The sequence below is a fragment of the Schistocerca gregaria genome, chromosome 2 (assembly GCF_023897955.1).
Source record: "Schistocerca gregaria isolate iqSchGreg1 chromosome 2, iqSchGreg1.2, whole genome shotgun sequence".
In the NCBI taxonomy this organism is placed as follows: domain Eukaryota; kingdom Metazoa; phylum Arthropoda; class Insecta; order Orthoptera; family Acrididae; genus Schistocerca; species Schistocerca gregaria.
In genome coordinates, this window is record NC_064921.1 from 820,858,225 (window position 1) to 821,002,403 (window position 144,179).

The 144,179-nt window shown below is 39.2% G+C and overlaps 2 protein-coding genes across 2 annotated transcripts in view; both read right to left on the reverse strand.

Annotated features, from left to right (window-relative positions):
• LOC126335992 (trans-aconitate 2-methyltransferase-like) overlaps window positions 1-3,597 on the reverse strand; it is a 4,799-nt gene extending 1,202 nt beyond the window's left edge. The window contains exon 1 of the mRNA XM_049999469.1: window positions 3,445-3,597. Within this exon, the coding sequence (XP_049855426.1) occupies window positions 3,445-3,597 (153 nt within the window). The remainder of the gene's footprint in view (window positions 1-3,444) is intronic.
• Window positions 3,598-37,614: 34,017 nt separating this feature from the next.
• LOC126335160 (juvenile hormone acid O-methyltransferase-like) lies at window positions 37,615-95,997 on the reverse strand. Its single transcript, XM_049998134.1, has 6 exons — window positions 95,968-95,997; window positions 88,797-89,025; window positions 84,712-84,932; window positions 80,644-80,776; window positions 62,282-62,429; window positions 37,615-40,273 (listed from the first exon to the last, which is right to left on the reverse strand). The coding sequence occupies exons 2-6, from the start codon at window positions 88,947-88,949 to the stop codon at window positions 40,089-40,091; spliced, it is 840 nt and encodes a 279-aa protein (XP_049854091.1). The 5' UTR covers window positions 88,950-89,025; window positions 95,968-95,997; the 3' UTR covers window positions 37,615-40,088.
• Window positions 95,998-144,179: the final 48,182 nt, after the last annotated feature.

The window sequence follows — 144,179 nt, forward strand, 5'->3', positions numbered from 1 at the left end:
ACATCGAATGCGCCGTTTGAGTTTTGTTGGAGCTGTATTCGTTTCCAGATTCGTGTGTCTTTGTGTCAGAACTCTACCCACACACTGGCGAAAACACAATGTACGTACAATTCGTTTCTTTTTAGGGTTACTTTCTTCAGTCGATGAAATGGAACCCCTGTTGGATTACTTTTCTGTCTGTATGTCTGCCTTACTGTGAAAATTTATGTCACATGCTAAGATCTACGGTCCCTTGACGCAATAAAAAGTGAAACTTCCAAGACAGTGAAATCACAAGGTACGGCCATTTACGACACATTTTGACACTCGCAAGCTCACTCATCAAAACTATAGTTACTTCCAGATCACCTAGTATCATGAATTTAGGCAAGAAGCAAAATTGCACAGTTTAAGAAAATTTGTAATTGTATCACTAGAAAAAATATCTTTTGTCATTTGATATCCGACTTCAAACTTGAATTTAAAGCATTCTCGAAAGCCTTGCAATTCCTGGGACCAATATTTTGCCAGTACCAATGTTGATAACAGGCAAAAGTTGTAGAGATTCTCGATTTCCGGTATGGATGAACTGTCTGTATACATAATTAAGTTTGTTTCGAACCCCCCCCCCCAGCGTGAGACCTAAACGCATAGGTCAATCTTTCGTTATACCGGGTGTTAAAAAACTCGTACCGTATATTAAAACTATGTACTAAAACAAGAAAAAAAATCCAGTATACAAGTGCTCTAAAATGAATACCTTAAGTGACATGAGCATTTGTTCATAGAGGCTCTTGAGAAACAAACTTGTTCATTAAGTGGTCACACCTCTTAATATATACACTTTAGAGTCCATGTTTACTGTATATTTTTGTCTTAGTTTGGACCACACTATCGCCTCTCAAAGAAACCTCCGTCCGAACAGGCCTAGGAAGCCCCAACGATACCGACCGGCCACTGTGTCATCGTCCGCCCACAGGCGTCACTGAATGTGGGTATAGAAGGGCACGTGGTCAGGACACCGCTCTCCCGGCCGTTAGGCAGTTTATGAGAACGGAGCCGTTGCTTCTCAACCAAGTAGATCCTCACTTTGCCTCACAAGGACTGAGTGCACCAGGCTTGCCAACAGCGCAAGTGCTGGCCCAGCCCGATAGAGCTTAACTTTGGTGATCTGACGGGAACCTGCGTTACCACTGCGCCAAGGACGTTGGCTTCGCTTCTCAAATTGTGGCATAATTTTGTTACATATTGCATAAATAATCCCTGTTTAATCGTGAGCATCATGTTTTTTCTTGCTTTGGAAAAGGACATATCGATTTGTTACTTATTACACATTGGAAAATTCAAGACAGAAAGTAACAGTACTATGAAAAAGATAGTTGATACTCACTATAATGCGGAGGTACCGAGTCGAAGATAGCTACAACAAAAATACAGTCAGAAAATGAGGATTCGGATAACAGGGCCTTCATCGAAAATAGTCAGAGATTATGATCATGTATGTGTGAGTTGCGATTGGGAGTGGGTGTGTGTGTGCCTGTGTATGTGTGTGTGTGTGTGTGTGTGTGTGTGTGTGTGTGTGTGTGGGTGTCTGTGTGTGTGTGTGTACGTTGTCTATTTTCGACGAAGGCCTTGTTAGCCGAAAGCTCACTTACTGACAGTCTTTTTCTTGTGGCTGTCGGCTACTCTCCATCTCTGCTTTATGGTGAGTAACATCTATCCTTCCTTGTTAATTATTATAGGTGCCTGAAATTTGGTGCACCTTTTGTGTATCAGATCGTACTATAAATGAGGAGATGAAGAAGGAATATGCAAGTAGAATAGAAATCCCACATCATGTCTCAAATCTTTTGTCGTACATAGGAAGTTACGTATAGCTTTCTCCATTAAAATTTATGAATGGGTGTGATAAATGTAAAGCCCTTGTTGCCAGTGGTGATGAGTTCCGTGTGAGCGGGATGGATAGTGACATTATCTCATTTACTCAATCTGCGCACATCAAATTGTTGTTGAAGCAGAAGATAATGAAGTAGCTGCAATAGCGACAGTGCACCACAGCCCACGGATAAGCAATTACACCTCGATTCTAATATGTTCCTAGGTAGTATTGTACAATATTGCATTGTCATAGGGATTATCCACACCACAAGTCCCTGCATCAAGAATCCCATGGCGACGATTTCCATAATCGGGTAGTGGTTTGTAAATGGACACGTCAACAAATGCAATCTAGCTCCACGTTATTTGCCGAGAAATTATTTTCCCGTGAGTCTACATTCACAAACTGTGGTTGCGTTATCGGGATAATATGTATTACTGGAGTGACGACAAACGTCACTGGGTACAGCAAAATTGACCATCAGCGTCCTTGGTCGGTTAACATATGGCAGTGCGTCATAGGAAACAAACTCATTAGTCCGTATCTTATCGACGGCACGTAGAAGGGGCACAAACAGGAACAATGGGTACAACTGTAAGATATTGGCTCTGACGTTCGACAACGTATGTGGTATCAGCATGACGGTTGCCCAGTGCATTACGCAATTGAAGCACCGGAGCTATTAAACCATTTTTACACTGGTCGGTGGATCGGGAGAAGTGGCCCAGTTAATTGTTCTGCTAGATCGGCGGATTTGATGTCACCGGATTTCTTCCGTTGGAGTATTTAAAAGATAAAGTACATCAGCAGGTGCCAACAGGCCGTGAAGACATGATCGACAGAATCAAAAACGGCTATGCTGCTAGACCCGCATCTATGCATCTGTCCTGTGTACGGTAAATTGAAAAGTGGATGACTAAGTGTACTGAAGTTGGCGATACTACGTTTGAACACTTACTCGAAATGGAAAAGGAGAGTAGAGCTCGTCGCGAGCCATGGCCACAGTGCCGCGTCAATTACTCCCTTGTTCGATGTGTCGGAGGAATACGACGATGCGAATGGGGTTCCAATTAAAATTTATGAAATACTGGCCTGGCCTAACTTCACAGCAAGGAGGTGCGGTCCCAAATGCCACTCAAGGGCCATTGAGTATCATGTCATAAATGACGATGGGGTACCCATTTCTGTTCCTCTGATTACAGCGTCATCTGTGGCGAAAGGAAGGAAATACTTCAGACAAAAGTATATAGATTTGGCCGTAAAATCTTAATCTGCAATAAAAAAACGGGCGTTCCCATTGAAGATGTCAAAATTGCCCATACCAGGCACGCACGGGGTTGGTTGGCGGGTTGGGTTTTATATCATTGAGTGTCCCCCTCCGAGCAAGCAAATTGGAATTTGAACTTTTTTTGGTAGTAGTTTCAAGATACTTCAGTGTCTTCTGTTAAAATGAACACTCTGTGGACCTCCTTTTCTCGGTAGTCCTAGATATCCAAGAGCGACCGTATTTTTCAGAATACAACGGAGTTGCTTAGCAGTCGATTGGTCTCATGGAGTAGTAACGTGACTGGAAGTGAAGAACCCACCTTCTTGGTGACGTCACCGGGCCCGCAGCCAATGTCGAGCACCGTCAGCGGCTGCCTCGGCCACGTGAAGGCCGACCACAGGTCGCCAACCTGTTTGGCGGCCAGCAGCGTGAGGGGAGCACACCCGAGGTTGTACAAGTCCGGCTTATCCATGCTGGTTAGAAGTCTATCCCCCTCACAGACAGGAACAAAATGCTGATGCCTGGAAGAAAGATGTTTTTAGGGAAATCTCCCTCCACGTCAGATACAGTTTAATGGGAAGGTGGACGTTAACCTTTTTCCGTTAGAGACAGAATACTAGTCAGTTTCTGGAAGAGGTTTTTAAACAAGGCCGAAGGAAACTGACTACTGCATCCCAGCTATTTAGGCGTTAATGAAATTTATCGTAAATAATATACCTAATTTTTCAAACCAACAGTTCGCCTCATGGGAATAGTTTTTAAGTATTTTTACAAAAGTTTCAGGTCACCTACTCCGGTCCAGAAAGGTGTCCATTATTCAAAAGCACGCATTAATAATATATTTCCAGCAGACATAAAGACTTTAGCTAGTAGTAAAGTTCAGTTTAAAAAGATCCTAAGGGATTTATTGGTGACCCATTCCCTCGATTTAATTCATTAATCTCTTTCTAGAAGCGTTTGATGGACGCTTTGTATTTATTAATAACATCAAATAACACGAGCTCTCGTAAAATAAGACTTCTGTACATCTTCAGACTCGTAATGTAATCAGTAGAAGTATGTGTTGTGAACCCATTTTGTCTTTGGCGGTGCACGGTTAGAACAGCCTGAGAATTTTAATATACACCTCAGTGTATTGTACGAGTACGTTTACATGTTTCATGGAAAATTGGTTACTAATTGCATACAGATTATAATATGAGTTGCTGTTTTCCTTTTTCTGTGTATCTCAAAGGCGCTGCGTTCATAATCACTTGAGAAACGTCCATGGTGGATGAAACCGGTTCTAGCGTTCAAAAACAAAATTACAACTGATGCCGTGTTATGTTTCCAATTGGTTACAACATGCGGATACCATAAACAATCATGTTAAAATGTAACCCTTAACTGCACATAATTTAACTTCCAATAGTCTTTCCCTGCGTTTTTGTATGATTTTTTAATACGATAACTTTAATCATGAGACCGTGCACGCCGTTCTGCTCTCTAGCAGCTGCGCATTTGTGTCTATGTTAAATAGCAGCTTCATAGACCACACAGTAATTTTTATGACACTGTACATGTTTGTACTACATTTGACGAGTTACTCACTGTAACGAAATTCTGATGTTATGCTCAGTGATTTTCTTTTCTTTTTAAAAGGCATATATTGTAAGTAGGTTGAAGTATTTTCGAACAATATTTTTCTGTATATTTTAAATATGATAATCATGAGTTAGCAATCGAGGCAGAACATCTTTTTATAAATGTGCGATGAAGACAAATTTTATATTAAAAATCAAGATAAAGTACTCAACAAAATTTGATCGTGTCAGGTCTCATAGAATTTTAGTTAACGTTCCTTCGAGGGTTTTACTCTAAATGGCACCAAGCGTCCGGCCCTTCGTTATCTGGTGGTGATGGTGGGAGGAGACCCTGCATCCGTTAAGTGTCAGATTTAAGTGGCATATAAGTTGCTCCTAAATAGATCGTATAATTTGTGATCGCTCCTGTGACCGCCGGAAGAATTCTTTTGGTTGTTTCTTAAATAAAAATTTAAAATAACTCGACTGGTTACATGAATAACGCAATTCACGCCAATATGTACTGAAACCCACCATTTACTTTGGCAAATTTGTTACAAAAACACAATCGCGCATTTGCATTGCGTCCAATAAGCTCCACGTTTACCAGAAGAAGTGTGAAATCTGCCTCTCACTTTTTTTCATGTGGCTGGAGAAAGTGAGACGGCGTCAAAAATAAAATCGCTCACATGAGCTTCCAATCGATAGTGAAGGATACTTGTAAAGAAAATATAAAGATAAAAACGCTACATAAAAGCACGAAACCTAATGGAAGGTTATTTTGTCGCAAATTCGGGAGTTCAGACAGTACAATAGCTGTAAGAGAACACTATATCATAAGGATAGTGATAGAAATGCAATCTACAAATCTATGTAGGCAAGACGAACCGATTTATGTTAAGAGTATTGAACTTTGTCTATCAAACTGTTCTAGGTTGTTGGCCGCATTGTCAATACATTTGTCAGTTAGAAATTCAAGTGCACCAGTGAAATTTTCTGCCTCGCGACCGTTAGCATTCCGGTTACCTGCCCAAGTCGATGACGTAAAGTCAGGCAGTGTCCTTCCCTCACCTGTTGTCACTGTCCAACATGGTGTGTAGTTTTTGGCAGCTTAATGTATTTTTGTTTGTGGGCGGCTATATCTGTAACTTTTTGGCTTTGGAATTCTCGTATTCTGGTCGGTGGTTAGCAGGTTATCATGTCGGTGGGTCCCTGACTGTCTCTTGGTTGTGTTCCCGGCGGATCGAGTATATTTGGGCCGACTTCTTGTCTCACCTAAGCGAGCGTTAAGGTTTCAAGGGCAGACCGAGCCCCCTGGAAACTTCTGAGCACCGTTGCCTTTACTGCTTATCGTGTTGGCGTTTAAGTGTGTATTTTTAATGGCACATAGCCGATGGTTGGAATTTGTATGCTTGTAATTGAGTTTTTAAAATCAAAGGCCTTTAGCCATTTTAAAAGTAAGTTTTTGTAAATCGGGCAAGTCTTACATTGTCTGAAGATAAAGCTTGGGCCTTTTGCCTGTTGAAAATTTATTGTATTGTTTTAAAGCATCGGCCTTCAGCCGCTTTAAGTTTTAAGTATCTTACTTGTCAAGTATCGCCCTTTGGAAGATAAAGCTGTGGGCTTTCTGCCTGTTGAGAATTTATTGTAGTGTGTTGTTTTTAAAGCATCGGCCTTCAGCCGCTTTTAGTTTTAAGGTTCTTACTTATCAAGTATTACATTATTTCAAGATAAAGCTGTGGGCCTTCTGCCTGTTGAAAATTTATCAGAGTTGTATTGTTCTTAAAATAATGGACCTTTAGATGTTTTAAATTTTCGATTCTTACTTATCATGTCTTACATCACTTGGGATTAAATACTATTTAAGTTTAAAGCCTAGATCCCTCCGTCTCAAAAAATATTTATAGCTGTTGTATTTAATTCATGGGCCTTCAGCCATTTTAGAGTTAACGTCGTTTTCTGTAGATAATCAAGCTTAGACGATGCGCTGTAATGTTTGGACAACTACATAAAGTGTTATGTATGGAGTGTAGCTGACAGCCGCTCATTCCGGCCCCCTTCAACAATTCTTACTACTTGTCCTGTCCTGCGGGTTTAGCAGGACGTCTCAGCTGCTTTCAGGCATTTTATTCAGGTTATCACAACTGCAATTGTAAGACCCTTAAGATGCTAGTATATGAGCAGTAGGGTACTGAGGATCCCAGGACGCTTTTGAAATCAAATTTATGTGTAAATTTATTCAGTTTATCAATTATTACTCCCACCCTCACCCCTATAACAGTCCCACCACCCACTACCACCTACACCCCCACCCCAAACCCACCACATCACCAGATGACGTCATGTGTTTTCCTCAGCCTGCACATTGCTCCCCAACCCCTGCCCCTCACCCATTCCCATTGGTGGGAATTGCAAATATGATGGCAGTTTCGAATTATGGCGAAAATATCGAAATTTGATGGCAATTAGTGTGCCCCACCGCTACCCTGACATCCCACCCCACCCCCACCCCACCTAGGAAGTGGCCTGAAATTCAAAATGATGTTGCTATTTCCAGGACTCGAACTCTGGTCCTTTTGGACAGAAAGCCCAAGTGCACCCTCAACACAAGGAAACTATCCAGATGCAGGAGAGGAAGGTTAGGTTAATATACTTTATTTATTTTGGTTGGGAAATTGAACTACAGGTTGGTCTTAATTATATAATTAATCGTAGCCATAGGCCCTAATTACACAACTATATGCATAGCACTACGTAAGTAATGCATAAAATAGCAATGGGACTCGAAAATTTACATACAACTGATGTTATCTCTCAGGGAACAGATTTAACAATACCACTCAACAGAGAGGAGTTTAATAAGTGTATTATCTGTAAGCACGCAGCTGAGGACTGTATCTATTGTTGTTTGACGTCAGACTTCGCTACAGATACCTGATCGACAATCGCCATAGAGCCCAGGTAATCGAAAACGATACATGGTACTACTGCTGAAGGAAAACGTTTCACTGTTCTAATTACACAGTGAATTGGTGGTGACAAAAATCAGCAATCATAATCAATGGGGGAAAATGTAGTTCCGAAAGATGGCAGAGGGGTGGCAGTTGAACATGCATTTTCCTCATAGTTCGGCTGAGAACTAGCAAAACTATAGGCAGTCGCACCTCCCTTAATTCATTCCGCTACCTCCCTCCCCCCTCTTTCCACCTTTACCGGGGGTGGCGGGGGATACAGGCGCTTTCAAATGGTCAACTGCTACAGTGTTTCATGCATTTATCTGTAGCACAATGCCATCCTCCTTGATCACTAGCTGCACCCAGCCTTGAGGTAATGGTCTAGGCATCAGCCCTTCGCCAACATAAAAGAATGCAAAGCCAACTAAAGAATATGAGAAAACTCAGGACCATCCCAAGTACAAACTGTTTGTTCATCGAAAAATGTAGCTGCACTGCACAGCCCCTCACTCTGCCCCTTCGGTTGTGGGGCAGTTGCCCTGGTGACCTCACACACAGAACGCCCAACCCAGAAAGTGGCCAACTTTCTGAATGTAAAAACGCTTCACTGTAACAATAGTATTTAACGTCATTGCACTTCTTGTATGTGTGCGTCTCTTAAAAAGGAAAACACACTCTGTATAGTTTTTCCGTTTGCTGCAATTTATTATTTTTGACACCTAACGAAGAGAAAAAAAACTACAGCACCGCCAACGATCATAGATGACCAGACTGCAGAGGCCTATACATGAGCACCCTGCACAAATCTGAAGAAACAATACTTCCACTACGTTGCTGCGATAACTACTGATCACCGCAGAATGTCGTCATTATATCGAAACCATCATTGAAGTAAAGAAAAAGCGAGAATTTTAACTCCAAAGAAAACCGACATTTTTGCTCCATAATTCTCCTCTACTGACCTGTCTGTAAAGTTTCTGTCATAGAGCAACTATCATTTACAATAGCAGCAGATTTTTGGGTTCTAGTTTTTTAAGCAATTTTATTATGTCAACTTATTTCACACAGTATACTCACATGTCGGTGAAAACACTCATTTCGATGTTCTACAATGAGCTATAATTAAGGTGGTGTCTACTATATAGTTAGAAATTATGAAGTATGAAATAACATAGGACTTGTGGTAACACACTTTTAAACACACAGTCATGATGATAATAATAAAAAACAGTTGTGCTTCCATGAGAATAGATACAGTGGAGTTCTGTTAGTTTTATAAGCAAAACTTATGTAGTTTTGAGAAACCTAATGTATCCAAACTTTAATCAGTTATACCACTCCTTATAATACAACCTCCTATTAGATTTTACCACATCTCTCTGCCTCCTAATGTATCAAAAAGCAAATATCATCTTTGTGTTGACTCCAAGCAATCTGCAGCTGACACATACTACATTCCACGTCTCATGAAGAAACAGGGCGAGCTATGTCTTTAACTGCCATCCTGCAAAGACTGTTCCACATGTCTTACCCATGGCATCCATCCAAATGCACAAGATGTCTCCAGATCAGTGCATATCGAGGAGGGTAGCACCTGTTATCGGTGTATAGTAGACCGGAGAGTGTTTCAATGATATTATTGATGGTTAAGAATAAAAGTGTGGTTTATACACGATTGACAGATGGTGTTTGAAACATTTCATGTATATCAACTGTGCTATCAATTCTGAAGTATTATTCCACTGTCTGGAGCCACTACTAGGAAGGTACCAATACGAGAGGAATGATCATAGGGTATAAACACGAACTTCTGTAGCTGCAACGTTCTGTCCCTAAAATGCTATATTGTTAAAGCCATATGGTTTTTGTAGTATTAATCATGTGGAATGCAAAGCTCTTAACACTACAATACAGGATATATTTGTCTGACATCGGACCTACAATCACCCTGCAAGTTTCCTATCCCAATCACTAAATTCGACAAAGTTCTGCTCTGGTGACCTAGAAAGGCGTCGTCAGTATATAACCAATGCTCGAGAAGAATACAAACCAACTAGAACGAATATATAACACTGCTGTCTGTCTGTTAAGAAGTTAATGTTTTTCATATGTCTTTTTAAGGGGAGTTGGAACACCCTATCCCGACAATGTAAAATTTAGTGACTTGGCTACCCTGTATTTCAGGAACCCTGTTGCCATTGACATGAAACTCTTACAGGACATTAAACTGTATGTTCTGAGTCTACTGAAGTACCATAATTATATTTCAGCCACTGCTTTCGGAAATACAATTTTTTAATAACACGGTTAAAATTTTTTGTAATTTTTTTGTACGTTATCCTAAATAGTTTTAATTATACGTAATATTATGTTCTTTTTTTAGTTCAGTGGACTCAGGATATATATGTTATTACTCCCTGAAATTTGAATACTTTATTAGAAGTGGTTTCTGAGATTTAGGGAAAAATGCAACAGAAAACGTAAATTTTCATGAACGGCTTCTGAAGTTCCAAAAGACTGTAACTCATATTCAAAAAGATATCTTTCATCATGGCTGAGGCCATTTGTGGGCAAATGTCCACATCACATACGAAACTCGGCCGATTTTATCAACAGACTGGGGGCTCTCCGCCTAAGTACTTCTGATTTTTTAGTTAGTTTTGACCTGGTGTCTCTTTTTACAAAGGAACCCCTCGCAGACTCCTTGGCTCTGATTGGCAATAAGTTTAAGTTGGAATCACTGCTTTGTATCGCCACGCTCTCTCGTCAACATATTTTATGTTAAACCAAGAATATTTTGAACAGATTGACGGAGTCGCCGTGGGTAGCTCCTTGTCTCCCTTAGTGGCCAACCTTTTTGGGGAGGATTTTGAGGAGAGAGCATTTGAATCAGCAGCCCTCAAACCAACTATTCTTGGAGGTACGTGGAGACACTTTCGTAGGGTGGCCTCATGGAGATGGCAAATTAATGGAGTTTTTAGATCACCTCAACTCCATTTATGAGAACATTCGGTTTACCATGGAACTAGAGGAAAATGGTTGCCTCCCTTTCTTGGATGTGCTAGTTAGACGGAAGAGTGTTGGCTCTCTGGGGCATTCAGTTTATTGAAAGCCCACACATACTGATTTGTATTTAAATTCGTCCAGCTGCCATTACCCATTGCAAACAATGAGTGTACTTAAAACACTTGTACACAGAGCTCATGTAGTGTTACCTCAAGAGCTTGCCCACCTGAAGAGGGTTTTCAAAGAGAATGTATATTCTACCCGGCACATTAACAAGGCACATTAACAAGGCACCTCACCCCCACCCTTAAGTGCCTTGGCTTCACCCTCGACCGTCGCTTCTCCTGGACCCCCCATCTACAGACAATCCAAGCCAAGGTACGCTCCTGACTCCGTCTCCTCAAGCTCCTTTCCAGCCGTACGTGGGGTCTGCAACCCTCCACCATACTCCACACCTATAAATCTCTCATAGGCCCTATCCTTTGTTACGCCCATCAAGTCTAGATCTCTGCCCACCCTACCTTTTATAAATCCCTTCAGATCCTTGACGCCATGCTCTCTGCCTCGCATATCACATCCGTCTCCACTCTCCCACATGGATCCTGTACGACCTACTTCCGTTTCCCCACCTCCTCCTTTTCCTCGAACAGATACGAATCCTCTACATCTCCCATAAACTCTATCATCCTCACCCGCTTGTCTCCCCCATCCTCTCCCACCCCTGCCTGCTGCCGCACCTATATTCCCACGTCCCACCCGGTCTCCATCTCTCCACCCTCCTTGTCATCTCCGTAGGTGGCTTCCGCCAGCTTCCCCTCCCTGACGATGTCCTCCTCCCCTCCATCTACCCCTCCTGTCAACTTTGATCAGTCCAACTTCCTGTGTCTTTTCCTTTGGGCACCCTCCACCCCTTCTCTCTGGTTTTCCCTCCATCCCCCCTTCCTCGACCCCTCTTCTCACCGGGCTTCTCCTCCCCTTACTCCCTTCCTCCCTCACCCCAATCTCCCCTGCCTGTGGCATATCTGCTCTCCCCTCTCTCTTTCCAACCCCCCCTCCTCCTCTCTTGGCAGGTCCCCAGACTCAAACACGCTCAGTGAACATTCGCGTGCCGGCTATCATCGCCATCAATGTCCAGTGTGTGTGCCTTCGTGTTTGTGTTTAGTGTTCTTTCGCCGTCACCCCACCACTGTTCACCTGTGCCGTCCCAGTCGTCCATGTTATGTGCGCTGTGTAAACAGGATTTAGTGTTTTTTCTTGTCCAGCTTGAATGGCTTCGTGTATATTGTTTTTCAGTGTATACAGTTTCTTACCCGCCATTTGTCTTGTATGATCTGTACCTCCATTATGTTTTGTATTGTATCACTCTCGGCTGAAGAGCAGCGTATTGTGCTGCTGACAGTCCACCTTTGTACAAGGTGTTGAAAATAACAATAAATAAAAAAAAGCGTTTTCGTCAGTCTCTGATGGCTCACCTGAGGATGGCTGGCAGTTGTCCAGTCAAAATATCGTGGATGGAAGCCCGGAATCTTTTTGAATATTTAGTTCCCCGGGATAATTTTAAATTTCACATCAGACTGTAACTCAATATATGAATTTTATTTATTTTTAGTCATCCAGAAGCACCCTGCACCGTACTGTAAATCATCCTCTTGATCTTTCTCCAAGTTTTCTCTTCTTTTCTTCTGTCTGGACCCCTTAGTGGCCTACTCTGCTGCATACTCTCCTTTACCAATGTGAACCTTGTCTATCCATCCAAGTTCTCTGATGCAGTTTGCTCCAGCATTAATTCCCACATGCTATAGCACTTTCACGCTCTCAATATTGCCATCATTAAAAGCAATAAGAGCATCACTGAGCCCCCACGTTAGTGTCTTCATTCCAACAAAAATATTTTTTTGGTAAGGAAGTCCATAGAAGATTGTTGAGTGACTCATTGGGATTTTGAGTCTGACCATGCAGACACATCAATAATCCAGGATTTTCGAGGTCTCTGTAAATAGGTAATATGATATCCATGACTGCTGCTGGAATGGAATGATTATGGCTGTATGAACTGTTTCAGTAGTGGGCATTGCCGTAATTGCACCATGGATCAGGTGCAGGAGGGTACAGGTGGCGTACTTGTTTTTCATTCCCTTTGCTCGAAAATCTATTACCATGAATCCTACAGATTACATTTAAACAAATAAAGTAAATTATTTCCAGCATATATATATATATATATATATATATATATATATAACTTGTTAACTCATACGGGAAATAATTTACTTTATTTTCTTAAATAACATTCGAGAACATAAAAAAAACTCGTCGGTTAAGTATGTACCCTCAATGAGATTTTCCGATTCAGATGTGCTTATTATTAGTATAATGGATACAGCTAAGTCTCACTAGGAAACAGAGTGAGGGAAAACCGACTTGAATATTTTCGATAGCTGATACATTGAGGTACAACCCATTCCCTGCTACGCGAAACAGCACACGAAGAAGTAGCAACATCTTTCAACGAAATAAGCACCACGAACAGTAACCAAAGGAAATGTAACTTTCTTATTGCTGTTTACAGTAGCATCACCACAGCTCTGGTACTATTCCTCTTTCACAAAGAAGATCTGGTCTGATGTTAGGTAATTTCGCTCATGTGGGATAATACAGCAATTTCGTCCTAACACCACATATCTTGAGTACAACCTTCTCACACTACTGATGATGGTATACGCGGCTTCAGTCCACTCTCCTACAGAAACTCTAGGGAATGGGTTACGTCTGGCTGCCTCGTTCTCGTTAATGCGAAAGAGAAATCAAGCGAGATTGATAATGAGATTCCAAAATTTAAAATGATTTATTGTGGACCATTTAAAATTGTCAGTATACCTCACACTAACGCTTACTGTTTAGCTTTCCTTAACCCTGGCAAGCTGTTAGATGTGCGTAAGTTTGTTGACCTGAAGTTGTATCAGACAAGAACTGATTAATCTGAGAAATAATTCCAGTAAAGACCTAATTAAAACTGTAATTTTCAAAATTTGTCCCAATTTTATTTCTTGGATCAGACTGTTATATACGAATTTTTAAAAAAGTATAACGAGAAATCTAGCATAAAGAGTAAATGTTCTGGAAGCGACTGGAATGAAAGGGAAACCGAAGCTGTGACCAATGTGTGTAAATGTTACTCTGGTATCTGCATCATCTGTAAGTTTTTATATAATATGTTGTACAAATTCTTTGAAACCATGTACTATGTAAGCGAATACCGATGCACTCAGAAAATGAAGGAATTTCAGGTATGTGTATGTGTATGAATATTGACAGTGTTGAGTTACCCACATTGACAGAAATATCAGGAATCCTCTAGATTACTCGTTAGTGAGTTCCCGAAGCATGCAAAGCAGATGGACGTTCTGGAATGTCACAACACAAACTGAGAAATCAAGCGTACCACTACGCCATACGCAACAACGCCAGATCGGCACTGAGCCTCTGCGGGCTCTTGGAACGCTGTGGCGTCCTTTGTAAATAGGCGTGTGGAACGCAGTGTTCCCCTTTTCAGCATAACCTCTGTAAACCTTTGTTGTAGACGTTTAAGTTCTCTCGGGACGCTTGCTTGAAATACACAAACTCCAATAATGAGAAACGAAATCTGTTAATAATAATGATATGAAAAACTGTCTGAAGTAAACACTGTAAATAGAGATTTTTACCTCGCTTCTTATCCTTTTAGTCATTTTTTGTATACCTTTAAGTATGTTCCTTACGGTTTCTTGTACAGCACAGACTGACGTTCTCATTTCAAATGTATTGATTTTTTTAAAACGTTAAAGTATACTTTGATGATTTGAGTAATAATGCCACGGTGTTGCATTGCTAATTAAATGCCCACTCTTAATTGTGATAATTAATGAGAAGCTTAAAGAATGATTAATAAATTTCATGTACTCAAAATTGAATGCATTTACCCATCTGCATTTCCTTTTGTATTCATCGGACATTCCCCGATTCTTTTTCCCCTTACGAAAAAACTCATGGAATGTAGGGCACATGTACACCAAAAATGCAGATAAAATACCTTCTGCACCATACAAAATTTGTCGCCGTTTAATATCTGTTGATAACTTGTGCTGTATTTCTGATTCTGAATGTGTAAGCTTTATTACAGAAACTGTATTCAATACATAATCAATTTAACAGTGTATTTATTTCTATATACACACATAAACAAAAGATTTGCATCACCTAGGTTCCGAGAGTTTCGTAACGCGTACATAAAATTGGAATAGACATCAACACAAACATCATTTCCTCCCATTTTATTGCATATGAAAACCAAACATTGCATATTGTACCACCATACGGTGAGACCTAGAGATGTAGTTGTCCATATTGTTGTACACACTGGTACCTCTAATAATCAGTAGCATGTCCTCTTGCATTGATGCATGCCTGTATTCGTCGTGGCATACTATCCACAAGTTCATCAAGGCACTGTTGCTATAGATTGTCCCACTCCTCAATGACGACTCGGCGTAGATCCCTCAGGTTAGTTGGTAGGTCGCGTCGTCCATAAATAGCCCTTTTCAGTCTATCTCAGGCATGTGCGATAGGGTTCAAGTCTGGAGAACATGCTGACTATTCTAGTCGAGAGATGTCGTTATCCTGAAGGAAGTCATTCACAAGATGTGCATGATGGGGGTGCGAATTGTCGTCCATGAAGACGAATGTCTCGCCAATATGTTGCCGATATGATTGCACTATCGTTCGGAGGATGGCATGCACGTAATCGTACAGCCATGACCACCAGCGACATACTTCGGCCCCACATAATGCCACTACAAAACAGCAGGGAACCTCCACCTTGTTGCACTCGCTGGACAGTGTGTGAAAGTCGTTCAGCCTGACCAGGTTTCCTCCAGACACGTCTCCGACGATTGTCTGGTTTAAGGCATATGCGACACTCATCGCTGAAGAGAACGTGATGCCAATCCTGAGTGGTCCATTCGGCATGTTGTTAAGCCCATCTGTATCACGCTGCATGGTGTCTTGGTTTGAAAGATGCACCTCGCCATGGAAGTCGGGAGTGAAGTTGCACATCATGCAGCCTATTACGCACAGTTTGAGTAATAACAAGAAGCCCTGTGGCTGCACGAAAAGCATTATTCAAAATGGTGGCGGTCCTGTCAGGGTTCCTCCGAGCAATAATCCGTAGGTAGCGGTCATCCACTGCAGTAGTAGCGCTTGAGCTGGCTGAGCGAGGCATGTCATCGACAGTGCCTGTCTCTCTGTATCTCCTACATGACCGAACAACATCGCTTTGGTTTACTCCGAGAACTCTGGACAATTCCCATGTTGAGAGCCCTTCCTGGCACAAAGTAACAATGCGGACGCGATCGAATAGGCGTGGTTGAACTACAGACAACACGAGCCGTGTACCTGCTTCCTGGTGGAATGACGAACTGATCGGCTGTCGGACATCCTCCGTCTAATATCCGCTGTTCGTGCATAGTTGTTTACATCTTTGGGCGGGTTTAATGACATGTCAGAACAGTAAAAGGGACTGTGTCTGTCATACAATAGCCACAGTCAACGTCTATCTTCAAGAGTTTTTGGAACTGGGGTGACGCAAAACTTCTTTTATGTGTGTTTGTAATTGATTGTAATTATAATGAAAATACTGTAAATTGCTGGGTAATAGCCAAGGGAAGTTTATTTAACTCTATCGACAGCATAGACGAAATGACAGTAGCTGCCCTATCGTTTATTTTTGCGTATGGAGAGTCTCTGTCGCGTTGCGTGGAGAGAGGAAGCAAAGTAGCTTGAGTCATGAAAGAGTGCGCAAGTGTTTGTTGGGCACTCCCGCAGACCCAGTGTTCCACTATGATCGCGACAGTGTAGGCGCACTAAATCCGTTAATTCGCGAGTGTTGACAGCACTGTAGGAGCGGTCAGGAGGAGGAAGCGGCAATTTCAACTGTTGCCTGTTCCATAATTATCCGTGGCTCTGGAGACGACTCGGGGTCACCAACCAGCAGCGGCAGCAGCAACAGCGGCAGCTCAACCTTGTCGTCGGCTACATTCTTCGTCGTCTACACAGCTACCATTATAAACTGATACAGATATTACCCAGCGACATTTCTTTCACAAAGTGTCGGTAACCTGATTAATAACCAGCAATAGTTAAAACTTCTAGGGTACCTGTGTTGTCAATTTCCTCAGTTTCAGTCTAAATTTTCTGCCTCAGTAACAGTTCATTCTCGTATTGCATAACAGAGGCTTAACTAATTTGCAATTTTGAGTATTCATTCATTTAAATTAACGCAAACTTTCAATGGGAAAACTAGTAACTAAAGATACAGCACAAATTAAGAGCGCGCAGTTTCGTTTATTCAGTATGTAGCTTAGCGAGTGAATTCTGCTGGCTTGGTATGTATTTTATTGTTTTTATTTTCAAAGTAAAATCAATTCCCCATTTGCTTACAATAAATTCAATTCAATCTTTCAATAATCAAAAGTAAATTGCTTGCTTTTTCTAAATTTTGCATTACACTGCACTAAGGTTACTGAAAGACAATTTTTACACAGTAAAGTTGAAGTTAAGCCAGTCATTTGTTTAGCTAGTAGCTTCTTCTACTTTACTTTCAAAATTTAGTATTTCAGAATAAATATCTTTAAACTCAGTGTTATTTGATTCATTTATTTTCTCGTGAAGTGTTCTGCTGTGGAATAGCGTCACAGCCTGTAAGAATAGAACTGAATCGTTGACTATCGATAGTCGCCTCTCTGCTGAGCGCAGAGCAGGGGTGGGGAGTGTGGCGTAGTTTTCGTGGAGCGTGTTCGGAGTGTTGTGTTGATGCAGTGGCCACAGCACGTATCTTACAAGTTATGGAGAGGTAATTGAAAATGTTTGATACACAAATTTTGCGTTTAATTTCAGTGTTTACGACGCAGTGTCAATATTTATCCAAACGGTGATGTTTCTTGGTTTCGTGTGTCGTGTAGGGAGAACAAAAATCAACCGTGACGCGACGGTTGCGAAAAAATAATGTGGACTGGTATAATCCTAACTGCACGCTGTAAGTGAAATAAACTCATATCGTTATGACTGGCTGAGTATCACGAGGGCAGGTGCTTTCTCGTTCGTGTATCCTACCCGAAATTTTATGGAACATCCGCGTCGCGATTCGGTCACGCGCTTGCTAGTGTTATAAACTATTTAATTCTTTAGCACTCTTGAAAAAACTGTGCCAATCGTCGACTGATAAAACATCCGATGAACAGTGATTATTTTTTCTATGCACCGTGTTTTTGCATTGCATGCCATCAATGGGACAGCAACCTTACGCATCACAATAGACACCTACTTGGAGTACAAATACTGATCACGACCATTGTGGAAGAATGTTAATTATGAACAGTGCAGCCCCACACTGTGCGAATGTTTAACAGAATACAGTGAATTCTACCATTTCAACTTGGTACTGTTGGTGTGAATGGCTCCTCAGCCTGCTAGACAATAGTTATTGTCTAAAGCTACCAGAGCTACAATTAGTAGTTATACAAATTTAGGATCGTATCTGAATTGATTTTAGGCAACACTAGGTGCATAGCCATGTAATTACATCCAAACAAGTTCAGAAACGGCTACCGGCATGTGTTTAATTGCACGCACAACATCTACCAGTAACAAGTAAGAATGTGCGGACAACATCAGTCACGTTACCAAACCTTGACTTAACATTAACTTCGTTTAACTTTTCAGCTACAAAAATATAAGGAGAAGATAGAAAGTGAGCATCTGAATATTATTCAGTCTGCATATCATCTACCAATTTGCTACAGATTCTAATTTGCATCAGTAGAGTGTCTTTCACATACTGTTTGTTCTTCCTGGAGCCTGTGCATGAATGAAGCTCATGCTTAGCGACCAACAATTGTGCAATATCACATCATTACAATTGTTGCCATTTATCATACACGAAAAGCAATGGAATGTGTACCAAAGTAATATCTGAAACCAACAAACATAACGAGGTAATAAAAAAGTAGTATTTTCGTAATTTGGGTTCCACCAAAATACAAAAGTCACAAACCTGAAGTTTTCACGCCTTATGATTTTAGAAAGGAAACGTTCTCCTGATAACCTTGTTCTATTATTTCCTTTATTTTCGAAGTTATTGGCCAAATTATGTATTCGTGATGTAAAAACGAAAAACATTTAGCGATTATAAACTCCTTTGCCTCAAATTACAGAATAGGAGTTTTAGCACCTTATTTACAACGTAGTACGGAGTGTCCTAGGAGGAACAGGAATTCTCAATTGAAACCAGAAACTTCATACGGACATATGTCGTAGTTCGAGTGTTACTACGCTGACTGCAAATGAGGTTAATGATTGAACACTTCGTATGCCAGCGGAGCTCTAGATGAAATGTAACCCTATATGAAATGTTCCTCTGGTGATTTGGTCATGCTTAGTGATCATACAATCTTTTACTAGCATTTGATGTAAAAGTAATTCCGAGGCTCCATATCCATTACATGGTAATAATTATACACAATTCTTTTGGAGGAACATTCGAAACTGAGATTTATGCCAGAACTTGAAAATCCCGCTACAGTTGTAAAGTTCTTTTTTTATTACACGACCGGTTTCAGGCTCTTATAGGTCCATCTTCATGTGTCGTAACTTGGTGCTGTGATCCCCGAGCGCCGTGGTTGTACACGTTCACCGCAGCGCTCAAGGGACACACCACCGAGTTACGACACCTGAAAATGTGTTTGGAAGAGCCTGAAACCGGTCGTGTGATAATAAAAGTTATAAATACAAGTAATTTCTGAATAATATTCAGTGAGATTAAATTCCAGACCGTTAACAGCTCTTTATTTTATTCAAATAAGAAAGAAACATTTGCTTGTGTGTCCTTTTTTAGTGATGCAAAGCTAGGTATAATATACCACATTTCCAGTTGTACAAATACTAGGCATCGCACAGAACGCCTAAAATAGTTCGCTTCCTAAACAAATTCCTATTACATAAATATTTAATTGGTTGGTACTTTAAATAATCATTCATAAAATCTTTATGGCTGTCTAATGCAACAATTTCTGAAAAAGGTCAGTATGCATCAGTTTCAAGAGAAAATACTTAGTGAAAGAAGACCAGTAATCGATTAACACGACAGAACCCATATGATTACAATGATTATCGAAACTACAGCCTTCACTGAATATTGATTTCAATGCAAGAAACGTTTATATTCCATTTAACAAAATTATTGTGTAATGTAAGTTATTCTTTTAATGGTGATGGAAGACCCATATATTGGCAGCTCTTGGACTGATGATGATACTATATAGCGACCAGTAGTCAGCACTAATATTGCACTTTCAAATATATATAGGAGAAAATATTTATCTCGAGATACAGGCTCATCATTGCACAGGGAAGAAAAAAGAAAGAGGTTCGTGATAGTAATTGTTCTTATCACCTGATACTCAGATTGTTAAAGCTATTAAATATTGTTATAAAAAGTGACATAACATCAGAGCCACATATCAGGGGAGTGACAATGTAATGGCATCCATAATGTAGGAAAAATTCACTATAATCTGATGGTAAAAAAATGACGTGGTCTAGATAACTATATGAAAATGTGGCTTACCATTGTGAGATCACTGGTTCTTTCAATTGTTTCACTGATGCGCCTTGTAGGCTCCACTGTGATATGGCATATGTTGGCATTATCAGCAGAAGATGACAAATGTTTTGTACTGCAAGATAAAGTTGGTGATTATGAATTGCGTTTACTATCGCTTTGAGTAACTTTTCGATTTGACAAAATAATACAGACAGTTTAGACTTGGACTAACATTGTTTACTTTTGTGCAAAGGTCAAACTATTTTTGTCGACAAGTACACTTTATGCTATTACGTTATATCAGTAGTAACTCCTGTAAGGGATTTGTCGTGTTACAGAACAAACTTTTATGGATTTCGCTAAATAATACACACCGTTTTGGTATTATTGAAGTTTGATACCAAGATCGGTCTTAGCTCATCGACAAATGTCACTTAACCTGTAGGTTAGATTAATAGTGCTATGAGTGGTTCATGTCTATTTTTCTAACGTTACAGAACAATCAGGCTAGGTGGGAATGCCATATGTATTTTGTACTCTAAATATTACGGATGTAGATTAATAATTTTATTTTGGTCCCAGGTTGTATTTTTGTTCACCATTAGAGATCTGAAATTGTACTTACGTACTGTTATAAGTAACGTGTGTGCGTGTTATGTACTTGAATTCAATAGGTATTTGAGAAGTACTTTTAGTTTGGTCAAAGACTGTGTTTTCAAGATACCAAACTCTAACCTCCATGTGAAAGTTTGTTCCACCATTGCCTCTGGTGGTGTGGGCATGTTGTGTGTTTACAACTCATATTTGGAACATTATGAAGGTATATATATGTACTCCATCACTGATATATTGTGATCTGATTCTATATCTGCTCCTGGTTACTTCTTACAATCCAAAATCTGATTTCGAAATCTCTGTCTCACTATGAAGTAATTTGACTGAAACCTTCCCATATCACCCATCCTTTTCCAAGTATACCTCCACCTCTTGTGATTCTTGAACAGTGTATTCGCTATTACTAGCTGAAATTTGTGACAGAACTCATATTAGTCTTTCTCCTCTATCTTGTCTTGTTCCAAGCCCATATTCTCATGTAACCTATTCTTCTACTCCTTCCCCTACAGCTGCATCCCACTTCCCCATGACTATTAGATTTACATCTCCCTTCATGTACTGTATTACCGTTCAATATCGTCATATACTTTCTTTGTCTCTTAGTCTCCAGTTTGCGACTTCGGCATGTATACCTGTTTATCGGTGTTGGTTTAGCTGTTATCACTCTCCTGTTCACTGTAACACACTCTCTGCCCTACCTTGCTAACCATAACGAATCCTACTCCCTTTATATCATTTTCTGCTGCTGTTTACATTACCTTACGCTCATCTGGCCAGAATTCCTTGTCTTCTTTCCACTTCTCTTCACTGAACCCTACTATATCTAGATTGAGCCTTTGCATTTCCCATTTCAGATGTTATAACTCCCCTACCACGTCACGCTTCTGACTTTCCACGCCACAACTCGTGAACGTCATCCTTTCCTTGGTTATTCAATGTTTTTCTCATTGTCGCGTCCTCTTTGTCAGTCCGTCCCTTTAGATACGAAGACTATTCCAGAATCGAGACTATGCCGGAATCTTTTTCCAATAGCGAGATCATCATGACACCTTTTCAATTACAGGTCAGATGTCCTGCAAATACAGGTTATGTGTCTTTAATGCATGGTTTCCATTACCGTCTGTATCCTTGCCGTTATTCATTGATGACACCTCCGCCCTTAGGTGTAGTTTCCCATCCCAAGGACAAGAGAGTGCCATGAATCTACGTCTGTTCCTACGTCCTCTTTGAAATGGCTGCTGGAAGAATGAGGGTGACATCCTATGCTAAAAATCTTCAGCTGTCAACGGTCGTTTTCAATTAATATTGAAGCTGTGACAGTTTTTTAACTCGGGACCGATGACGCTACCGCTACACCAGGAAAAATTAAGTCTTTTGTATATGACCGCAATTTTTAAATTATTCAGTTATATTGTAATGTTCCTGCACGCAACAGGCAACTTACCTCGTCTTGCCGCTGCAACTGCTTGAATATTCTGCATCCAGTAACATGCTAAAATAATTCAAAAGAAATACTGCGATCCATGCAGAGTGCAACGCATGTTCACAACTAATGATGCAACCACTCTCTATTTATCATAGTAATTATATGTAAGGAGTGGTTTAGTCAAGAACCCATAAGCGGTGAAAAAAATTAAAAGAATCAATAAAAACTTTTAATTCGCTATATTCCGAAAACTGACGATTCACACACTGACAAACCTCAATCAGACCTTTCTTTTCCCTGATCATTTTGAAAACATCAATTATTCTACAATTTCGTACATCAATAATTACGTATCTAGTTACAACAAAGATATGAACATTACTTTCAATGTACGCACACACAAAATTGAGAAAATCCCTTCAGCGCTCAACGAGGAGTAACAAATTGCAAATTACCCGAAGTCCTCGATTAATACAGAGCTCTCCCCGGCGCCACCATTACGGTCAGGGCGGGGTGCAGCCTCTCCTGACGCGCGGCTTCTCCCCACGCCAGGCTGCGTCTCACTGCTGCCAACAGCAAACTGTTCGCTCGCTATCACTCGCGATAATAATATCTCAAAGTTGCTGTATGCACGCAGCAGCAGAATAAATAGCAAACTCTCCAGAAGACGCCATGAACGTCCAACTTTCAAACTCTATCGGTGCACAATCCATTTAAATAGTAACTAGAAAATGGCGATATGACCACTCCAAGACAAAGTATCTGTTTCCAACAGAAGCATACATGGATTCCTTCCGTACTACGAAGGAGCGAGTAAACGCGCTATAATAGCTGCCGTTAAATTCAGACTGCTCCATTCCCAGAAGTCACACTACTCCAGGGCAGCAATCACTCACTGTGTGCGGTGGGCCCATAGACAACCACATTGAGAGCTTGTGGAAAAGCTCTTCTTGAGCTAACAAGTGGTAGCGACCAAGGACCAGATGACTGATCTCCTCTGTGTCTTGACTGCTGCCAATAACCACCTCTGCCTCCAGAGAGGAAAGAGCAGAAAACAATAGGTAGTAAAGGCACCCGATGGCCTTGGGCTGCTAATGCAAACCTAGGCAATAGTGCCTCATACGGAACAGTTCATCTCCTTATGGTACACTGAGTGTGCAACTAGTATTGAGCCAAACAAATTTCCATTACATAAAAGTACATCTTTCAGCTATGTTTTGACAAGACTATAAATAACCTCCACTGATTTGGATCATAAGCGTTCAGTGTAACAACGAAGAGCCATATGTGCTACAGATAATTTTACTTATTCTGTTTCTCTGTTCCCGTACAAAGAGAATGAGTCTCCAGGTAATAGGTGTTTGGCTTAAAGTGTAAGCCCGTACAGTTTAGCAGGATCTCTTGTCAGAGTCAAGTCACGAGTTAAATCACTTAGATCGTTTTAACTAAATAATTATGATACATAATCTTTTTCTAGCTTGTAATCATCACCATCACCGCATTCATTTTTGGAGCCGCTCTCCTCTCACAAATTCTTAAGAATCGTATGTTGGTTTGGAATAGGGAGAGATTCACAATGCATAACTGGTCGTAAGGGCGAAGAACTATTAGGATATTTTATATCATTCTTTCTTTTTGTGTCCAACAATAACCATACAACAACAACAACAACAACAACGATGTATATGTTTTTGCAGCTCCCTCTACACTATGCGAATTGGAAAAAGCACTGATTTCCTGTTCATATTATTCCACAATCTCAGTCCCTCAACATATGTACGGCGCATCTTGTGGTGTGCTCAGTTTTTGTCTTGATTGACAAGTCTTATACGAAAAAAGTTTGTTAGGAGACAATTTTCACAAAACTATTAATGACCAGTCATTTCTTACCAATTACATAGTTAACACAAACATAATCCAATACGTTTCTGTAATTCTAACACTTGTTGAAACTCATTTCCAAGAAACTGGAAAAGTACATCTAACAATGAAAATGTAGTCTCACGACACTGTAGCATGTCCACAATCAATTAATGCTTCCACCTAACAGTCAGATGGTTGTCACAAGTGTAGCCAGCCACTCCATGTTATTAAAAAACAATTTTCCTTACTTGCAACAAAATTTCTCCTGGTGAAACATAAATCTAGATGAAAAATGAGATTACTTCGGTTGTGACAAAGCTGTACACGATACAAAGAAATTAATAACAGATCCAAAATCAGTACGAAAAATTCTCCAAGAACAGTGAAAATTTCACAGAATCAAAAATCATATTGGGTTGTATAATTGAGTGCCTTTGAATGCGGCACAAAATCCAAATCGTTCAGATACTTTTGAGCATAGCACCTTCCTGGACTGTAGAGTCAGCAGTCTTTCAAGGTATAACTGGTATACCTCCAACGTTTTTGGATTTTTTAATTTTTCTCATTTAATTGTTTTTAATTGCCCAATAGCACAACTGGGTTAGTTTCACATCTTCTAATTTTTAGTTTTCCACCAACGCTATCTTAAATTTTAGATTCTACCCATCAACATCATTGTGACGTGGGACTCATGCCCAAGGATACTTCAACCCAATAAAGACAAGGCATTAATTATCAATGAAACACACCCTGGCTTGTAATTTCCAACATATTTTATTTAACAATTGAATGGCAACAGCAGACTACTGTTACCCCAGAATTATATACATAATTACGATAGAAATTGAAACATTATTAAACAGACAAACTGTCTACGGGTGTCAAGGCCCATCCCAAACAAATAATTTCAGAACCCTCTTTAGATAAATCTTAAGAACTATACAAACAAAACATGGTTTACTGACAAACACTCCTACAGAAGCAAGACACCTTTCTAAGATATAACAGCAGTAAGATATTAAAAATAGAGCAGAATGAAAGGCATCTTTCAGATAATACAAAATTTCGGTGACAAGTAGTACCATATCAGGGGTTTGCGCAAACTACAACTAAAACCGAGCCTGAATGACAGCTGAAAGGAAAGGTGAAGAAGGAAAGACGGACGCCTCGGCGTCACCAGGAACAAATAATGAAATACTCAACTTAGATTCACCAAAGAACTGGTGTCTACTGGCAAACACGGCGACCGCGCTATCGTTTACAATTCAAACTGGCCGCCGTCAGGGTGTCGTCCCCCAGTTAAACGATCAGCTACAACAGACGACGCGCACCGCTGATTATACCACGGAAACACCAATATAAAACCAAAACAGGCAAACCTCATTCACACAGGTAACCACTGATCAATATACGTTGTGCAGCAGTGGTCAATACGAAACAGACTACAAGGGAGTCCAAACACTATAAGATCCCTTAACTGGAAACAGCACGAAACTCAATAAACATGTATACAGCAGAACTCTAAGAACCTGAATAATTCCCACCATTTGATTCTTTAGCGTATCTGGTTACAGGCTGATGTATACGAAAAGCACTTTCTCATCTTCACATCGTTTAGCAGCACAGACGAGAACTTCGCCCTCTCACAAGACGCAGTACACACTCACCGACCGCACACGAGTCTCCGTCCGCAGCCCCACTGCCACGTGGCAGAAACAGGCAGAGAATGCATGAAGAGCGACCGTCGACAACCAGAGTGCACACCGGAGTGCCAGCCAACCGACCAAAACCAGCCATCTCCCGATTTTTTCTTTATTGTGATTTCATTTTCCTGCGCCATATGGGCAGGGGAGGGCTGTCAGCGGCACAATCCGCCGCTTTTCAGTCGAGTGTCATGACAATAACACGAGAATAAAATGTTACATATAAGGCGATAAAAAAGGTTGACATAAGACAGAGTAAGAGGAGATAATAGAGGTAAAAATACACTGACCTGGAGACGTTCATGTGGGGCAATTAAGAAAGTCGACATAAAGTTAAAAAAACACAGTTGGCAATTCTCAAAACACTAAGAAGACACTGAATGCAAATGCACAGGCTAAAAGTCAGCCACAGTGTTAAAAACACTCCACAAAAATACACTTTAAATCCACTTGGAGCACATACCATGAAGAACAAAACTGACAGGTGGAACCTGCCGAGGGAGAGGCCAGAGAGGATGGAAATGGAGGGGAGAGCAAGGGGAAGCAGGGGAGGGGGCGGGATGAAAAGAGTAGGGGTGTCAGTGGCTACACCAAGAGGCAGGAAACTAGTGGGGGAGGAGATGAAGAGGGATTACTAGGCAGGAGAGAGTGCAGAGACACTGAAGGGGAGCACAAGAGAGAGAGGGCGAGTAGAATGGGAAAGACACAATAAGGGAGGAGGAGAAAAGGGAGCCCTGAGGAGGAAGCAGGACGAAGATAGGGGTTAGAGATGGTAGGAAGGGTACATATCAGGGCAAAGCTCATCATCCGGGAGGGGTAGATGGTTGAAGTTGCATTGAGAAAAGAGGCGGAGGGTGTGGAGATGGACAGGTGGTGGTACACAGCGGTAAAGGCACAGCAATGGGCTGGGGATGTAGGGGAAGGGAGACATGAGGGTGTGAGGGGGATCAATGTAGTGGACAATATTTAGTGGTCAGATATGTTCAAGGAAAAGGAGAATGTGTGGGAAGGGGATGAGGTCCTAGAGGATGTACATGGGGGACGGAAGGCCGATGCAGAAGGCAAGGTGGAGCGCACGGTGTTTGAGGATTTGGATGGATTTATAGAACTTGGGAGGGGCGGAAATCCAAGCCACACTGGCGTAACAGAGGATGGGGTGGATCAAGGATTTGTAGGTGTGAAGGATGGTGGAAGGATGCAGAGCTCATGTCCAGCCAGACAGCAGTTTCAGGAGGCGGAGTCTGTTGTGAACTTTGTGTTGGATGGTAAGGAGATGGGGAGTCCAGGCGAGGTGGCGGTCGGGGGTGAGGCCAAGGTATTTGAGGGTAGGAGTGAGGTGGATAGTACGGCCACAGATGGTGAGCTCATGGAGATGCAAATAGCGGGTGGTTCAACCTACGATGATCGCCTGGGACTTTGAGGGGTTGATACAGAGGAACCACTGGTTGCACCAATCAGTGAATTGGTCAATTTGGAAGGTACATTGGGACCGTTGAAGATTAGGATAAAGGGCTAGGAAGGCAGTGTCATCAGCCAACTGGAGGAGATGACCCTCTCCCTACAGCGTCATGTGCTTAAATAGCCAAAAAGCGACCAAAGAGGAAAACCACGTCTATGCGATACAGAATGGATGGCAGAGATCTTAAATGAATATTGCAGATGACGCTGTCGTTTATCGACTAGCAACGTCTTCAGAGGGTCAAAACAAATTGCAAAACGATTTAGAAAAGATATCTGAATGGTGCATAAAGTATCAATTCACCCTAAATAACGAAAAGTGTGAGGTCATGCACATGAGTGCTAAAAGGAATTCCTTAATTCGGTTGTACGATAAATCAGTCAAACCTAAAGGCACTAAATTCAACTAAGTACTTAGGAATTACAATTACAAACAACTGAAATTGGAAAGAATACATAGAAAACGTTTTGGGGAAGGCTAACCAAAGACTGTGTTTTATTGTCAGGACACTTAGAAAATGTAACAGATCTGCCTACACTACGCTTGCCCATCCTCTTTTAGACTACTGCTCTGAGGTATGGGATCCTTACCAGACAGGACTGACGGAGTACATAAAAAAGTTCAAAGAAGAGCGGCATTTTTGTACTAACGCGAAATAGGGGAGAGAGCGTCACTGAAATGATACAAGATTTAGGATGGATATCATTAAAACAAAGGCATCTTCGTTGCGTAGCAATCTTCTCGGGAAATTGCAATCACCAACTTTCTCTTACGAAAGCTAGAATATTTTGTTGACGCCGACCTAGATAGGGAGAAACAAACACCATGATAAAATAATTGAAATCAGAGCTCGTATGGAGAGATATAGATGTTCGCTCTTTCCACGCGCTGTACGAGATTGGAGTAATATAGAATTATGACAGTGGTTCGATGAACCCTCTGCCAGACACTTAAATGTGATTTGCAGAGTATCCATGTAGATGTAGATGTAGATGTAGATGTAGTGACTCTCCACGTTCAGGAAGACATTCAGTGTTTGATAAAGATCGTTTACACACATTAATCCATTTTATAAAAACTTGTTTCTGCCTATTGAAAATATCACTCTGGAAACATTCCCTAGGCTGTTGCTAAGACATGTCTCCGCAGTATCGTTCCTTCCAGGAGTGCTACGGAGCGAGGTGGCGCAGTGGTTAGCACACTGGACTCGCATTCGGGAGGACGACGGTCTCCGGTCATCCTGATTTAGGTTTCCCAGATTTCCCTAAATCGTTTCAGGCAAATGCCGGGATGGTTTCTTTGAAAGGGCGCCGCCGATTTCCTTCCCAATCCTTCCCCAACCCGACCTTGCGCTCCGTCTCGAATGACCTCGTTGTCGACGGGACGTTAAACACTAACCACCACCAGGAGTGCTGGTTCTGAAAGGTTCACAGAAGAGCTTCTATGAAATTTGGAACGTAAGATACGAGATACTGGTAGAACTGAAGCTATGAGGAACGGTCATCAGTCGTGCTTGGGTTGCTCAATTGGTAGAGCACTTGTCCGCGAAAGGCAAAGGTCCCAAATTCGACTCTCGGTCCGGCACACATATTTAATCTGCCAGTAAGTTTCAGTAAAGTATTTATTTCGCCCTCGTACCTTACATTATTTGCAATAATGTAAATGCACAGGTTTGACGTCATTTACCTTTGTGACACTTCTCCAGCTTATTCTGCTTAGAAATGTAAACATTTTAAGTTTTCTTGTGGCACTTTCTTCACAAACCTAAATAAATTCATGCCACTACTGCCCACTCTGAAAACATTTAGATATGCATAGATATCAAATATTGGACAACAAAGAGCTTCGCTGAAGATTGCTTTTCTGATGGGGTCTTAACTTCAAATACCACACTGTCCGAATACGAGGGCGCCTTAAAGGTAATGCCTCCTAATTTTTTTTTTCAATGTCGGCTGTTACATGACACTGATATTAGCCGGTAGACTTTTCCGCATCGCTGACGCAAGTTGCAACCCTCTGCCGCTAGAGGGCTCCAAACTATAGTATGCAGCATGGCGATGTGTAACGTAACAGTGTCATTGTACTGCGAAACACTCAGGAAGCTGAAAGGGCGAATTCCAAGAGTTTGTCCGCATATCGAATACCCTGTCCTTCAGCACGACAATGCCAGACCACACACGAGCGATGCGACATCTGCAACAATCCGACGTCTTTGGTTCACCGTCATCGACCATCCTCGATACAATGTCGACTTAGCTCCAGCCAATTTTCAGCTGTTTCAAAACCTTAAAGAACACCTTCGGGGACTTTAATTTGCCAGGGATGAAGTGGTGCCACCAGAAGTGAGGGAGTGGCTCCGTCAACTAAGTCAACCATTCTGCAGTGACGATATTAACAAACATGTCCCTCGTTGGAAGAAATGTGTTAATCGCCAAGGTGCCTACGTTCAGAAATAAATATCTAGGCATGAAAAATGAAGATGCATTACCTTTATAATTTTGGATTATTTAAAAAGTTGTAAGAGTTTTCACGTAGAAAATCGGAGACATTACTTTTCAGCACGCCCTCTTAGTTCACACCATTTGCGGGGTAAACGTTCTGCTTATGGCATTGTTGGTATTGCAGGGTTCACAAAATTTGCTATGAGAACAAATTATGCAATAGTAACCCCTTTGGTAATAAACTGAGCTACATCTCTCAGTGAATACCAGTGAAGGTATAAATTACAACTCTTCTTAACAATATATTTCCTTTCGACACCCTTGTCGACATGAACAACGACTAAAGGTGCAAACCTTTAGTAGTATCTCTGTTCAGTTACTTCACTCCTTTCGATTGGTAAGCTTTCTGCTTAGACTTCTGTTGGCGTTTATACTAAAGCAGCAAACTTTTACTAGTTCTTCATTTCGGCTGATGTGCGAAACGAATCATTTACGCCCCTGATGTTAAAGTGAGAGAGAAGCCAACAAATTAAGGGAGCGAAGGCGCGTCATGTTCACATCCTGGTAATTAAAAACGTAGCACTAGCACAGTTGAGATATCTTTGATAGAAGTATCGTCAAAACTGAACAGATCAGGATATTCTTGTAGTGCCATTTAAACCTGAGACACTTTTCCAAACAGATAGTTTACGGGAAGATAATTATATATAAATGTCTATAGTTTAATTCTCTGTTAACAACAGACTAGCCGGGGAATTCTGTTTGTGCTCTGTGTGTAAGTAGGCTGTTTAGGTTTTCTTATTTGTAACAGCAGCTCTGTATGAAAATCACTGGCTGTGCTGTGGGCAATCTGTGGCTGGATGGCATTGTTGTAATACTCGCCATTGTAGTGTTGGGCTGTTGGCTGTTAACAGCGCGTAGCGTTGCGCAGTTGGAGGTGAGACGCCAAAAGTGGTGGATGTGGGGAGACAGATGGCGTAGTTTTGAAATTTGTGAGAATGGATGTAATGAACTGCTATATATACACTCCTGGAAATTGAAATAAGAACACCATGAATTCATTGTCCCAGGAAGGGGAAACTTTATTGACACATTCCTAGGGTCAGATACATCACATGATCATACTGACAGAATCACAGGCACATAGACACAGCCAACAGAGCATGCACAATGTCGGCACTAGTACAGTGTATATCCACCTTTCGCAGCAATGCAGGCTGCTATTCTCCCATGGAGACGATCGTAGAGATGCTGGATGTAGTCCTGTGGAACGGCTTGCCATGCCATTTCCACCTGGCGCGTCAGTTGGACCAGCGTTCGTGCTGGACGTGCAGACCGCGTGAGACGACGCTTCACCCAGTCCCAAACATGCTCAATGGGGGACAGATCCGGAGATCTTGCTGGCCAGGGTAGTTGACTTACACCTTCTAGAGCACGTTGGGTGGAACAGGATACATGCCGACGTCCATTGCCCTGTTGGAACAGCAAGTTCCCTTGCCGGTCTAGGAATGGTAGAACGATGGGTTCGATGACGGTTTGGATGTACCGTGCACTATTCATTGTCCCCTCGACGATCACCAGAGGTGTGCGGTCAGTGTAGGAGATCGCTCCCCACACCATGATGCCGGGTGTTGGCCCTGTGTGCCTCTTTCGTATGCAGTCCTGATTGTGGCGCTCACCTGCACGGCGCCAAACACGCATACGACCATCATTGGCACCAAGGCAGAAGCGACTCTTATCGCTGAAGACGACACGTCTCCATTCGTCCCTCCATTCACGCCTGTCGCGACACCACTGGAGGCGGGCTGCACGATGTTGGGGCGTAAGCGGAAGACGGCCTAACGGTGTGCGGGACCGTAGGGCAGCTTCATGGAGACGGTTGCGAATGGTCCTCGCCGATACCCCAGGAGCAACAGTGTCCCTAATTTGCTGGGAAGTGGCGGTGCGGTCCCCTACGGCACTGCGTAGGATTCTACAGTCTTGGGGTGCATCCGTGCGTCGCTGCGGTCCGGTCCCAGGTCGACGGGCACGTGCACCTTCCGCCGACCACTGGCGACAACATCGATGTACTGTGGCGACCTCACGCCCCATGTGTTGAGCAATTCGGCGGTACGTCCACCCGGCCTCCCGCATGCCCACTATATGTCCTCGCTCAAAGTCCGTCAACTGCACATACGGTTCACGTCCACGCTCTCGCGGCATGCTACCAGTGTTAAAGACTGCGATGGAGCTCCGTATGCCACGGCAAACTGGCTGACACTGACGGCAGTCGTGCACAAATGCTGCGCAGCTAGCGCCATTCGACGGCCAACACCGCGGTTCCTGGTGTGTCCGCTGTGCCGTGCGTGTGATCATTGCTTCTACAGCCCTCTCGCAGTGTCAGGAGCAAGTATGGTGGATCTGACACACCAGTGTCAATGTGTTTTTTTTTTCCATTTCCAGGAGTGTATTATGACTATTAAGGTAAATACATTGTTTGTTCTCTATTAAAATCTTTCATTCGCTAACTATGCCTATAAGTAGTTAGTGCCTTCCGTAGTTTGAATCCTTTATTTAGCTGGCAGTAGTGGCGCTCGCTGTATTGCAGTAGTTCGAGTAACGAAGATTTTTGGTGAGGTAAGTGATTTGTGAAAGGTATAGGTTAATGTTAGTCAGGGCTATTCTTTCGTAGGGATTTTTAAAAGTCAGATTGCGTTGCGCTAAACAATATTGTGTGTCAGCTTAAGCAGTCATGTATAATTTTTCTAAGGGGACGTTTCATATGTCGAAGCTTAGCCGAAGATACCTCACTGGAATCTTCTGATTTTTTTCTTGTAGTTTATGTAATTAGTGTAGATTTTGTTTATTGCTAGCGCGTAATTGTAGAGAGAATTTCCTCTGCAGTTGTAGTTTTTCATTGTTGTACAGTAAAACAGTTGTGGCATGCATGTAGGTTTGCACCAAGTATTTCGCAGCTGCGCTTGCAATTAAGTAGATATTATTTTCAGTGCTACGTTAATGTGTTTTCTTATTTTTGCTCTTCAAATTGTGTTTTTCTGTGTTGTCGTGTGAAATATTGTGACAATAATGGCGTGTGAAAAACGTAATACTAGGCTACAAAGTAAACTGAGAAATGACAGTGAAGACGAAGGCAGTGTGTTAGCGCCACCGTGTAGTGAATTAACTAATGTTCAAAGTAGTAATTTGGTAACCATGCATAGGGAAATAATGGTGTAGACAGTGAAACAGGTAGTGAACAGGGAAGCATTATCGATCGATCGGTCGGCAACAGCTCGCCTCAGGAATCCGAAATGACAGAACACAATATTGCAAATACTGTAGACTTAGGGATTGGATACTCGCCGTTTTCTCAAGTGAGTCAAGACACATTTTCTCCCTGTCAAAATGTGAATGTTGCCGGTGAAAATGCACTGACAACAAGCATAGAGAAACAGATTCCAGCCCCTAATACATTATTATTGCAATTAATGCAACAAATGGAACAGAATCAGAAACAAATGGGACAAAATCTTCAAAAGTTAGACACAATGGAACAAAATCTTCAAAACTTAGACACAATGGAACAAAATCAGAGACAAACACAGGAAAAGCTTCAAAAGTTAGACACAATAGAACAAAATCTTCAAAAGTTAGACACTACACTTGAACAAACACGTGAAGATTTAACTAATGAGTTACATAACATTGAATCGAAGTGTCAAAAAGTCTGTAATGACGGAGGAACACAAATTTGTGAGCATTTGCAACCTATTTTTTCGCGGCGTGAAAATGCATTACAGAATCACGAAGCAGCCATAAAAGAACTGCAAACTATTGTTCATGAAAATCATGAGACCTTGCAAGCTAAAATTGACTCAGTTGCATCTACCGATTCGGTTACGCAACTTGCAAAAACTCAGCCAAATTTAAAGGACACAGTAGATACGATTTCAACACAAATGGGCACTCTGAAATTTGGTTCAGAAAAACACACTAAGGAAATAAGTACACTGTCGGAGAAAGTAGCCGAACTTTCGAATCAGTTCATTAACTTATCTGCAAAGGTAGATGATGATCTGAATGATACAGAAGAGTGCGAACAAATTAGGAAATTCATACAAAATCAGAATCAAATTAATACATAACACCGAAGAGAAATCCGGCAAGTACAAGATCAGCTGACACAGGTAATACAAGAATTACGTATTTCAGAGGACACTGTCGCTCCAACACAGGAAGAGGGACTTAAAAATACGGTAAAGCCACAAAATAATAACACAGGGCATTTTGGAAATTATGAAAGAAATTGGCAGGGTGCTCCGAATTTTGAGATGGAACCGCCGACACGACGTAACAATGACCGATATGCTACCCGCCGACACGTTGATTTTGACTATAAGCTGTTCATTTCTGCACGTAAATTCAAAACATTTAAGAATTCTGGCAACGACATTCATCCACAAGCGTGGCTCCATCAAATCACTCATTGTTTTCCTCCTAACTCGTCATTACAGCACAGACTAGAATTTATGTGTGGCTACTTGGAGAATGAACCAGCTGTAAGAATGCGATCGGTCATTCACGATTGCCACAGTGAAGGAGAATTTTATCATGCCTTCCTCTCAGCATATTGGTCTCAAGCTACGCAAGACCGAGTAAAACATAGCATCATTACGATAATACATTTCGAACAATCTGAATCCAGTCTTGTGAAATATTTTGAAGACATGTTACATAAGAATCAGTATCTTTCAAATCCATACAGCCCCTCAGAACTCATCCGCATTTGCTTAATCAAATTACCTGAAAATTTATGACAGATTATCTTAGCAAGATGATGCAAAGACGACATTGAAGCTTTTCAGGGACTGTTACAAGAACTCGAAATTGACACTGACAATCGTGGAATGCGAAAACAGGAACACAACAATAACAGGTCACATCCGCCGCAATTCCGCAATGAAAGAAATAATAACTGGACACGACAAGGCTATTCTCACAACACTAATTGTGAACAAAACAGACACCACCCATATGACAACCACTGGAAGAGTAATAATAAATACAGAGAAAGATCGCACTTCCGTAGTAACGAATATGACAGAGATAACCATAGAAACAGACAATATGGGAACAAAAACAATTATTATCAAGGGAGACAGAATAACTTCAGACGCAACGGTCCAGAGCGCAGTTACGGTTCAGGGAGAAATTTACCACGTAACCGACAAGAAAGAAACTACTGGAACTACCGACATGACGACAGACGATATAATCATAACGACAGACCTGAATTTCATCAGAACTGGCGGGATTCAAACAGAGCAGGGTGCTCTCGACAAGGAGAATTTGTAGCAGTTAGGTCTCCTAATCCCAATAACGACGCGCGCCAACAAAGAAACAGACAATGACTCGCACCGCAGGCAGCCACGTGCGCCGGCTGGCTCAGAGAAAAATAACATAGACGCTAACCTTGAGAAAAATTCCAGCATTCCTTACCGACGTATACCGCATGATAATTGCGTTCAACTTGATTTACTGCGTACTAGGAAGAGAAAAAGTTTACACCACATTTCACATGTAAAACCGTTTATTGAAAGATAATCTGCTTTTAAACTTTGTCTTTGTCATAAAATTATTCACTTCTCGCTACTAGTACAATTTGTCAGACTTAGAATCTGTTAACATGCAACCATGTTTGAAGTTAAATATCCAGCCAAGAACCAAGAGAACTTATTTAAACAGACATTACGAATGCATTGTTCTAGTGAACAGACGTCACAGTGTTATTGTGTGTGTACATTCTTGCTTGTTAATTGCAGGACTACGTAACGACTATAAGGCTGACATACTTAGAACATTTACCAGTACTGCTAATGAGATTTTAATGCAACGTTTTGGTTTACTTGAAAATACATTCTGGATTTAAAGTACTTTCTGTGAGATACCAGATGACTCAGTGGTTAGTTTATGTGACACCTACACGATTTTATCATGACACTACTAATAAGTGACAGTTTACAATGTTGTTTTTGCGGTTTATCTGCTTTATATCTGCACAGTTTTTCTGAATTCTTCTGGAAAGGAAAACATGTTTTAGTAGTAACTTGTGGTATAGCTACAATGAGACAGCCTTTTCTGTAGCACAACAATGCGTTACAGTACAGTACTTACTTCATCACGGCAATAAGCTTAATAACTAAGATATCTACACGCAAAGCATTTCACTTTCGTTTATCATGAGGTAAGTACATTTACTTCTGCAGAACTTGGCTATCGGAGGACAATAACTGCGACACTTCCACAGAGATTGTCTTACAGCAAGACGCACATTTAGCGCTGCAGTACACCTATTTGAGTGATTAATTTTGTACTTAAAACATTTATTTTTAAAGATTTTTGGATTACAACAATACAAAGGTTTTCCGTGATACATTTCATTCCATTACTGTAATCTGTAACACCTGAGGGTGTAATTACATTAATCCTCAGGGGCGTACACGCTTACTTTGTGTACCATGTGTTTGGCAAGCACAAGGAGCCCTAGCTAATATGGTATTTCCTTATACAACTTTACACATCGGTACCATATTTCTCTAACACATAAATTACACAGCTATCTGGTCATCTACCTGGGAGAGAGACTAATTTTTCTACATCGGTGACAGATGTTTATGTAATTACACCGTTGGATAACTTCACACTTATGAAATTGTATTTTGTCTGTACTTTGTGAACATTTCACATTTTTTCGGAACCATTGTTATACTATTAGAGCTTTGAATGATGCATTTGGTATGGGATCATGATTTTTAAAGTACGTTTGAGGCAGATGACACTTTTGACATGAGCAGAGTTTTTTTTTTTTTTGTTTTGTAATTATTGGAGGAAGCTACGACGATTTTGAGAGTTGACTGAGGCGTTGTGATGTTATTATTACGATGACTATGTGGATTATGCTGTTGCGGTATGTTTATGATCAATATGCTGATGCTATATGAGTTATTTGGTTATGCTATGTATCTGTTATGATGAAATATTGAAGAAGTGTCGACGAATATGTATTTGTGTAACAAGGTAAGGAATAATGAGTAGTGGTTAGGGACTCTGGTTTGTGAAAAAGGTTGTTGGAAACCAAGAATCGTACCTTAAGAGTTATGAAATGTATGTAAATGCGTGAATGTATTACAATGCCGACGAAATTTTTTTGGACGCTGTTATATTTATAGGATTTTATTTTCTTCACATTTGTTACGCAAATTCTCAACCTGTGAAAATATTTTTATATGAGACTGTCACTGTAGCGGAAACTGGTGTCGTAAATATTTTGGTAAGAATGTTAAGTGACCACCTGCACGTAATGCGTCGTGGGCACCCAGCTGGGCGACAGCCACCTGGAAACAAGCTATTAGTATGTGCCTTTCAGAGGCACAGGTGGAAAAAAAAGGAGGGCATTATTCTCGCTATTGGCATTCCTTGGTAGAAAGCATCGCAAAAACGACACGCTCATTACTTGGAAAGATACTTTCTTACATCTCCACACCTGATAATGACAAGCGTCTTTCTACGAGAGTTGAGAGAATTTGTACTAACTTATGAAATGTCACATGACTGTTGAATGATATTTTTATGCTTTGCCTTTCATAGTTGCTTATTTCTTTTGATATCTGGTTTTACAGCTGTGTTACAGCATTGGTTTTATAAAATTAAATGTATTTGCTAATGTGAACACTTTCTGTCAACAGATCTATTACATAATAATTTTATGATCCACATTCTTCAAAAAAGGAGCACTTGGAAAGGAAATAACAGTAAGAAGGGACTAGTAACATTAACTGCATACATAATTTTCTTTTCAAGTAGTTGGTAATTTATTTTATATAATAAGTTTTTTTGGTGCACCACTTTAATTATATAGACATTAAGATGTGAATATACATATCCCTTATCTGCATTGTTGTCTTTAGTGTACTATTTTTTCTGCTTGAGCTATGTCATGTTTAGATATAAGTTATTGCATTTTCTGCTGCTGTTTGCTAGGCATAGTCCTACTAAATTTCACTTTGAATTACTGTGTTAAGGCAGTTTTACTACTGATTTATTTTCCTTGTTTGCTGCTCATTGCCTTATATTAGTTGTAATATTGCGGCTTCCTTTGCCAAATTGAATTTTTGTCATTGCTGTTTGTGTTAGTTGCTGCTGCATTGCATCGTTCCTTAGTTAAGCATCTGAGCTCAGTACATTTAAGTTAGCTTAAGAGGGGGTAGACTATATAAGAGAATGAGTTGCGATGAATTGGAAGGAATGCATTGAGAAGCTATAAGAAAATGGTTTGGCCAAAAAAGTATTTTGAAAGAGGATAGGAACACAAAAAGTAGGGTTTAGGGACAACAGGTTTAGGTAGGATTTTCTTGGAAATAAATAATGAGGTAAGAAATATGTGAACATATAAATACAAAAAGCATGCTTGGAAAGAATGTTTTTGGTTGAAACAAATGTTGAAATAAGACGAAAGATCTATGGAATGAAGTTTTGGGTTCGACTATAGTACCAAATATCACACTGAAAACAAACCCTGTCCTGCATTTGGTGTTATTACACTAAGTGAATCTGTGTTTGTCCAGTCTTTATGTGTTTAGGTAATAAGATTTCCGTTATAGAATTTTTCTGATAATATGTTCTTTTCTTTGTAAAGATGTTAGACATTATTAATTCTGTTCGGTTTTAATGCTCATGTGTGAAGCTGATGTTTCAAAAGTTATTCTGATCTTTATGGATGTACTTATGTCATAATTATTGTAACACTGATGTATATGTTTATTACTATTCTTTTGTAAAGCCCATTTTACTACAAACGTTATCTGTATTGTTATGTTCTTTAATGATGTATTTTGTGCCTTTGTAATTGTATTTTTATGTTTTAAATTTATAATTGTATAGACGCCAGTTCTTCAAATTAAGTATTATTTCACTGCACACGTTTCTGTTGGTCATAGTACATGGACAATATGTGAGAAGTAGGGACTGTTAGTGTTTGCACATGTTTTGATAATTCAGCAAGGGACTGGTTAACAGCATTGCTGGTTCTAAGGACAATTCCAAAAACTTTGTGAGTGCACAAGAGGTGGTTGATGGACTTGCTATATTCTCCACAGGACTCTTCGATGGCGATTGTGCACCTGCACAGTCGCAACAGATGGCTGCTGGATATCTCTACAAGGACTGAAGTGGGTCTACACCTCTGGTGGCCCACCAATACCGTAATCTCTACTAGGACTACAGTGGGTCTGCTCTGTGATGACCAACCTACCAATATTTTAAAAACCTTCGACTGACTCTGCTGTGGGTTTGCTCTGTTGTGGCCCATTACCTGTCTGCATGTCAAGAGTCAGCGCTGTCTTTCTGTTGGAAGGACAACACTACTTCTTCAAAACTGCATGGAAATCCACTACTTCCATGTGCATTTTCTTTTACTGCTCAGACTTTGAGAAAAAAAACACTGCTATTTTACTGTGATGGATGATCAGGTCTCTCTTTATGGACTGTGAGAAAATTTTAGCTTTTGACCTACATTGTATCAATAAGTGTGTGAATTTGATTTCTTTGCTATTGTAATTATGAAATTTTTTTCAAATCTGTATTGGCCACTGCCCAAAACAATTTGTAAAAATGTTTGTGGGGAGTGTAGGGGCTATGTAAGTAGGCCGTTTAGGTTTTTTTATTTGTAACACCACCTCTGTATGAAAATCACTGGCTGTGCTATGGGTAGTCTGTGGCTGGTTGGCATTGTTGTAATACTCGCCATTGCAGTGTTGGGCTGTTGGCTGTTAACAGCGCGTAGCGTTGCGCAGTTGGATGTGAGCTGCCAGCAGTGGTGGACGTGGGGAGAGAGATGGCGGAGTTTAGAAATATGTAAGACTGGATATCATGAACTGCTATATATATATTGACTATTAAGGTAAATACATTGTTTGTTCTGTATTAAATCTTTCATTTGCTAACTATGCCTATCAGTATTTAGTGCCTTCAGTAGTTTGAATCTTGTATTTAGCTGGCAGTAGTGGCGCACGCTGTATTGCAGTCGCTTGAGTAACGAAGATTTTTGTGAGGTAAGTGATTTGTGAAACGTATAGGTTAATGTTAGTCTGGGCCATTCTTTCGTAGGGATTTTTGGAAGTCAGATTGCGTTGCGCTAAAAAATATTGTGTGTCAGCTTAAGCACAGTCGTGTATAATTGTTCTAAGGGGACGTTTCATGTGTTGTTTGTCATTTCCGTTATTAAATATTGTTTCTTGTTCAAGCGGTGGTGCAAAACTCCCAATTACAGTTTTCTGGCCATAGCCACCATTATATTAAAGTGAATGTAGTATTTCGGCTCGCCACTGCTTCCAACGTCCTTTGATAATCCATTCAGTTTCTCCATACGCTGTATCCAATCATCTAAGAAAGTATCCTTCTGGTCTTCCGGAACTCGGTTCAGGAATGGACATACGGACTTCAGAAATTCTAAAAAAATAAAAAGGCAGATATTAGATTACGATGAAAAATCACAAAGCATACAAATATTATATCTGAATAATGGTTTAAGATATCGAAAGTACCATTTTATCAAGACAAAGTTCGCAAAAGAAGGATGTTCTACAGTATGTTCAATGCTTCAGTGTTTATCTATCGAGGCACTGTTAATTAGTTGTTTATTCATCCATAGAGCATTTACAGACTGTGTCAGACAGTTTATCTTAGTAGAAAAACAAAACAATTTTAAAAAATTGAAGGTATAGCTCTAGGGAGGCTACATAATTAATTTTTACCTTTATTGTTTTGTTGTATTCATTGTGTTTAGTAGTAAACGTCAAGACGTTCAGATAGTAGTTCTACCTGAACATTAATTCTTCATTGTTTCTGTTTAGAATTATCTATGCTATAAAACTGGCCGTTTTCGACAACACAGGGTGACTTTTTCCCCGTGTACAAAGTGTATGGAGTGATCGATGAGAGAATACGGAACAGAAAAGGTCTAATGAACTTATGTCCGGAAATTTCATGATTTCTGGGTATTCGATCGTACACTGATATACAGACTGCGGTCTAATGCACGCTGCACCATGCAGCCATAGTTACAGTATGTGTTGAAAACGATTTTCGAGTGCCTCAAGGCATGTATGTACGCGCTGTAGCATGCACTGTCTCACACGTTCACGTGGGCCAGGCTGCATCCGAACAGTGTCAAAGGAAGCATGAATATCCTCCTTCCTTGTCTGCATATCTGGAATGGGTTCTGTGTACAGGATACTTTTGAGATGGCCCCATAACCAGAAACCACACCGGTTGAGATCCGGTGAATATGAGGCCATGCAACTGGACACCCTCATCCGGTCCACCGACCTGGCAAGACACGATTAAGATGCGTCCAGTAGGCTGGAGAACCATCATGTACCCGCCACGTAACCCTTCGAATCATCAATGGCACTTCTTCCAGTAAGGGAGGCAAAGTCACCCGCAAGAAACGCCGATAGTTCCGGCCCGTTAGGCGACTCTGAAGAAAGACTGGTGCCAAAAGAAGATCGTCAATTATTCCGGGCCACACATTCCGCCTGCTCTGATGCTAATAATTCACTGTCACCATACCATGGAGGTTGTGCATATTATAGCACAGATCAATGACAAAAAAATTGAACATACCACTCCTCGTAAAGGTGGTCTCAGCTGTGAATAGGACAGACGACACAAATCCCAGAATCGTGGTTTCCTGGGGAAGAAACCAGTGACGAAACTGCTCCCAATGTGGAAAGTCTGTCTCTAGAACGCCCTGCACACGTCTGAAGTGATGAGGGCAGTAACAACTGATATAGAGAAAGTTCCAGACGGTCGTCTGGCTTACCCCTTACTGGCGGGCAAACCGAATGGTACTGACACAGCGGTCGCCTTCCTGATGTATTAATTATATCTTCTTCCAAGTCTGGTACGTTCTCCATGGTTTCCTGTTTCATGAAACGACCCTGTCTCAGACAGATGGCGATACACTGTTGCAAATATTGAATGCTGTGGCTACTGTCGGTGAGGATAGCTCTCCTGGTACAATCTTGCTGCTCCCCCTCCCAACCCCCCCCTCCCCCCAAACCCTTTGCTATTTGCCTTTCCCCAAGTGAACACTATGTCGGAACCATTGTGTACAACACTGTATCACACCCACTCCAACATGAATCACATAGAGAAGTGAATCGGCGCACCGTTACCAATTACTATGGCAGGAGAGGGCTCTAGGACATGACATCTGAGGAACTGTACCACCCTCTAGGAGAAAACCAAGCGTATTAGACCGCAGTCTCTGTATCAAACTATGATTGAATAAATGATCTCTAGGACGTATGTGCGTTAGACATTTTTTCAGTATACTCTCAGTACATGGTGAAAAAGAAGACCCTGTAGAGACTGACCAATCGAGTTTTAGGACCGTAAGCAACATGAGAACGAGGACTGCAGACGTGTGGCATTGCTGGTGCGTTGGTTGTCGTGCGTTAACTCACGGATAAATCATTTAAATTAATGCGTGTGCGTATAGATGGGAACTGCAGAAACAGAGCGAGTAATATAATGTGAACTATGTGTCGCACTTTTATTCTTGAATAAACTGAGACAGTTTTTGGGCACAAATCGGTAGGTCACTTGTGGAATAATGTGTGTGTGTGGTACCTTGTTTGAGTGTTTCGAAGACTGTACTTTTACTGTGTCGTGTATGTCGCTGAATTGAAATTGTATCACAAGTTCCACTGACCAGAAGAATATACGAATATATGACCGAATGTTTCAAATTATGCATATCTGCACCTGCAATTCCACATCAAGCTCACCCCGACAGCTGCACCAGTATCGGAGTCCTGTCTCTACCTTATATGTATGACGCACCTAAAGACATTTTCAGCATATTATCGTCCAATACCAGACTCGCCATACTATCTCGGAATACTGCATCCGTGTGAGCTGCAATCACAGCGAGGATTTTTTAAAAAGGCTGCTACGTTAATAAGGCTCTTAGCTGGATAAATAATGTAGTACGGTATGATGGTTCAAATGGCTCTGAGCACTATGGGACTCAACTTCTGTGGTCATTAGTCCCCTAGAACTTAGAACTACTTAAACCTAACTAAACTAAGGACATCACACACATCCATGCCCGAGGCAGGACCGAACCTGCGACCGTAGCAGTCGCACAGTACCGGACTGCGCGCTTAGAACCGCGAGACCACCGCGGCCGGCAGTACGGTATGAGATTTTCACTCTGCAGCGGAGTGTGCGCTGATATGAAACTTCCTGGTAGATTAAAACTGTGTGCACGACCGAGACTCGAACTCGGGACCTTTACCTTTCGCGGGCAAGTGCTGTACCCACAGAGCTACCCAAGCACGACTCACGCCCCCTCTTCACACCTTTACTTCTGAAAGTACCTCGCCTCCTACCTACCAAAAGACAAAGGTCCCGAGTTCGAGTCTCGGTCCGGCTCACAATTTTAATCTGCCAGGAAGTTTCAATGCAGTACTGTATCTGTTTTCTCTTTAAAACAGAATTTGCTCCGGTCATAATAATTTGTCAATCTGGTTTCCCGTTAAAACAAAATATTTGGACACGCAACGACAATGTTTTCAAGAATTTTTAAAAGCATTTTGTAGATGGAGCATAGCGATAAGTATAAAATGCTAAAGAACCGTAATTACACGGATCTCGCTCCGTCTGCGGTCTTCAGCATCCATAACGGCAGAAAGAGCCTAAAGATGGTTCGAGAAACGAGCCGAAATCTTTTGCTAACAAATGAAAAATCTGGAAACGCGATCAGGACTGTTTTTATTTAACTTTTAAGACAATGTTGTCATTGGAACTGTACGAACAAATTAATGTACTGGTCGCTCCATTCCGCACCTTATAATTTTTTTACTATTTAGTAAATTAAGAGCCATACTTGCTCTCCCTTATTCAGTGGATTAACCACGTTGTATAGCGTTATGTTCCTGACGTAATACATAAATAACTTAATGAAATGAATATATTTACAAATCCATTACACTGTGCGCTGACACACCTATTATAAGTGTACTTTGTTCTGACCGGTCGAAAACTGTAGCCCTCGCATTATTCAAATCTGACAGCTGGTGTACATGTGTTTGAGATTAGTTAGTTTACAATATTATGTTAAATTTAAGGGTTGTGCATATTAGTGTATTTCACGTAAATGAGTACATTTCTGGGTGCAAGCATACATATTATTCGACAACATCTTCACGGTACACTTGTGGGAACTAAATGTCAGAGAATGACGCAATATTTCATATTGCCCATTGTTATTGGCTGTCTGTAGGTAAGATTAAAAGTTGTGTAATATATTATAGGGCACACTGACGGATCTACTGAAATTAGATTTTAAGTAAAATGTCTCATGCTAATGGCGCTGGCTAATATTTAATGCCTGTCACAGCAGTCTGTTACGGTGTTTGTTTTGTGCATTTTGATCTGTTGTGAAATGGAAATGGTTTCGAAATAGAGGAACGAACATTTATTATTGAAAATATTTAGTGGTTTCCAGTCTCACAAAGTACTTAATTGTTGCATTACATATTTACACAGTAAAATAATATTGATGGAGAAACGCTATTTAGGTACATATTTTTTATTATATTTGATGTATTCCCCGTAATTTATAAAGACATGCTACAACAAGAATGGAACACATAACATCTAGCATATATACCAAGACTACATACATTGGGCCAGGAGAACTATACATGTCAACTCAATGCTGACACACATAACACATATTTCGAGCACGAACATGCAACACTTCCTGTTGAACAAATGTTTTATGTGCTCACAATAATCATGAACACTACATCGTTTCGGAGCACTACTCATTGTTCCCTATGTTGTTAAACCATACAGTTTTTCAAATACCTGGAATTTGTCTTTACTGAGAGCCTTCGTCAATAAATCTGACCTGCTTCCTCCGTACACAAACAGTTTATAACGGTATCCTTCTGTTTTAGGACATACCTAGTAAAATGGTACCCAATATCAATGTGCTTGAATCGTACACTTATTATTTGCTTCTGAGCTAGCTTGACAGTTCCCTTGTTGTCAGAAAACACTTTGGTAGACTTAATAATCCTATGTGGCTCAGTTTCACCTATTAGAGCTCTTAATCATAACTCTTTTGGTATGGTGGAAAAAAATGCCATATAGTCAGCCTCAACAGTAATCAAAACCACTGTTGGTTATTTCTTGCAAGACTAGGATATTAATCCTCCCATCATCTTGAAACAGCTGCCTGTAATAGAATGTCTGTTATGCAGTTCTTTTCGCCAGTCTGCATCAATATAACTTTCCAGGTTCTAGTTCAATGTCTAACAATTACTTAATTGGTAATCAACAGTTCCTTTTAAATATATAAATTTTCTGTTAACAGCAACCCAACGTTTAATTATAGGGTGTTAGGAAATTTTGTTCACAATATTAGTAGTGAAGGCACTATTTGGCGTGGGAGTTTGAGCTGATTATAAAAGAATTGCCACTGCCTGCAAATAAGGGAATTGCTTTTTCACATTCTACCTTCGGTTTTTACTAACAGCTTTGTGGCAGCATAGATCCGCTCTGCCACACAGGTCGGAGTAGAAAAAGACTCTAATTCCTTTTCTGTAGCTTTCTTCCAATAAACTACACTTGGGCTAACCAAGACTTCTTCAACTGTAAGAGGTTACTGTCGAATATTTGAGCATCCACACACATTTTATATTCTGGATACAATTTAGATTTTATTCTACACTATGAGCGCCGCAAATTTACGTTCATTGCTGCTCGAATTTCCTGGTTCTCATTATCCTTTTCATCTTCAGTCAACATATCTGATTGTACAGCTTTTTCATGTACTTAAAATCCTAAATTTTCTGGTGCTTTTGAACGCTCTTGGACATTAAAATGTGCACATACATTTTCACTATACATTTCATTCTCACCAATTATAAAAATATTACCTCTCTGCTAGTTAGTCCCGTTTTTGATTCAGGCTTTACGATTCAGTAACCTTGAAAATCTTCACAATTTCCAATAAATATGATTTTCAGATTTATAGCCATATTTTATTCTAAGTACTTTGGGAACTTGTACCATGGTGTTACATTTAAATATTCTTAGATGGTCTAGATCTGGCTTCTTTCCAGTCCAAATTTCATATATAGTCGTGTTTGGTAAATCTTTAGTAGGCGATTTACTATCCAGATACTCTGCACTTGATTCTCTGCTTCTGCCCAATAACATATGAGTAATTCAGGATCCATTAAACATGCTCCTTGCTTTTTATAGAATTTTTCTGTTAGCCTGTTTTGCTACTGCCTTATGGTCAGAAGTAAACCAAGCTGCAGTTTGATTTCTGATTCCAAGTTCACTAAGTCGTTGTCTAAACTGTTTATTGACGCATTCGGTATGATTTTTTTATCTAATAACTTTTTTATTCTTACCACTCCTTCTTTCAGCTATGACGCGAAAGTGGCAAATATCTCGCTCACTTTGTCCTTGATTCCAGGGAAATAAACGTGGGCACCTCTCGAAAAATTACAGTCAAGGTAAGGAAACAACAAGTGCTCTGATACATACCTTTTCCATGGGCCCAAACGTCTGTGCGTATCAGCTGTGAAACCACTGTACATCTATTTTTACTTGTTTTAAACGATAATCTGGCATGATTTCATTGTAAACAAAATTCACAACGCAAGTTACAACGCTTATATTCCTTTAACCCTGTTTCCGTGTGTTTTAGCAATGCTGTATTTCTCCTACTATGATGTCCAGTCCTTTATGACAGAAAAAACTTTTGTGGAATGTAAAAGATAACTATTTCAAACTTCAGGAACATCTAATTCATAAATAGCTTTTTCTTTAGTATCTGTGGGTCTCACACTGGCCTTTCTGATCAATTATTTCTCCAACATTCAAATAGAAAACTTATCTTGTAGCCCTTATTCAGTATTTCACTAACTGAAGGAAAAATCTTTAGTCGCAATCTTAATATAATGTACATTATGAGCTGTAATGCCGTGTGATTCTGCATTAGCATTCAAATTTATCTTTTTATCCCTTTCACATTGTAATGGAGAACCATCCACTGTTAGGCGAACAACGTATGTTCTAGGTGAAATATCGTATAAGACTCATTGGCCTTTGGTTATTATCATAGACACTGCAGAATCAAGCAACTAACCTGTACTCTTACTCCAAATTTTGCCAAGGATAATATGCAGTGCCTTACCTTTACTGTTTATTTTCCTTTGTGTTCCCTTTGAAACAAGACTTTTTCTTGTGTACTTGTTTTTCCTTGGCATTTATAACATAGAACAGGTTTCTTCTTTTTGTATTACCGATACGGAGCCATTCCTATGTCCTGGATATTATATTTTTTATATATTCTTAATATCTTGACTTTTACGCTGTCGCCTGTAACTGGTTTTCCTGAATTCTCTAGGCCCATTATTATGTGGAAGAACTTAGAGGTAATTCCGCTAGCAACAAGGTGCCAATCCATTTATTAGCGATGTCGAATCCAATACTTCTTAAACTATTCAAAGTGGAAGAAGATTTTGTTCACATATTCATCAACATTTTTACATTCGTCTAGACGTGTGGTGATAAGCTCTCTTTGCAAATTCACTTTCCTAATCAAACTTCCTTCTCCAAACACTCTCTTAGATTGTCCCATACTTCCTTCGCCGTACTGGCCTTTTCTGTGTGGAAGTAATTAACATGATCCAACTAGAAGAATTAATTTGGATTTTGCCTTACGATCTTTGTTCTGGAAATCTGAATCTGTGAAATTCAAGGTTCCATCAATGACATCCCAAAGATCGTCCAAGTGCAGATAAGCTTATACTACATACTTCGAAGCTGCATAATTATCTCGACCCATGAACTTCTCAATCTGCCTCATTTGGGCAAGAAGTTCTTTGCACAGTTGCAATACAAGTACTGTAAGTTATAGACTTCTCACAAGTAATATTATGTATACCACAATTTACTGGTCAAAGTTATTCAATTCGGTCTTCCTAGGACCATAACCAATTGAATTTTATATCTGTACAGTAAAATAATATAGGCAGAGAAATACTGTTTACGAAAATAGATTTTATTTATTATATTTAATTTGCTACTGGCAATTTGCAAAGGGAAACACACTAAAGCATACAACGCAAAATCTAGCATAGATATCTAATAACACAAATAATAGGTGAAAAGGGTCCATACACATTAACTCACTGCCAGTACACATAACAAATCTTTCGTTCACCAAATATTAACGAATATAGCAGTCAACATGAGAAAATGGAGCAATTCTATCAGTTGTTGTCGAAATATAAGGAAACTTACCTGTGAGGCAATAAGCTTCCTTTAGTAAAGAAATTAAATAATTGTTTAAAAATTATAGGAGAGAGCTGAAAAGAATTACAAGTGCGTCGAACAGAGAGGCTGGTGGTGCCGAGCTACTGGAACCTTCACTTGGGTGTGTTGGTGGCTTGAGATTTATGCAAGTGCAAGATATGTTTTAAGGCAATTTAAGTAAAATTATGTGTACTTCTTGTTTTCAAAACTGGATGTAAATAAATAAATACTAACCATATATAATCAGAATTATAGATGTAATCACGTGAAACAGTATATCTAATGAGCGAGCGTCCATCCTCAGAAATTTCCGATACTCATTTGGCTCAATTATTGTCAAGCCACTTAGGACGTTAACATGTGTCAGTTCACGTCTCTTATTATATCATTCCTTTATTCGTCTACGCTCTCTCTTTTCTTGCATGAGTGTAAAGCCAGCCGAAGAGCCATATTAGAGCTGGCATCAGTATTTGCCATGTTTGCAAATCCGGGATTTGACACCAAATTGTGCCATATCGATTCATTGTCTGGAAGCAGCTGTTGATACGTTGCAAAATATTGCTGCCCAATACACTCCTGGAAATTGAAATAAGGACACCGTGAATTCATTGTCCCAGGAAGGGGAAACTTTATTGACACATTCCTGGGGTCAGATACGTCACATGATCACACTGACAGAACCACAGGCACATAGGCACAGGCAACAGAGCATGCACAATGTCGGCACTAGTACAGTGTATATCCACCTTTCACAGCAATGTAGGCTGCTATTCTCCCATGGAGACGATCGTAGAGATGCTGGATGTAGTCTTGTGGAACGGCTTGCCATGCCATTTCCACCTGACGCCTCAGTTGGACCAGCGTTCGTGCTGGACGTGCAGACCGCGTGAGACGAACCTTCATCCAGTCCCAAACATGCTCAATGGGGGACAGATCCGGAGATCTTGCTGGCCAGGGTAGTTGACTTACACCTTCTAGAGCACGTTGGGTGGCACGGGATACATGCGGACGTGCATTGTCCTGTTGGAACAGCAAGTTCCCTTGCCAGTCTAGGAATGGTAGAACGATGGGTTCGATGACGGTTTGGATGTACCGTGCACTATTCATTGTCCCCTCGACGATCACCTGAGGTGTGCGGCCAGTGTAGGAGATCGCTCCCCACACCATGATGCCGGGTGTTGGTCCTGTGTGCCTCGGTCGTATGCAGTCCTGATTTTGGTGCTCACCTGCACGGCGCCAAACACGCATACGACCATCATTGGCACCAAGGCAGAAGCGACTCTCATCGCTGAAGACGACACGTCTCCATTCGTCCCTCCATTCACGCCTGTCGCGACACCACTGGAGGCGGGCTGCACGATGTTGGGGCGTGAGCGGAAGTCGGCCTAACGGTCATGGAGACGGTTGCAAATGGTCCTCGCCGATACCCCAGGAGCAACAGTGTCCCTAATTTGCTGGGAAGTGGCGGTGCGGTCCCCTACGGCACTGCGTAGGATCCTACGGTCTTGGCGTGCATCCGTGCGTCGCTGCGGTCCGGTCCCAGGTCGACGGGCACGTGTGCCTTCCGCCGACCACTGGCGACAACATCGATGTACTGTGGAGAACTCACGCCCCACGTGTTGAGCAATTCGGCGATACGTCCACCTGGCCTCCCGCATGCCCACTATACGCCCTCACTCAAAGTCCGTCAATTGCACATACGGTTCACGTCCACGCTGTCGCGGCATGCTACCAGTGTTAAAGACTGCGATGGAGCTCCGTATGCCACGGCAAACAGGCTGACACTGACGGCGGCTGTGCACAAATGCTGCGCAGCTAGCGCCATTCGACGGCCAACACCGCGGTTCCTGGTGTGTCCGCTGTGCCGTGCCAGCCCTCTCGCAGTGTCCGGAGCAAGTATGGTGGGTCTGACACACCGGTGTCAATGTGTTCTTTTTTCCATTTCCAGGAGTGTATTATTGATAGTTTAGGGGCCACTTAATGAGATCAGGCAATCACGTGATTCCACATTCATTAACACTGTTTGATCTTATGTCGACAATTCACATTGTGTTTGAAAGTTGTCTTATAATTTGTCAACTTCCAAATATCGTATATCACGCACCTCTTAAGGCCAAGTCGCACTTCCCATCATGCCATGTCATGTTAAAATATTCCACTTCAAATAATAGCATTCACACTGGCCTTCACATAACGCCACATCAAGGCAACATCAAAGTCTGTCGGGTACAAAGTTTTGAGACAGCTGACGTCATCGTCCGTTGTTGACCATGTGACCTCAGGTCATTTCTACCCAACACTCAGCCTTGCTCTTCGTTTCAGGTTACGTCATAATATTATTTCCTGGGTGAGCATTTATGATTGAAAGGGGAAATTTTCCTTAGAATGACTCACTTGAAAGCTACAACACGACAGCTAATGTACATATTGGCCAGCCTGCCAAGATGAAGGAACACAGGACAATTTGCGTTAAAGCATATGATACACGTTATCTTCTCTCCTTCTTTAAGTACTTAATTGATCAGTAATGGGTGCATACTTGGCGTGGCTCAAAAAAGTGTCTTCACTTCATTCTTGACATAACTCACTGTGAGGGAGAATAGTAAAGAGTACTTTGTCATGCTTATGTGATAATTACTGTGATAAGTAAGGACAATATGGGCAGTAATTTTTTCCTGTTTGTGGTCTAAACACGAATGGCAGTTGCTAATGATTACTTCTTGCACTATTGTGCATACTGAAACAAGAGACTGTCGAAACTGGTGAAAAAGTTCTCGAATTTAAAGTATAATCAGCATTTTGTTATTTAAGTTTAAATTTGGAGTGCTATTCTTTTTTCAGATAGAAGATTGGCAGATGTTAAGCATCATAATGTTTACGACTGTTGCAGAGTGAAATAATTTACTTTTCTTGCTAACTTTTTTTTAGTGTTAAACTGACAAACATTTTCTTCTTACCGTTTGTTGAATTGTTGTACTGTGTCTTAAGAACTGGATCCTGCATTACTAATTTTCATTCTTAATCATTGTATACTGTGGCATGTGACCTGATTTTCTGGATTTGGATGCTTGTTCTTTGGAAGTGTGTTTTCAGTGTTGAGTATTGGTGCTGATATACTATTTATTTTGTTCAACTTGGAAAGTCGTCTGAGCGGCTCTATGCGCTACAGTCTGGAACTGCGCGACCGCTACGGAAGGAGGTTCGAATCCTACCTCGGGCATGGATGTGTGTTATGTTCTTACGTTAGTTAGGTTTAAGTAGTTCTAAGTTCTAGGGGACTGATGACCTCAGAAGTTCAGTCCCATAGTGGTCAGGGCCATTTGAACCATTTCGAAACTCGTCTGCTCATAAAGAGAAGCAAATGTGGAACTTCTGTGATGTGTTTCACCAGTTGATGCTATGATAGCATAGACAGTGCTACAAATGGTTGATTCAGTTTTTAGTTCCTGTGGTGTCTATTTCGAGGGCATCCTCCCCCCCCCCCACCCCCCCAAGGTACCCTTTATCGCAGTTGTTCGGCACGAAAGTACTAAACAAACTGGTATAGGCATGCGTATTCAAATAAAGAGATAGGTAAACAGGCAGAATACGGCGCTGCGGTCGGCAGTGGCTATATAAGACAGCAAGTATCTGGCGCAGTTGTTAGATTGCTTGCTGATGCTACAACATCTCCGAGGTAGCGATGAAGAAGGAACTTTCCCGTACGACCATTTGACGAGCATACCGTGAATATCAGGAATCCGGTAAAACATCGAATCTCCGACATCGCTGCAGCCGGAAAAAAAACCTGCAAGAACGGGACCAACAACGACTGAAGAGAATCGTTCAGATTGACAGAAGTGCAACCCTTTCGCAAATTGCTGCAGATTTCAACGCTGGGCTATCAACAAGTGTCAGTGCGCGAACCATTCAACGAAACATCATCGATATGGGCTTTCAGAGCAGAAGACCCACTCTTTTATCCTTGATGACTGCACAACACAAAGTTTTACGTGTCGCCTGGTCCCATAAACATTGACATTGGGGTGTTGATGAATGGAAACGTGTTGCCTGGTCACACAAGTCTCGCCTCAAATTGTATTGAGCGAATGAGCGTGTACGGGCGTGGATACATCCTCATGAATCCATGGATCCTGCTTGTCAGCAGGGGACCCTTCAAGCTGGTGGAGGCTCTGTAATGGTGTGGGTCGTGTGCAGTTGGAGTGATATGGGACGCCTGATACGTCTAGATACGACTGTGACAGATGACACGTACAGAAGCATCCTGTCTGATCACCTGCATCCATTCATGTCCATTGTGCACTTCGACGGACTTGGGCAATTCCTTGATGTCCGTTCCCTCCAGCACTGCTTCCGATATTAGTCGAATCCATGCCACGTCGGGTTACGGCATGCTCGCGGGGTCCCTACACTATATTCGGCAGGTGTAATAGTTTCATTGGCTCTTCAGTGTAGAAGACTGATAGAAGAGGGATTTTCAAATAATTTCAAGCATACTAAATTCATTGGTTACTTTAAGTTCATTTCATTTAATTAAATTTATCTCATTTAATTTTTGGTTGGAGCCATCTAGAACTTAACATGCTTTGCATAGGATTTAGGGTCTGGTATGATGTTACTGAAGGATCGTGTAGAATATTTGAGTTATTGTGTACAATCAGGCAGCGCTTCATATAAACACCTTTCAGAATGTTGTTAGTTATTTCAATTTTACAAGCATTTTCCTTAACCTATTTTCAGCTCTTCATAGTTTCCCGAACGAAACTGTGTCTCGAAATCTGGGAGAAAATCGAACGAGGGTCTGATCGTATGTGAGGTACACCAGTGGCAAGACGCTATCCATACATCGGCAGTGGCTATATAAGACAATAACAATGCTGACGTCACTGACGAGAGTGCCACTAAAGTAGAGTTACTAAACACAGTTTTCCGAAACTAGCATACCAATGGAGACAACGTAAATATTCCAAAATTGCTGTCTACAACAGCTGGCAACATGAGTAACTTACAAGCAGATATCATCGGCTTAGCGAAGCACCTAAAACACTTAGAAAGGCAAATCTTCCTCTTCAGATTGTGTACCAATCAGATTCCATTCAGAGTAAAGACCCATCCCCACAGACTGGAAAGTTGCACATGTCATACCAATACCCAACAGAGGAAATAGGAGTAATCCGCTAAATTAATGACTAATACCGCTAAGGCAACTTGCAGAAGAATTCTGGAACATAAACTGTGCTTGAACATTATGAATCACCTCGAAAACCACGATTTATTGACAAACAGTCACCAAGGATTAAGAAATATCTGTCTTGTGAAACTCAAATCGTTCTTTATTCTCAAGAAGCAATGACTGCTATCGACAGGAGACGTCAAATTGATTCCATATTTTTAGATATTCAAAAGGCTTTTGACACCCTTCCCCACAAGTGACTTCTAATTAAATTGCATCCCTATGAATTATCGTCTCAGTTGTGTGGCTGGATTCGTGATATCTTGTCGGGAAGGTCACTGTTCGTAATAACTGATGGAATGTCATCGAGTAAAACAGAAGTAACATTCGGCGTACCCCAAGGAAATGTATTAAGCCCTTTGTTGTTCCTAATATGCATAAATGATTTAGGAGATATCAGAGCAGCCATCTCAGATTTTTTGCAGGTAATGCTGTCATTTACAGTCAGATATGGTCATCAGATGATCATATCGAATTGCAGAATGATTTAGACAAGCTATCTGTATTGTGAAAAAAGTGGCAGTTGAATCTGAATCATCCATATGATCACTAAAAAGAATCCGCTGAATTTCAGTTGCAGGATAAATCACAAAATTCAACAGGCTCTAAACCAGCAAAATACTTAGGGATTACAACAAAAATAACTTAAATTGGAATGAGTTCACAGATAGTGTTTTTGGGATACCAAACCAAAGATTGAGATTTATTCGACATGAGATAGGATTCATGAAGGACATCTAATAAGTTCAAAGAAGAACAGTTCGTTTTGTATTATCACGAAATAACGGGAAAAGTGCCAGGGATATGATAAACGAGTTGTGGTGGCAGTTATTAAAACAAAGGCAATTTTACTTGCGGCAGGACCTTCTCATGAAATTTCAGTCTCCTATTTCTCCTCAGAGTGTGAAAATATTTTGTTGGCGAAAACCTACATAGGGAGAAATGATTACCATAATAAAATACGAGAAATCAGAGCTCGCACAGAAAGATTTAAATCTTCGTTTTTCTCGCGCGCTGTTTGAGATTTGAACTGTAGAAAAATAGCTTCAAGGTGTTTCGATGAGTCCTCTGCCAGGCACGAAAATTGTCAATTGCAGAGTAATCCTGTAGATGTAGATGTGAATGTGGTAGTACTGATTAGTAAGAGACCCAGTATTTTAGCTTGACTTGTTGTGTTACCCAGTGCATGTGTTGTTTTGTGGGTAACTGCTTTGAAAATATTAATTTTGATAGTGATGATGATGTAAAAAAACAGAATTTTCAGTTTGGGTGCTTCACAGTACTCATTGGTAATGTGGAATCACTGAAGCAAAGCAAAGACTACATGATGCAGATAGATGTTTACTGTTATAGTCGTTTTGATAATCATTTCCGTTCATCATTAGTGTAATGTGTGGCTCAATAATGACTTCTACTTTTTATGTATTATTGCTTTAGGCTTTACACAATTCTCATTTTATGGGCAAGTTGCTGTAAAGGTAACAATGTAACCTTGTATTACGTAAATTAATCTTCATTTTGTGGAATGTTACGAAGAGAACAGAAAGGGCGAGGGGAATTCGTTTCAACGGACTTGATACGAAAATAAAAACCAGTATTCTAGAATTGAGCTAGAAACTTAGCTGAGAATATAGAAAATAGTGTTTCTACCCTGCAGGGACAGTTACTGAAATATGAATCTGTTAATGGCGAGGTTACCATGAAATTCAATGTATTTAGCTTTCAGTAGAGGTGGGATTTCCACACAAAATTTGATGTAAGAATTTCTAATGTTGAGACTAAACTTTCCATTGTTGCACAAAATTGGTTAATCTCTGTCGGAAGTTAATGAACAAATAAGCAGTTGCAAAATAATTTTCAAAGTTTTAGGGAAGAGTGTTAAAAGAATAAGACGGAAGTGGAACCAAATGAAGCAGTACTTACTCACATTGAAGAACAGATTTCAAGTCATGCTACATTAAAACCGGTGTTAGAAGATAATTCTGAAAAGTTAAGGCTTAATTCAAAAAACTAAATGTCAGAGGGTAAGGAAGAGATTACTAAAACGGATAAGAAAGTTCATGAATTAGGTTATTACTGTTATGGTTCTACTCTACTTGTTGCTGTTTGTGAGTATGAGGAGATGAAATCACTGTTGAGGTTTAAGGTAACGAAGATGGAAATTATCAGGAGGTGAAAAGAATTAGGACAAGATTATCTATGACTGAAGAAACGTTAAGTGAAGGTACTGCATGTCGCCATTACAGTAGGGATCACGTACTGCAAAGTGATATGGATTCAGATCATGAAGACGAACCAGATCCTTTGTACCATTACGGAGTTGGAGAACCCAGTGTAGTCATAGATATCTTGATCAAGAGAATGAGATTTCTGAGGGTGTGTTTGAATTTGCTTATAGTAATGCCTTACCTGTCAGGAATACAGACATTGTTACTCATCCTCATGTTTGTTGGAGCAATTTGATTTTATATTTGCGCCTAGTCTCCCTGCTGGCCGCAAGACTGAATTTGTGTACGGTTACTTGGAAAGTGAATTTGCTGTGCAGATACATATATTAACTAGAAATTGTGAATCCTATGAGGTGTTTAGGCCTATGTGCCTGCCTGGTTATTGGTCTGAGGCAGCACAACACTGCCTTAAACACGGTCTTGTAATGATGTAAAATTTTTGCAACTGTGGTTTATACAATCCTGCTTGATTATTTGAACATATGTTATTGAAAAATCAATTCTTATACAGTCCTTATAGTCTCGCTACGTCGATTCGTATCTGTGTAATAAATGTTTGTCACATTTACATCAAATTATTCTAGCTGCTTGAGTGAAAGATAACTTAGGTTGTCAGAGTTTATTACAGATATTGGAATTTCATAATGGTGATGAGAATGCTTCTGGAAGAAGTAATAATCAGTCTTTGTATCTTGATTTAAGTCTACAAGTGATTAGAAATTACGATCGCGAGTAATACATTGTCGACGAAATAGATGTGGTAATGGAAGTGGTAGCATCGAGAATCATAATGATAGGACGGGTAGAGACGGTTGGAATGGTAGACGCTTTATTAACAACAGAGGTAGCAGGGGATATACCAGGGATGGCCACTGGAGTGATAGGAACTAAGGTCTGAGCACCGCACAGCTGCAGTCAGCTGATCCACGGAAAAAAGTGCATGTGGAGAGCCCACCAACAAGGGACTGACACTTCCATACGTAGGCGATTTAGATGCTGGAAAAATGACAGAGAATAGCTATGAACAGGTAGACATGTTGAATTCTGAAGATGTGGAGTAACGTTTCCTCGATGAGAGATGGGAAATTGTGATTACTGTGGTGAATACAATGCTTAAGATAGATGTTAACGGAGTTGTTTCGTCTTTTATTCTTGATAGACATATCCAAACTTATGTTGCTGATAGAATCAGATTTATAAAATAAGGCTCTCAAAAAACTGATGAGCTTTGTTACTCAGGCAGCAAGATAACTGATTATGACTGAAGCAGAGACAATATAAAATGCAGAATGGCCATAGCAAGAGAGGCGTTTTTCGGAAGGAGGAATTTTTTAATATCGTACAAATTTAAATGTTAGGAAGTCCCTCCTGAAGAACTTTTTATGGAGTGTAGCCATGTGTGGAAATGAAACTTGGACGATAAAGAGTAGAGGCAACAAGAGAATAAGAGCATTTGATATGTGGTGCTACAGAAAAATGCTGCAGGTTTGATAGGTATAACTAAAGGAGAGGTATTGAATAGAACTGAGGAAAAAAAAAAAGTTAATGGCGCAACTCGACCAAAAGAGCGGATCAGTTAATATGAGACGGCCTGCACTATTAGTGAATAGTTAGTCTGGTCATTAATTATGGGAGAGTAACATTTTCAGAGCCCAAGTAGTCAGAGAATGTAGGTTCATAGATTGTAGTAATCACGCAGAGATGAAAAGACTTGCACAACATTGACTAGTGTGGGGAAGTGCATCAAACCTGCCATCAGATTGAAGATCACAACAATAACAACAAGAGTGGCGAGGCCTTTGCCATAACGGACCTGTTGATATTACATGTATGCACTATCAACTGAACAAAACACGGCCGTATAATTATAAAGGTACACTTATTTTAACGAGACCATAATCATGTTCAAAGAGTAATAACAATGAAGTATAAAATACAAATTCCACGGAATATTCAAAGGGCATACACGATTCATTTTGGAATGTTAGCACCATGGAATAAATAAACAACGGCTTTCGTGCAATGTCTGCCACTGGCGTTTGTTTTTACATCTGTGCAATGCTCTCGCGTGTACTTAACGCTCTGCTCCTTACTGGCTATATCTCGTCTGTTAACCCAACTTGGTAAGGATCTTAGACTGATGAGCAGAACTCACGAGTAAGCCTTAAGAGTGTTTTGTAAGGTACTCGCTTCGTGAATGAATTACATTTCCTCAAGATTTTTCCTTTATGTCATTCTAGATTGGTGGTCGCAAACATTTCTCTTTAAGAGCCATTACTTACATTGTTGGGCGGCAGTTAATTCTGTTTTAGTGGTCGTCATACTTTTCTGTAGAAGAGCCAATACTGGCATTGTGGTGTGTGTAATGCCATGACTAACAACGATATATAATTTTTTTCTTTCTTTTACTACCTTGTACTCCATTGATTTGTTTCTGATGACGTAGAATGTTTTTCATTTGGTTATATAGTGTAGCACTTGAAGTGTGTGTGCCTATACCGGACATTCTTGTGTCAGACCGGTTTGAAATCTGACTTTATGGTGGCTGTTCTAAACGGACGTTGTATTATGCAAACGCTGTTGGTTTTGCAGAACGATGCGTGTGGCAGTGACAATGCACTCGTGAACAGACAGTATAGTCGTCGGTTTAGAATTGAGCAGCATTACATAAATTGTAAATTTAATATTGCGCATTCTCTTGACTACGATATATGACACGTGCTAAAATACTAACTGCCAATGTGGAAACTGTGAACTATTTTGCTATATTAGTGACTGTTTCCGTGAGAAAAGTGTTATTATGAACCATGACTATTAACGGTAGATGGACTGTCTAGATTCGCAATTGGCAAAGTATAGCAAGTGGAAGGTTAATTTAAACACGATGTGGACTGTGCCAAACTATCCCCTGTGAAAGCTACAGGTGAACTAATACGACCTTCAGGTGATACAGCAGCAGTTACTTTGTTCCGGTCTACGACAAATGGATGCTACGTCACGTATTACCACTGCCAGACAAAACAACATGAAAAGAACGAGGATATTTTAATGCCAGGGACATGACGGCGTGAACTTACAATAGTCATATAACCAACTTCACACTGCTTACACCACCGTCGCCACAGCACGCCGACCCAGAACAGATAAGACTCAAAAAACAGTTGTAAGCAATTTAATTGCTTTATGCTCTGTAACAGACTAATGTCCGTAAATAAAAGTGGTGTATTGTAAAGACTGTTCACCTTCAGTGATTGTTGACCCGATCACTAACAGCAGTTACTCCCATCATATATTTGGTTTTGCTTTTCAGTGTATTGGTACTAGTCGTTGCATGCGTTGTTGTGTCTTTTGGAAGGGTGTGCTTCGATGTGTATCTACAGTAATTTAGTCAGGAGAATTTATGTGTTGCACTGGCGAAATGCGGCCAGATGTGTAAATTGAGGCGTCTGCCATTTAAGTTATTTACACCGACCAATTACAAAGATGTAGCCTATTCGCCATTGGTTCAAGTTAGCGTATTAGAAGAAACTTTGAATCTGACAACTGTCATAGTACGTGAGCTTAATGTAATATTTTCATTCATTCATGTTTAAATGCATATTTATATGGGTTTAACTATTACTGGTAAGCAAAGCTACAGTACATTGTGTCATTATTTATCAAATTAACTTCAGATTGTTTTACTGTTCTCCAATGTCAAAGGATTTTATTATCAGAATTTTAACAGGGTTGGGAAACTTCTCATATAGTGTGCTTTTGAAGTTTCCGGAAGTAAAACTGGTTCGTGGGGTTTACACAATATTAATTTATATCATGTAGTTTTTCTTTAAACCTTTTCTGATTACAGATTCACGGTCATAGTCAATCTCCAGGAATCGTTTCCTTCACAGGTGGCACCTGGGGCCTCATATGTACTGATATTATTATTAATCAGTAACCTACACGTTACACACCTACAATAGACTAGCTGTAGAAATGGCATGCTGAGTTGGATTCCGCCCTCCCCCCCCCCCCCTCAAAAAAAGAAAAAAATCTGATCGTTAGAAGTTGAGTAGTTGGCAACATTCGAACACTTCGTGTCGACTATTCTCTTTTCGAGACTACTGCCACCCTCACCGACCCGAGAGTTGTGACCCTGTAATTGCATGACGAATTGTTGTTGTATTGTGTGTCAGCAAACGATTAATTGGCTAATAACAGCAACTGTACTTACGTTTAAATGATGAGTACCCAACATTTCCCTTTTATGTATTTGCTCCATTACTCTACTGGTTCATCTCTGCCTTCCTCATCTCTCTCTGTCCTTTTCCTCTTCCTTATTATCTGTCTTTTCTCCACCTCTCTCTGTCCACCTCCTCCATCCAATAGTCCTAGGAGGATAAAAATCATAGGGAGACCAAGAGATGAATACCCTAAGAAGATTAAGAAGGATGTAGATTGCAGTAGTTATTACTTTCCGTGGTATTAATACATGTTCGTTTTCAGAGTGCCCATCTAAATGTTAACCTGCCTTCCTATTGTTGCTGATGGATTAATTGCCGTATTAGAGTAAGGGAACTGAATGCTATTGAAGGTTCAATCTGCGTCTTTGCAGTACACCATATATGACGGCGGTCAGCATTTGCCCACATTTGTTTAATTGGAGGCCATAGTGGAGATGTGGGAGCATGTCTGACATTTTTGGAATGACTCGATGTGCTACAATAATTTATTTAAAGATTTTAGTAATAGTACTGAACAAGATGTTTTACAGAATTGTTGAATATTGTCCTAAATGTCTGAACTAATAAATATTGACGGACAGCTTCACAGGATTGCCTGAATTCCGATGCTAAAAGAGCGGTTCGGGCAATTTGCGAGGAAATTTTGCGCGTCATCCCGTAACTCGGAAAACGGTCTCGTCAGGTGCACCGGCGAACGACTACGAGGTGGTCGGACCTTCTGCTTCATTAGTTACGAGCACCCCACGCAACAACAGCAAGAAAAACAAGCAAGAGATGCAACAAGATGACCTGCTAGAAGAGAAGTACAAGAACCAGCATATCCAAAAATGAAAAAGGTAAGGCAGTCAGTCTGCTATAAGCTACAGTACGCGTAGATTGGTATCCCCGAGAAGGCACAACGACAACACGATGCCGACAACAATGTTTAGATGAGCTTGTGTTTTGATAACTGTCATGACTTGCAGCAGACTTTAATTCTGCAGAAATTAAATCCTATGAAAGTGGTTTACCAGTTGAATGATTACATTGTGGTATTTAAACAGAGCAAAAATTTACTAATGAAGATGTCTTCAGGTTAATGTTTTTGTATTCTCAAATAAATATGTAATGAAATGTTGAACCTGTGTGTAAAGTAGTACAGCCCTCCCCCCCACCCCCCCCCCCGCCCCCCTTACCACCCACAGAGACACAAGTCCTCTCTATGAGTTATTTTGTCCACCCCTAATGGAGGAAGGATAATTGGCAATCAATATCTAATTTAAATTGAAGTCTCTCCCTACGACAAGAAAACCAACCAACAACTACACTATGAAACACTCTGCACATCTGCTCCTGTGTCTCGTTCTACGAAAAGTTGGGTCAAATCTGCAGGCAGATCGTCCTGGAACTGGGCCACCAACAACACTGCCGGGCTGACGAGACATTGTCCGCAACTGATGCGAGAATAATATTCTCCACAAAAGCCTGAGGACACCTCATCTTCGCATCAGCAGAAGTCAATCTAGCTGCGAGAGAAAATTTCTCCACAGCAGCTGGAGGGCAAGTATCTTCATATTCCCTGAGGCCAGTCTACCAAGTCCGGGTAGTTATAACATCACATCGAGGGGTTCATCAGGAATAACATTCTAATGTTTAACCTGCACACATACTGAGCAAGAAATGCACACTAGATAAGCGATTACCGACTAGAGAGACAGGGGGTCTGTAAAAGCATTTGATTTACAGTTTGGGCCCACTTTTACTGCTTTCACCCAAACCTCCAAGATGTCACATTTCTTCTTAAGCAGCCATACTGTGAAGCCTTAGTTCCTGAATGGATCACGCTCTTTATTATTACGGCTATTACTTTTATTATTGTGACCATTATTATTATTATTATTATTATTACTACTTCTGCACATGTGCTGCAACTGTTTCTTCCTTTTAGTTCTGGTTGTATATTCTGTGAAACTGTAAATGTACTCTGTAGGTTTACTACGAGCTTTCAGTGAAACGAAGCGAAAACAGACTGCCAAGTGCACAGTTCTATAAACGTGACGTAGTTATATGTAACACTTTCACTCGTAATATAGTAAAGAAAAATTGCAGTCATTGAATTTTAAACCCAGTATGCTTAGTACAACGATCTAACGCTCTACCAACTTCCCCACGGAAACTATACCTCATAGTTACTGATCGTAATGCTTTCTGTGTGCTCCATAGTTCTCATGTTGCTTTTAATTAACGTTTACGTCGTTCTACTGGATGACAGCACATAGTACAAACTAAAACAGAGCTTTGGTTGACACACTATCGACATACGATTGATACAGGTCTGATTGTCGGACAGCTGGAGGTTTTGGCGTTAGCTGCACCCAGGCATATGTAAAGTGTTGTTTCTGAGACACTGGCTGACACTAAAGGTAAAGGAGCTGCTCACCTCTACGCTGCATCTCACTCGGGTAGAAGAGCACCTGCGGCGCGACGTCACAGCGCAGCACCTGGTAGCCCTCAGTCTGCAGCAGCTGGCGGAAGTCGCTCACTGGGTCCTCACTGTGCTGGTACGGAGATACGAACTGCTCCACGTCCTGAGAGGAACGGCAAAATCCGTGAACATCGACGCTCCATTACAACGCTTGCAAACGATTTGTCTTCAGAAAGAATATATCACATTCTACTCCCAACCCCATGTCTCATGGCACATATCCCGGTAACAGACCTAGATGCAACAACTGTCCCATACGTCTTTCTATAACGCCCCCCAACTTCCCGGGATTTGCGAAATTACAAGTTAACAAAGACCGTGAATTATGAATTTTGACCCCTGTCGGGATAAGGCATCCGGATCCGAAGTAAATAATGATTATTCCGCGAGAAACAGGAGATGTTATAACTTGAATGTTATTGAATGAATAATTTCATAGCAATGGATATAATGGAAATACTTTGGAAATAAAATTTTCCAGTGGAAATTTTGGCGAAAGAAAAGATTAAGTTGTAAAAGCAATTAAAAAATCGGTCGCCAGCTCAACTGATTAGCGACAGTACTGTTAAATACGTGAATAATTGTGTCAAAGATAAAGTTTACCTGATTGTAGCGCTGCAAGTAGAACGTGAACCTTTACTTGAGTGCTGTGTCAGGCTACGTAGTCATATAATGAAATGTCATAACAATCTAACTACACTTAAAGATTAGTGGGTAACTTTCAATAAGTATTTTAATAGTTATTTTGTTCATAATTTGTCAGCTAAGTGCAATGCTGACAACACAGATAATTATCTATCTAGATTTTGATTAATGGACTGTCATTCTGTCTTTAAAATTACGTACGTTGTACAGTTTACTCTACTGATAATGAAATATATTGCCAATAATTGATTAACTATGTTTTGAATGATAATAATTCATTAATTGGGCGATTGTCAGGTGGAATAAGCTTTATAATTTCATGAGATATCCTTGGACTAACTTCAGCTGAAAAAATGGTTCAAATGGCTCTTAGCACTATGCGACTTAACATCTGAGGTCATCAGTCCATGAACTACTTAAACCTAACTAACCTAAGGACTTCACACAGACCCAAGCCCGAGGCAGGATTCGAACCTGCGACCGTAGCGGTCGCGCGGTTCCAGAGTGAAACGCCTAGAACCGCTCGGTCACACCGGCCGCCCACTTCAGCTGAATATGCATGGAAATAAATCTTAATAATCAATTTTATTACTCCACTCTATTATTATGAAGTTACTATGGATGGCATAAACTTACTAAGTGCAACAATTAACTATGATAACCAATCGTTCAAAACAGTCTGAAATTTACTCTTCACCGTCTATGCTAATAATTTGATAAGTAACATATTTTCTCTTGATTATGGCGTGACACACTCGGTTCAATAAGATAAGTAAGGACCGGAAGGAACGTACTTGGTGTTATTGTCGGGTGGAATGCAACACTTCATTATACAATGCTTGTTATTAATTGTTCAACTCCAGAGAAAACCACAGTCACTGGCAAGCCGTCTACAATTTTATCATACGAAAATTACGTAGATCTTACTGCCCTCGTTGTAGGTGGATCGACGGAAGTCCACGGCGGCGACACAATGTGGCAGTGGGCTTTTACTGTTGCGACTTGGGCCCACAGTGCGCTTCACGTTTAAGCCCTCGTTTCTTCAGCACTATGCCCATTAATCCATAATAACTTGCCCGGCCATGCTTCCAGATATACCGACCATTACTTTCCCGTCGTACTTAGATCGACACAGTAGCCGTTAGATGTAACATAGCTAGGAATAGCAGCATTCGACTGTACATCTTACTCCGAGCACGGCGTCACTGCTACTACAGCTCGCTGGCGCGCTCCCGCACCCAGCGGCACGACAAAACGATCTCTCTGATTTCAACGTTAAATAAATATGCCCTGACTTGCCAGTGTTAAATATTATATAATTTAAACATAGTATTTACAATACATATTTACACTAGACAATACATCGTATACAAACCGTTCCATGTGTTAAGTAAGCGAAAAAATGCATAGCAAGGACTGCGTTGTAGCGTCACACTTCCACCATCACCTACTCCAGTCCGTCAAAAGCAGGGCTACCTGTGAAACCAGTCAAGTGATCCAAAAGGTAAGCTGCAATTACTGTGCTCCATTTATGTGCGTGTGACTGCTAACAAGCTTCTGCATGAACGGCCACTGACAAACTGTGGCCAAGAAACAGCTGGACCACCACACTGCTGAGCATGCTGCCAGCACAACTTTCTTCATGTCAATGGTTGCTTCACAGCCTGCACCACCTCGATCCTTCCCACCAGCAACAGCTTTTCTGGACTGCTCAGGTGGGAACTCACCCTGCAGTATGTTCTACGTTCCTGTAACCCTCCTGCCCTCAACTGTCGTTAGTCTTTGTCCTACTCTCTAGCCCCTTGCATGCACACATTCCAGCACTACACAGACCTCTGTTCACCAAAGTACCCACAGTCTTTCTATTAGTCTCCTTTCCCGTTAACCCCCCAACCCACCCTCTGTCTAACCTCCCGCCTGCACCTAGCTGCCCTACTCGTTCTCCATGGTTCCTGTAACCTCCCACAGGTAGCACTTTAGCGTCCCCCAGTCCACACTGTTATCCCTCCCCTCCCCCAGCCCCCAGGCTTCTCATTACCCACACCACAGAGCCCCGTCTCCCATTACCCCCAGCTGATCCCAGTGTTGCCTCAGCAGCCAGAGAGGGCTGTGGTCTCTAAGCGGTGTAAAAATTGTAAGGTTCCAAGTCGATGCAGTCAAGAGATACAGCTATGTATGTCACATATTTCCATATTCGTAAAACTCATTCATCAAGACCAATAGGATACTTCCGTTGATCTAGGATCATGGAATTTGGCTAGAAACAAGGTGTCACAATAGAATTGTAAAGCAAAAAAAATCGAAAATGCTTAATTTTTAAAACTATAACACGAAAAAATATTTTATGGTCATTTTTCATCCGTCTGTTTGTCTGTCCGTCCCTTAAGACAAACTTTCTCTGTAACAGGTTGGCGTATCATATTCACGTTCTATGGCCCCTTCCCAGTGTAAAAATTTAAGCTTATAAGTCAATACTATCAAAAGAAATGGCCGATTATCACATATTTTGATACTCGAAACCTCACTCTCCAAAACCTATAAGGTACTTCCCATTGACTTAGAACCAAGAAATTTGCTAAGAATCAACGTTTCACAGTACAAGTAAAGCAAAAATTCGAAATTATTAATCTTTAATTATATAACACGAAGAAATTATTTCTTTTGTCATTTGTTATCGACTTCAAATTTGAAGGTAAATTATTATCTAATGTCTTGGAATCCCTGCGGCCGATATCTTGCCAATATCAATGTCTATAACAGGAACAACTAGTCAGCATCATTATTGATTCCCATAATAAAGGAAAATGACACCATGATTCCTGCAGGGCTATCCATAATTCCGTATGAGTGCGTGGGTTTGGATATCACTTCTGAGGACGTTCCAATGCATCTCAGATATGATCAAAACGTTCATGTCCGCGGAGTTTGGTGGCCAGCGTCAGTGTTTAAATTCAGAAGAGAGTTCCTGGAGCCACTTTGTAGCAATTCTGGACGTGTGGGGTGTTGAACTGTCCTGCTGGAGTTGCCGAAGTCCGTCGGAATGCACAATGGACATGAATGGATGCAAGTGATCAGACAGGATGCTTACGTACGTGTCACCTGCCAGAGTCGTCTCTAGACGTATCAGGGGTCACGTATCATTCCAACTACAGACGCCCCACACCATTACAGAGCCTCCACCGGTTTGAACAGTCCCCAGCTAACATGCATGGTCCATGGATTCATGAGGTTGTCTCCATAGCCGTACACGTCCATCCGCTTTACACAATTTGAAACGAGACTCGTCCGACCAGGCAATATGTTACCAGTAATCACGAGTGCAATTTCGGTGATATCGGGCCAAGGCAAGGCGTAATGCTTTTTCTGGCCGCGGCAATATCGGAGATTTAATGTTTTACTCGACTCGTGATCTTCGCGGTACACACGTGTAATGGCCATACGGGAAAATCCCCACTTTATCGCTACCGTGAAGATGCTGCGTCCCATCGCTCCTGGGCTGACTATAACACCACGTTCAAACTTACTTAAATCTTTGTAACCTGCCATTGTAGTAGCAGTAACCGATCTAACAAACGCACCAGACACTCTTTGCCTTATGTATGCGTTCCCGGCCGCTGCGCCGTATTTTGCCTGTATACATCTCTCTGTATTCGAATACTCATGCCTCTCCCAGTTTCTTTGGCGCTTCAGTGTAGCTTAAAAATATTCCACGTGTGGTTCAATCTGAATGGGTGTCAGATTTTCTATAGAGAATGAGAGTAGTACGTTTTGGTAGATTATATCTCAGTTCTAGCTCACTAGCTGATTCGTTCCTCGTGAGCTAGCTGATTAGAACTTACACATAACTTAACAAAACATCTACTTTTCAGGTCAAAATCACTTAATTTCTTTTAAATTACTTAGAAAAGTTAATAAATCTGAATATTTTTTCGTATCACATTCACCAATTTTCAAATTATTATTTTTTTCATACGAAAGGTGAATGCAAGAAAATAAAATTTAATATTTCATATAAAACGTAAATCTAACAAAATAAAATTTATTATTTCTTTATAAAAAGTGGACGTAAGTAAATAAAACGTAATGAATTATGGTGATTATAAGAAATCTATCCTTTGCTCAAAATTTTCCTAATTCTTTCTTCTTGAGAAGCCATACGATTTTTATGAACTCTTGATTGTACTTCATTTTTTAGTGTTCTTGTTTTACCAACAGTTCTACCACATTCACATGTAACATTAATTTACTGATGTCTCGATACACTTTCTTTACAAATCCATCTTTTCGTTACTTATATTTATGAAATTCATTAATATTCTTTTTTCTAGACCGTGACCACACTGCATTAGCTGTTCGATATTGCCCATTTAAAGATTATGAAATTTAATAGGACAAAATTAACTTCATTCCAAAAAAGGCAAAACGTTCGCTAGCGAACACGTTCCACAGTGTTAGTCATATAAACCGAGCTTCCGGCCTCTGACCTCCCGCATGTCAGTGCATCTTCCTTCTGAGATAACAGGGGGCTCCATTATTTCGGGATGAAACACAGCACCCGCTCCTTAGGACGGCTCTTAAACTTGCCCTTTACATGGTGATACATCTTACACAAGCGCGAATAGAAAAAGTTTTGTCAGATAGCTATTTCTTCTCTATCCACTGACACTTTGATGATTTCATGAGAAAATGGTCGAAATACTTCAGTCTTCATACTTGGTTTAGAGATTTGACACAGTAAATATCCTCTAAAATGGTATATATTTTAGGTATTCGAGTGACAAAGTACATTCTACAAGCACTATTTCCATCAGTCCATTTTGGATGTAAATAAGTTATTTTCTTCATATTCTCGTGTTTTATTGGAAATTAAAAAGTGTGAATAACATGTAAATGTTAGTATGAATACTGAAGATAACTTTAAAAACAATTAATTTGTGTTTAAAGTAAAACATGTTCCACTATTATTTTCAATGGATCGTCCATCAGCGCCATCTCTGAAAGAAATTTTGAACTGCATTAGATTAGCACTAGAGAATGTTTCACGTAAGTCATATTACAAACAGAGCAAAAGAATGTATACATAAGTTCACTCAGTGTGCAACCTTTCTTTCACTGACAGAAATTGTTGCTCTGGGTCAGTATTATCTTTATCTAGAGGCCACCTGCCGCCGGATAAAATACGAGTTGAAAACTCCTAGTTCAGCTGAAGCACACTTGTCCTGCAGCCAGCGCTTTCCATCGATCTCACGGAAATCTTAATTGATTTGAAAATTCAAAATGCTAATATAATCTACATAAAAAGAGCTATACACAAGAAATAAAATGAGTAATCATCTTCTAATTAACATACTAAATTTTTCAGTTTTGTTTTCTTTATCTTCCTGAAAATATTTTAAAATGAAATGAAAACATGATGTTAAAATTTCTTTAACTTTTTCTAATTTTTTATTCATTTATATAGTTAAAAACTTTCAGTAAATATTCTGTGCCAAGCATTGAAAGTTAAATTTTTCTTACTATACATTCCTACATACGTTGAAGTATCTGAAGGAATTTGTTCATTAGAAGTTCCACATAAAGATTCCTAGCCCTTTCCAGTGAACTTACAATATTATTTCTACATGTCTTGTTAATCACATAGATAGGATAGTTTGTTATGAAATTACATGGAATTACATCAGCATTTGCTATGAGTGGTGTAACTCATTTAAAATCGAGAAATGGATTGTATACTTTGAGAATATTATTTGGTGGGTTAATATTCCAGATTTCCTGTGGGAAAATTTCATTTGTTCCACTTAACGCAGTCGAATAACGAAGAGTGAAGTAACTGATTATTTTTACGATATGTCTGAAATGTAATAAATTCGAAACATGGCATATAAAATTCTACAGAGTTATGTGATATCTAGTTCGAAATTTTTCTTACTACTCAACCCTGCTACTTCTATAGTTGTACTTCATAAAAAGATATCTTAACTTTCAATTTGTTCAGAATATGTTCTCGTTGTTCTAACTCGAAAGTTGGTTCATATTTTATAGTTAGTACACGAATTTTCATCAATTTTTCCTTCCTTAGGAAGTCTATCTATAATTTCATTCCAGCAATATTATAATCAGGCCATCTAAGAATTGCCTCTCCAGAACTAGAAGACCTAGTAAAAATTGCGTTATCGCACATAATTTCTTTATAACCTTTAAAAAATCCACCAAGAATTGATAATAGATATGGTACTATATTTTTCTTACTCTTTATTTTTCTGTTATCTAGAATATGTCCTTCTAAGTTTATTTTATCGGATGAAGTCAAATATAACAGAGCTGTTGATGAAATCAAACAATGCGCAACACTTACCAATATTTACTATTAAAAACAGTCTTGATCACCATTTATTTATGAAAGCGACCGGTATCGACCACTACTATAGTCGTCTTCAGACCTAGGGGTTCTATACAAAGATTTAATTAGAGGGCTACATACACTAAAGAAGGTACATCAAGTTATAAAGCTATAAATACATGAATTACCATTGAGTAGGAACCTCTTTCTGTTGGAGAATCAATACTGGAGAAACCAGTTTTCCTTCTTTATTGTTATTTTAATCACCTCATAGAAAGGTGGGCTGTCAGCAGCATATTACGCCGCTCTTAAGCCACGAGTGGTACAAGAAATATGACATAAAGGTGGTACAGATAATACAATAAAAATGGCGGGCAAAAACTGTAGACACGAAAAACAATAAACATGAAGCCATTCACGCTGGACGATAAAAAGCACTTAAACCCGTTGACACAGCACACAAAACCAGGACGACTGCTACGGCACAGGTGAACAGTGGTGGCGTGACGGCTAAAGAACACTAAACACAAACGAAGGCACACAAACGAGACAATGATGGCGATTATCTCCGGCGCACGAATGTCCACTGAGTGTGTACGAGTCCGTGGACCTGCCAAATGAGGAGAATGTTGGGTGAGAGAGGGAGAAGGGAGAGCAGAGATGCCACAGGTAGGGGAGAGAGGGGGAGGGAGGCAAGAACGAAGGGGCAGGGAAAGCCCGGGGAAGAGGGCATGAGGAAGGGGGGATGGGGTGAAGAGGAGAGAGAAGGGAGGGAGGGAGCCCAAAGGGAAAGACACAGGAAGTGGGAGGGAAGGATCAAAGTTGATAGGATGGGTAGTTGGAGGGGAGGAGGACATCATCAGGGAGGGGGAGCTGGCGGAAGCAACCTTGGGAAAGGGCAGGGAGGGTGGAGAGGTGGAGACCAGGTTGGACGTGGGAATACAGTTGTGGCAGTGGGCGGATGGAAGAGGATGGTGTGACAAACGGGTGAGTAGGAGCAAGTATTTGGGAGGTGTACAGGATCCATATCTGGAGAAACCAGTGCATGTCTTACTAAATATAATGGAGGCTCCACCCACTTCAGACTGAATGATGTCAGTACTAACCAGTGAGTTATAAGTCTATCAACAATTTAAAATTTTGTAGTTAAAAGAACATTGTCAAGAATTAAAAATAAGTACACACTAAACATAGCTTATTAAACAGCTATTGTCAATTAAGAAGTGTTAAAAGTATTTAACTATGTAGGAAAAATGAACTTCGGTTTGGCTGCACATGGGTTGCCTTCTCATGGCTTGTTAGTGATCCATTTGGAACCACTGGTTGCCATCGTGAAGTTGGACGCCATTGCAAACATGAGGCAGCAGTCTTCCTTCCACTGATAATTGTCATAAAATCGATAGTCGAACTAGTGGTTGGTTGTCATGGTGAGGACAAACGCCAGTGCAAAGAAGTGGCAGCAGGCTTTTCTCCAACGAAGTTGTTGTGAAAGTGGAATGGCGAAGACTGCAGCATCAGACGATGTACTATTAGGCAGCAACATGTCTTTATTGAAACGATTTTCAATGAATAAGCTGCAATAATCTGTAGCTGACATCTATACTACACGCTGCACAAATGCAAAACGAAATAGTTGTCTGTATCAATGAAACATTGTCTATAAGTTGGTATGTAAATTACATGTGACAATTTTTAAAGGCATTACTATTCCTCAATTTATATGCCAGTCTTATAAGCAAATAAAAATAATTAAAAAGAAAGAAAAATTAGAAAATCATGAACCATAATGCCAAAAATAAAAGGATGTGAATTAGCAATATGCAGTCTAAAAGCATATAAGCAAAAATTCTGAAACAGATAGTAATAAAATAATGTTTAGTGAATACAATTACAAGGTAAAGATAAAATATTTCCTAAAAGTCTTAATAACTTTTTTAAAATAAAAAAAACATGGGACAGAAGAGTAAACATTCTAATTAAGATCATCGAAAATCTCAAAGAAATGTTTATCTTTGAACTGAAGTTATTCGTTTAAAACGTTTAATGAATTACTTTTTGAAGTGGAAAGATTTCAATTTCTTCTAAGGTATTTATCAGTGGTCCTTTTGGCACAGTATGTAATACTTTTAAAGTGTTAGAAATGCAACCCTCAGAATGATTGTAACCATCAAGATGTTGACCAAATATTGATTTGGTACGTGTAGTACCAGCAGTATGTTCTTTGAAACATGTTAAAAAGTAACAGCCAGTTTGGCCAATGTACTGTTTCTCACAGTCATTACATGTAATTTTGTAAAAGCTTGACTTTTGGTATATGTCTGAGTTTCCATTTGTGTGTTTCTGTTTCATCTGTAGGGGTTATTAGTTTTAATAGCTATTTTCACGCTTGTGTTCTTGAATAATTTATTTATTTTATCTGAAATAGGTCCCATGTATGTCATTTTTGTAAATCTCTTCTTGGAATTTGTAAGAGCTTCATTTGTTTCTTGTAATTTTTTGATATAACAGATCAACCTGATGGGAATTATAATTGTTAGCAACTGCTATCTGTTTAATGTATCATTTTCCTTCTGGATTGCATCATGTTGGAGAGGAAATTACAGTATCCTTTGTATCACAGTTTTAAATAATGCCATTTTGTATCTTGATGGATGGCATGATTTAGGATTTATTATTATGTCAGTTGATGTGGGTTTTCTATAAATAGAAATATTATGTTTTCCATTCTTATTTATAATTGTGAGGTCCAGGAAATTAATACTATTGTTACTTTCGGGTTCTACTGTAAATACATGTTTCGGATGCAAATTATTTGAGTTGTTACTGAAAGCATCAATTTCTTCCTTAGAGCTCTTATATAATAGCAATGTGTCATCAACATATCTTTTGTAGTATATAATTTTATTTGTTATTTCTTGATTATTTTTGAATAATTTAATTTCAACATAATTGACAAAGATATCTGCTGTAGTGATAGCCAGGGAATTCCCCATTTCAAGTTCATCTTCCTGTGTGTATATTTTATTATTAAATGAAAAATAATTACAATCTTGAGTAATTGATGAACTCTACTATTTCTTTGGGGCTCATGACTTTGTGATACGTTAAGTTATCATTAATAATAGAAATAGTCTCTTGAATAGATATATTCGTGTAAAGATTTGTGATGTCCAATGATCCGAACCTTGCGTTTTTTGGAATATCCACAGCATAAATTAACTTCGTTAATTCAAAACTTTTTTTTAATACTATAATTTTCTTCATAAATGTAGAAGGATTTTTAGATCTCATTAAGCTTTTTGTTCAGGTTATAAGAGGGAGTGTTGGGTATAATTAACAATTGGACGAATTTGTAAATTTGGTTTGTGTAATTTGATTTGTGATCTCAACTTAGGTAAAGTGGTGTTCATAACTTTAATTGTTATTTTATCTTTAGATAAAAGTAAAGAGTCACTGTCATCAATCAGCTTTTTAATTTTAGTTTGAAATCTTGAAGTCAGGTGTTTATTAACCTCAGTTATTCCATTAGCGTTAAAATGTTGTAAAGTCTTGGGAACATATTCATATTCACTAACAATGACAAGGGTATTTCCTTTATCTGCCTCGATTGCAACAGCTTTGTTAGTTATTAACTTCTGGTTGATTAGTTTTACGAGTTTTAATTCATTATTATGTCTGTTTTTGTCTTTTTCATTAGTAATGACATTTTTAGTTTTATGTGCAATGTCACATATTGCAGACTTACTAAATTGTGCATGTTTTCCAGCAATTTTTACATCAGCAATCACACGTTTAATATTTGTATTGCTCAATTGTGGAGCTAAATAATAGGAAGAAATTGAGGCTTTCGCTAACAACTCAAATAATTTACCTACAAAACTTGCATTTACAATAGAACACGAAAGTAACAATAGTATTAATTTCCTGGACCTCACAATATTTCTATTTATAGAAAACCCCCATCAACTGATGTAATAATAAATGCTAAATCATGCCATCCATCACAATACAAAATGGCATTTTTTAAAACTATGATACATAGGTTACTGAAATGTCGTCTCCAATATGATGCAATCCAGAAGTAAATTGATACATCAAAACAGATAGCAGTTGCTAACAATTATAATTCCCATCAGGTTGATCTGTTATATCAAAAATTACAAGGAATAAATGATGCTCTTGCATATTCCAAGAGTAGATTTACAAAAATGACATACATGGGACCTATTTCAGATAAAATAAATAAATTATTTAAGAACACAAGAGTGACAATAGCATTTAAAACTAATAACCCCCCGCAGATGAAAGTGAAACACACAACTGGAGACTCAAATATATACCAAAAGTCAAGCGTTTAGAAAATAAGATGTAATGACTGTGATAAAATAGTATACTGGCCAGACTGGCGTAACTTTTTAACACGTTTCAAAGAACATACTACTGGTACTGCATGTACCAAATCCGTATTTGGTCATCATCTTGATGGTTACAATGATTTTGAGGGTTGTATTTCTAACACTTTGGAAATATTACATACTGTGCCAAAAGGACCACTGTTGTTGTTGTTGTTGTTGTTTTGGGGGGAAGGAGACCAGACAGCGAGGTCATTGGTCTCATTGGATTAGGGAAGGATGGGGAAGGAAGGCGGCCGTGCCCTTTGAAAGGAACCATCCCGGCATTTGCCTGGAGCGATTTAGCGAAATGACGGAAAACCTAAATCAGGATGGCCGGATGCGGGATTGAACCGTTGTCCTCCAGAATGAGAGTACATTGTCTAACCACTGTGTCTCTTTGCTTGGTAAAAGGACCACTGCTAAATACCTTAGAAGAAATTGAAATCTTTTCACTTCACAAAAGTAATCCATTATATGTTTTAAACAAACAACTTCAGTTTAAGAATAAACATTTCTTTGAGGTTTTCGATGATCTTCTTTAGAATATTTACTTTTCTGTCCTTCGTTTTTTAAGATTTTAAAAAAATTATTAAGACTTTTAAGAAATATTTTATCTTTGCATTGCAATTTTATTCACTAAACTTTATTTTATGACTGACTATCTGTTTTAGAATATTTGCTTATATGCTTTTTGACTGCATATTGCTAATTCACATTCTTTTATTTTTGACACTGTGGCTCATAATTTTATAATTTTTCTTCCTTTTTCATTTATTTTATTTGCTTATAACACTGGTATATAACTTAAGGAATAGCAATACCTTTAAAATTTGTCACATGTAAATTACATACCAACTTCATAGACATTATTTCATATATACAGACAACTAATTCGTATTCTATTTGTGCAGCGTGTAGTATGCATGTCAGCTAGAGATTATTGCAGCTTATTCATTGAAAATCGTTTCAATAAAGACATGTTGCTGCTGAATAATACATAGTCTGATGCTACAGACTTCGCCATTCCACTTTCATAACAACTTCGTTGGAGAGAAGCCTGCTGCCACATCTTGGCACCGGCGTTTGTCCTCACCATGGCAACCACTAGTTCGACTATCGACTTTATGACAACTATCAGTGGAAGGAAGCCTGCTGCCTCATGTTTGCAATGGCGTCCAACTTCACCATGGCAACCAGTGGTTCCAAATGGATCACTAACAGGCCTTGAGAAGGCAACCCATGTAAAGCCAAACCGAAGTTCATTTTTCCTACATAGTTAAATATTTTAACGCTTCTTAATTGACAATAGCTGTTTAATAAGCTACGTTTAGTGTGTATTTATTTTTAATTCTTAACAATGTTCATTTAACTACAAAATTTTAAATTGTTGTTAGACTTATAACTCATTGGTTAGTAATGACATCATTCAGGCTAAAGTGGGTGGAGCCTTCATTATGTATAGTAAGACATGCATTGGTTTCTCCAGTATTGATTCTCCAACAGAAAGAGGTTCGTACTCAATGGTAATTCATCTTTTTATACCTTTATAACTTTACGTATCTTCTTTAATGTATGTAGCCGTCTAATTAAAGCTTTTGTATACAATCTGTGGGTCTGAAGATGACCACAGTTGTGGTCAAAACAGGTCACCTTGATAAATAAATTGTGATCAAGACTGTTGTTAATAGTAAATATCAAAGAATGTGCGAATCTAGATAAAATCTTATTTCTCTCCTTTACAGTCACAAAATGAAACAGTTTTGTTACATTATTATTGGATTTTCCATCATACGTTGGATAATACGATTCTGATTCATCTCGATTAGCTATAACAGTTCTTAAGTTCGCCTAAATTTGTGCATGGTTTGGATGAAGTCATGAATATTTATTTTATTCTCTGTACCCTCGTTGGATACATTTAAATTATGTTTACTTTTCTCATTTGCAAGGAATGATTTTTTTGATTTCCCGCCCCTTCAAGTTATGAAAAGTGACCTAGGAAGTGTGTTCGTTTCCCCAGGTCTACCATCTTGGATCGCCATCTTGAATTCTGATGTCATGTCAAATATCACATTATATCCTAAGTGATAGTACTTTCGATAATAAGCGAAATTGGGAGATTACATGACATATAGACACGTACTCTGCAAGAAACTGCACAAAGCATGGCAAAGGATAGGTAGTGTTGTAGCACACGTTAGGCGTTCTCTGCCACACGAAAAGCTGTCCCGAGTAGCGATGAGTCGGCAACGTCTGACTGAAACGAACATGGCGCCCTTGGTAGTAGAGGGGGCGTGGCACGGTCGCTTAAAGCTGTCACTGCAGAGAAGACTCACCTCGCGATGGACAGGTATAGGTAGCGACGCGGAAATGTCAGACTTACGCGTGGCCAGTGCGTCCAAGTACTGGTCATCTGGTTACGTGAATTGCTTGTATTCGAAACGATTTACTTTTGTGTTTGTATTTCTGTACCATAAAAGATCAGAGAAGCATAATATATCCTCTTAAAGAGAGGCATATAAAATTAACAGAGATCCGTTGAGGCGAAGAAAATTGTAACGCATAAATCTTGGAATGCTTGTTAACGAAACATGCTAAAATAACAATCAAGGAATTAGATACATTAGTTACAAGAAGTCTGTGCTAACAGAAAAGGACGTAATTTGCCATTGGAATGATACGACTCGTTGTTTCCTAGTAGTAATTTTAGGCAGTTTCAATAATTTAGAGATACTGTGCAGTCATTCTAGTTATATTTGTTATTATTTATGCGAGAACTTCCGTGTTAACTGGTGTCTATCTCAGATTCGCCTGCGACGCCGCCAACCCGCAACGCATCTCTGTTCAGCGGGTTATCGTCAGTCGAACTCCTGTGGTCATGCTGGTTCCCGCCGTATCTTGCTCAATCCACAGAGGGCGTCCCGGTAAGCAGCTAGAGGGGCAGAACAGGCGTCACCCCACACACGTATCTCTACCTGCATTCGCTGCAGCTTCGCTAGCCAATAGGGAAATTATGACGTTCCGCCGCGGGAGTATTTCTCCCAGCACGGAGCCGGCTAGAGCCAGTTCTGTCTTCGCCAGCCAGCGACTAGAGTACCACCACTATTTGGATACAGCCTCAGATGGCACGTCGCCCGCGATGTGCCCTCTGAGCCTTTGTGTTCCGTGCCGTGGACAAGACGTACTGCCCGTGAGATACAACTTTGCATACATACTTTCTTTTGAAGACAGACTTTTCATTGCTCACGAGAACGTAATCTAAGCTCTCAAGAATCTATTTCGGTTTCGTTTAAGAACTTGTTATTTGTGATGAAACTTTCCTTCACAATACTAGGAAGAATCGCTGGAAAACGTTTATTTTCTTCTGTTGCGCTGATTCAGAAACAGTGACTGTTTGTTTTCGAAGTTGACTTGTTCAAATAAACGAAGCTAAATTATGGCTACTTATGATAGTGTGGAAATATCCCGATTGAGAAACACTTCATTCACATCTTATTGTAACATCTTGAATTAATCAGCAAAAAAGCGCACATTAGAATTAGGTGACCTTTGTGATATTTGGTGGGGGGGGGGGGGGCAATTATTGAACTACATGAAATAAAATCGTCACAGCTTCTCTGAGTGGTTTGCGTCAGGAAGTTCAAACTGCACTGTTACTGCACTGTTGGCTTCGTAGCATGGTGGGAATTAGCATGGGGCATTGTTGTTTGGCTTAGCAACGAAGCCCACCTTCGTTTGGATGGGTTCGTCACTAACCAAAATAATCGCGTTTCGGGGACTGATAATCCGAATTTCGCGATCGAGAAGTCTCTTCACTCTCTGCAGGTGACTGTGTGGTGGGAAATGTCTAGTCACGGATTGTCGGTTCGATATTCATTGATTGTTGATGCCACAGTGACTACCGAACGGCACGTTACGGTTTTGGAAGATGATTCCATGTCCATTAATCAAAGTGACACTCATTTCGACAAGATATGGTTCGTGAGAGACTTAGCTCGACCCCATCGAAACAGGAGAGTGTTTGATGTTCTGTAAGAACTGGCCGCCATATTCTCTGGATCGGAACACATGCGACACCTTTTTGTGGGACTATATTAATGATACGTTTGCAGCAATAAATCCAAAACCATCTCTGAGCTGCAAACAGCCATTCAGGAGGTCATCGACAGCATCGCTGTTCCGACACTTCAGCGGGTCATGAAGAATTTCGTTATTCGTCTGCGCCACATCATCGCCAATGATGGCTGCAATATCGAACATGTCGTAATCTAAATCCGAATATTTGTGGTGACGTTCGTATGTTGAATAAATTGTGTGCACGCCGTAGTTTGTAACTACGTTTTATTCAAATAGTTCAATAATTCTCACCGTGTAGGAGTCGTAATGATATACTGGTGCAGATTCGGCTCCTAAGAACTGGTTGGCTTGTATGATGCGATTGTTTTCATTTGCGATGTGTTCAGATCACCAAATCAAACACACAGACATTTGTGTAAGGACAAAATCCTCTGCTTCCCACTGGAGGTTTTTCACAGCATTCCTCAGACTTGAAACCTTTGATTATGTATCTTCGACGGGATTATCAAGGCAGCCCTGGTCCAGTTTGTCCCACTCTCCAGTGACGATTCTGCGTAAGTCGCAGAGTATATGGTCGTTGTCGATGTGCGATTGGTTTCGCAGTATCGAAGATAAACAGGTGCTCAAGGCCATAAAGCATGAATTTTACAGTCAATGTTTACTGGGCATTGTTGGTTCGAATGATCGTTCCTGTCATATTCTCCAATACTGATCACTGCTCCCGGAAACCCGCTAGGTTTGTGGCTTGAGTTCAGTCGAGAATCGTATTTGCGAGGAAGTGCTGAACTTGAATGACTCCGAACTTTTGTAATGCGAAAACTCGCAAAACTTTTTAAATAAAACAAACTTTATTAATATCTACTTCAGTATTTTTCATGTCTATAGACTTATTTCTCAACGCAGTCACCTCGGTGACGAAGACATTTCCCCAACTAGATGCCAGTTTGTGGATCAGTCATTGTAGAATATTTGACTTTGTGATGGAACCAAAACCTTACCTCTAATTACACTGCTTCATCGCTATTAAAGCGAATTTTCTAAGCTGTTCTTTACGCTTTGGAAAGAGATTGTGCTCTGTCACTCACAATGAGGTTGTTGTTACTGTGGCCTTCTGTCCGAAGACCGGTTTGATGCAGCTCTCCATGCTATTCTGTACTGTGCAGGTCTCTTCGTACCCAAATAAATACTGCAGGCTACATGGTTCTGAATCTACTTACTGTATTCATCTCTTGCTCTCCTTCGACGATTTTTACTCCCTTCATTACGAGCACGAACAGCCCAGCGTCGGACATTAGTGATGTCGATACAATCGTCACCATACACAGCTTTCATTCTTCTATGGATTTCAATTGGAAGCACATTGTCTGCGATTAGACACTCCATTGCAACACAGTGTTTCTTACGCACCGACATACTTACGGTACATACCACTATTTTACACGCTACAATTCGAAACCATATTACGTCAGACGACTGAGAAATAAGCAAGACCTTTAGTACCTCTACCACTATTGAGAACAGAATTTCCAGCCGAAGTGGCCGAGCGGTTCTAGGCTCTACAGTCTGGAACCGCGCGACCGTTGCGGTCGCAGGTTCGAATCCTGCCTGGGGCATGGATGTGTATGATGTTGTTTGGTTAGTTACGTTCAAGTAGTTCTAAGTTCTAGGGGACTGATGACCTCAGGAATTAACTCCCATAGGGCTCAGAGCCATTTGAACCATTTGAACCAGAACAGAATTAAAAATTCGGATGTATTACTTTTCTACAAGTCCTCGTATCTGTCAAACAGTGACTTACTTGGCGCATCAGCGCTCACAAGTTAGAAATTTTACATTGTTACCTACGTTGTATGGAGGTACACGACACGATCTATGGACTTTCACATTTTCTTTTAAGCACATCTGGTGCACGATTTTGCTTTAAATACCAGTTGAGGCGGACAAAAGGCACCAGGAAAAAGTGTTTATGGAATATGCTGAAATAAATTTTTAAATTTGTTGCAAACTCTTTGCATTGGCCACAAAATTTATTGTAACTTATTTGTTTGTACAGTTCAAGGGAACTGCGTTCATTTGAATTATCAATTGAACAAGAACCAGCTGATGCAACAACCTAGACAACGTAGAGCCATAGACAGTAGTGTGATTGCATTCCAGTTCAACCATATTCTAAGGGATAGTGCAGTATAATTTATTGTTGTCAGCTTGGCCGGTAATACCGCATCTTCCGGTTCTTATCGTACGGAGTGCTCGGATGCCTCCCTCTGCGCTATCATTAGCCCTGTTCATTAACCACGGGACACCAGAAGACTCCTGTTGATGATCGCAGCAGGGGGTCGAAACGTCGAGTACTCGAGAAAGTTGAACGTCTCTGAGAATCTTTAAGTCAATCGTAATGGGTACGACAGTCCTCAGAATTATAAAAGAAAATTCTTCCTGGCTAGTAACTTTGGTTTCGTTTGAGGAGAAGGCAGAATGCAGTGGTGGTCAACATGGTCCCTTCTACCCACTTGTGGGCGTTTCAGCTTTCGTGGTGGGTAGTAGTCGGTAGGGATTTTGAAAATACTTTTATTAGGCTTTAAAGAAAAATTTTGACAATAAGGTACTGACTATTCTATGTTTTGACTTGATGTAGCTCGGCTTTATAAATTTTGTAAAGTAAATTATCCATAATTCATAAATTATATTTACTGTGTTACCGGTGGACGGTTAGAAAATTTTACAACTGACACAGAAACGAAAGTGGGTGGCAGGCTAAACAAGTTGACTTCTCCTGAGATAGGGCATTTTTAGAATTATTAAACATAATTTCCCAAGTATTTCTAAGATTTTGGAGGATATCGTGTAGACCTAAGGGTTACCTGCATGTACCGCGCCCAACGCGAGTCTTTCGCCATTTCTTCAAACGCTGTGTAAAACACCATGTTAGCTATAATGCTGAAGACAGCCTCTCCTCCAGGCACCAACAACTTGTGAATGTTCCGGACAGCGCGCCTGTGAAAATATTAATGTATTAGGTGGCGTTGCCCAGTGGAGGGCACATAAGACTTTCTGTATTTTTGTAAGAATCAAATGAACGAATTACAACAAAACTATTTTGTGGTGAAAACGTACAACAATAAGGTGTTTTTAATTTCACATTATGCAAACGAAGTTAAATTAACATGCTTGAATTTGCTGTTCACAACGCCGAACACATTGTGAGAAACATAACATTATAAATGTGAGCACAAAACTGAAATTACATACAACGGTAAATTCAGTGTCGTTATAGATCTTTAATGTAATCATTCCTTGCTCTCTGTTGATATCTTGTGCTATTTGAAAACCAGCAGATTGAGCACACCTTGGCGAAAATTCAGAATGGCACTTTATTAATTCCATAAAAAAATTACTGACTACAGCTTTTTTGTTCCTGTGGCTTCAAATGTTGCTTTAAATTTTAGACTAATTGTATAACTACTGCTTTTTAAGATCGAAGCACAGTTTTTCTAAAAATTTAGGATGTCTATCCTCCAACCGATTAATGAAAGAGTTTTGAATTTATCATACGAATATACCATTGTTGTACATTGCCCGGTATTAAAGCGACATGTTCTTCTGATGGACTCTTAGGGACAGGGAAGGACCCTTCTCCTGAATTTTGCAGCTAATGCGCTATCGACGGCATTTTTTTTTTTTTACTGTCACTGCAACCCATTGTGATTTCTTTGAAATTCTCATTCTGGCACGATGAAAGGGATACGTTTTCACGTCCAACAACTTTCCTAACATTATTTCATAACGAACATGTTGTCCTCATTTTCTTCTGATATATCAGACAGCTCGAATAGATGCCGATACTGTGGACGGCGGGGGGAGGTGGGGGAGAAGCCACAACGGGATATGCCGCTTTATTCTTAATGAAACCAGCAGCTTCTCCCCTGTGCCCGTCTATAATGTCGTTTCCTTCTTTTTCCGTTGAGTTGAAAGCATGAATGAGATTCTTTTCATGTCTCGTAGAGACCAGAGGGGTTTATTTCCTCCTAATTAGTTTTACAGCTTCTAAATCTATACTACTCTCCCCGTAGTCTCTCATTCAAAGATGCCTTGCAGAACAACATATTGCGAATAATGAACTTTCGTGCTTTTTTATGAATATCTGGAAGGAACATATTCAGTAAACAGTACGCCTTTGCAGCTTTTATTTTCCTACCAGTTGACTTGTCGAACATGTGCCATGTCCTCTCCTGGAAAAAAAAAATTCGGTTCTAGCGGGAGACCGGAGGTGTGCTCCATCCTTTAAAATTTGTCTTTATCGAAAAAGAAAAAAGAAAACATTTTATAGTGAGCGGACGCAAAAAATTTTCAAGAAGGGCTGGATTGGCAATTAAATATTGTCACTTCGTAACACATCGCGGCAGTACGCAAGTTACTATGTGGAAAGTATAAGGTGGCAGTGTCTTTCCGGCGTGAGTTAGGGCAGCTCGGTGAAGGGCAAAGCAAAACACCACCCGAGAAGGCAAAGGAACGCTCTATTTCTTTTAGAACACCATATCTGGGTGCAGTACGCGAAAAAAATGCAGTCATACGAGATGTAAAACATCACTTCAGCATGTTTTACATTTTAGGATATAAGCAGTAAACACAGGCAAAAAGCTCTGGTAAACAAATATAATGAAGCGGCTGGATACTATTTTACATGCAATGATTGCCTTAATAAATATATAGGACAAACCGGTAGGTCATTTCAAATAAGATTTCAGGAACACCTTATCTTAAATAACCCACGACTTAAATTAACAGCGCACTTAGCGAAGAGGGAAACAGCATCACAAGCCCTTCAGAAAAATTCAAAGTATTCCATAAGAAAGCAAAAAGCCACATTTTGAATATGTAAGAGAGTAGAAATTTTTAGATATAAAAACGAAAACGCTCAATCCACGTTGAATAACCAATTGGAATTAAACTACCATATCGTTCTGGCTAATTTTGATTGTTTGTATGATTTGGTTTTAGAACGTAATAAAATTCTGTATTATTCTCGTGTGTAAAGATAGACCCAGAGCTCCTAGTCATGAGTACATGACGTCACACTATCCATATGAGGCCCACGAGAAAGACAGGCCTCATCGCGTACGTCACGAAGCACTATGGGACTTAACATCTGAGGTCACTAGTCCCCTAGAACTTAGGACTACTTAAACCTAACTAACCTAAGGACATCACACACATCCATGCCCGAGGCTGGATTCGAACCTTCGACCGTAGTGGTCGCGCGTTTCCAGACTGAAGCGCGAAGGTGGGCCTGAACCCGCTCGCTCGCCCAGTTCAGCAGACAAAATGCGTTCCTAGACCTGTTAACTCGTAGCTGGGTGTGTACACACTAACGAGAATTGCATCTTCTACTGGAATTTTCTATTATGAAGTCCTACTGATTAACAGTACTACAAGGAAATGTAATACTCAATGTAAATGTGTATAGCATTTAGTCTATTCTGCTTAACAGTCCTCATTTCATACAAGAAGTGGTTCCTTCTGCAACCGATTATCATTGTGGCATGATTTTAATTTTATTGTACCCCAGTACAGCCGTAACAAACTGTGAGTAGGCCTATGGACTTCCTATCATTGTAGGACTAATAATAGTAATAATCCATAATAGCGGATTCCAGTGAAAGATGCAATTCTCGTTCGTACCGTACGCAACTAGTTACGAGTTAACAGATGTAGAAACGTAGTTTTTGTCTGCTGAGATGAGCGACCGAGCAAGGGCAGGCCTACATTCGTGACGTACGCACCGCGGCCTGTCTTTCTTGCGGGTCTCGTTACACATGGATAGCTTCCGTTCCGCCAGCCACCTAATCTCTCCTCGTCCGTCATTCAGGACGCTTTGTCCTACACCGAACTGCCCTTCTGTCACACTGGTAAGACACCGCCACCTGAGTCTTTCCACATAGTAATCTGCGTAATGTCGCGACCAATCATGTTAGTAGTGACAATTTGTTTACGCTAAACCGGCCCTTTTAAAAACTTTCAGCGTCGACTGACTATAATATATATTTTCTTTCGTCTTTTTTGATGGAGGCAAATTTTAAGAGATGGAGCACGCCATATTATGACGATATTCACTGAATAGTAAATCCTGACTAGGAGCGACGGGTATGCCTGCCATCTTTTTAAGTAGTGACTATATGTTAGACATTCCTTTCTTAATTTTAATATCCTCACTGACGCTGTACTTTGCTTTTTACCGCGTATGTTGCACCTGACGATGCGGCTTTAGGCAGCGAAACCCACTGTGCTTCAATGAAAAACAATTTAACCAACTGTTAGCGGACTTCTTCCTAACGCCATGGCTTTCAGAAGCTGCGGTTGGCCTGAATATAAAATGGTTTATTTCTATTTTAAACAGTGATCTTTACCGTCTAACTTGCCCTAGTAGTTACATGGTGCTCTGTGACATCGTTTTAATACATAATACATTAAAAAATGGCTCAAATGGCTCTGAGCACTATGGGACTTAACATCTGAGGTCATCAGTCACCTAGACTTACAACTACTTAAGCCTAACTAACCTAAGGACATCACACACATCCATGCCCGAGGCAGGATTCGAACCTGCGTCCGTAGCAGCAGCGCGGTTTGGACTGAAGCGCCTAGAACCACTCGGTCACAGCGGCCGTCTAATACTTTCTTCTGCCAGTCTGGCAACAAGCCTTACATAATCTAGTTTTATCAGTCACATAAGATATAAATATCAGTATACTAAAAATATTATTGGAGAAAATGTATGACTGGTAGATATGGCATTTCTTACTCGTGGAAGTACGACAAAAACAGTCCATAAATGGAGTGTTCAAGTTTAACCCCTCTTGAACTACAGTCACAGAAGTAAGACAGGCCAGCTATTGCACAGTAGTTGATAAGGCGACAAACTGATTACACACCTGTTGTCGGGCACCCAATGCAGGAGCAGGAAACAGAACACCTTGCCGAAGGGCGCGTACTGCCACACGGCGGAGTTCTCCAGGTCGGGCTGAACCACGTCCAGCTGCTCGTACGTGATGGTGCCTGGCAGTGCGTTGTGCTGCCTGCAGAACTCCAGCATATTTGTGCTGATATCGCAGGCCACCAGCTTCGTACCCGGTGGCAGCCGCGGGGCTAAAACCTGCCCGTACAGAAATATACTTTCTGATTTGCTCTTCTAAGCTATGCAGCATGTAAAGTTAATCAGTGCTTAAGCTTCTCTGAAGAGGCAAAGTATTTCACAGGTATTGCAGATCATTGATACAAGCGTGTTGTGCAATTTCCAGACTTGTCGAGGATTAAGAATAGAGGAGATTGATAGAAGACGCTGCTGTTGTTGAATGGAGAGCATTTGAAGACGTGGTAACTCACAGACTAAGAGATGTCTGTGCATCACCGCACTTTTGCCCGTACAAATGCTGGAATTGCTAATTGAATCGGACTTGCCGCAACGTATGAATTTTGTTCCCAGCAATTATTTCTCAGTACAGCCTACCTTGCAGCCCCCCTACAAGCCTTTCAGACTGTTTATGACCACCCTGCGACAACTGACAGATAGTTCAGGCGGCCCATTATCAACCGAAGTCTATTTGAAAACCCGCCGGTATCTTGGAAACAGCATCGGTGGCCCGCTTATGTACACAGGGTGTGCTTGTCGGGTCCACTCCTTCATTGAGCGTGGAACACTTATGTGAGAAACATCGATTGCGTTTGGGATTTATTGGAGCTGGATTCGTTTCCAGATTTGTGTGTCCTTGTGTCAGAACATTGCTCATTAACTGATGAAAACACAATGTACGTACAATTTGTTTCTTTTTAGGGTTCCTTACTTCAGCCGGTAAAAATCGAACCTCTGTTGGATTACTTTTCTGTCTGTATGTCTGCCTTACTCCGAAAATTTATGTCACATGCTAAGATCTACGGTCTCTTGACGCAGTAAAAAGTGAAGCTTCCAAGACAGTGAAATCACAAGGTACTGCCATTTAGGACACATTTTGACAGTCACAAGCTCACTCATCACAACTATAGTTACTTCCAGTTCACCTAGAATCATGAATTTAGGCAAGAAGCAAAATTGCACAGTTTAAGTAAATTTGTAATTGTATCACTATAAAAATATCTTTTTGTCGTTTGATATCCGACTTCTAACTTGAAATTAAAACATTCTCGAAAGCCTTGCAATTCCTTAGACCAATATTTTGCCAGTATCAATGTTGATTACAGGCAAAAGTTGTCGATATTCTCTGTTTCCGGTACGGATGAACTGTCTATATACATATTTAAGATTGTATCGAACCCTCACAGCGCGAGACCTAAACGCAAAGGCCAATGTTTCGTTATATTGGAAGTTAAAAAAATCGTACTGTATATTGAAAGGTGGCAGTATGGACTAAAGCAAGAAAAAAAACTCCAGTATACACGGGCTATAAAATGTATGCCTTAAGTGCTATGAGCATTTGTTCATATACGCTCGTGTGAAACAATTTTCTAATACTGAACAAATGGTCACAGCTCTTAATATATACGTTTTAGAAGCCATGTTTACTGGATATTTTTGTCTTGGTTTGGACCACACTATCGCCTCTCAAAAATAAAAACTCTGTCCGAACAGGCCATCGTCCGCCCACAGGCGTCACTGAATGTGGGTATAGAAGGGCACGTGGTCAGCACACCGCTCTCCCGGCCGTAAGTCAGTTTACGAGACCGGAGCCGTTACTTCTCTATCAAGTAGCTCCTCACTTTGCCTCACAAGGGCTGAGTTCACCCCGCTTGTCAACAGCGCTCGGCAGACCGGATTGTCACCCATCCAAGTGCTAGCACAGACCGACTTTGGTGATCTGACGGAGCCTGTGTTACCACGGCGGCAAGGCCGTTTGCATCGCCTCTCAAATTATGGGATAATTTTGTAACATCTTGCATAACTAATACCTGTTTGATTGTGAGCACCATGTTTTTTCTTGCTTTCAAAAGGGATATATCTATCTGTTACTTATTATGCAATGGAAAATTCGAGACAGAAAGTAACAGTACTACGAAAAATATAGTTGATAGTATATTACGGAGGTACCGAATCAAAGATAGGCATAACAAAAATACTGTCAGAAAATGAGCTTTCGCCCAACAGGGCTTTCATCGAAAATAGTGGGAGATTATGATCATGAAAGTGTGAGTTGCGATTGCGAGTGTATGTGTCTGTGTGTGTGTGTGTACGTTGCCCGTTTTCGAAGAAGACCTTGTTAGCGAAAAGCTCACTTTCTGACAATCTTTTTGTTGTGGCGGTCGGAGACTCACCATCTCCGCTATATGGTGAGTAGCAATTATCCTTTTCTTGTTAATTATTACAGGTGCCTGAAATTTGGTGCACCTGTTGTGTAAATCAGGAAATGAAGAAGGAATATGCAAGTAGTATAGAAATCCCACAGCATGTCTCAAATCTATTGTCGTGCATAGGATGTTATGTATAGCTTTCTTTATTAAAATCCATGAATGGGTGTGATAAATGTAAAGCCCTTGTTGCTACTGGTGATGAGTTCCCTGTGAGCGGGATGGACAGTGAAGCAGCTGTAACAGCGGCAGTGCACCACAGCCCACGGATAAGCAATTACACCGCGATTCTAATATGTTCGTAAGTAGTATTGTACAGTATTGCATTGTCATAGAGATTATCCACACAACAAGTCCCTGCATCAAAAATTGCATGGCGCCGATTTCCATAACCGGGTAGTGGTTTGTAAATGGACACGTCAACAAATGCAATCGACCTCCACGTTATTTGCCGAGAAACAGTTTTCCCCGTGAGTCTACATTCACAAACTATGGTTGCGTTAACCTGGATAATATGCATTACAGGAGTGAAGACAATCCCCACTGGCTGCAGCAAGTTACCCATCAGTTGCCTTGGTCGGTTAACATATGGTGTGGGCTCATAAGAAACAAACTCATTAGTCAGTATCTTATCGACGGCACGTAGAAGGGGCACAAACGGGAACTATCGGTACAACTGTAAGATATTGCCCCTGACGTACGACAACGTATGTGGTTTTAGCCTGACGGTTGCCCAGTGCATTACGCAATTGTAGTACCGGAGCTATTAAACCGTTTTTACACTTGTAGGTTGATCGGGAGAAGTGGCCCTGTTAATTGTTCTGCTAGATCGGCGGATTTGATGTCCCCGGATTTCTTCCTTTGGGGATATGTAAAAGATGAAGTGCAGCAGCAAGTGCCAACAGGCCGTGGAGATAGGGGCGACAGCATCGGAAACTTCGATGCTGCTATTCCCGCATCTATGGCTCTGTCCTGTGTACGGTCATTTGGAAAGTGGATCATTAAGTGTACTGGGGATGGCGATACTACGTTTGAACACTTACTCGAAATGGAAAAAGAGAGTAGAGTTCGTCGCGAGCCATGGCCACAGTGCCGCGTCAATTACTCCCTTGTTCGATGTGTAGGATGAATACGACGATGCGAATGGGGTTCCAATTAAAAGTTACGAAATACTGGACTGGTCTGACTTCACAGCATGGAGGTGCGGGCCCAAATGCCATTCAAGGCCCACTGAGTATCATGTCATATATGATGATGGGGTACCCATTTCTGTTCCTCTGATCACAGCGTCATCTGTGGCGAGAAGAAGAAAATGCTTCAGACAAAAGTATACAGATTTGGCCGTAAAATCATAATCTGAAATAAAAAAAAACGGGGGTTCCCATCGAAGATGTCAAAGTTGCCCATACCAGCCAAGCACGGGGTTGGGTGGCTGGTTGAGTGTGATATCACTGGATGTCCTCCGCCGAGACAAGCAATATGGAATTTGAATTGTTTTTTGGTCCAAAGTGTAGTTTTGAGGTACTTCAGTGTCTTCTGTGAAAATGAACGCTCTGTATAGCTCCTTTTCTCGGTGGTCTTAGGTATCCAGGAGCGACGATACTTTACAAAACACAAGAGATTTGCTTAGTCGTCGACTGCTCTGATGGAGTAGTAACGTGCCTGAAAGTGAAGAACCCACCTTCCTGGTGACGTCACCGGGCCCGCAGCCAATGTCGAGCACCGGCAATGGCTGCCTCGGCCACGTGAAGACCGACCACAGCTCGTCAACCTGTTTGCCAGCCAGTTGCGTGAGGGGAGCACACCCGAGGCTGTACAAATCCGGTTTATCCATGCTGATGTACACTTCTTGTTCTTCCAAGCTGGTTAGAAGTCTATCCCCCTCACAGCCAGGAACAAGATGCTGATGCCTGGAAGAAAAAAGTTTTTACAGAAATCCCCCTCCACATCGGATACAGTTTAATGGGAAGGTGGACGTTAACCCTTTGTCATTAGAGACGGAATACTAGTCAGTTTATGGAAGAGGTCTTTAAACTGCAAGTAGGCTGTTTAGGTTTTCTTATTGGTAACGCCACGTAGCGCTCTGTATGAAAATCAGTGGCTGTGCTGTGTGCAGTCTCTGGCAAGTTTGCATTGTTGTCTGCCATTGTAGTGTTGGGCAACTGGATGATAACAGCGTATAGCGTTGCGCAGTTGGAGGTGAGCCGCCAGAAGTGGTGGATGTGGGGAGTGAGATGGCGGAGTTTTGGAAAGAGACAGTACTTTTGGAACTATTGAGGTAAATACATTGTTTGTTCTCTATCAAAATCTTTCATTTGCTAACTGTGCCTATCAGTATTTAGTGCCTTCAGTAGTTTGAATCTTTTATTTAGCTGGCTGTAGTGGCGCTCGCTGAATTGCAGTAGTTCGAGTAACCAAGATTTTTGTGAGGTAAGTGATTTGTGAAAGGTATAGGTTATTGTTAGTCAGGGCATTCTTTTGTAGGGATTTTTAAAAGTCAGATTGCGTTGCGCCAAAAAATATTGTGTGTCAGCTTAAGCACACTCATGTACAACTGTTCTAAGAGGACGTTTCATATGTCGACCGTTAGCCGAGGATACCTCACTCGAACCCTCTGATTTTTTTGTCTACTTTGTGTAATTAGTGTAGCTTTTGTTTATCGTTAGCGCGTAATTGTAGAGAAAATCTCCTTTGTAGTTGCAGTCTTTCATTGTTGTACAGTAAAATAGTTGTGGCATGCATGTAGATTTGCACCAAGTATTTCGCAGCTGCGTTTGCAATTAACTAGATATCATTTTCAGTGCTATGTTAATGTGTTCTCTTGTTTTTGCTCTTCAAATTGTGCTTTTCTGTGTTATCGAGTGAAATATTGTGACAACCAAGGAGTGTGAGAAACGTAACACTACGCTCCAAAGTAAACTGAGAAATAATAGTGACGACGAGCGTAGCTTAGCAGCACCACTGTGTAATGAATTAACAGACATTCGAAGTAGTAATTTGGTAATTGTGCATAGGGAAATGGAGCGGGCGGCGAACAATCGTGTAGATAGTGAAACAAATAGTGAAAAGGGAAGTATTACCGATCGATCGGTCGGCAACAGCTCGCGTCAGGAATCCGAAATGACAGAACACAATATTGCAAATACTTTTGGCTCAGGTCTTGGGTCGTCACCGTTTCCTCAAATGAGTGAAGACTAATTTTCTGCATGTCAGAATGTGAATGTTGCCGGTGAAAATGCACTGCCAAAAAGCATAGAGAAACAGATTCCAGGCACTAATACATTATTATTGAAATTAATGCAACAAATGGATCAAAACCAGAGACAAACAGAGACAAAGATACAAAAGTTAGACAAAATGGAACAAAATCTTCAAACCTTAGGCCCAGTGGAACAAAATCTTCAAATGTTAGACACAATGAAACAACACCAGAGTCAAACACAGCAACAGTTAGACGCAATGGAACAAAATCTTCGAAAGTTAAACACCACACTTGAACAAACACGTGAAGATTTAACTATTGAGTTACATAAAATCGAATCGAAATGTGAAAAAGTCTGTAATGACGTAAAAACACAAATTTGTGAGCATTTCCAACCAATTTTTTCGCGTCATGAAAATGCATTACAGAATCACGAAGCAGCCATTAAGGAACTGCAAACTATAGTTCATGAAAATCGCGACACCTTGCATGCTAAAATTGACTCAGTTGCATTTACCGATTCGGTTACGCAACTTGCAAAAACTCAGGAAAATTTAAAGGACACAGTAGATACTCTGATAATTGGTTCAGAAAGACACATGGAGGAAATTAGTTCATTATCAGAGAAAGCAGCTGAACTTTCGGATCGGCTAAATAATTTATCTACGAAGGTAGATGATAATCTGAATGACACAAAACCGGTAGTCTTTAATGACACAGAAGAGTGCGAACAAATTAGGAAATTCAAACAAGGTCAGAGTCAAATTAATACGCAACACAATAGAGAAATCCGGGAAGTACAGGATCAGCTGACACAGGTAATACAAGGATTACGTATTTCAGAGGACACTCGCGCTCCAATACGGGAAGACTGACACAGAAGTACGGAACAGCCACAAAATAATAACACAGAGTTCTTCGGAAATTATGAAAGAAATTCACAAGGTACACCTAATTTTGAGATGGAACCGCCGAAACGAAGTAACAATGACCGACATGAGACTCGCCGACATGATGATTTTGACTATAAGCTGTTTATTACTACACGTAAATTCAAAACATTTAAGAATTCCGGCAACGACATTCATCCACAAGCGTGGCTTCCTCAATTCTCTAATTGTTTTCCTCCCAACTGGTCATTAGAGAACTGACTAGAATTGATGTGTGGCTATTTAGAGAATGAACCAGCTGTAAGAACGGATCGGTCATTCACAATTGCCACAGTGAAGGAGAATTTTATCATGCCTTCCTCTTAGCATATTGGTCTCAAGCTACCCAAGACCGAGTAAAACATAGCATCATAATAATGAAACATTTCGAACAATCAGAATTTTCCAGCCTTGTAAAATATTTTGAAGACATGTTGCACAAGAATCAGTACCTGTCAAACCTATACAGCCCCTCAGAACTCATCCGCATTTGTTTAATCAAATTATCTGAACATTTGCGACATATTATTTTGGCAGGACGTTGCAAAGACGACATTGAAGATTTTCAGGGACCCTTACAAGAATTGGAAATTGACACTGACAATCGCAGGACGCGAAACAGGAATACAACAATTACAGGTCACATCCGTCACAATTCCGCGATGACAGAAATAATAGCTGGTCACGAGAAGGCTATTCTTACAACTTAAATCGTGAACAAAACAGGCACCACCCACAACCACTGGCAGAGAAAGATCGCATTTCCGTAGTAATGAATATAAAAGAGACAATCATAGAAATAGACAATACGGCAACCAGAACTATTATTATCACGGGAGACAGAATAGCTTCAGACGCAACGGTCCACCGTGCAGTGATAATTCAGCGAGAAATACTCCACCACTTAACTAACAAGAAAGGAACTATCGACATGACGACAGACGACATAATCGTATCGACAGATTTGAATTACATCAGAACTGGCAAGATTCGAACAGGGCAGGGCCCTCTCGACAAGGTGAATTTGTAGAAGTTAGGTCTCCAAATCACAATAACGACGCTCGCCAACAAAGAAACAGGCAATGACTCGCACCGCAGGCAGCCACGTGCGCAAGCTGGCCCAGAGTTAAATAACATAGACGCTAACCTTGAGAAAAATTCCAGTATTCTTTACCGACGTATGCCGCATGATAATTGCATTCAAGTTCAAACTCTGAGTACTATGAAGAGTAAAGGATTGCACCACACTTCACATGTAAAACCGTTTGGTGAAAGATAATCTGCTTTTTAACTTTGTCTTTGCCATTAAACTTTCCACTTCACACTTCTAGTATGCTTTGTCAGACTTAAGAAACTGTTACTATGCAACAATGTTTGAAGTTAAATATCCAGTCAAGAACCTAAGCAACATATTTAGACAGTAATTACGAATGCATTGTTATAGTGAACAGACGACACAGTGTTATTATGTGTGTACATTCTTGCTTGTTAGTTGCACAATTACGTAACGACTATAAGGCTCACATACTTAGAACATGTTCTGGTACTGCTAATGAGATTTTAATGCAACATTTTGGTTTACTTGAAAATACATTCTGGATTTAAAGTACTTTCTGAGAGATACCAGATGACACAGTGGTTACTTTATTTGACAGCTACATGATTATATCACGAAGATACTAATGAGCGACACAATTTATGTTATTGCTTTTGTGCTGTATCTGCTTTATATCTGCACAGTTTTTCTGAATTCTTCTGGAAAGTAAAACATGTTTTAGTAGTAAATTTGTGGTATAGCTACAATAAGACAGCCTTTTTTTGTAGCACAACAATACGTTACAGTGTAGTACTTTCTTGATCACGGAACTGTACGTAAAACTACGATATCTATACGCACAGCATTTCGCTTTTGTTTATTACGACGTAAGTACATTGACTTCCACAGAACTTTGCTTACAGACGACGATAATTACGACACTTGGCACATTTTTTACTCTTAAGTAATGACAGAGATTATGTTACAACAAGACGCACAATTTAGCGCTACAGCACACACATTTGAGTGATACATTTCATTCCATTGCTGTAATCTCTAACACCTGAGGGTATAATTACATTAATCCTCAGGGGGGTGCACGCTTACTTTGTGTACCATGTGTTTGGCAAGCACAAGGAGCCCTAGCTAATATGGTATTTGCTTATATAACTTTACACATCGATACCATATTTCTCTAACACTTAAATTACACGGCTATCTGATCATGTAACTGAGAGAGACAAACATTTATTTTACTACATCAGTGGCAGATGTTTAAGTAATTACACAGTTGAATAACTTCACACTTAGGAAATTGTATTTTGACTGTATTTGTGAACTGTTCATATTTTTTCCTAACAATTGTGATACTATGAGAGCTCTGAATGATGTATTTGATATGGGATTATGATTTTAAAGTACGTTTGAGGTAGATGACAGTATTGAAATGAGCAGAGAATTATTTTTTGGGTTTTGAAATTATTGGAGGAAGCTACGACGATTTTGAGACTTGGCTGAGCTTTTATGATGTTATTATTACGATGATGATGTTTATTATGCTGTTGGGGTACATTTATGATAAATAAGCTGAAGCTATATGAGGAATTTGATTATGCTACGTATTTATTATGATGAAATATTGGTGTCGACAAATATGTACATGTATGATAAGGTAAGGAATAATGAGTGGTGGTTAGGGCCTCTTACTTGAGAAAAAAGGTTGTTGGAAACGAAGAATCGTACTTTAAGAGTTATGAAATGTGTGTAAATGAGTGAATGTATCACAATGCCGGCGAAATTTTTTTGGACCCTGTTATATTTATAAGATTTTGTTTCTACACATTTGTATCGCAAATATTTTGACCTGTGAAATTTTATTTGCATCAAACTGTCATTGTAGCGGAAACTGACGTAAATATTTCGGTAAGGAAGAAGATCCTAAGGGATTTATTGCTGACCTACTCTTTCTATTTCATTCCTGAATTTCTTACTAGAACCGTTTGATGGGCACTTTTTATATATTAATAACATCAAATAACACGAGGTATTTCGTAAAATAAAACTTCTGTACATCTCCAGACCCGTTATGTGATCAGTATAAGTAAGTGTTATGAACCGATTTTGTCTTTGGTGGTGTACAGTTAGAAGAGCCTGAAAATTACAATATACACCACAGTGTACCATACGAGTACGTTTACATGTTTCGTGACATGTTGGTTACTAATAGCATACAGATTAGAAAACGAGTTGCTGTTTTCCTTTTTCTGTGTACCTCATCGGCGCTGCGTTTATAATCACTTGGGAAACGTCCCTGGTGGATGAAACCGGTTCTAGCTTTCAAAAACAAAATTACAACTGATGCCGTGGTATGTTTCCAATTGGTTACAACATGCGGATACCATAAACAATCATGTTAAAATGTAACCCTTAACTGTCCATAATTTAATTTCCAATAGTCTTTCCCTGCGTTTTTGTATGATTTTTTAATACGATGACTTTAATCATAAGACCGTGCACGCCGTTCTGCTCTCTAGCAGCTGCGCATTTGTCTCTATGTTAAATACCAGCATCATAGACCACACAGTAATTTTTATGACACTGTACATGTTTGTACTACATTTGACGAGTTACTCACTGTAACGAAATTCTGATGCTATGCTCAGTCATTTTCTTTTCTTTTTATGGGGTAAATATTATAAGTAGGTAGAAGTATTTGCGAAAAAAAATTTTTCTGTCTATTTTAAATATGAAAATCATGAGTTAGCATTCGAGACAGAGCATCTTTTTATAGATGTGCGATCAACACAAATCTTATATTAAAAATCAAGGTAAAGTACTCAACAAACTTTGATCGTATCAGGTCTCAGAATTTTAGTTAACGTTCCTTCGAGGGTTGTACTCTAAATGGCACCAAGCGTCTGTTCCTTCGTTATTTGGTGGTGATGGTGGGGGGAGACCCTGCATCAGTTAACTGACAGTTCTAAGTGGCATTTAAGTTGCTCCTACAAAGACCCGTATAATTTGTGGTCGCTCCTGTGACTGCTGGAAGAGTTCTATTGGTTGTTTCTTAAATAAAAATTTAAAATAACTCGACTGGTTACATGAATAACGCAATTCACGCCAACGTGTACTGAGACCCACCATTTACTTCGGCAAATTTGTTGCAAAAACACAGTGGCGCGTTAGCATTGCGTCCAATAAGCTCCACGTTTTCCAGAAGAAAAGTGACATCTGTCTCTCACATCTTCTCATGTGGCTGGAGAAAGTGAGACGGCGTCAGAAATTAAATCGCTCACATGAGCTTCAATCGATAGTGAAGAATACTTGAAAAGAAAATATAAAGATGAAAACGCTACATAAAAGCAAGGAACCTAACGGAAGGTTATTTCATCGCTACTTGGGGAGTTCTGATGCAGTACAATAGCTGTAAGAGAACACTATATCATTAGGCTGGTGACAGAAATGCAAGCGACTACAAATCTATGTAGCCAAGACGAACCCATTTCTGTTAATATTATTGAACTTTTCAATCAAACTGTTCTGGGTTGTTGGCCGCATTGTCAGTACATTAACTGTCCGACGTTTCGACCACTACTGTAGACGGCTTCCTCAGGGCTTTGTGCTGAGCTACATTGCCTAATGAGAGAGAGACTTTAGATAGCTGACAGCGCGCAAAGCAACTTACACATGCGAGAGGGGCACTGCGGTGGTCGTACGCACACTGAGCGCGGGCACGCCGCTGCCCGCATTTGACACCGAGTAGGCAGTGCTACGTCACAACTACCGTCCGTTTCTGATTCGCCTGTTTCCACCAACCGCAAGAAGTAATCTAAACATCACTGAGATACGTCTTTACTCACCAATGACAAGGAATAATATAAAGCCTAACAACGTACGGCGATCACCCCTTCTTCTATCCTCAAGTGCCCCATCAAATTACGTGAAGCAACTTTCTCCGCCTCCTGAGGAAGCTCGTTTGAAGCAGTGGCCGAAACGTCGGAGAGTGCAGTAGTGGCGGAAATGTCGGGCAGTTTTATATATTGATAATGTTGTCAACAACTCAGAAGACTTTTATTCTTATTGACAGAAAACGGACTCTGCTAACCGGTATACTAGGCTTTCCACATAGCTGGCAAGTGTTTCTATACAATGCTGTTGTCTACTTTGAGGGACAGTAACAGGTGCAAACATGTAACTCTTTTGTATCGGTTGTGAATAAATAGTTGCATCTATTTATGTTCCAACCCTCGGATAGTACGTATGGTTAGCTGGCTTTCTAAACTTACGTGTTTTACTAATGTTTTAAATTTCACTGTGGAAATTATTATACAATTTTATTCCCTAACTGAAATGCTGTTTTAAGGTTTTGTTTGTTTTTCTTTGGTAAATGTAATTATGAAGTGGCTTTCGTCCTCTGGTGATATAAAGAACGAATAGAATAATGCGTTTATGGATAGGATGTTCATGAAAAGTATAGTAACACACGCCTCGTACCTAAATGAGACTCAACGAATGGTATAGATTGGGAACTCGTAGCCTGGGAAGAAATCAGTGTACTGCTATGAAACATCTGAGAGATTTCTTGCAGACTCTTGTAACGATGCACTTGGTGGAAACTCAAAGTCTGGCAATGCTGTACACATTCATCTGATCCTCCCTCTGTCGTGTAGGGATATGCAACAGGAAGTTGACTTGTGTACAGAATTGATTTCAGCTGCTGCTCTCATACCTTTTCCCATAAGTATATGCTCTTATTTCTTACCAGACGAGCTTAGCTACCTTCGATTACTCCTTCCACCATTGATAAGTCCCGACAACCATGTCAGGACTTCTACAAACAGTAGAGTTGGTTTCTTTTATCCTAGTAATATGTTATCCGTTAGCGGACAGTGTGTCAACTGCACTGAGTATCCTGGAATGCGAGAATTTCCCTTCCTCGTACCTACAGAGTACACACCTCTGGCAACGTAATTTATATACAAACAGCAAGTTATGCTTTTGTACTGCAACCATCCACCGCTGACAGCTCTCCATGTATGCATGCTTGATAACAACTGCGGAGTATCGGTTTCAGCAGCATGTACGTTATTTTAGACATTGCTACAGCCCCGCAAATAGCGAAAAGCTCTTTGCAATACGATTCTATTTCATTCTGCTAATGAGCATAACATCTTCGATGCAAATTATATTACCAACATTTCGTAACAATGTTGTCCATGTTCTCCAGTAATAACCAAGGACTTCCTGCTACGCCTATCACAGCTCTTAAAGATGCTCGATGAAGGCACTTTACCAACCAAATTTCGCTATTTTGTGTGCTAGATGTCCGCTGGATGGATGGAGCGTCCTTCGTGAGTATTATTCTTATGTACGAGGTAGAACAGAACATTAGTCGAATGGTGTAGTGTAGCTCTGTACTCGAATTGCGGCCACTCACTACCAAATACTCTACAGAAGCTATGCATTACCTCTATTTTCTGTATGTCTGTGTCCGTGTGGGTGTTGCATATGACTCCAATAAACCCGACCCGGTCTTCCCGCTGGTGGATCCACCACGCATTATATCAAGAATTGTGTCAAGAGGATTCTTGGCAAACCAGTGTGTCTGGGATAGAGTTCGAAGGTGGAGCCACCAGCTAAAGGACGAGGTAAGATTTATGGCAGCCATCCATGACACTCGCATAGACATACACATACAGAAAAATAAGCACCTGCATTGCATCTGTAGAATATGTGGTTTTGAGGGACTGGGTGCATTCAAGGACGGTACGATACAATACGGTCTGACTTAGTGCTATTCTATCTTGTACTTAGGAGTAATACTCAAGAAAGGATTGTCGCCCTCCGTAAAACTGACACCTAGTATGCCAAATAGCTGAACTGGGATGATAATGTTCATTCATTGTAGATCTTTAAGAGTATAAAAAGAAGAGTGATAGGCGCGGCAGGATGCTTTGGTTTGTTGTTAATACTGAAGATTACACACAATATTGTTAAGAAATATCGGTAATACAACTTGAATCGAAGATGTTATGATCTTTAGCAGGATAAACTAAAATATGCTTACATCCCGACAGAATCGTTTTGCAAAGATATAAGAAACTATCACTCACGATTGCGGTAATGAAACCAACCTTTACCTAGGTTTCAGCCCAAATAATTGAGCATTCGTTAAAAGATATATGTGAATCTATAATTTGTGTGAGAAGGCATGGTCTAGAAATAAAACAGAAACAGCCTGAATATGCGTAGTCACACTTTAAAAATGCGGTACATAAGTCCTACGTCAACATGAAGACTTTACTTAAGCTCTGGCGTGAGCCTTATCTCCATGGACGCCGTACGGTGAGCCTCGGGAGCTCACGTTAAGCTAAGTAGGAGTAGATAACGTGCTCCAAATCAACATGGCCCGCCTTGTTGATTTGCAACGCGTTATCTAGTCCTACTTTGTTTCACGTGAGCTCCAGAGGCTCACCGCACGGCGTCCATGGAGACGAGGCGCACGCCAGAGCTTAAGTCGAGTCTTCATGTTGAATTAGGACTTATGCACCGCATTTTTAAAATGTGACTACGCATATTCAGGCTATTTCTGTTTTATTTTTAGACCATGCCTTCTCACACAAATTATAGATTCAGGTATATCTTCTGAAGAAGGCTCAATTGCTCAATTATTTGGGCTGAAGCCTAGGTAAAGGTTTGTTTTGTTACCACAATCGAGGCTGATAGTTTTTTATACATTAGGTTATCACGATTTCTGACTGTGTTGCAATGTTGAAAGTACAAAAGGTTTTGCAAAGAGTTTGTCGCTATTTGTGGCGCTTGGTGTTGGCCCACCAATTACATCACCGAAACAGATGACTATTGTCACGTAGCCTATGGTCACTGCGGACCATAGAAGCGTACAGAGAAAACGGCTGAGATTGTGAACTTTAACAAATTAAAGAGAATACCAGATACAATAAATATTTACAATAAGTGTCAGAGACCGAAAGTGACCAACTGCACGAATGGTGGCCCTCTGCAGAGCATTATACTGGGCGATGTAATTGTGTTGGAGTGGAGAGCCAAAGAAACTGGTACACCTGCCTAATATCAGGTAGGGTCCCCACGATCACGCAAAAGTGCCGCAACACGACGTGGCATGGACTCGGCCAATGTCTGAAAAAGTGCTGGAGGGAACTGACACCTTGAATCCTGCAGGGCTGTCCATAAATCTGTGAGAGTACGGGAGGGGTGGAGATCTCTTCTGAACAGCACGTTCCAAGGCATCCCATATATGCTCAATAATGTTGATGTTTGGGGGGTTTGGTGGCGAGTGGAAGTGTTTAAATTCAGAAGAGTGTTCCTGAAGCCACTCTGTAGCAAATCCGGACGTTTGGGCTGCCCAAGTCTGTCGGAATGCACAGTGGACATGGATGGATGCAAGTGATCAGACAGGATTCTTACGTTTGTGTCACCTGTCAGAGTCGTACCAAGGCGTATCAGGGGTCCCATACCACTCCAACTGCACACGCCCAACACCATTAAAGAGCCTACACTAGCTTGAACAGTTCCCTGCTGACATGCAGGACCCATGGATTCATGATGTTATCTCCATACCCATACACGTCTATCCGTTCAATACAATTTGAAACGAGACTCGTCCGACCAAGCAACACGTTTCCAGTCATCAACAGTCCATTGTTGGTGTTGACAGGCCCAGGCGAGGGGTAAAGCTTTGTGTCGTGCAGTCATCGAGGGTACACGAGTGGACCTTCTGCTCCGGAAGCTCGTATTGATGATGCTTCGTTGAATGGTTCACATGCTGACATTTTTTGATGGCCCAGCATTGAAATCTGCCGCAATTTGCGGATGGGTTGCACTTCTGTCACGCTGCACAATTTTTCTCAGTTGACGTTGGTCCAGTTCATGCGGGATCTTTTTCCGGCCTCGTTGATGTCGGAGATTTGATGTTTTACAGAGTTCCTGATATTCATGGCACACTCATGAAGTGGTTGTAGGAAAAAATCCCCAATTCATCGGTACCTCGGAGATGCTTTGTCCCATCGCACTTACGCCGACTATAACACCACTTTCAAACTCATTTAAATCTTGGTAACCTGACAGTGTAACTGCAGTAGGCCGGTCCAACAACTGCGCCAGACTCGTTGTCTTGCATAGGCGTTGCCGACCACTCGCCGTATTCTGCCTCTTTACATATCTCTGTTTTAGAGTACACATGCCCATAGTACAGTAGTTTCTTTGACGCTTCATTGTAGTATTGACATTGAGGTGAAGAAAGAACGTTTACGAGAGGTAATGAAAAAGAAAGTCGACGCACGAATACGGCGTCATGAAGCTATATCGCAGTTTGCTAAGTTCGCAAATGGCAGCCTCGTTCTCGTTAATGAGAACGACAAATCAAGCGAGATTGATATTGAGATTTCAAAATTTAAATTGATTTATGGTTGACCATTTAAGATTGACAATATACCTCACACGAATGCTTACTGTTTAGCTTTTCCTAATTCTGGCAAGCTGTTAGGTGTTCGTAACATCGCTGACCTAAAGTTGGATCAGACAAGAACTGATTATTCTGAGTAATAATTTCCAGTAAGACCTAATTAAAACTGTAATTTTCAAAATGAATTCCAAATTTATTTCTTGGACCAGACAATCATCAACGAATTTCAAAAAAGTATAACGAGAAATTTAGCATAATGAGTAAATGTTCTGGAAGCAACTGAAATGAAAGGGAAACCCAAGCTGTGACCAATGTATGTAAATGTCACTCTGGTATTTGCATCATTTGTAAGTTTGTAAATAATATGTTGTAAAAATTCTTTGATACCATGGAATACCAGTGCACTCAGAAAACGTGTTTCAGGTCTGTGTATGCGTGTGAATATGGGCAATGTTGAGTTACCCACATTGACAGAAATATCAGGAATCCTCTAGATTACTCGGGAGTGAGTTTCCGAAGCATGCAAAGCAGGTGGATGTTCTGGAATGTCACAACACAAACTGAGAAATCAAACGTGCCACTGCGCCATACGCAGCAACGCCAGGTCGGCACTGAGCCGCTGCGGGCTCTTGGAACGCTGTGGCGTCCTTTGTAAATAGGCGTGTGGAACGCAGTGTTTCCCTTTTCAGCACAACCTCTGGAAACCTTTGTTGTAGACATTTAAGTTTTCTCGGGACGCTTGCTTGAAACACACAAACTCTTATAATGAGAAACGAAGTCTGTTACTAATTATGATATTTATGAAAAATTGTCTAAAGTAAACACTGTAACTGGAGATTTCTTATCTCGTTTCTTACCCTTTTAGTCATTTTTTATAAACCTTTAACTATGTTCCTTAAGTTTTCTTGGACAGCAGTGACTGGAGTTTTCGTTTCAAATGTATTGATTTTTTTAAATGTTATGGTATTCTATGATGATTTGTGTTATAATGGTTCAAATGGTTCAAATGCCTCGGAGCACTATGTGACTTAACACTTAGGTCATCAGTCCCATAGAAATTAGAACTACTTAAACCTAACTAACCTAAGGACATCACACACATCCATGCCCGAGAAAGGAATCGAACCTACGACGGTAGCCGTCACGCGGTTCCCGACTGAAGCGCCGAGAACCGCTCGGCCACACTGGCCGACTGAGTTATAATGCCACAGTGCTGTCATGCTAATTAAATGCCCTCACTTAATTATGAAAATTAATGAGAAGCTTAATGAATGATTAACAGATTTTATGTAAACAAAATTGAATGCATTTACCCATCTGCATTTCCTTTTGTATTCGAGGGACATTCCTCGATTCTTTTTTACCTTAGGAAAAAACTCAAAGAATGTAGGGCATATGTACACCAAAAATGCAGATGAAATACCTTCTGTACCATACAATTTTTTTCGCCGTTTAATATCCGTTGATAACTTTCGCTGTATTTTTGATTCTGAATGTGTATGCTTTCTCACAGAAACTATATTTAATACATAATCGATTTAACAGTGTATTTATTTCTGTCTACACACATCAAAAAAAGTTTTGCATCACCTCGGTTCCGAGAGTTTCGTAACGTGTACAGAAAATTGAAATTGAGATCAACATAAACATAATTTCCGACCTTTTTATTGCTTATGAAAACAATAAATTGCATGTTGTATCACCATACGGCGAGACCGGCACAGGTAGTTGTCCATACACACCGGTACTTCTAATACTCACTAGCATGTCCTCTTGCATTGATGCATACCTGTATTCGTCGTGGCATACAAGTTCGTCAAGACACTCTTCTACAGATTGTCCCACTCCTCAACGGTAGTTCGGTGTAAATTCCTCAGGATGGTTGGTGGATCATGTCTTCCGTAAACAGCCCTTTACAGTCTATCCCAGGCATGTGCGATAGTGTTCATGTCTGCAGAACGTGCTGACCACTCTAGTCGAGCGATGTCTACAGAGGAATGTCTCGCCAATATGCTGCCGATATGATTGCGCTATCGTTCGGAGGATGGCATTCGTGTATCGTACAGCCATGATCACCAGCGACGTACGTCGGCCCCACATAATGTCACCCCAAAACAGCAGGGAACTTCCAACTTGCTGCACTCGCTCGAGAATGTGTCTAAAGCGCTCAGGCTGACCGGATTTCTTCCAAACACATCTCCGACGCGTGTCTGGTTGCAGGCATATGCGACACTCCACGGTGAAGAAAACGTGATGCCAATCCTGAACGGTCCATTGGGCACGTTGTTGGGCCCATATATACCGCGCTTCATGGTGTCGTGGTTACAAAGATGCACCTCGCCATGGAAGTCGGGAGTGAAGTTGCGCGTCATGCAGCCTACTGCGCACAGTTTGAGTTGTAACACGACGTCCTGTACCTGCACGAAAAGCATTATTCAATATGGTGGCGTTGCTACCACGGTTCCTCCGAGCCATAATCCGTACATAGCAGTCATCCACTGCAGTAGTAGCCCTTGGGCGGCCTGAGCGAGGCATGTCATCGACAGTTCCTGTCTCTCTGTATCTCCTCCATGTCCGAGCAACATCGCTTTGGTTCACTCCGAGACGCCCGAACACTTCCGTTGTTGAGAACCCTTCCTGGCACGAAGTAACAATGCGCACACCATCGAACAGTGGTATTTACCGCCTAGTCATGGTTGAACTACAGACAACACGAGCCGTGTACCTCTTTCCTGGTGGAATGACGAACTGATCGGCTGTCGGACCCCCTCCGTCTAACATCCTTTGTTCGTGCATAGTTGTTCACACCTCTGGCCGAGTTTAGTGACATCTCTGAACAGTCAAAGGAACTGTGTCTGTGATACAAAATCCACAGTCAACGTCTATTTTCAGGAGTTCTTGGCTCTGGGGTGATGCGAAACTTTTTTTGATGTGTGTATAATTGATCGTAATTATAATGAATATACTGTAAATTGCTGGATAATAGCCAAAGGAAGTTTATTTAACTGTCCCGAAAGTATCGACGAAATGGCAGTAGCTGTCCCATTGTTTATCTTTTCGTATGGAGAGTCTCTGTCGCGTCGCGAGGAGAGAGGAAGCAAAGTAGCTTGAGTCATGAAAGAGTGCGCAAGTGTTTGTTGGGCACTCCCGCAGACGCAGTGTTCCGCTATGATCGCGCCAGTGTATGCTCACCAAATTCGTTAATTCGCGAGTATTGACAACACGGTAGGAGCGGCCAGGCAGAGGAAGCTGCTACTGTATCTGTTGCCTGCCCCATAATTACCCGTGGCCCTGGAGATGACTCGCGGTTACCAACCAGCCTCAGCAGCAATAGCGGCAGTTCAGCATTGTCGTCGGCTACATTCTCCGTCGTCTACACAGCTACAATTATAAACTGCCATAGGCATTACCTAGAGATATTTCTTTCACAAAGTATCGCTCTTCTGAATAGTAAAGTGCAATAGCTAAAACTTTTAGGGTACCTGTGTTGTCATTGTCCTCAGTTTCAGACTATATTTTCTGCCTCAGTAACAGTGATTGTTCATTCTCATATGGCATAACAGAGGCTTAACTAATTAGCAATTTTGAGTATTCATTCACTTAAATTAACGCAAACTTTCAATGGAAAAACTAGTAACTACAGATACAGCACAAATTAAGAACGCACAGTTTCGTTTATTCAGTATTTAGCTTAGCGAGTGACTTCTTTTGGCTTGGTATGTATTGTACTGTTGTTATTTTAAAATTAAAATCAGTTCCTCACTCGCTTACAATAAATTCAATTCAATCTTTCAATAATCAAAAGTAAATTGCTTCACTTTTTCTAAATTTTGCATTTTGTTGCCCTGAGGTTACTGAAAGTCATTTTTTACGTAGTAAAGTAAGTTAAGCCAGTCATTTATTTAACCAGTAGCTTCATTTACTTTATTTTCAAAATTTAGTATTTCAGAATAAATGTATGCAAACTCACTGTTTTCTGATTTATTTATTTTCTCGTGAAATGTTCTGCTGTGGAATAGCCTGACAGCCTGTAATTATAGAAATGTATCGTTGACTATCTACAGTCACCTCTCTGCCGAGCGCAGAGCAGGGATGGGGAGTGTAGCGTAGCTTTCGTGGAGCGTGGGCGGAGTGTTGTGTTGATGCCGTGGCTCCAGCACCTACCTTACAACTTATGGAGAGGTAATTGAAAATGTTTGCCACACAAATTTTGCTTTTAATTTCCGTTTTCACGACGCAGTATCATTACTTATCCAAAAGGTGATGTATCTCGGTTTCGTGTGTCGTGTAGGGAGAACAAGAATCAACCGCGACGCAACGGTTACGAAAAAATAATGTGGACTGGTATAATCCTGATTGCAAGTTCTGCATGAAAGAAACGCTTATCGTTCTGACTGGCTGAATATCACGAGAGCAGGTACTTTCTCATTCCTATATTGTACCCAAAATTTTATGGAGCATCCGCGTCGAGATTTGGTCACGAGCATGCTAGTATTATTAGCTGTTCAATTGTTTAGCGCTCTAGGAAGAACAGTGCCAATCGTCGACTGATAAAACTTCCGTTGAACAGTGATTATTTTTTCATTGCACCGTGTTTTTGCATTGGATGCCATGAATTAGACAGCAACCTTACACATAACAACAGACACATACTTGGAGTACAAATACTGATTACGACCATTGTGGAATAATGTTAATCGTGAACAGTGCAGCCCCACGCTGTGTGAATGTTTAACAGAATACAACGAATTCTACCAGATCAACTTGGTATTGTTGGTGTGAATGGTTGGTGTGAATGGCTCCTCTCTCTGCTACACATTAGTTATTACAGGAAACATCATAGAAGGCACTGAAGAGAGCAGCAGATCAACCAGAACGACTAAATCAAGGAACATTTACAATAAACCGACCTGGATTATTCTTCAGACAATGCTCAGAAATCTGTGGAGCAAACCACATGTTTATACCAATTGTAATTGAAAAAAACTTCAGTAAACTTATTTATAAAGCGATTATCTCAGATAATCTACGGAGTTAGTTAAAATACATAACATTAGAGAGTAAATCTAAAATAACTACACAATTAGTACGCCTTGAAATTCATCAGATGACTGAAAGTTGTAAGTAGGCTGTTTAGGTTTTTTTTATTGGTAACGCCACATAGCGCTCTGCATGAAAAATCACTGACTGTGCTGTGTGCAGTCAGTGGCTGGTTGGCATTGTTGTAATACTCGCCATTGTAGTGTTGGGCGGCTGGATGTTAACAGCGCGTAGCGTTGCGCAGTTAGAATTGAGCCGCCAGCAGTGGTGGATGTGGGGAGAGAGATGGCGGAGTTTTGAAATTTGTTAGAATTGATGTCATGAACTGATATATATATTACGACTATTAAGGTAAATACATTGTTTGTTCTCTATTAAAATCTATCATTTGCTAACTATCCCTATCAGTAGTTAGTGATTTCCGTAGTTTGAGTCTTTTATTTAGCTGGCAGTAGTGGCGCTCGCTGTATTGCAGTAGCTTGAGTAACGAAGATTTTTATGAGGTAAGTGATTTGTGAAACGTATAGGTTAATGTAAGTCAGGGCCATTTTTTTGTAGGGATTATTGAAAGTCAGATTGCGTTGCGCAAAAAATATTGTGTGTCAGTTTAAGCACAGTTGTGTATAAATTTTCTAAGGGGACGTTTCATATGTCGACCCTTAGCCGAGGATACGTCACTGGAATCTTCTGATTCTTTTCTTGTAGTTTGTGTAATTAGTGTAGCTTTTTTTTAATTCTAGAGCGTAATCATAGAAAGAATTTCCTTTGTAGTGGCAGTCTTTCATTGTTGTACAGTAAAATAGTTATGGCATGCATGTAGAGTTGCACCAAGCTTGCAATTAACTAGATATTATTTTCAGTGCTATGTTAATGTGTTCTCTTATTTTTGCTCTTCAAATTGTGCTTTTTTGTGTTATCGTGTGAAATATTGTGACAATAATGACGTATGAAAAACGTAATACTAGGCTCCAAAGTAAACTGAGAAATAACAGTGAAGACGAAAGCAGTGTGTTAGCGCCACCATGTAATGAATTAACTAATGTTCAAAGTAGTAATTTGGTAATTGTACATAGGGAAATGGAGCGGGTTGCAAATAATGGTGTAGACAGTGAAACAATTACTGAAGAGGGAAGCATTATCGATCGATCGGTGGGCAACAGCTCGCCTCAGGATTCCGAAATGACAGGACACAATTTTGCAAATACTGTAGATTCAGGTTTTGTGTCCTCACCGTTTTTTCTCAAATAAGTCAAGACACATTTTCTGTTTTTCAAACTGCGAATATTGCCGGTTCAAATGCATTGCCGAATAGCAGTAAGGAACATGTTTCAGACACCAGTGCATTGTTATTACAATTAATGCAACAAATGGGACAAAAGCTTCAAAAGTTAGACACAATGGAATAAAATCGGAGACAAACACAGCAAAAGCTTCAAAAGTTAGACACAATGGAACAAAATCTTCAAAAGTTAGACACAATGGAACAAAATCTTCAAACGTTAGACGCAATGGAACAAAAGATTCAAAAGTTAGACTTAGTGGAACATACGCTTAGCTACTGAATTACATAAAATCGAATCGAAATGTCAAAAAGTCTGTAATGACGTAAAAACACAAATTTGTGAGCATTTCCAACCTATTTTTTCACCGCATGAAAATGCATTACAGAATCACGAAGCAGCCATAAAAGAACTGCAAACTATTGTTCATGAAAATCAGGAGACGTTGCAAGCTAAAATTGAGTCAGTTTCATCTATCGGTTCGGTTACGCAACTTGCAAAAACTCAAGAGATCTTAAAGGACACAGTAGATACTCTGAAAATTGGTTCAGAAAGACACATGGAGGAAATTAGTTCACTATCTGATAAAGTAGCCGAACTATCAGATCAGTTCACTAACTTATCTACAAACGTAGATGATGATCTGAATGACACAAAACCTGTAGCCTTCAATGACACTGAAGAGTATGAACAAATTAGAAAATTCAAACAGAATCAAAATCAAATCAACACACAGTACAAAAGAGAGATTCGGTAAGTACAACATCAGTTGGCTCAAGTAATACAAGAATTACATATTTCAGAGGACACTCGCGCCCCAGTACGGGAAGAGGGACATAGAAATACAGAACAACCACAAAATAATGACACAGGACATTTCGGAAATCATGAAAGAAATTGTCAAGGTACACAGAATTTTGAGATGGAACCGCCGAAACGACGTAACAATGACCGACATGCGACTCGCCGACATGATGATTTTGACTATAAGCTGTTCATTACTACACGTAAATTCAAAACATTTAAGAATTCTGGCAACGACATTCATCCACAAGCGTGGCTTCATCAATTCTCTCATTGTTTTCCTCCCAACTGGTCATTAGAGCACAGATTAGAATTTGTGTGTGGCTACTTAGAGAATGAACCAGCTGTAAGAATGCGATCGGTCATTCACGATTGCCAAAATGAAAGAGAATTTTACCATGCCTTCCTCTCAGCATATTGGTCTCAAGCCACACAATACCGAGTAAAACATGGCATCATAATGATGAAACATTTCGACCAATCTGAATTTTCAAGTCTTGTGAAATATTTTGAAGACATGTTACATACGAATCAGTATCTTTCAAACCCATACAGCCCGTCAGAACTCATCCGCATTTGCTTAATCAAATTGCCTGAACATTTACGGCATGTTATTTTGGCAGGACGTTGCAAAGACGACATTGAAGCTTTTCAGGGACTCTTACAAGAATTGGAAATTGACACTGACAATCGCGGAACGCGAAAACTGGAGCACAACAATTACAGGTCACACCTGTCACAATTCCGCGAGGACAGAAATATTACAAGACATGGCTATTCGTACAACGTAAATCGTGACCAAAACAGATACCACCCGTATGACAACTGTTGGCAGAGTAGAAATAATTACAGCCAAAGATCACCTCTCCGCGGTAGTGACTATCACAGAGACAATCAGAGAAAGAGACAATATGGGAACCAAAATAATTATTATCAATGGAGATCGACAAGAAATTAATTACAGAAATTACCGACATGACGACAGACGATATGATCGTAACGACAGACCTGAATTGTATCAGAACTGGCGGGATTCAAACAGGGCGGGGCCCTCTCGACAAGGTGAATTTGTAGAAGTTAGGTCTCCTAATCCCAATAACGGCGCGCGCCAACAAAGAGACAGACAACGACTCTCACCGCAGGCAGCCGCGTGCGCCGACTGGCTCAGAGAAAAATAACATAAGCTAACCTTGAGCAAAATTCCAGTGTTCCTTACTGACGTAACCACATGATAATTGCGTTGAAACTGAAACTCTGCGTACTAGGAAGAGTAAAAGATTGCACCACATTTCACATGTAAAACCGTTTATTGAAAGATAATCTTCTTTTTAACTATGTCTTTGTCATAAAACTATTCACTTCAGGCTACTAGTACAATTTGTCAGACAGAATCTGTTAACATGCTACAATGTTTGAAGTCAAATATCCAGTCAAGAACCAAGAGAACTTATTTAAACAGAAATTATGAATGCATTGTTATTGTGAACAGACGACACAGTGTTATTGTGTTTGTACATTCTTGTTTGTTAGTTGCACGTTTACGTAATGACTATAAGGCTCACATACTTAGAACATTTACCAGTACTGCTAATGAGATTTTAATGCAACATTTTGGGTTTACTTGAAAATGCATTCTGGATTTAAAGTACTTTCTGTGAGATACCAGATGACACAGTGGTTAGTTTATGTGAAGGCTACATGATTTTATCACGACGCTACTAACCTGGGTGTTAAAATTACGAACAACTTCAGTTGGAAGGACCACATAGATAATATTGTCGGGAAGGCGAGCCAAAGGTTGCGTTTCATTGGCAGGACACTTCGAAGATGCAAGAAGTCCACTAAAGAGACAGCTTACACTACACTGGTTCGTCCTCTGTTAGAATATTGCTGTGCGGTGTGGGATCCTTACCAGGTGGGATTGACGGAGGACATCGAAAGGGTGCAAAAAAGGGCAGCTCGTTTTGTATTATCACGTTATAGGGGAGAGAGTGTGGCAGATATGATACACGAGTTGAGATGGAAGTCATTACATCATAGACGTTTCTCGTCGCGGCGAGACCTTTTTACGAAATTTCAGTCACCAACTTTCTCTTCCGAATGCGAAAATATTTTGTTGAGCCCAACCTACATAGGTAGGAATGATCATCAAAATAAAAGAAGAGAAATCAGAGCTCGAACAGAAAGGTTTAGGTGTTCGTTTTTCCCGCTCGCTGTTCGGGAGTGGAATAGTAGAGAGATAATATGATTGTGGTTCGATGAACCCTCTGCCAAGCACTTAAATGTGAATTGCAGAGTAGTCATGTAGATGTAGATGTATTAATAAGTGACAATTTACAATGTTGCTTTTGCGATGTATCTGCCTTATATCTGCACAGTTTTTCTGAACTATTCTGGAAAGTAAAACATGTTTTACTAGTAACTTTTGTGGTATAGCTACAATGAGACAGCCTTTTCTGTAGCACAACAATACGTTACAGTACAGTACTTACTTCATCACAGCAATAAGTATAGTAACTACGATATCTATACGCAAAGCATTTCACTTTTGTTTATCATGAGGTAAGTACATTGACTTCTGCAGAACTTAGCTTTCGGAGGACGATAACTACGACACTTCCACAGAGATTATCTTACAACAAGACACACAGTTTAGCGCTAGAGTACATGTAGTTGAGTGATTAATTTTGTACTTAAAATAATTAGTTTTAAAGATATTTGAAGTACAATGATACAAAGGTTTTCCGTGATACATTTCATTCCATTGCTGTAATCTGCAACACCTGAGGATATAATTACATTAATCCTCAGGGGGTACACGCCTACTTTGTGTACCATGTGTCTGGCAAGCACAAGGAGCCCTAGCTAATATGGCATTTGCTTATACAACTTTACACATCGGTACCATGATCTCTAACACATAAAATACGTAGCTATCTGATCATTTAGCAGAGAAAAAACATTTTTTTACTACATCAGTAACAGATGTTTACGCAATTATACAGTTGGATAACTTCACACTTATGAAATTGTATTTTGTTGTAATTTGTGAAATGTTCATATTTTTTCGGAACCTTTGTGATACTATGAGAGCTTTGAATGATGTATTTGGTATGGGATCATGATTTTTGAAGTACGTTTGAGGCAGATGACACTTTTGTCATGAGCAGAGAATTTTTTTTGGGTTTTGTAATTGTTGGAGGAAGCTACGACGATTTTGAGAGTTGACTGAGGTGTTACGATGTGTTTATCATCAATAAGCTGATGCTATATGAGGAATTTGATTATGCTACGTATTTATTATGATGAAATATTGAAGAAGTGTCTACGAATATGTGTATGTGTAATAAAGCAAGGAATAATGAGTAGTGGTTAGCGACTCTGATTTGTGAAAAAGGATGTTGGAAACCGAGAATCATACTTTAAGAATTATGAAATGTGTGTATATGCGTGAATGTATCACTATGCTGGCGAAAACTTTTTGGACACTATTATATTTAAATGATTTTACTTCTACAGATTTGTAACTCAACTTCTTGACCTGTGTTTTTTTTTTTTTTATATGAGACTGCCACTGTAGCGGAAACTGGTGTCGTAAATATTTCGATAAGACAGTTAAGTGACCACCTGCACGTAATGTGTCATGGGCACCCAGCTGCGCGACAACCACCTGACAAAAGAAAGCCATAAGCGTGTGCCTGTCAGAGGCACAGGTAGAGAGAAAAAAAAAAAGAGGCCATTATCCTCGCTATTGACATTCCTTTGTAGAAAGCATCGTAAATACAACACCCTCAATCTTGAAAACATGATTACACTGTAGAGTTCTTAATTTATGATATTTACTGTAATGAAATGATGAGAAACATTTTATATCTATTGTCTTCTCTAGCTGAGAGATTGCTCATTTTGTTTAATATCCAGTTTCTATGTGCACTGCAGCATTGGTTAAAATCAAATTTAATAGATGTACTAATATCACTATTTTCTGTCTACAGACCCAGTAAAGAATAATTTTATGATGTACTTTCTTGGAAAAGAGAGCACAAATAGACATTTCCCTTCACAGGAATTGCAAAACATAATTTTTTTACGATTTGGTAACTTATCTGCTAGCGTATGTTCTCGTGATGCATCACTCTAGTGTTAAGATGTGACATAGGTGTTAAACATTCTTACAGTAATATTTTTTCTGCTTGGGGTGCGAAGTGTAGATCACCTCCCCGATGGTGCACCCTGCGCAACGCTGCGTCATGACTCAGCGGCGAAGAATCTACACAAAAACGGCGACCGAACACACGAGTACCTCCCGGTCCAAGCAAAGGTGAACGAGAAGTAGGAGAGCCCGCCCCGGCGGGAACAAGCGGGACATTAAGAGATTATGTATATGCCATCTCAATATAGAAGGATACACGAAGACGAAAGGAGAAATCCTGGAAAAAATCTTAGTAAGGGAAGGAGTAAATGTAGTGTTTTTACAAGAAACACATCTGACGAAGGAAACGATTTCGACACTTAAAATCGCTGGTTTTTCTTTGGTTGAATGTAAGGGACATGACAAACATGGCCTAGCAACCCTGGTCCAACAAAATCTTACAGGAAATGTGAATACAGACCTAGAACAACCGGAACATGCCATAGGAATCAAAGTGAAAGACCTAACTCTCTTCAATGTGTACAAACCTCCATCTGAACTCTGGCCACTGGATATACTGCCAAAATCCGAACACACAGCTGTGTATGCTGGCGATTTCAATTCGCATCACACTAAATGGGGTTATTCAGAATGCAATACAGAAGGCGAAAGACTGAGTAACTGGGCTGAAGGAAGAGATCTCCACCTCCTGTACGATCCAAAAGACCGAGCGACCTTTTCATCAGCAGCATGGGGATCACAAACAACAACTGACCTGACATTCGTTACAACGGGAGCAACAGGAGGGTATTACCAAAGTTCCCTAGAAGCCAACACCGACCTGTGATCGTCGAAGTGGGACTGTCAATTCCTGTCATACAAAGCCCTCCAATCCCAAGATGGAATCTAAAACATGCTGACTGGGAGACATTTCGGACGCTTACAGAGAGAACAGTGAACCGTATTCCACCTATACCAGAGAACTATGAGCGGTTCACTACTCTGATATATAAATCTGCACTGAAAAGCATCCCACGCGGTGCGAGGAAAGAATACACTCCGTGCTTGACGCGAGAGTGTGAATCATTATTGGAAGAATACCAGGAGACAGAAAACTATGAGGTCGCGGAACAACTAGTTCAAACAATGAACGAAGAACGCAGGTGTAGATGGATGGAAACGATGGAGAGCATGGATTTCACCCATTCTAGCCGCAAGAGCTGGAGTCTGCTAAGAAGATTGGGAGGAGCTACAACCCTACACAGACCACAGACGAGAATGACAACCACCCACATAGCGCTGCACATAAAACAAACCTCGAAAATCCATCTAAGAACATCTGAAAAGAAGGACTTCGATCATATGATAAAAGAGGCAATGAACAACAAACAAGAGAACACAGATCTGATAAAAGATGTAGAGTTTCAAGAGATCAATAACGCACTGAAAGGAGTGAAAGCTGGCAAAGCAGCAGGAGTAGATGGAATCCTACCAGAATTCCTTAAAAATCTAGGACCAGCAGGAAGAAACTGGCTAGCAAAACTCTTCTCTCAGTGTATCAAGCAGAACAAACTACCTTCTATATGGAAAGAAGCCAAGGTAGTCGCTGTCCTGAAAGCAGGGAAGACTGGAGAAAACCCCAAACATTTTAGACCAATTTCTCTTTTATGCACTGTATATAAATTATTTGAGAGAATTCTGATGACCAGACTCTCCTCATATATAGAACCTTCCCTGCCAAAGGAGCAAGCAGGTTTTAGGTCTAAAAGAAATTGTTGTGATCAAGTCCTTTCCCTCACAACCTTTATCGAAAAGGGTTATCAGGATAAGAAGAAAACTGGCGTTGTCCTTTTGGATCTAACCTCAGCATACGATACAGTGTGCAGGGATGGCCTACTTTATAAACTGATGGAAAAAACTCAGAGCAGCTAGACCTATAATCTTATGAAGAACATTGTAACTGGAAGAAAAATTAGAGTTACTCTTAATGGCAGAACCAGCAGATGCGTAGCACTCAACAACGGACTCCCACAGGGCTCGGTACTGGCCCCCTTATTGTTTAACTTGTACACTGCAGATATCCCAGAAACAGCGTCCCGTAAGTTTATATACGCGGACGATATGGCAATAGCTTATCAAAGCAAATATTTTGAAACAATAGAGCGGAAATTGAACGAAGACCTAAACCTGCTGCACCTATACTACACCAAATGGCATCTCCAACCAAATCCAGACAAGACAGTAAGTGTAAACATGCATCTCAATAACAGAGCAGCCAAGAGCAAGCTGAACATCTGCATGAATAACCACACCATTAGACATGAAGACAATCCTCGGTACCTTGGAGTGAAGCTCGACCGATCCCTAACGTACAGAGCCCATCTAGAGGACATAAAACAAGAACTGAAAACTAGAAGTGCCATTCTAGCTAAACTCACCGGAACCACTTGGGGATGTGATGCAAATACCTTGAGAACTTCTGCCTTGGCACTGGTATACAGCGTGACCGAGTACTGTGCACCTGTATGGGCCAGAAGTGTGCATGTATCAAAAATCGATATCCAGCTTAGAGAAACAAAGAGAATAATATCGGGAGCACTTAAACCTACCCCTATAGATTGGCTACCCGTACTGTCCAACATAGCACCACCTGAAATCAGAAGAAATCAGCTGCTGTCAAGAGAATATAGCAAAATACTGGCAAATCCAAACCTACCCATACAACAGGACCTGACACCAAAAAACCGCCTGAGATCGAGGTCACCTCTATGGCAAATAGATGAAGAGGTGTTTTCCTTCGACCCAGAAAATGAATGGAAAAGTTTATGGAGTAGAAGCGCAGTAAAGAACAAAAAACTAGTTACTGACCCAAGCATACAAATAGAGGGCTTTAAGCTTCCCAGAAGAGTATGGACTACACTGAACCGTGTGAGTACGGGTGTCGGAAGATGCAGGGGGATGATGACAACATGGGGCCTCGCGAACAACCCTCAGTGCGAATGTGGACTCAATCAATCAATGGCCCACTTGATCGAGTGTACTGTGCATGGTTTTAAGGTGAACTGGAGGATATACATAATCTCACGGACAATGCCATTGAATGGCTAAAAAAAATAAGTCATATAGTATAAAATTTTGTATTTTGTATTATGTAATTAGGTAAAGCTGAATGTCTCATTTTTAATACTGTAATGTTCAAATTTAATATTTCGCCTTGTAAATGCCGATCGAGTAAATAATAAATAAAAAATAAAAAATAAATTTTTCTGCTTCAGCTTTGTCATGTTGAGATATAAGTTATTAAATTTATTGTTGCTTGCTTTGCTTACTTGCATTTCTTGCATTTCTTTCTGTTTGTATTAATTGTTTTTGTTGCTGCATTGCCTCGTCCCTTAGTTTAGCATCTGAGCTCCGTAGCTTTAAGTTAGCTTAAGACGGGATAGACTATATAAGAAACTAACTATGATGAATTGGAAGAAAAGCATTGAGAAGCCAAAAAGAAGTAGTGTACAGTGGAGAAAAACTATTTTTGAAAGAGGATGTGAACAGAAAACAGAAAACATGCTTGGATAACAATTTTTTTTGGCTGGAGCAAATATTGAAATAAGAGGGACGATCTATGGTATGAAGTTTTGGGTTGGACTGCAGTACCAAATGTTACCCTGAAAACAAACCCTGTCCTTTCCTTTTGTGTTATCCCACTATGTGTTTGTGTACCCTTGTGTATTTATTTTCTTCCTCTGTCTGTGTACTGTTTCATAGAATTTTGTCTCTTCTAATACTAAGCTACATTCACTATGATGAGGAATATTGTTACCCTCAAATATAATTTGCATTAATAATGTTATTTACTTTGTAAAGATGTTTAGACATTATTTATCTGTTCTGTTTTAATGATAATGTGTGAAGTTGATGTTTAAAAAGTTATTCTGATCTTTTATGTATGTACTTATGTTATAATTTTTGTAACACTGATGTATTTGTTATTTCGATTCTTTTGTAAAGCCTGTATTACTACAAATGTTGTCTGTATTGTTGTGTTCTTTAATGATGTATTTTCTACCTTTGATATTGTATTCTTATGTTATAAAATTGTAATTGACACCAGTTCATCAAATTAAGTATCTTGTAAGTTACATTTCACTGCACACGTTTCTGTTGGCCATAGTATATGGACAATGTGTGATAAGCAGGGACTGACATTGTTTGCACGTGTGTTAATAATTCAGCAAGGGACTGCATAACAGCACTGCTGGTTCTCAGGACATTTCATACAAATTCTTTGTGAGTGGACAAGTGGTGGTTTATGGACTTGCTGTATTCTCTGCAAGACTCTTCAATGGTGATTGTGCACCTGCACAGTTGCAACAGATGGCTGCTGGCCGTCTCTACAAGGGCTACAGTGGGTCTGCACCTTTGATGACCCAACAATACTATTATTTCTACAAGGACTGCAGTGGGTCAGCACCTTTGATGACCCACCAATACCATTATTTCTACAAGGACTGCAGTGGGTCTGCACCTCTGGTGGCCCACCAATAGTAATCTCTACCAGGACTACAGTGGGTCTGCTCTGTGATGACCTACCTACTGATACTCTTCAACGTCGACTGACTCTGCTGTGGCCCATTACCTGTCTGCATGTCAAGAGTCAGCACTGTCTCTCCGTTGGAAGGACAACACTACTTCTTCAAGACTGCTTAGAAATCCACTACTTACTAGTGCAATTTCTTTTATTGCTCAGACTTTGAGAAAAACACTGCAATTTTACTGTGATGAATGATCAGGACTGTCTCTATGGACTGTGAGAAAATTGTTGTAGCTTTTGACCAACATTGTATCAATAAGTGTGTGAATTTGATATCTTTGTTATTGTAATTATGAAAAATTTTATCAAATCATTTTGGCCAGTACCCAAAAAAATTTGTAAAATTTTTTGTGGGGAGCATGGGGGCTATGTAAGTAGGCTGTTTAGGTTTTTTTATTGGTAACGCCACATAGCGCTCTGTATGAAAAATCACTGACTGTGCTGTGTGCAGTCAGTGGCTGGTTGGCATTGTTGTAATACTCGCCCTTGTAGTGTTGGGCAGCTGGATGTTAACAGTGCATAGCGTTGCGCAATTGGAGGTGAGCTGCCAGCAGTGGTGGATGTGGGGCGAGAGATGGCGGAGTTTTGAAATTTGTAAGAATTGATGTCGTGAACTGATATATATATATTACGACTATTAAGGTAAATACATTGTTTGTTCTCTATTAAAATCCTTCATTTGCTAATTATCCCTATTAGTAGTTAGTGACTTCCGTAGTTTGAATCTTTTATTTAGCTGGCAGTAGTAGTGCATGCTGTATTGCAGTAGCTTGAGTAACGAAGATTTTTGTGAGGTAAGTGATTTGTGAAATGTATAGGTTAATGTTAGTCAGGGCCATTCTTTTGTAGGGATTATTGAAAGTCAAATTGCGTTGCGCTAAAATATCGTGTGTCAGTTTAAGCACAGTCGTGTATAATTTTTCTAAGGGGACGTTTCATAGTAAGTAATGATCTCTTAAACCAAACAATAGTAAATTAACGACTATTTCTGATGGGGAAATTAAATCCAAATCCCTCAAATATCCCCTCTCATATGATTCTCCCTATTCATTATATTTTCAGCTACCTTAATCCTGTTCAATCAAATAAACTTTTTCTCAGTTAAGCCTGACCCCATTAAAAGAGCAGAAAAAAGAACAATTGAGATAAAAAAACTTAAATTGAAAATGATAACAAACTTATTCTCAACATATGACTCATCAACTAACATCTTCAATTTATCATTAAATTGCACTAGAACATTTTTAGGACTATTATTAATCCCATCAATGTTCTGACTTACACCATCACGAATTAATATGATCTGAAATAAACCAAACCTAACATCACACAATGACTTTAAAACACTACTAGAGCTAACATCATTTAATGGAACAACATTTGTCTTTATCTCAATTTTTATTACAATATTATTTAATAATTTTATAGGATTATTCCCTTACATCTTTACTAGAACAAGACATTTAGCATTAACATTTGCAATCAATTACCTATATGATTCAGATTCATTTTTTTGATGAATTAATCACACTAATTACATATTTACACACCTTGTTCCCCAAGGAACACCACCTGCATTAATATCATTTATAGTATTAATTGAAACAATTAGAAACGTCATTTGACCAGGTACACTAGCAGTACGACTAGCAGCAAATATAACTGCACAACATTTACTATTAACCCTAGCATTACCAACGTATTTTTTGTTACATGTAATACCAACGGGGGCGCCTCAAAGGCCTATAAAGAATACCACAATTTATTTTATCATAAATCAAGTTTATTTACTTCTGATACCACTAATAACAATTCAAAACGCTTAGACATTGTTTTTGTATACTGGATAATAAAAGATGTTATTATAATAGGAATAAAATGAACAAATCACAAGATTCAGTTTATATATTTTTTTGGAGTAATGTTTCAAAATAGTGTTTTCTTATAAAAACGACTTTTTTAATTCGATACACTACATGAAGCAAACAAAAATTTCTGTCTCATTCTGCAACGCATTTTTCACACAACACTGTCTTCCTGCAGTGTTTCCCACAGAGGTGTTTGTGGCACTGAGAGCAGGTAACAGTTGACTTTCCCAGCTTGTTGTACTTGATCTTTTTAGATGCAGCTTCTTGGCAGCATAGGTGGCACCGTCCACGTGTTCCTGGTTCTGCTGTTGAGGATGATGGTTCTACAGAGCAGCTGAGCTTCCGTTGTGTGATGCTTTCCATTGCCATTATTACTGGCTTCTGAAGTCCATACAAATTTTGTGCCCGTTTATCTACTTGAGATCTTATTAGTTCGAGACCTAAGTTAGTGATAAAAACCCTTCTGCGGTTTAGCAAATTCTTTTTCCAATTCGGAAAGTTGAGGAGGAAGAGTGAATATGCATTTATTGCTGCTATGTCAATGAGTGTGTAGAAGAGGGACAAAGGCCATCTTCTTGTTGCTTTCTTTGTGGTGTAGTGTCTTGCCATCTGGTCTATGGTGTCCACGCCTCCCTTTGTAGAATTATAAAAAAAGATTTATGTTAGTCTTTTTTGAGTCTTCATTCAACACCCCTTCTGAGTGATAAGTTGAAAGCATCAACAGCAGTCGCTTTAGCTTCTCGCGGACTAGCGTTGATGCAAGAGTAACTGGTGGCCTCTGTGTCTGAGGGTCAGTATAAGCAAAGATGGAAGAGTGTAAACTGCGGCCAGTTGTAGTCTTCAGCTCTTCAGGTATGTGTCGTCTGTTAGACTGTAGGGTGCCAACAAGTGAGAGGTGAAAATCATTCCATAGAGTCTCAGCAAGCTCCACTGAAGTATAGTACCAATCTGTGGTAACATTACAGCCTGATTTTTCAATAGGTTTTATTAGTCTCTTTACAATTTCCATCGGTCCATTTGAATGCTGTGTATTTCCTGACTTGCCTGTATAGATGTCCATGCTGATCACATATCTAGTCTTAGAATCAGACAGCATTCGAATTAGAATGCCGTATTTTCCAGGTTTTTCTTTTAGAAACACCTTGAATGGACAGCAACCATGGAACAAAGACAACATCTCATCCACTGTTGTTTGTAGACCAGGAATGAAATACAATGGAAGTGAGGAATTGAAGCTTTCAAAAATTTCCCTCATTGGAGCAAACTTGTCAGTCTGGTGACGAATTTCTCTTGTGTTCTTATCATCAAACCTCAATATTTTAGTCAATTCGAAAAATCGGGTCCGACTCATTGATCCATAGTACACTTGTCGGCCCTGAAGCAAAGACCATAAATCTTGGACAGGTATCTTAATGTCATGATTTGAACCCATGATTAGCAAGTCATATATATAAAAATAACTCATCTTCATCTGTGTGCTGAATACCTAGTCGAGAAGCCTCTTCATTTGAGTGTAGTTTTATTAGATTCATAATTTGAGGTGTAAAAAAGAGCTCTATAGCCTCTTTCGGAGACGCAATTCTTCCTTGTTGTCCTAGCCCCATTCTTTCTCGCACTATATTTTGTACAGAACGCCGATATTGTCGAGATGGATTCGTAATATACTCTCGTCCACTTTTTGCAATGAATTTATCACATTCCGTATCATTATCATCTGGTGGATTGGCTTCAACCTCATCTTCATTCTCAGACGATGAATCAATTCTAGTTTCTTCCACATCATCATCCACTTCACTTTCCTCTAAATCTGATTCGTTCAAAACTTCTTCTAGCACTCTTTCAATGGAACTATCACATAAACTTTGTCTACTCATGTTGCAGGTTCAACAGCAGCAGAAGCACTGAATCTAACAACGGTCCGCTTCATAATAATATGTCTGAAGGCAGCAATGCCAAAATTCGTTTCATGGTAAGAATTTGAAACCAAAGACTCAACCTCCTAAATCTTTCCTTGCTATTATCAACGGGTGGGCTTCTAAGGCCCACAGAGAATTAAATCAAGTAAATGAATTTTAATTACATTTTTATTCCGAAATTCTGTAATGACTCAATAGTACATTCAATAACGAACAATTAACTTTGCTTTCAAGTTCATATATCAAATGGTGTGGATACAACATAGAAAAACGGAGTCAGTGGGCCTACGAGGCCCCCCATTGGTAATGCTAGGGTTAACCTTACTAGGAAATACAGGACTATCTATAGCAATAAACCTAATTTCACTACTAATTATTGGACAAATACTTCTATTAATTCTAGCATCAGCAGTGGCAATAATTGAAGCTTATGTTTTCTCAATTTTGAGAAATTTATATTCTAGAGAAGTTTACTAAACCTATGTTAACAATGCACTCAAACCACCCGTTCCACTTAGTAGACTATAGGCCTTGACCATTAACAGGAGCAATTGGAGCAATAGTCCTAGTATCAGGATTACCAAAATGATTTCACCTATTTAACATTTACTTATTTATAATTGGATTCAGAATTACCATACTAACTATAATCAAATGATGACGAGATGTGATATGAGAAGGGACATATCAAGGGCTACATACAGGATTTGTATCAATTGGATTACGATGAGGAATAATTTTATTTATTGCATCAGAAGTATTATTCTTCGTTTCATTTTTCTGGGCATTCTTTAGAAGAAGACTAACACCAACAATTGAACTAGGAATACTATGACCACCAATAGGAATTCAACCTTTTAAACCTATACAAATTCTATTACTTAATACAGCTATTTTTTTAGCCTCAGGAGTAACAGTAACTTGAGCATATCATAGTGTAATAGAATCTAATCATACTCAAGTATTGCAAGGATTATTCTTCACAGTATTATTAGGACTATATTTCACAATACTTCAAGCATATGAATATTGAGAAGCATCATTTACTATTGCTGATGCAGTTTATGGATCAACATTCTTTGTTGCAACAGGATTCCATGGTCTACTCGTAATTATTGGAACAATCTTCTTATCAACATGTCTACTCCAACACTCAATAAATCAGTTCTCACCAAGACACCACTTTGGATTTGAAGCAGCAGTATGATACTGTCTCTTTGTAGATGTAGTATGATTATTCTTATACATCTCTATTTATTGATGAGGTAGAGAATTGTTTTTCTAGTATAAATAGTATGTTTGACTTCCAATCAGAAAGCTTGATATAAATGAAGAAAAACAATCCTAAGTCTATCTACAAGAGTTTTCATTAGATTTATTATTCCAATAATTGTTATAATCCTTGCAAAAACATTATCAAAGAAATTAATCAAAGATCGAGAAAAATGATCCGCATTTGAATGTGGGTATGACCCAAAAAGATCAGCACGAATATCATTCTCCCCATGATTCATCTTAATTGCAGTAATTTTTTTAATTTTTGATGTAGAAATTGCACTAATTCTTACAATTGTAATTATTTTCAAAACCTCATATGTTATAATCTGAACAGTATCAACAATATTTTTTGATTCTAGTCCTGTTAGGTGGACTATACCATGAATGAAATCAAGGAGCCTTACAATGAGCAGAATAAAGGGTTGTAGTTAACTATAACATTTGGGTTGCATTCAACAAGTGTCGATATGATCAATCAACCCTAAATAGAATAAGAAGCGAAATATTGCAGTCATTTTCGACCTGGAAGATTGGTAAATAAAATACCCTTATTCTTATTAATTGAAGCCAAAAAGAGGTGTATTACTGTTAGTAATATAATTTAAATATAAAGTTCCAATTAAGGAAATGTTAAGCCAATATGAAAGCTGCTAACTTTTTATATTAGCTGTTAAACTCCTTTAACATTTTTAAAATTTATATAGTTTAAATAAAACATTACAGTTTCACTGTAAAATAATATATCTGTATTTGTAAATACCTAAAAGTAAAAATACTTCCTTAACATCTTCGGTGTCATGCTCTAATTATAAGCTATTTAAGTAAACCAAAAATAATATCACTAAAATAAATATTCTAAAAATAGAAGTTAAATGATAAATCTTGAAATTAGAATCATATCAACCCTGAATGTAACCAATTAAATAAATAAATAGTCTATATAAATCTTGACCACTAAATAATTCACGCTGACCATAATCAAATGATTTAGATGAATAATAACCTAGTTTTAAAGGAATATATCTAACAAACTTAGTTAAAAGAAAAGGTATAAACCATAAAGAACCAGCAAATCTAACAAAAGAAAGTATACTTAAAGAAAATAAATTATGAGAAAAATCAAACTTAGAAATAAGATAACCTAAATAAGCACTTAAATTAACTACTGTAATAGTTAAAAACGTTAAATAATAAGGTAAAGCAATCACATGAGGAATAGGAAAAATTAACCAAGACAAAAGACAACCACCAAAAACAGCAACAAACAATAAATCAATTACACCAAACGAAATATAATAACCCTTATCATCAAAAGAAAATCTAGAATAAAAATAATCATCACCAGATATCGAATAATAAAACAAACGAAATGGAAAAGAAGCAGTTAAAGTAGTAGAAAAAATAAAGAAAAAATTAAACAATTAATTCATCTTAAATAAACCATTTCAAGAATCAAGTCCTTTGAATAAAGCCCTGTAAAAAAGGTATACCGCCCATAGACAATCTAGAAACATTAAAACAAACTGAAGTTAAAGGTATAAAATTAACCATTTAAATTAAAAGGCTCTCTTTCAGCAAAAACTCTATAATAAATTATTTAATAATAAATACCTAAAATAGAAATTATAGTTCTACAAAAGAATAAAGAAAAAAAACTCAAAGAACAAATAGAAAATAAATTCATAGCCAAAGATGAAAAACTTCATATCATTGATTCCACAAAACAATATTTTTAATTAAAATACTTAAGCAACCTAAACAAAGAAATATTCACCCTTTAAACAAAGAATATTTAAAGGCAATCAATGTAAAAGTAGAAGATGATATTCAAGAAAATAACTAAGAGAACAAGTATAAACACCAGAATAATAATTACCATACTGAGCATAAGAATACATATCACCATAAAGCCATTCTTGGTATCAAGTTAATTATACCCTTGTTAATTAATAATCTTCATCTACCAAAATGTTCATAAATAATATTAGATAAACAAAATGATCCAGAAGAACATAAACCATGCTAAGCCATTAAAGAAAGAGAACCCATAAAACCTCACCAATTTATACTTATCAATCCACCAATAACCATTCTTATATGAGCAACAGAAGAATATGCAATTAAGGACTTTAAATCAACCATAAAAAAATCTAACAATAACCCCACCAGATAAACCTAAAGACTATTAAAAATAATTAAACTTCAAACCAAATAAGAAATAACCTTTATAACATGAAAAATACCATAACCACCTAACTTCAATAAAACACCAGCAAGATTCATGGTACCTGAAATAGGAGCTTAGGAGGCCACAAACGAACTAAAAATATTGGCATCTTAACTAAAAAAGCCAAAATTATATATACATAAAAGATAAAATAATAAGAACCGAAATTGACCAATAAAGGGAAATATAAAGTATTAGAAAAATAGTAAACCTTAAATAAAACCAATAGTAAGGGTAATCTAGCAGCTGAAGAAAAAAATAAATTAAATGAACACCAGCTTGTAAACATTCAGGTTGATAACCTCAACCCAAAATCAAAAGTAAAGTAGGAACTAATCTAGCCTCAAAAAATATAAAAAGAAAGAAGACTTGATCTAGCAAATGAACAATAAAGCATAACTATTTAAATTAAAACCATAAAGACAAAAAAATAGAATGATAAGAACTTAAATAAACTGAAACTCTAGCTGTAATTATTAAAGAACAAATTCGAAATTTACCAAAATCAAACTCAAAGAAAAATAATCAATACCAAAATAATATCTAATTATATTCAAATCTGCATATGAATAAACACAAATTATAAAAACAAAACTCGACAGAAACATTAAAGAATGAACCAACCAACAACAATTATTCAGCAAACAAAGAGGGATCAAAAAATAGTTATAAATAAATACTTTAACATACAGATATACCAAAAGAATTTAATAAATCATTACCATGAGAACGAATTATTGAAACTAAAATAGAAAGACCTAAAGCAAACAGAAAAAACTGAAAAAATAACAGGAAAGAAATAATCACAATCAAACTCAATAAGAAAAACAATAATCAATATAAATAAAGAAAGAACAATACATTCTAATCTCAGAAGAACCATGTTTACATTTAGAAGAAAAAACATAATCTCCAGCAAAATAAACCAACAAAGAAGTAAAGACAGAAAATATAAACACTAGTTTTAATAGTTAAAACCGGAAATAATTCTAGCCCCCGCTTTTAAAACTTGAGAGGTGGAAAAGCTTCCATCATCGGTCCCCAAAACCGATATTTTAAATAAACCAACTTTTGAAATGATTCAAATAATAATTAAATCACTATCAAACGTAATAAATATTAATTTTATTAAATTAATACACCTAATATCAATAACGCTATTGATTATCCTTCAAACTTTTTTAGTTGGATTAATAACAGGAACAATAATGGAAAGATATTGATTATCATATATTTCATTTTTAACGTTCCTTGGTGGTATATTCGTTCTATTTATTTATATTACAAGAATTGCCTCAAACGAAATATTTCAACCTAAATCAATTACCATAATTATTACCCAAACAATATGAGTATTTACTATATCGATATTAATTATTCTAGATATAACAATATTTATATACTTTCTCAAAAATAATAAAACTATAAATATTGGTAATTCAATCAATTATAAAGAAATAATATATGTTTAGAAAAATTATATAACAGACAAATATTCATTAATACAACAATAATAATAATTTATTTATTTTTAGCACTATTAGCAGTTTTTAACATCACTAATATTAAACAGGGGCCTATTCGTAAAATAAGATAATTTACTAATGGCTTAACCCTTATGATTAAGACATCCTTTAATTAAAATTATTAATAACTCTTTAGTTGATTTACCTGCACCAAGAAATATTTCATTTTGATGAAATTTTGGGTCCCTTCTAGGGATAAGTTTTGTAATTAAAATCGTAACTGGACTATTTTTAGCTATACATTATACATCAAATATTGAAATAGCATTTAGTAGTGTAGTACATATCTGCCAAGACCTAAATAATGGTTGAATTATTCGAACTTTTCATGCAAATGGAGCATCTACATTTTTTATTTGCATTTATTATCATGTAGGACGAGAAATTTACTATAGATCTTATATATACATACACAACTGAATAATTGGTACAATAATTATGTTCTTAGTTATAGCAACTGCATTTATAGGTTATGTTTTAGCTTGAGGTCAAATATCTTTTTGAGGTGCGACAGTAATTACTAATTTACTATCAGTAATTCCATATTTGTGAAGAGATTTAGTTCAATGAGAGTGAAGAGGGTTTCCTGTTGATAACGAAACATTAAATCGATTTTTCACATTCCTATTTGTATCACCATTTATTATTGCTGCTATAGCAGCAATTCATTTTTTCTTTCTTTACCAAATATGGTCTAATAACCCATTAGGTCTAAATGGAGATTTTGAAAAAATTCCATTTCATCCATACTTTACCTTCAAGGATTCTATTACATTTGTGTTAATAACATCAATATTAATTATATTATGCTTAATTAATTCTTAATTCCTACGAGTTCCAGATAATTATGTACCCGGTAACCCACTTGTAACACCAGTTCATATTCAACCATAATGATATTTCATATATGCATATGCAATTCTACGATCAATTCCTAATAGGTTAGGAGGTCTTATTGCATTATTCTTATCAATTAGAATCTTAATAATTTTACCATTTTATTACAAAAAACCATTCCGACATATCCAATTCTATCCTATTAATCAGATTTTATTCTCAATTATAGCAGTTGTTGTATGCTTAACATGAATTGGTAAACGACCTGTAGAAGAACCTTTTATCATAACAGGACCAATAACAACAATTATCTACTTGACATACTTTTAAATTAATGTGCATGTTGCAAACGCATGCGATAAGTTAATTAAGGAACAATAAGTTAATTAGCTTAGGCAAAGCATATGTCTTGAAAACATAAAACTAGTAGTTTAACTTTTCTATTAACTTTTGTTAAAAGATTTCAGTAAATAACTTAGTTAAATAAAATCTTTAAACCAACAAAGAAAATAAAAAAATTCAAAGAAAAATATAGAAAAATATTTAAATATGAGTATATTAACTTATCATAACGGAACCGTGGTAATGTACCCCGAACTCAAATAAAACCAAAAGATATAATAGCAAGCTTAATAAAAAATATAAGAGAATAAAAATCACCACCTAAAAAAATTAAAGCTAATAATATTCTTAGGAAAACAATTCAGTATACTCAGCTAAAACAATTTAAGTAAAACCACCTTCACCATATTAAATATTAAACCCTGAAAATAACTCAGGCTCACCCTCGGCAAAGTCAAAAGGCATATGATTAGTTTCAGATACATAAAAAGCAAAACAAGCTAAAGCTAAAGGAAAAGAAGTAATAGTAAATCAACAATAAAGCTGATAATTTATAAAATCAAACATGTTGAAACTACCAATGAAAATAATTAAAGACATTAAAATTAAAGCCAAACTAAATTCATATGAAATTGTTTGAGGAACAGAACGAAGAGAACCTAATAAAGAATAATTTGAATTATAAGATAAACCAGAAATCATAAACGTACGAACACCTAATCTAGTGCAGCATAAAAAAACAAAAATCCATAAGAAAAAGATCATATATAAGTTAAGTAAGGGAAAATTAATGAAACAGCCAAAGAAATTATTACATTAAAAACAGGAGAAAAATATAAATTATGTAATTAGATATAATAGGTATTGGCTGATTCTTACAAATTAACTTAATAGCATCAGTAAAAGTTTGGGGGATTCCTACAAATCTTACCTTATTTGGACCCTTCCAAATCTGAAAATAACCTAAAACCTTATGGTCTAATAAATTTAGAAACGCAACACTAATTAATATAATAAAAAATATTTCAACCTTATGGTCCTTTCGTACTAATATGGATTAATTGTCTTATGATAGAAACCGACCTGGCTCTCGCCTGTCTGAACTCAGATCATGTAAGAATTTAAAGGTCGAACAGCATTGGGCTCCTGCACCAAAAATTTTTCTTAATCCAACATCGAGGTCACAATCTTCTTTGTCGATATGAGCTCTCAAAAACAATTACGCTGTTATGCCTAAAGTAACTTAATCCTATGATCATTAATTATGGACCAAAACAACAAACATAAATCAATGATATAATAATGAAGAGTTTATTTAGACTTCATGTCAACCCAACAAAACATCATCATTAAATATAGAAAGACAAACAAAAAACAAACAAAAGTATAATGTCAAGCTCTATGGGATCTTCTTGTCCTAATGAAGAATTTAATCCTTTCGACTCAAAAGTTAAATTCAAAATTTATTGTGAGATAGTTGATTTCTCGTCAAGCCATTTATTCCAGCCACAAATTAAGAGACTAATGATTATGCTACCTTTGCACGGTCAAAATACCAAGGCTGTTTAAAAATAAGCTCAGTGAGCAGGCCAGACCTCAAAGTATTTTCAAGAGGACATGTTTTTGATAAACAGGTGGAAATCAATTTTGCCTAGTTCTTTATAATAAGTTCACAAGGTAAAAACTGCATACAAATAAATAAAATAAATCTATGGTTATTACAAAAACCTAAAATATTTATAAAATCAATATAAAAATAATGAACTAAAAGTAATCTTAAAGATAGCTGGTTTAAAGCTTACTATTACTTCTTTGTAAAGAAATGATAGGTTATTATTTTCAAAGCTTATACCTTAAAGAATAAATAAGTTAATTTTTATAGTAAAAAAATTAATTAAGAACAACTAACTTTAAAAAATTAAATTATTTTTTAAGAAACTAGATATCTTGGGAAACCGTTAACATCTCATTTCTATAAATAATTTAATAATAAAATAAATACTATAATTTTGATTAACCCTGATACAAAAGGTACAATAAATAAAATCTACTTTAAAAAATTTAAAATACTATTTCATAAAACTCTTATATTACCAATAAACTATAATTTAAAAAATCAAATCTATAAAATATACTAATACAAAATTCAACAAAATTATTTATATTAAATAATTAAATAAACAAAATATTAATACAATAAAATGAACAATCAATATATCCTGATTTGTATAGAAAATTTTTTGGTGTAATTGAAACACTTTACTAATAAGTTATATCTTGAACCTCTTCCTAGATACACTTTCCAGTTTATCTACTATGTTACAACTTATCTTCTCTAAATAGAAGCTACTTTAAAATAATTAAAAGAGAATAATTAATAATGAGAGCGACAGGGCGATGTGTACACACCTCAGAGCCAATACCACTTAAATTAAAGAAATTAAAATACTATGAAATCCACCTTCATTAACAGTATTTCACCATCAAATCCGTTATAAACAAAAATCTATTGTAACCCACCTCCTCTTAACTATAAGCTGCACCTTGACCTGAAATATTTTACAATTATAAACCTTGAGAATTATAACTCGAAAAAGATTCTCTGATAACAGAGATATACTAACAAATAAATTAAGTAGAGTAGATCGTGTATTATCAATCACAGTGTTGGTTCCTCTGAATGGAATGAGATACCGCCAAATTCTTTGGGTTTAAAGACCTTAACTAATAGTACCCTGGAAAATGAAATTAATATTTAAAATAATAGGATATCTAATCCTAGTATATTATTTATATGTCACAGATTCATAAAAAGAGCCACAAATAAATTTTAACATATCACCTTACAAATTTATATTTTAACCTTAAATACATAAACCACTGCTTTAACCCATAATATTCACTTGTATCAATCGTATAACCGCGGCTGCTGGCACCAATTATGCCGATACTAAATCAATTGCTAAATTTAAAATCACTTGATAATAAAATCAAATTACTACAAAAAGAACATTTAGCTTGACAAAACTTACATATAATACAAAGGAAAAGTGAATATACAAGCAAGAATAAAACATTTAAGAATAAAAAGAAAATTTATAAGATTAAGAAAAAAAAGATTCAAAAAAAAGAGAAAAAGAAAAATATCGCAAACACTAACAAAAAAAAGAAACGCACCTCCATATGACCACAACAACTTTTCTATTGTAAATAAATAAAGATTGATGAGGAAAATGTATACCGATAAATGTATTATATTCTTTCTTATTTTATCTTTCTCTTCACTAATAATAAAGAAATATTAAATAATATAATTAATATATTTTATACAATAATGTAATATGTTATTAATATAAAATTATGTTTATATTAAGATAACTTAAATAGTTTATAATTAAATAATTTAATTATAGATAATTTTATAATATATTATTATTATTATTTATATTAATATAATATTTTATATTAAAAGTTATTAATTTTATTTATTATATCAAATCATAGTAATAAGTAATATTAATTTACATATAATTAGTAATATAGTAACCTATTTTAAACTAAAAACATAAGTAGGTATAATCCTTGGTAAATAAATGTATTAAAATAATCACTCAATAACAATAAAATAAACTTATAGGTATTTAAATCATACACCTTAATGTAAAAAGGTAAGCTAAACTAGCTAATGGGTTCATACCCCATTTATAGAGGTATCAGTCCACTCCTTTTTAATGACCAACATTTCTAAAAAACGTCTCTGCCTATCAACATTAATGATAGAAACGATCCTGTCCATTTCATCAAATTCATGATTTGGAGTTTAAATAGGACTTGAGATCAACTTACTTTTATTTGTGCCACTCCTAACAAGAAATAAAAATATAATAATAAATGAGTCATCAATTAAATATTTTATTGCCCAAGCAATAGCATAAAAAATACTATTATTTTAAATTTTTTTGATTCAAATATAGTGTCCAGTAAGATGAAAAACAGAATTTATTCCATCAATAATAATCAGATCTAGATTATTATTAAAGATTGGGGCTGCACCCTTTAATTTCTGATTTGCAGAAGTAATTGGAGCTTCAATATGAAATAATTGTTTAACATTAATATCATGACAAAAAATTGCCCCAATAATGGTTTTATCCTATTGTATTCAACTATGAACTTTAATTTGACCAAATATCATTTTAAGAATCATTATTGGTGCAATAGGAGGTTTAAATGGGACATCTCTATGCCAACTTCTAGCATATTCTTCAATTAGACATTTAGGGTGAATAATTAGATCCCTAACAGTCAGAGAAAACATATGAGAACTTTATTTTATTATTTACTCACTACTAAGACTAATCATGGTTTGATTATTTAAGCAAATAAACCTATTTTTATAAACCAAATTTATTCACCCATATACATAAAAACTGAAATTAAATTCATAATATTCGTATCTCTCTTATCTCTAAGTTGTTTACAGCCATTTCTTGGATTTCTACCAAAATGAATTGTAATTCAATCATTTCTAGAAAACAACATAACAACTATTATAACCATTATAGTTGTGTTAACTACAATTACACTTAATTATTACATACATATTAGATTCTCAGCCCCAATTATATCATACACAGAGAATTCATTATCTATAAAGTCTCAAAAATCAAGAATTATTCTTCCTATAACAGTAATAATTTCAACAGTAGGATTGATTTCAACATCAACCTTAATTTCATTATACTAAGGACTTAAACTAATAACCTTCAAAGTTATACTTAAAGGAATAATCTTTTAGGCCTTAGTAAAATTTTACACCTCTAGAATTGCAGTGTAGAATCATAATTGAATATAAGACCTAAATATGGTAAGAGAGAAAGCATCTCATAAGTAGATTTACAGTCTATCAGATAAAATTCAGCCATCTTACAGAAAATTGATTATTCTCAAGAAACAATAAGAACATTGGTACTTTATACTTCCTATTTGGAGCATTGGCAGGAATAGAAGTAACATCAATAAGAATACTTATTAATGTTGAACTTGCTCAACCAGCATCTCTAATTGGAGATGACCAGATTTATAATGTTATTATTACAGCCCATGCATTTGTAATAATTTTCTTTATAGTAATACCAGTTATAATTGGTGGATTTGGTAATTGACTTGTACCATTAATAATTGGTGCACCAGATATAGCATTCCCACGGATAAATAATATAAGTTTTTGATTACTACCACCTTCATTAACCCTTCTTCTTACATGTTCTATAGTAGTTAACAGTGCTGGTACAGGATGAACAGTATACCCTCCTCTATCAGGAGCTATCGCACACGGGGGTGCATCTGTAGATCTAGCGATTTCTCACTCAATTTAGCAGGTGTATCATCTATTATTGGTGCAGTAAACTTCATTACAACAGCAATTAATGTACGATCAGAAAGTATAACTTTATATCAAACACCTTTATTTGTTTGGTCTGTAGCTATTACAGCCCTTCTCCTCCGTCTTTCACTTCCAGTTTTAGCAGGAGCTAATACTATACTATTAACAGATAGAAATTTAAATACATCATTCTTTGACCCAGTGTCATAACCGGCCGCTTGGCCAACACACAGGCTTCGCTGAAGCAGCCGGTTATGATGAGAGGCATCGAAATGCTTAAACACTCTAAGAACATGAATAGAGAAGATGGACTAAGGTTTGCCCCATCTTGGCTGCCAGCAGTCGGAGCCCAACAGACCGCACTGTCAACACGAGGCACGAGAACTACCGGCGAGTAACTGACGCCGTGCGGCAGACGTCCAGCATTTGGTAAACAAGTGACCTCGTCTCATTCAATGGTGTCCACCAGTCATTTCACATAAGACAAGAGCCAACAGACAACACAGGTGACACACTCCCTCTGGCGCAATAACCTATTAAAATTAAGTTCCCTCTTCTTCATCCTTAAGTGACCAATGTAACGAACCATCTCTCTAAAATTATGACATAATGGCGTGTGCAGTGAACAGTAACAACACAACATAAGGGACTCTGCATGGCTAGAACACTCGAGTAGATCTAGACATTGGTTTTTCTCCAGCAGCAGTAGTTTTACACATTGTAACACGGTACCATACCCAGAAAACGTTTATGTCAAATGCTTATAACATCTTATAGTTTAAACGTAAGTACAACAGAGGTAATTTGAGTGATGTGTAAATTATCAAGTCTAATTTGTCTGATACTGTCATGGACTGGGAAGAGAAGAATAACTAGTCTGATTCTCACTCGCAGCTTCAGTCAACCACTCATCGTTTCTTTCCCTGCAACACAATTTCTGTATTGTAGACAACTTCTTCACAGGAGACAAAATACTCATGAGAAACATATGACCTTCATCTTGTTTTAATTTCTCATGTGGTTCATTTTCACTTGAACTTTTCTCCATCAGAAAAAATTTTTGATTTTGGAATGCCAGCATGTCTTATTGCTTCTTTTTGTAGAAGCCAATGGGTAAGCTGTGGGTTGAGATAATCCGTCAGTCTCGTAATGTTCAACATAGCGATCTCGGTAGCCGAAATAATAGTTTGTCACTAGTAGCAATAAATGTGTGAGACATGTTTGTGAATTACGTTTGTCAAAACAGTATGACACAATAACAATGTTTATTTACTGTTAACATTTGTCTTAAATGCTTACAATCGACCTATTTTTATATTGACAGTATCTAGACTGCCAAATTTCTGGCCTTTATTGTGCCACTGTGATAATTCTTTCAATGGACATAGCTCATTGCTCCCTGAACGCTCGAGAAACACAAATTGGGCTCCATCACATGTGCACATACAGCTGGACGTTGGTATTGCTAATTGCAAATGGCCCCCAAAATGCTTGCATCCAGGACACTACATCTAACCAAGTTTGTGTTGCTTGTTGCAGGGGAAATCACAATCATGCTGCTTGTCCCACTCCATTCAGAATATGCCTAGGGGCCAGACTTCAGCAGCTCAGGGAATCAATTTCTGCTAAGGAGACGATCATTCTTTGAACTTACAGCAGAATGAATTATAAATGAATAATACAAGAAAATGTTTTTAATGAAAAGTTTCGATTTTTGATTAGAGTGAAATTTATTAACTGCCTCAGCTGTAATTAGAATTATACAAATGTAGCATCGTAGTTGAATTGATTTTAGTCAACCCTAGGTACATAGCCATGTAATTACATCTATTCAAGTTCAGAAACTACTACTGGCATGTGCTTAATTGTAGGCACAACATCTACCAGTAACAGGTAAGAATGTGCAGACAACATCAATCACGTACCCAAACCTTGGCTTGACATTGATTTCATATAACTTTTCTACTATGTTCAGCACTAAAAAAATCACTCATAAGTATGAGAAATATTTTTGAGCTAATAGTAGGTCCGCCCCCCCCCCCCCATGAACCATGGACCTTGCCGTTGGTGGGGAGGCTTGCGTGCCTCAGCGATACAGATGGCCGTACCATAGGTGCAACCACAACGGAGGGGTATCTGTTGAGAGGCCAGACAAACGTGTGGTTCCTGAAGAGGGGCAGCAGCCTTTTCAGTATTTGCAGGGGCAACAGTCTGGATGATTGACTGATCTGGCCTTGCAACATTAACCAAAACGGCCTTGCTGTGCTGGTACTGCGAACGGCTGAAAGCAAGGGGAAACTGCAGCCGTAATTTTTCCCGAGGACATGCAGCTTTACTGTATGATTAAATGATGATGGCATCCTCTTGGGTAAAATATTCCGGAGGTAAAATAGTCCCCCATTCGGATCTCCGGGCGGGGACTACTCAGGAGATAGAAAACTGGCGTTCTACAGATCGGAGTGTGGAATGTCAGATCCCTTAATCGGGCAGGTAGGTTAGAAAATGGATAGGTTAAAGTTACATATAGTGGGAATTAGTGAAGTTCGGTGGCAGGAGGAACAAGACTTCTGGTCAGGTGACTACAGGGTTATAAACACAAAATCAAATAGGGGTAATGGAGGAGTAGGTTTAATAATGAATAGGAAAATAGGAATGCGGGTAAGTTACTACAAACAGCATAGTGAACGCATTATTGTGGCCAAGATAGATGCGAAGCCCACACCTACTACAGTAGTACAAGTTTATATGAAAACTAGCTCTGCAGATGATGAAGAAATTGAAGAAAAGTACGATGAAATAAAAGAATTTTGCACAGAGCACAACTTAATCATAGCTAACACTTGGTTTAAGAATCATGAAAGAAGGTTGTATACGTGGAAGAACCCTGGAGATACTAAAAGGTATCAAATAGATTATATAATGGTAAGACAGAGATTTAGGAACCAGGTTTTAAGTTGTAAGACATTTCCAGGGACAGATGTGGACTCTGACCACAATCTATTGGTTATGACCTGTAGATTAAAACTGAAGAAACTGCAAAAATGTGGGAAATTAAGTAGATGGGACCTGGATAAACTGAAAGAACCAGAGGTTGTACAGAGTTTCAGGGAGAGCATAAGGGGACAATTGACAGGAATAGAGGAAAGCAATACAGTAGAAGAAGAATGGGTAGCTCTGAGGGATGAAGTAGTGAAGGCAGCAGAGGATCAAGTAGGTAAAAATACGAGGGCTGCTAGAAATCCTTGGGTAACAGAAGAAATATTGAATTTAATTGATGAAAGGAGAAAATATAAAAATGCAGTAAATGAAGCAGGCAAAAAGGAATACAGACGTCTCAAAAATGAGATCGGCAGGAAGTGCAAAATGGCTAAACAGGGATGGCTAGAGGACAAATGTAAGGATGTAGAAGCTTATCTCACTAGGGGTAAGATAGATACTGCCTACAGGAAAATTAAAGAGACCTTTGGAGAGAACAGAACCACGTGAATGAATATCAAGAGCTCAGATGGCAACCCAGCTCTAAGCAAAGAAGGGGAGGCAGAAAGGTGGAAGGAGTATATAGAAGGTTTATACAAGGGTGATGTACTTGAGGACAATATTATGGAAATGGAAGAGGATGTAGATGAATACGAAATGGGAGATACGATACTGCGTGAAGAGTTTGACAGAGCACTGAAAGACCTGAGTCGAAACAAGGCCCCTGGAGTAGACAACATTCCATTAGAACTACTGACGGCCTTGGGAGAGCCAGTCATGACAAAACTCTACCAGCTGGTGAGCAAGATGTATGAGACAGGCGAAATACCCTCAGACTTCAAGAAGAATATAATAATTCCAATCCCAAAGAAAGGAGGCGCTGACAGATGTGAAAATTACCGAACTATCAGTTTAATAAGTCACAGCTACAAAATACTAACACGAATTCTTTACAGACGAATGGAAAAACTGGTAGATGCGGACCTCGGGGAGGATCAGTTTGGATTCCGTAGAAATGTTGGAACATGTGAGGCAATACTGACCTTACGACTTATCTTAGAAGAAAGATTAAGAAAAGGCAAACCTACGTTTCTAGCATTTGTAGACTTAGAGAAAGCTTTTGACAATGTTGACTGGAATACACTTTTTCAAATTCTAAAGGTGGCAGGGGTAAAACACAGGGAGCGAAAGGCTATTTACAATTTGTACAGAAACCAGATGGCAGTCATAAAAGTCGAGGGGTATGAAAGGGAAGCAGTGGTTGGGAAAGGAGTGAGACAGGGTTGTAGCCTCTCCCCGATGTATTCAATCTGTATATTGAGCAAGCAGTAAAGGAAACAAAAGAAAAATTGGGAGTAGGTATTAAAATTCATGGAGACGAAGTAAAAACTTTGAGGTTCGCTGATGACATTGTAATTCTGTCAGAGACGGCAAAGGACTTGGAAGAGCAGTTGAACGGAATGGACAGTGTCTTGAAAGGAGGATATAAGATGAATATCAACAAAAGCAAAACGAGGATAATTGAATGTAGTCAAATTAAATCGGATGATGCTGAGGGAATTAGATTAGGAAATGAGACACTTCAAGTAGTAAAGGAGTTTTGCTATTTAGGAAGTAAAGTAACTGATGATGGTCGAAGTAGAGAGGATACAAAATGTAGACTGGCAATGGCAAGGAAAGCGTTTCTGAAGAAGAGAAATTTGTTAACATCGAATATAGATTTATGTATCAGGAAGTCGTTTCTGAAAGTATTTGTTTGGAGTGTAGCCATGTATGGAAGTGAAACATGGACGATTACTAGTTTGGACAAGAAGTAATAGAAGCTTTCGAAATGTGGTGCTACAGAAGAATACTGAAGATAAGGTGGATAGATCACATAACTAATGAGGAGGTATTGAATAGGATTGGGGAGAAGAGAAGTTTGTGGCACAACTTGATTAGAAGAAGGGATCGGTTGGTAGGACATGTTTTGAGGCATCAAGGGATCACAAATTTAGCGTTGGAGGGCAGTGTGGATGGTAAAAATCGTAGAGGGAGACCGAGAGATGAGTACACTAAGCAGATTCAGAAGGATGTAGGTTGCAGTAGGTACTGGGAGATGAAGCAGCTTGCACAGGATAGAGTAGCATGGAGAGCTGCATCAAACCAGTCTCAGGACTGAAGACAACAACAACAACAATAATTGGTTCACTCAGTCGAGATTGTAAGTTAAAAAAATATGAGAAGACACAAAGGGAGCATCTGTATATGATCTACGAATTTGCTACAGATTCTAATTTTCAAATTAGTGTAGTGTCTTTTGCATACTGTTTTCTCTTCCTGTAGCCTGTGTATGAATGTGGCCCATGCTTAGCGACCAACAATCGCGCAATATCACATCATTAGAATTATTGCCATTTAACATACACATAAAGGAAGTAATATATAATGGGCCACTAAAAAGTAGTATTATCACAAACGTGAAATTTTAACAGGTAATGGTTTGAGAAAGGAAACGTTCTTCTGATAACATTGTTGAATTAGTTCCTTTATTTTCCAAGTTATTGACCAAATTGTGTATTCGCGATGTAAAAACGAAACCTCTTTAGCGATTATGAACTCTTTTTATTATTAAATAATGGAATAGGAAAATCAGCACCTTATTCGCAACATAGTACGGGGTGTCACAGGAGAAATAGTCAACATTTAGGAATATTACAGGAATTCTCATTTGAAACCAAAAACTTCATATGGACGTATGTCGTTCTTAGAGTGTTACTATGCAGACTGCAAATCATGTTATTCATTGAACACTAGATAAAATATTGAACTAGTATTAAATGTTCCCCTGTTAATTTCGTTATGCTTAGTGATCATAAAATCTTTTACTAGCATCTGATGCAAATGCAATTCCAAGGTTTCATATCAATTACAAGGTAATAATTATAAACAATTCTGTTGGTGGAACATTCCCAACTGATCGTTATACCAGAGGCTGAAAATCCCACTACAGTTGTAAAGTTATTTTATTATCTCACGACCGGATTGACGCTCTTATAAGCCCATCTTCAGGTGTCGTAACTTGGTGCTGTGACCCTCAAGAGCTGAGGTGATACACTTTCTCCGCGGCTCTCGGGGTCACACCACCCTGTTAGAACACCTGAAAATGGAATTATAAGAGCCTGAAACTGGTCGTGTGATAATAAAAGTATTAAATATAACTAATCTCTGAAGTATTTTCAGTCAGAATAAATTAAATATCGTTAAAATCTGTTTATTTTCTTCGAACAAGAAAGAAACCTATGCTTGTGGGTCCTTTTCTTATTGATGCAGAGCTAGGTAGCACATACCACATTTCCAGTTATGTACAGATACTAGGCATTGCACAGCATGAATAAAACAGTTCGCTTAATAAATAAATTCCTATTACAAAAATAATTAGTTGGTTGCTACTATAAATAACCATAAAACCTTGTTGAATGTCTAACAGAGATTACTTTTTTGCAAGAAATTCTGTATAAGAACATCATCCATCAGTCTCAAGACGAAATATTATGTGAAAGAAGTTCAGTATCCGATTAACACGACAGAACCCACACATATGATAACTACAGCCTTCACTATGTATCGATTTCAATGCAAAAAACATTTATATTCCATTCAAGAAAATTATTCTGTGATGTAAATTATTTTTTTCATGATGATGGCAGACCCATATATTGTCAGCTCTTGAACTGATGATGATACTATCTACTAACCGATAGTCAGCACTATTGCACTTTTAAAAATTGTTCAAATGGCTCTGATCACTATGGGACTGCTGTGGTCATCAGTCCCCTAGAACGTAGAACTACTTAAACATAACTAACCTAAGGACATCACACACATCCATGCCCAAAGCAGGATTCGAACCTGCAACTGTAACGGTTGCGCAGTTACAGACTGTAGCGCCTAGAGCCACTTGGCCACTCTGGCCGACTATTGCACTTTCAAGTCGATATAGCAGATAATATCTATCTCCAGATACAGGCTCATCTTTGCACAGGGATGAAAAAAGGAAGAGGTACGTGTTAGTAATTATTGTTATCAGATGATACTCAGGTTGTTAAAGTGATTAAATATTGTTATAAAATGTGACTTAACAGCAGAGCCATATATCGAGTTAGAAACAGTGTAACAGCCCCCATAACGTAGGCAAAATTCACGCTAATCTGATAGTAAGACTAAAAAATGACGAGATCTGGCTAGCTATATGAAAATGTAGCTTACCATTGTCAGATAATGCTGGGTCGTTACACTGTTTCACTGACGCTCCTTTTAATCTCCAGTGTGTGATAAAAAATGTTAGCATTATCAGCAGAAGATGACAGGTGTTTTGTACAACAAGATAATGTTAATGATAATGCATTGCAGTCATTGTACTCTTTGACTCACTTTTCGATTTTAATCGAATTAAGATATATTTTTGACAAAATAATACAGATAGTTCAGACTTAGACTAATGTTGTGTACTTTTGTGCAAAGGTCAAACTATTCTTGTTGACAAGTGCACTTTAAGCTATAAGTTGCAACAGTAGTGACACCTGTAAGTGTTCTGTTGTGTTGTAGAACAAACTTTTATGTATTTCGCTAAAAAATACACACAGTTTTGGTTTTATTGACGTTGTGAACCAAGATCGAACTAATTTCGTCGACAAGTGTCATTTAGCCTGTAGGTTAAATTAATAGTGCTTTGAGAGGGCCATGTCTGTTTTTCTAACAGTACAGAAAAATCAGGCTTGGTGGGAATGCCATGTGTATTTTGTACTCGAAATATTACGTATTTTGGTTCACCATTAGAGATCTGAAATTGTACTTACTTACTGTGACAAACAAGCTGCATGTGTGGTATGTTCTAGAAATCATTAAGTATATGATGAGCACTTTTAGTTTGATGCAAAGATCGTCTTTTCAGATACCAAACTTTCAACTCAGTGTGGAAGTTTGTTCCACCAATGCCTTTGGTGGTGTGGCCATTTTGTGTGTTTACAACTCATATTTGGAACATTATGAAGGCATATATCTGTACTACGAAAATGTGTAGTTTAAGTGATACACTTTGTTAACTATATAACGAAATGCAACATTTTTATGTATGGTTCCGTCTGCTAAAGTGTCGAAAAATGTAATGTTGGTGGATGACCATGCCACCACAGGTAGGCACCAGTTCAACTATGACGAAATGTTTATTAGCTAGTCAGTAACACCAATTATATTTTTCTAGTGTAGAACATGAACTTATTCAACGTGCTTTGTGAGATGATGCGTTACTGAAAAACTTCTGAAAACTCAAGGCCAAGGACTTGTGTACCATAAATAAAATAGCTCCAGGCATGCCTACATATTACAGAAAATGTAGACATGGAACAGACTTTGTCCTCTGTGTGGAACCTTGTCCAACATTTTCTTTGACCATTTTGTGTGTTTACATATCGTATTTTGCTCGTTACAATTATGTCTCGGTATTATTTAGCAGTTGATTAGGGAAAGAAAAGGGAATACACAATGAAATGCTTTTGGAAATCCTCTGCGCCGTAGTTCCAATCAGTAAATGTTGCAGCCTTTCTTAAAAGATCATATTCATGCACAGCCTCATGTATACCAAAAAACGAAGTATCAACAAATTGTTTAGAATGTTGTTTTTAGCAATATGTGCTATATGTTGGTATATGACAATTAAGCATGGCACCAAAATTTTTTCAGTTAATTTGAGAGTCCACAGTCAAGTGTCAGGCATCACACATTAATTGAACTGTTCCATTTGCTGACAGTTACAGAACAGTGATTCGGACTGCCTATTTTTTTTTGCATGTTTGCATGCTGAGATTTGTATTGTAAGTACATGTGTTTTGCGCTTTTATAGGCTTGGTGAGTTTGTGTTTGGGCAGAAGCTCGTTTAGGTCTGCTTAGGAAGTTAATTTAGCCACATGTGTTTTGTATAGTTGGATCACGTTTTTCTAGTGCAGAACTAATCTTCTTCCCCCTTAAAATGGTGCTTTGTAAGGTGTAGCATTACTGAGCAACATCCAAAGTGTGGTCTTCGTAACACTGCCTGAAGAATGTTTAAAACTGAAATACTGTGCTTGTGTGTATGAATGTAATTCATCTTGCACTAAATGTGTGGTGTATTAACCGGAATAAGCTTGTTCACATGAATTGTTCAACGTGTAAGCTAGATGCTTAATCCCTAGTTACCCCAGTATTGTCACATTTTTATCTGTTTTTAATTAATAGCATTATACTGGCCTTTAACATTTTTAGAGGAATGTTTTGTGACTTTAAGGTGTTATTTGACATATTTTCCATTCTGACTTTTGTTTTTCTGTACATATGATATCTAATGTTTTAGATGAAATCACATTTTATTCTAACAGGGGATTTTATTTATTCCATTAAAATTACTTATTTTGTATCATGTGTAAAATTACTACACACTGCGTTAGAATAGATAACAGCATATATTAACTTAAAGTGCTAATAATTAGGGGACTGATGACCTCAAATGTGAAGTCCCATAGTGCTCAGAGCCATTTGAACCAGCTAACAATTGTTACAAAGCACAACACAATTTAATTTCGCTTCGCTGGTTCCACTGCATGAAGTTCCTTCTGACAAGGGGCAGAACTTCTCGTCATTGATTGTCTGCCTTGGCAACTGCTATCGCCCCCAGGGGCTCAGCATTCATTTGCTGAGTCCGGGCTTTGCGACCCTGGGTTCCTGAGCTGTGGACTTGTTAGCGCAGCCAGTCTCCTGTCACCGTAACCAGCGGACATGCTTCACCAACCACCGTATGGCGCGGCGGTGGAATGTTGTGTGCTGTGGGGAATGGTAATCCTGGCTTCACTGCCTGGATTGCGAGGAAGGCCAACCTCTCTAAAAAACCCTCAATCTTAGGTGTGCTCCGCGATTATAAGATGTGTGGCTGTTGGGGTGGAACAGTCGTAAGCAGGCAACCTCTGGGGCACCTGCCGCACCCCAGTTGTATAAGGCTTACTCAGGCACGCGGGGCTCTGTCTGAGCGGACCTTTAGTTCCCTAGCTGCTCGTGGGACCGCAATGGACCCTTCGACCTCTACATTTCCCCCTACCAGTGCCTTTGGTGGACCACTGGTAGGAAAACAAACCCCATCGAAGAAGCGACTTCGTGCTGCCCAGCGCCTGGTGTTGTCAGAGATTTATCAGACTGTCGTAACAGAGCACATGCTGATAATCAGAATGTGTTTTTGATTATTAAACGGAAGGAGGGTAGCTTTGAGAGGGTTTCTCCCTTTTACATCCACAAGGGTCTTGAGGGAATTGCAGGTCCACTCAAATCTGTTAAGCGACTGCACAATGGTACTCTGTTAGTTGAGACTTCTAGTTCGTGTCAAGTTACTTCTCTTTGGAAAGCAACCTGTCTCGGATAGTACGCTATCGAGACCGAGCTTCACTCCACGTTGAACTATAGTAAGGGTGTTGTGACATGTAGGGACTTGGTTTATATCCCCACAGACGAGTTAAAATCTGAGTGGGCTGACGAAGGTATTGTTGACGTGCAGCATATTGTGAAACGAGTCGATGGAGACCTAGTCAAATCCGACTCGTTTATTCTCACGTTCAGTTGCCCGAGACTCCCAGAGCATGTTAAAGTGGGGTTCTTACGTTTTCCGGTATGGCCATATTTCCCCAACCCAATGCGGTGTTTTAACTGTCAGCGCTCTGGGGATACTACGTTGAGGTGAAATGGGATATCCACTTGTGGTAAAAGTAATCAGCCTGCCCATGAAGGAGCCGATTGTTCATCGCCTGTGAAGTGCGTGAATTGCTCTGGGAGTCACCCTGTCTGGAGCCGGATCTGCCCCATCTATCTAGAAGAACGGAAGATACGGGAGATTAAAACATCTAAGCGCATCCCCTATGGTGAGGCCAAGAAGCTCTTTAAGGCCATGCAACCTCCTGTGTTTGCGACATCTTTCGCTTCCGTTTGAAAAAACCGGTACAAATGGCCACTGTTGCTACGCACATGGAGGTTGCTAGTGTTAGCACTAATACCTGCGTTTGCCAGTGTACTTGTGCTGCTGCGGTTGTTTTGAAACCTGCGGCTCTCCCTGCAACGTCGGACAAGGCCGTGGTTGCTGACACTAGGGTACTTCCTGCCTCTCCCCATATGGCGCCTTCTGCCCAGGCGAGTAAAGCTCCACCTGTTGAAAAGGCTCTGCATTCAAAGCCCCCAAAGACAAAGACGCCGAAGGTGAAGGTTTTGCCACCTGAGGAGACTAGTCAGGGTCGGTCCGATAACGAGGCCATCGTACTGTCTGACATCTCCCGTGGGTCGTCATCGGAGCTGATGGACAGTGATGTCGACTGGGGGCGTTCTTCTCGCCCCAGGAATAAATCTCCAGCCAGTACAGGCTCTCCTCCAAAGCACAGAGGCAGGGCGAAAGTTCAGCCACCCTGATCACTGGCTCCCATATTACAGTGGAATCTGAATGGGTTCATGGCGCACGTGGCCGAATTACAACTCCTTGTACGAGAGTGCCCTTTGTGCTTATGTCTCCAAGAGACACATTTTAGGGCCACTGATGCTCCTTCTTCACGGGGCTATCCCGTATATCGAAGAGATGATCTGACGGGGGAAAAGGCAAAGGGTGGTGTTGCGGTTTTTGTCCATGACATGCACCACTCATCTGAGCTCCCTCTTGTTACAGACTTGCAAGCAGTTGCAGTTGACCTTCTTGTGGGTCTGAGGCTCACAATCTGTTCAGTTTATTTACCGCCTCAGGATGCAATAGACTCTGAGGCTCTCACAGACCTTATTAGCCAACTCCCCTGGCCGTTTCTTCTTCTGGGGGATTTCAATGCTCATAATGTCTTATGGGGCTCTTCGACTACTTGCCCCAGGGGTCGCATTCTGGAAAGCCTCATGATGTCTGAAGAACTGTGCATCGTCAACTGTGGTGCTCCCACTCATTTCTGTATTGCTTCTGGGTCGTCATCAGCTATTGACCTTTCCTTTTGCTCTCCAGCACTCGCGCATTCTGCTCTGTGGGAGTTTTTTGCTGACCTCCATTCTAGTGACCACATCCCCCTTTGGATTCGCCTCCTGGATGAGGCTGTGGCATTACCAGTGCCACCCCGGTGGCACCTCTGCAGAGCTGACTGGACACTTTTCAGCCAACTGGCTGTTTTGGAACACCGTGCCAGCGTCCACGAATGGGTAGACCATGTTACAGCAGTGATCTCCCATGCTGCTGAATT

Coding starts and splice junctions, on each gene's coding strand:
- LOC126335160 (XM_049998134.1), bottom strand. CDS start 88,949: ATGGATAAACCGGATTTGTACAGCCTCGGGTGTGCTCCCCTCACGCAA. Junction 84,933..88,796: donor CCGGTGACGTCACCAGGAAG/GTGGGTTCTTCA, acceptor CTGTACGGGCAG/GTTTTAGCCCCGCGGCTGCC. Junction 62,430..80,643: donor GTTGGGCGCGGTACATGCAG/GTAACCCTTAGG, acceptor CGTTCCTCTCAG/GACGTGGAGCAGTTCGTATC.